The sequence below is a fragment of the Homo sapiens genome, chromosome 7, assembly GCF_000001405.40.
Source record: "Homo sapiens chromosome 7, GRCh38.p14 Primary Assembly".
NCBI classification, from domain to species: domain Eukaryota; kingdom Metazoa; phylum Chordata; class Mammalia; order Primates; family Hominidae; genus Homo; species Homo sapiens.
In genome coordinates this window covers 154,899,393-155,042,103 of record NC_000007.14, presented here as the reverse complement: position 1 = coordinate 155,042,103, position 142,711 = coordinate 154,899,393, and the positions used below count along the sequence as shown (strand labels likewise).

Sequence of the window (142,711 nt, the reverse complement as noted above, 5' to 3'; positions counted from 1 at the left end):
CACTCATGTTTTTATTAATGAAATTTTAAAAGTGAAATTCAACATATATAAGGAAAAGCATACATCATAAGTGAATACCTCCAGGTAACACACCCAGAACAGAAAATATCATATTACCATCACTCCAGAAACCACCATAATGCCCCCTCCTCCAGGTAACACCACCCAGAACAGAAAATATCACATTACCATCACTCCAGAAACCACCATAATGCCCCCTCCCAGTCACTATACCCCCAGAAGTAATCACAATCCTGACGTCCAACAGCAGAGCTGAGTTTTGTGTCTGGCTTCTTCATTTAATGTTATGTTAGTGAGATTCATGGATGCTTCTCCACATAGAAGTTGTTTGTTCATTTTCATCATTATGTAATATTCTGTGTCACAAATGAATACTATTTATCCATTCTGTGGCTTGTGGACATTTGAATTATTTCCAGTTTGTGTCTACTAAGAATAATGCTTTAAGAAAATTTGTGCATAAGTCCTTTTGTGGACATGTGTAGAGAGTTCTGTCGGGCATATGGCTGGGGTGGAATTGCTGGGTCATAGGGTATGGTTACACTGGGCTTCAGGGACATTCTGTTTACAACAACCCCAGTGGGGCACAAGAGTTCCAGTTCCCCCACATCCTCATTAACACTAGGTAGTATGATTTTTTTAATATTAATCATTCAGGTGGAGGAAATAATATTGTGTCTCTCATTGTATCTTCTTGATACCTGATGAGATTGAACATGTTTTCCTTTGCTTATTTCAAATCTGAATATCTTCATTTGTGAAGTGCCTGTTCAAGTCCTTTTCCATTTGCTGTCTTTTTCTTTTTATTTGTAAGTGTTCTTTGTATATTCTGGATTCAGTTATATGTATTGTAAATATATTATCCTACTGTGTAGCTTGTCTTTTCATTCTTTTAATAATCTCTTTTTCTAAGTACAAGTTCCTCATTTTAATGTAATCCAAGTTGTCTACCTTTTTCTTTACAGTAACTGTTTCTTTTTTCTTTTTCTTTTTTTTTTTTTTTTGAGATGGAGTCTTGCTCTGTTGCCATGGTGGAGGGCAGTGGTGCGATCTCGGCTCACTGCAACCTCTACTTCCCAGGTTCAAGTGATTCTCCTGCCTCAGCCTCCCAAGTAGCTGGGTCTACGGGGGCACACCACCATACCCAGCTAATTTTTGTATTTTTAGTAGAGACAGGGTTTCACCATGTTAGTCAGGATGGTCTCCATCTCCTGACCTCATGATCCACTCACCTTTGCCTCCCAAAGTACTGGGGTTACAGGTGTGAGCCACCACGCCCAGCCTACAGTTACTGTTTCTTATGACTTGTTTAAGAAATCTTTGCCTGTTCTGATATCATGAAGATAGATTCTGATCTGCTAGTCACTTTATTACTTTACCTTTTAATGTTAAGATCTAGAGACCTCCTGGAGTTAATTTTGGTATATGGAATATTTAATTGATCTTGTGCCACTTATGAAAAGACCATGAACAGCATGTAACCCAACAGGCAGCAGTGTCTCCTTCATCACAGGTTAAGTGACCTGCATAGAAAGCTGTTTCTGGAATCTCTCTCCTGTTGCACTGGCTGTTTTCTATCCTTTTGACAATACCACACTGTCTTAGTAACTATAGCTTTATAATATGTCTCATTGTTTAAGAGCATTAGTCCTCCAAACTTCTTTTTCTTCAAGATTGTCATAGCTATTTTTAACCCTTTGCATTTTCATGTGAATTTACTGTTAACCGGTCAACTGTCATCTCACCCCCAACAAAAAAACATCTTCTGAAGTTTGTATTGGGAATGCATTGAATCTTAAGATTAGTTTGAGAACAATTTACATCTTTACAGTATTGTTTTCCAACATAAGCATAGTATAGTGCATATGTTTAGAGATCTTTCTACAGGTATGTGTTCACATATTTAATAGTTTCCCTTTTTAAATTCAATTTTTGAATTATTTACTGCTGGTATAAAATACAGTTAATTTATTACGATCCTCTATCCAGTGAAATTGCTAAATTTCCTTACTAGTTCTGGTAGGTCATAGATTCCTCTTAGTTTTCTGCATAAACAACCATGTTATCTGAAGTTAATGACAATGTAATTGCTTCCATGCTAATTCTTTTGCTTGTATATCTCTGTCTTGTGTTAATCAATGCACTAGTGGCCAGGTGTGGTGGCTCACGCCTGTAATCCCAGAACTTGGGAGGCTGAGGTGGGCAGATTGCTTGAGCCCAGAAGTTCAAGAACAGCCTGGGCAACATGGCAAAACCCCATCTCTATAAAAAACACATAGTCTGGGCATGGTCATGCATGCCTGTAGTTCCAGCAAGTCGAGAGGCTGAGATGGGAGAATTGCTTGAGCCCAGGAGGTGAAGGATGCAGTGAGCTGAGATTGTGCTACTACACTCCAGCCTGTGCAACAGAGCCAGACCCTGTCTTGAAACAAAAAAATACATAAATTGGCTGGGTGTGGTGGTGTGCACCTGTAGTCCCAGCTACTTGGGAGGCTGAAGTGGAAGAATTGCTTGAGCCTGCGAGGTTGAGGCTGCAGTGAGCCATGATCCTGCCACTGCCATCGAGACTGGACAACAAAGTGAGACCCTATCTCAAAAAAAAAAAAATTAGTGCACTAGGACATACAGCATAATGTTAAGAACCCTCCCCTCCCCCCCACACACACCTTGTACAGTCAAGCTACTCCCTGACCAGTTTACTTCCTGAAGAATGTGACCCAGAAGGACTCCTGATTGGGATGGGGACATCCTGGAAACTGAAGTAATGGGCAGGAGAGTACCAAAGCATCTGCAAGGCCTCCTTGTTCCATGTGTTCCTCAGTTTTGTAGCCAGGCAAGAGATAAAAAGATTCTTTTGGGAGAAATCTGTCCAAATCTGTGCTTGTAGGAAGCACCTTAAGACACTGAGAGTCAGAGGAGCCTTCGCTTTCAGGAGCCTCATTCATGAGCACAGAGACTCCAAATGGCATTTGAGTGCTCCATGGTGAAATACGGGCGGGCAGCCAAGGATCATCAGCTACCTGGACAAAATCTCCAGCCCCTAAGAGAGGAGCACAAACAGGAAAATACAACTGATTAACAAGAAAAATGATGCAGGAAAAAGAAAAGTTAATGAAAACTCTATTTTGATTTTTACAAATAAAAGAAAATATTGTATCCATACAAACAAGAATAACATGCCATTTTACAAAAGGAAAAAAGCTGGGTACATTGGCTCACACCTGTAATCCCAACACTTTGGGAGGCCGAAGTGGAAGGATCACCTGAGGTCAGGAGTTCGAAACCAGCCTGGCCAACATGGTGAAACCCCATCTCTACTAAAAATACAAAAATTAGCCAGGCATGGTGCATGCCTGTAGTCCCAGCTACTCGGGAGGCTGGGGCAGGAGAATCACTTGAACCCGGGAAGTGGAGGCTGCAGCTAGCAGAGATAGCACCATTGCATTCCAGCCTGGGTGGCAGAGTGAGACTCCATCTCAAAAAAAAAAAAAAAAGGAAAACACACGGGGAGAAAGCGAACACTTAAAATTTTCTCTTAAACAGAGGAAGTGAAAGTGCAACAGAATAGGAATTGTTGCAAATAGCTTTAGGCATGAAAATGGTATTCTGGGTTTTTTAGAGTCTTTATCTTTGGCAGGTGCATGCTGAAGGATTTACAGATGAAGATTTGAAGTCTGGGATTGGCCATGGGTTGATCATTGCTGAAGCTGGATGATGGGTACCTGGTGCTAAAGATTTTAATTATGTTATTTTCTCTACTTTTGTATATGTCTGGAAATTTCCATGATAAAATTTTAAAGGAAATTCAGTAGAAGAAAAGTTTTAAAAAATTCTCTAAGAAAGTGGAATAAGGACAAAATTAGAAAACAAATGCAGGGACGGGCACATTGGCTCACACCTGTAATTCTAGCACTATTAGAGGTTGAGGCGGGAGGATTATTTGAGGCCAAGAGTTAAAGACCAGCCTGGTCAACATAGTGAGACCCCGTTTCTACAAAACAGATTTTTGTTAATTAGCTAGGTGTGGTGACATGTGCCTGTAGTTGCAGATATTTGGGAAGCAGAGGTGGGAGAATGGCTTGAGCCCAGGAGTTCAAGGCTGCAGTGAGCTATGATCACACCACTGCACTCCAGCCTGAGAGAGAGACAGAAAGAGAGAGAGAGAGAGAGAGAGAGAGAGAGAGAGAGAGAGAGAGAGAGAAAGTAAGTTAGTTCAGGAAAAAGAAAGATGGTGAAGGGAGATTCCAAAATGGCAGGTGCACATCAGGCCTAGAAGGCAGCAAGTCCAGATTGGAGCAAAAGCTCCAGGCTCTAGGAGAGAGGTCTCAAAAAAGATGGCCCTGATACAGCACTGGATATGTTCACAGGAAAGCTGCACAAAAGACAAAGTCAGGGAAGCAAATTAAATCCAGGGAAAATAATGTTATATAAGAAATGGAGGCAGTGTGTGGTGGCTCACACCTTTAATCCCAACACTTTGGAAGGCCGAGGCGAGTGGATCACCTGAGGTCAGGAGTTCGAGACCGGCCTGGTCAACATGGTGAAACCCCATTTCTATCAAATATATACAAAAATTAGCTGGGCAAGGTGGCAGGCACCTGTAATCCCAGCTACTTGGAAGGCTGAGGCAGGAGAATTACTTGAACCTGGGAGGCGGAGGTTGCAGTGAGCCAAGATCACGCCATTGCACTCCAGCCTGGGTGACAAGAGGGAAACTCCATCTCAAAAAAAAAAAAGAGAAGTGGATTGGAATATAATCCCAGTATATATTGTGACCCAGCTATGAATAATAATCTTTACACAGCTTTAATAATAAAACACTGAATATTTATTATATAGCTATATTGAGAAGTGAATGGGGGGTGGAGTGAGGGAGGTATAATCTGTCTTCATTTTCCATAGTTAGGAGTCAATAATAAAAGTGAAAAATTGAGAAACAACAGCATAAGCATTCTATTTAAAAATATACAAGTAGGCTGGATGTGGTGGCTCATGCCTGTAATCCGAGCACTTTGAGAGGCCAAGGTGGTGTCAGAGACGTTTGAATCAGAGCAACTCCATCTTGAATAGGAGCTGGGTAAATATATATATGGCCTGGCATGATGGCTCACGCCCATAATTCCAGCACTTCGTGAGGTTGAGGCAGGCAGATAACCTGAAGTCAGGAGTTTGAGACCAGCCTGGCCAACATGGCCAATATAGTGAAACCCCATCTCTACTAAAAATACAAAAATTAGCTGGGCGTGGTGGAAGGCGCCTGTAATCCCAGCTACTTGGGAGGCTGAGGCAGGAGAATCACTTGAACCTGGGAGGCGGAGGTTGCAGTGAGCCAAGATCGTGCCACTGCATTCCAGCCTGGTGGCAGAGCGAGACTCCATCTCAAAAAAAAAAAAAAAAAAAAAAGCAAGATGGAGTTGGTTAAATCAGATGTTTTTTACTGTTATAATATTCTCACTGGTATGAATTTTGGTATTTACAAGTAAATGCCAAAATAAATAATTACTGGAGCTTTTTGGGGTTTTTTGTTGTTGTTGTTTTCTGTTTTGTTTTGTTTTTTACAGATTGTCTTTCAGATAGGGTAGATTGCTGATCTTTATTGTACATCTTGTAGAACTCATTAAGCTTTAATAAAACATTGGTTTAAAAAATCCAAAGTAGGGATTACAAAGCCATCACCTGAAAACAAGCAGACAATTGATTAAGAAACATTATCAGTGTCAAGAAATTGAAGGCCAGATGCGTTGGCTTATGTCTGTAATCCCAGCACTTTGGGAGCCCAAGGCGGGCAGATCACCTGAGGTCAGGAGTTTGAGACCAGCCTGGCCAACATGGTGAAACCCCATCTCTACAAAAAATACAAAAATTAGCCGGCGTGGTAGTGCGCACCTATAATCCCAGCTACTCAGGAGGCTGAGGCAGAAGAATCGGTTGAATCCGAGAGGCGGAGGTTTCAGTGAGCCAAGATCCCACCATTGCACTCCAGCCTGGGGAACAGAGCAAGACTCCATCTCAAAAATAAGAAGAAGAGGAAGAGGAAGAAGAAGAAGAGGAAGAGGAAGAAGAAGAAGAAGAAGAAGAAGAAGAAGAAGAAGAAGAAGAAGAAGAAGAAGAAGAAGAAGAAGAAGAAATTTAAACTGCCTCTGCAAAATTCGTAACAGTGAGAAAATTATGACAGTGAAAAAGATCTGATCTAACCAACTCCATCTTGCCTTTAACCTCCAAACTGCCCTTGGTCATTCCTGAGCTTAGGCCAAGCTAGCTTTGGGAGAAATTGAGTTATGGTTTAAATGCTAATAGCCATTCCCAAAACTAAACCACCTTTGTAAAACTAATGAAAAGCCACCAGGTTAGCAGTGTGAGAGGGGCCTGAATTCTGCTAAGATGTAGACATAATTAACCAATTACCAGCCATTGTTCCAGAGGTCACAAGATTTGTAACTTCTCCAACTACTCCTGTAAATAACGTCACTACTGTAGAACCTAAGATTTGCCTTTTGAGATATCTTTTCAAGCTTTTGCATTTCTGAAGACCAGATGGTCCCACCCGGTCCAGCGACTTCTCTGTGGACCCCACCCAGAAGCAGCCGGCACAGAACGGCCATTTTCCACACCTCTAGGATTGCAACCCCAAACAATCAGCATTGCCCCTAACCCCAGCCCCCTGCCCACCAAACTATCCTTGAAAAACCCTAGCATCTAGATTTTCAGGGAGGCTGATCTGAGTAATAATAAAACCCCAGTCTTCATTTTATTTTATTTTATTTTATTTTTATTTATTTTTATTTTTTATTGATCATTCTTGGGTGATTCTCGCATAGGGGGATTTGGCAGGGTCATAGGACAATAGTGGAGGGAAGGTCAGCAGATAAACAAGTGAACAAAGGTCTCTGGTTTTCCTAGGCAGAGGACCCTGCGGCCTACCGCAGTGTTTGTGTCCCTGGGTACTTGAGATTAGGGAGTGGTGATGACTCTTAACGAGCATGCTGCCTTCAAGCATCTGTTTAACAAAGCACATCTTGCACCGCCCTTAATCCATTTAACCCTGAGTGGACACAGCACATGTTTCAGAGAGCACCGGGTTGGGGGTAAGGTCATAGATCAACAGCATCCCAAGGCAGAAGAATTTTTCTTAGTACAGAACAAAATGGAGTCTCCTATGTCTACTTCTTTCTACACAGACACAGCAACAATCTGATTTCTCTATCTTTTCCCCACATTTCCCCCTTTTCTATTCGACAAAACTGCCATCGTCATCGTGGCCCATTCTAAATGAGCTGTTGGGTACACCTCCCAGACGGGGTGGCGGCCGGGCAGAGGGGCTCCTCACTTCCCAGAAGGGGCGGCCGGGCAGAGGCACCCCCCACCTCCCTCCCGGACGGGGAGGCTGGCCGGGCGGGGGCTGCCCCCCACCTCCCTCCCGGACAGGGAGGGTGGCTGGCCCAGTCTGCATTTTAAACAGCTCTACGTGTATTAAACTTTTTCTCGATTGCAATTCCCCTGTCTTGATAAATTGGCTTTATCTAGGCAGTGGACAGGATGAACCCACTGGGCAGTTGCATGATTTTTAAATTCTAGCCTTTGCATATAGATACAGTACAAGTCTCCAATATTAACAAGTAGGAATAGCACCAAATGAGAAGATTGGAAAGTCAAGTTACAATCCCAAGGTATGGAAAAATTTATGTAAACTGAAACATACTCTGATGACTATTAGTTGGCAGAAAAGGTACAATTTCACTTTTCCACCCAGCCTAAGCTCTATGTTTAGGTGGAATTAGTGGCTGACATCAATGTGATTTCAGAAATAGCAGTGTAGCAGGCAGGAATCTCATCTACAAATGCAGGTGTTTAAGAAATGAAGCTGTTTTAAAAATGCTTTTTTCTCTCATCAGTGGTATGGCAGAAACTTAAGAACAGTCATTTAGGTTTTGTGCCCCTTACACCATGTCTTACCTTTAATGGTGGGTGGCAGGGTGGGAGTTGGGAAGGAAGTTATCTTAGCAATTGTTCCCTGCTGTTTTTTTACTGTAAGCTTGAATAGTTAACTATTGCATTATGCTCTTTTCCTGCCCAAATCCACTTAGAATCTGGCTTTTTTTTTTTTTTTTTTTTTTTTTTGACAAGGTCTCGCTTTGTCACCCTGGCAGGAATGCAGTAGCAGGATCACAACTCCCTGCAGGCTTGACCTCCTGGGCTCAAGCAATTCTGCCTCAGCCTCCCAAGTAGCTGGGACTACAGGTGTGCACCACCACACCTGGCTAATTTTTTATTTTTTGTAGAGATAGGGTCTCACTATGTTGCCCAGGCTGGTCTTGAACTCCTGGGCTCAAGCAATCTTCCTGCCTTGGCCTCCCAAAATGCTGGGATTACAGGTGTCATACACAGTGCTTTTTCCTTTGCATCTTCCCTATTACCCTTGGGTGCATGCCTAACATCTAGCTGCCCCAAGGCCTAGGGAACTCTGGGAAGGTGTTTAAGACACAATCGGGGCCAGGCGTGGTGACTCACACCTATAATCCGAGCACTTTGGGAGGCTGAGGCAGGTGGATCACCTGAGGTCAGGAGTTCATGACCAGCCTGGCCAATATGGTGAAACCGCATCTCTACTAAAAATACAAGAATTAGCCAGGCATTGTGGCGTGCGCCTGTAATCTCAGCTACTCGGGAGGCTGAGGCAGGAGAATCGCTTGAACCCGGGAGGCAGGGGTGCAGTGAGCTGAGATCCCGCCATTGCTCTCCAGCCTGGGAGACAAGAATGAAGCTTTGTCTCAAAAAAAAAAAAAAAAAAAAACGCTATCGCCCTATACCTGAACTCATCACGGGTAATGGTCACAGGGTATCATCAAGTAACATAAAGAGGGAAGCAGGTGAGTGTTGACCGTTGTGAGCTGGAGAGAGTGCTGGCTCCATCTAGAGGGGTGGCAACTGCTCAGCTCCAGATGACCACCATACAACAACGTCCTCAGATGTCCCAGTTGTTCAAGAAAAGCCAAACATCCAGGTGTCTGGGCAAAAATCCATCCCCCTTTTTTTCTTTTCTAGAAACCACATCACATTTATTCATCATTAAAATAGACCATTTGAAAATGCAAATCAGACATGTGATTATACATGTGTCCAAACCCATAAAATGTACAACACCAGAAGTGCACCCTAATAAAAGCTATAAACTTCAGGGGATAATGATGTGTCAATGTAGGTTCAGTGGTTGTAACAAATGGACCATTCTGTTGGGGGATGTTGAGAACGGGGGAGACTGCATTTGTGGGGGTAGGAGGTATATGTGATACCTTCATACCTTCGTCTCCATTTTGCTGTGAACCTAAAACTGCTCTAAAAAATAAAATCTATTAAACAAATACAAACCAGATCACATTACTCCCCTGCTCAATCTCTTTCAAAGAAATCCAAATCATATCTGTTATTTCTTAAAACATTAGAAACATTTATTAGTAGAAACTGCATATAGAGATTAGAAAAACAATAGCCTTGTTTTTGAGGTAACTTGTTCACAGTCAAAACTGAATCTTTTATCATTTTTAAAAATCAACTTTATCGGCCAGTCACAGTGGTTCATGCCTGTAATCCCAGCACTTTGGGAGGCCGAGGCGGGCAAATCACCTGAGGTCAGGAGTTTCAGACCAGCCTGGCCAGTGAAACCCCGTCTCTACTAAAAATACAAAACTTAGCCTGGTGTGGAGGCAGGCATCTGTAGTCCCAGCTACTCAGGAGGCTGAGGCAGGAGAATCACTTGAACCCAGGAGGCAGAGATTGCAGTGAGCCAATATCACGTCAGTGCACTCCAGCCTGGGTGACAAGAGTGAAACTACTTCTCAAAAAAAAAAAAAAAGAAAAAGAACTTTTTAAAGATATAACTGAAATACGGCAAAATGTACTACTTTTAAGTGTCTAGTTTGATAAGTTCAGACAAGTGTCATCATCCATTAACAGCCACACCAATTGTGATATAGAATATTTCTATCACCCCAAAAAGTGGCCCTGAACTCAGGCAATTGCTTATCTTATTCCTATAACTACAGATTCATTTTTTTGCCTATTCCAAAACTTCACATAAGCGAAGTCATACAGTTTGCAGTCCTTCCATTGTATGGATATACCACAACATGTTTATCATTCATCTGTTGGTGGATTTCATGCTGTTTTAATTTTGCAACTATTAGGACTAAACAGACCATGAACATTCATGTACAAGTGATTTTGTGGGCATGTGTTTTTATTTATTTTGGGAAAATATACATAGAAATGGAATTGATGGGTCATATGGTAAATATATAGCTTCGTAAGAAACTCAGATCTCTTTCCAAAGTGGTTGCACTATTTTCCAATGACTCCAGCAATGCATGAGAGTTCCAGTTGATCCACACTTTGCCACATTTGGTGTTATCTTAATATTAGCTATTTTGTTGGACACGCTGTAGCATCTTATAACTTCAATTTGCATTTCCCTAATGAATAAAGATGTTAGACAAGTTTCCATGTGTTTATTGAGGTGCTTACATGTCTTCTCTTGTAAAATATGTGTTCTAATCTTTTGTCCACTTTTATAGCTTTCAGTTTGTTGTCCTCTTATTGTTGAGTTTAGGAGTTCTTCATATTTTCTCACTACAAGTCCTTTGTCAGATACATGAATCACAAATATTTCCTCCCAGTTTGTGGCTCGCGCTATTGGATGACTATGTGCCTTGGAGTTATCTGAGTTATCTTCTTTGGTTTATTCTTCTTGGGGTGTGCTTGGCTTCTAGTGGGTTCACATTAGACATCAGATATGGAAAATAACCATCATTTCTTCAAATATTTTTCTCTCTTTCTGGGACTCCAACTATATGTATGTGAGGCTTCTTGATTTTGCCTGACAGGAACTAAGGTTCTGATGATCATTGTTTTTCAGCTATGACCCTGCCAAATCCCCCTCTCTGAGAAACACCCAAGAATGATCAATAAATACTAAAAAAAATTAAAAAATTAAAAAAAAATTAAAAAACTAAAATTGAAAAAAAAAGAAAAGAAAATCAGTGGCATTTATATATGCCAACAGCAAACAATCTGAAAAAGAAATCAAGAAAGTAATCCCATTTATAATAGCTACAAATAAAATAAAATACCTAGGAATTAACCAAGGAAGTGAAAGATCTCTATAATGAAAACTATCAAATGTTGATGAAAGAAATTGAAGAGGACACACAAAAAAATGGAAAGATATTCCATATTCATGGATTTGAAGAATTCATATTGTTAAAATGTCCATACTACCTAAAGCAATCTACAGATTCAATGCAATCCCTATCAAATTATCAATGACATTGTTCACAGAAATGGAAAAGAAAATCCTAAATTTATGTGGAGCCAAAAAAGACCCAGAATAGCCAAAGCTATCCTGAGTAAAAAGAACAAAACTGGAGGAATCACATTACCTGAATTCAAATTATACTACAAAGCTATGGTAACCAAAGCAGTATGGTGCTGGCATAAAAACAGGCACATAGACCTGTGGAACAGAATAGAGAACCCAGAAACAAATCCATATATCTACAATGAACTCATTCTCAACAAGGTGCCAAGAACATACATTGAGCAAAGGACAGTCTCTTCAATAAATAGTGCTAAGAAACTCAGTATCTATATGCAGAAGAATAAAACTAGACCTTTATTTTTCATCTTATTTTTAAAAATCAAGTCGAAATGGATTAAAGACTTAAATCTAAGACCTCAAACTATAAAACTACTAAAAGAAAACATTGGGGAAACTCTTCAGGACACTGGACTGGGCAAAGATTACTTGAGTAATACTCTGTAAACACAGGCAACAAAAGCAAAAATATATAAATCAGATGACATCAATTTTAAGAGCTTCTGCGCAACAAAGGAAACAATAAACAAAATAGAGTGACGATCCACAGAATGGAAGAAAATATCTGCAAACTATCCATCTGACAAGGAATTAATAGCCAGAATATATAAGGAGCTCAAAGAACTCAATAGGAAAAAATCTAATAATCTTATTGAAAAATGGGCAAAAGATCTAAATAGACATTTCTCAAAAGAAGGCATACAAATGGTAAGCAGGTATATGAAAAGGTGCTCAACATTACTGATTATCAGAGAAATGCAAATCAAAACAATGAGATATCATCTCACCCCAGTTAAAATGGCTTTTATCCCAAAGACAGGAAATAAAGAATGCTGGCAAGAATACGGAGAAAGAGGAATCCTCGTACACTATTGGTGGGAATGTAAATTAGTACAGCCATTATGGAGAACAGTTTGGAGTTCCTCAGAAAACTATAGAGCTACCATATGATCCAGCAATCCCACTGCTAGGTACACATCCAAAAGAAAAGAAATCAGTATATTGAAGAGATATCTGCACTCCCATGTTTACTGCAGCGTTATTCACAATAGCCAAGATTTGGAACCTAAATGTCCATCAACAAACAAATGGATAAAGAAAATGTGGTACATATACATGGTGAAGTACTATTCAGCCATAAAAAAGAATGAGATCCTGTCATTTTCAACACCATGGATGGAACTGGAGGTCCTTATGTTAAGTGAAATAAGTCAGGCACAGAAAGAGAAACTTGGCATGTTCTCACTTATTTAGGGGAGCTAGAAATTAAAACAATTGAACATACAAAGATAGAGAGTAGAATGAGGGGGCGAGGGATGGTTAATGGGTACTAAAATATAGATAGAAGGAATAAGATCTAATATTTGATAGCAAAACAGGGTGACTATAGGAAACAATGATTTATTGTCCATTTAAAAATAACTCAAAGAGTATTATTGGATTGTTTGCAACACAAAGGAAGGATAAATGCTTGAGGTGACGGATACTTCATTTAACCTGGTGTGATTATTATGCATTGTACGCTTGTATCAAAATACTTCATGTACTGCATAAAGATATAAACTTACTATGTACCCACAAAAATTAAATATTAATTTTTTTTAAATTAAGAAATCTCAATAAAGTACAAATCAGTTGCCCAAAAAACTACAATTTTTTTTTTTCAGATGGAGTCTTGCTCTGTTGCCCAGGCTGGAGTGCAGTGATGCAATCTTGGCTCACTGCAACCTCCGCCTCCCAGGTTCAAGATTCTTCTGCCTCAGCCTCCTGAGTAGCTGTGATTACAGGCATGCACCATCACATCCAGCTAATTTTTTTCTGTTTTTTAGTAGAGACAGGGTTTCACCGTGTTGGCCAGGCTGGTCTCAAACTCCTGACCTCAAGTGATCTGCCCTCCTCGGCCTCCCAAAGTACTGGGATTACAGGCATGAGCCACCACGCCCAGCCCCAAAAATCATTTTTTAGTAGTTTCCATTTCTTTCTTCATTATATGTATGTTTTTTTAAAAGTCATTGAATAGACATTTTTAAATGCTTATCTGTGAATTTCATAATTTGTCTGATTTACATATCTGTTTCAAAGGATTGATTTTCCTTCTGGTTATGCATTACAATTTTCTGCTTCTTCACAGGCCTAGTAATTTTTATTGGATGCTGGGCATTATAAATGTCATATCTCCAAATATCTGGATTTTGTGAGGTTTTTTTTTAAGACAGTGTGTCTGTACCAACAAAAATTAAGAATTTAAAAAAAAAAAAAAAAGACAGGGTCTTGCTCTGTCACCCAGGCTGCAGTGCAGTGGTGTGATCATAGCTCACTGTAGCCTTGAACTCCTGGGCTCAAGCGATCCTTCTGCCTCAGCCTCCCAAGTGGCTAGGACTACAAGCATGCACCACCATGCCTGGTAATTTTGTAATGTTTTTGTAGAGATGGGGTCTTGCCATTTTGCCCAGACTGGTCTTGAGCTTGTGACCTCAAGCGATCCTCTTGCCTTGGCCTCTCAAAGTACTGGGATTACAGGCATGAGCCACCATGCCAGGCTAAACTTTGTTTCTGTATTTAGAGTACTGAGTTTTGTGCTGGCTGGCATTTACTTAACTTGCAGATCAGCTTGATAACTTGCAAGGCTGGAAGTTTTGTTATCTGCAGAGTACTGAAACTGAAACCTAACTTATAAAACAGGCCTAGGATTCAGCAAAAGAGAAAAACTACAAATGTGTACAAGCCAAGCCATCTAAGTTCAAACTGCTTTAACAACAATTTGTTCCATTTCATATATTCCAAAGTAAGATCACAGACAAATTGATTTAACAGTAACTCCTCATGAGGAGTTACTCTCATAGAGAGTTGGATACTTCTCCAGTATTCATTTATTTTCCATTTTTTACCCCAAACCTACATCATATTAATGTTTCAATACACTTCTAACAAACTCTAATATGAAGCAGGAGGTTTAGTGTGTGAAACACAGTATGCCTGAACAACATAAGAAAAGAGGTGCATCTGGTAGGCAAAGAAAACCACACAATGGGACACTGATCAGAGGAAGGACACAGGTGTGCTTTCTCATTCATTCATTAGTTTACCAAATGAAGTGGGTGGAAAGGTGATGCTTAAATAACATGTTTAGGAAGCTGCCTGAAAGGTGACATTCAATCATGAATGAATGAGAAAGAGGCAGTCATGGAAAGAGCTGGGATCAAAGACTCAAACATTTACATATCCTCTAAAGCAGGAAGAAGGGGTTGCAGTTGTTTTTAAAGATGGCAGACACTGGCTGGGCGTGGTGGCTCATGCCTGTAATCCCAGCACTTTCAGTGGCTGAAGCCAGTGGATCACTTGAGGTCAGGAGTTTGAGACCAGCCTGGCCAACACAGCAAAACCCCGTCTACTAAAAATACAAAAATTAGCCAGGCATGGTGGCACGCACCTGTAGTCCCAGCTACTTGGGAGGCTGAGGCAGGAGAAACTCTTGAAACCAGAAGGTGGAGGTTGTGATGAGCCAAGATCACGCTACTGCACTCCAGCCTGGGCAACAGAGCAAGACTCTATCTCAAAAAAAAAAAAAAAAAAAAAAGAAAAAGATGGCAGATATTGGAGGATATTTGCATGATGGTAGAAATGCTCTCATGAAGAGCAGGAGAAATGCATGCTAGAGAGAAGGGAAGATGGAAAGAGCCAAGGCATTAAAGCATTTAGGAAATAGTAGAGTAAAAGGCCCACTCAACATTCATTGTTTTGGTTGTCAACATCCCTTCCTCCTTCTTAACCGGGCTCCCCAGTTTCCTCTGGGGGAAATATCTCAATGCCCACTCCATGCCCATTGTGTGAAGCACTGGTGGGACTCTCAATTAAGGTGCCTGCAATCCTCCATCCAGGAACATGGCTCAACTAGACCCTGTGTTCCCCCACTTTGATTCCTGCACTTACTAAATGGTTGGTGTGGGACTGTAGCCCTTGGAGGATTTGACTGACTAGTTCCTGACACCTCCTTATCAAGAGCTGCCCTGGTTCCCAAATGTTTCTGGGAACCCATCCATTTAGTGAGATATCCAATATTTCTCAAACTCCCTTTTGGAATAAGTTAGCCAGCATGTGCTTTATTGATATAGAACTGACATACAAGCATCTACCACATACCAGACTCTGAGGCAGGAGCTGGAGGATACATTATCACAAAAATATTAAGGCATCCTCTCTGTTTTCATGGCATGTAGATTTAGCCAGGTGAACACACATTAATTAAATCATCACACAAATAAATAAATGAGAATGGGTCAGGTGTGGTGGCTCACACCTGTAATCCCAGCACTTTGAGAGGCCAAGATGGGGGGATCTCTTGAGTCCAGGAGTTCAAGACTAGCCTGGGCAACATAGTGGAATCCTGTCTCTGTTAAAACATGAGAGGGGTGGTAGGTGCTGTAGCAGAGGAGCTAAGAGAGCTCAGGGGATTTAACTAAACTGAGAAAAGTTTCCTTCAGCAAGTGCTTGTGCATAATTCCTTTTTTTTTTTTTTTTTTTTTTAAGATGGAGTCTCACTCTGTTACCCAGGCTGGAGTTCAGAGGTGTGATCTTGGCTCACTGCAACCTCCGTCTCCTGGGTTCAAGTGATTCTCCTGCCTCAGCCTCCCAAGTAGCTGATATTACAGGTGTGTGCCACCACACCTGGCTAATTTTTGTATTCTTAGCAGAGACGGGGTTTCGCCATGTTGGCCAGGCTGGTCTCGAACTCCTGACCTCAGGGGATCCACCTGACTCGGCCTCCCAAAGTGCTGGGATTATAGGCATGAGCCACCGCGCCCATTCTGAAAGACGACTGGAATTAACTAGTCATGTGAAAAGAGGAGGGAAGAGCATCTGGGGACGTGAGAAAGCATGTTCTGGAATGGGAAGCAGCACAGGAGGTATTTGGAATGACAAGGAGTGTAATACGACTAGAGTGACAAAATAACAGAGACAGTGGGTAGGAGACGTGGCTGGTGCAGTCTGTAAGGACTGGTTCACTCATAGCCTTTGGGCCACAGAATAGAGGACATCACTGAAATACTTTAAAGCAGGGGCAACATGATCAGATCTGTATTTTAAAAATATGGTCTGGTGGGCCGGGCACAGTGGCTCACGTCTGTAATCCCCACACTTTAGAAGGCCGAGGCAGGCAGATCACTTGAGGTCAGGAGGTCGATACCAGCCTGACCAACATGGTGAAACCCCGTCTCTACTAAAAATACAAACAAATTAGCCGAGCGTAGTGGTGCACACTTGTAGTCCCAGCTACTCGGGAGGCTGAGGCAGGAGAATTGTTTGAACTTGAGAGGCAGAGGTTGCAGTGAGCTGAGATTACGCCATTGCACTCCAGCCTGGGTGACAAGAGTGAAACTCAGTCTAAAAAAAAAAAGAAGAAGAAAAAAAAGAAAAAAAATGTGGTGTGGCTCTGTGTGGAAAATGTATTGGAAGGTAAGAGTGAGCTTACTTCACCTAGCCAGGTGGAATGGCTGGGAGGTCACTGTCATAGTCCAGGCTCACAATGATGATGAGAGTTTGGAGTACGAGCACATGGACAGGCAGAGATGGGTTGTAGACCACCCAAGAGATATTTAGGGTAAAATCATTAGGAACAGACTATATATAGGCCAGGGAGGGTGGGAGAGGTGGAGGTGCCAAGGTCTAAGTTTCTGGCCTGTGTAACTGGATGGAGGGCTCCTGTCGCAGATACAAAAAATACTAGAAAATAACAAGCTTTAGCATAGAAATTAAGTTCAGTTTGGGGCATATTGAGTTTGCAGTGCTTTTGAGCAAGAGGAGATGTTAAATAGCAAGTGGAATAGGACTATAGCTCAGAAAAGTGTTTGAGCTGGATATGTACCTTTGAGAGTTGCCTGTGTAGGGTTGGTGTCTTAGTCCATTTGGGCTGCTATCACAAAAATTCCATAGACTGGGTGGCTTAAACAGTAAACGTTTATTTCTCACAGTTCCAGAGGCTGGGAAGTCCAAGATCGAGGTGCCAGCAGATTTGGCAGCTGGTGAGGGCTGCTTCCTGATTCACAGAGGGCCAGCTTCTCACTCTACCCTCACGTGGAGAAACAGGGCAAGAGAGCTCTCTTGTGTCTTTTAGAAGGGCACAATTTCATTCAGAAGGGCTCCACCTTCATGACTTGGTCATCTTCCAAAGGCCCTACCTTCTACTACCATCACTTTGTGGAGTTAAGATTTCAACATATGGGCCAGGCGCGGTGCCTCACACCTGTAATCCCAGCACCTTGGGAGGCCAAGGCCAGTGGATCACAAGGTCAGGAGTTTGAGACCAGCCTGGCCAATATGGTGAAACCACATCTCCACCAAAAATACAAAAAAACTAGCCAGGTGTTGTGGTGCATGCCTGTAGTCCCAGCTACTCAGGAGGCTGAGGCAGGAGAGTCGCTTGAACCCAAGAGGCGGAGGTTGCAGTGAGCCGAGATTGCACCACTGCACTCCAGCCTGGGCAATAGAGAGACAATCTGTCTCAAAAAAAAAAAAAAGATTTCAACATATGAAATTTAAGGGGATACAAACAGGTGGTAACTGATACCGCAGCATAGTAGAGAGTTTTGGAGAGAATGCAAAATAAGAACTGAGCCCTTGCTGAGCTGCATAGGGGATGAAATATCTGCAAAGATGACAGAGGAGGTATAGCCAGAGAGACAGCCAGGAGAGTGTCCTGTCCAGGAAGCCACGGAAGGAGAGTGTTTGAAAAAAGACAGTAAGGTCAACAGTGTCATTGGCTGCTGAGGGACACCAGTAGGACAAAGGCCAATGTTGTCTGTGAATTTAATAATATGGCGGCCACTGTGCCCCTGAGAACTGTGTTAGTGGGTCAGTGGAAGTCAGATTAGCATGGGTTGAAGAGTTGGTAGTGAGAAAATGGAAACAGTAGATATAAACAACTCTTTTGAGAAATATGACTATGAAGAAAGGGAGAGAAATTCGAAGGAGATTTGGAGTGGAGGGGAAGTCTGGAATGTATAAAGTGGGGATGTTTAAAAGCACTAGCTTATTTAAAAGCTTTTTGGGTGATTCTATTAAGAAGGGTGGAATATGTAAGGGAGAAGGAATGAGTAACAGGCTCCTGAGGATACAGGCGGTTGGGGGAAGATGTAAAGCTCTAGAGTTAGAAGTGCAGTTTCCCTATTGCACCTGGAGGGAAGGCAGGAGGGAAGCTGCAGATGTGGGTGAATTTGTGTGTCACAGGCCCTGAATCCAAGCTCAATTAGAGAAACAGGGCAACAAGGCGATATACTGAGAACGTATTTTGGCAACAGAGCCTTGTGTGGCTGATTAAACCATCTGTGTGAGGCTGTTGAGTCTGTCTGGGATTGGCATCTGAAGTCTACAGGGTGGGCAGCAGGAAGGGAAGATAAGAGTGAAGTGGAGGAAGCCAAGGGAGTCTGGGCTGGAACCCTCATCAGGCTCTCACTGCCTCCAGTCCTCCCGCTTTCAGGGAAGGGGTGGCTCAATGCAGACGCTGCAGGACTTAAACACTCACCTGGCCCAGGAGGTGGAAAAGCTTCAGGAGGATCCCACGGGAGCAGGAAGAGCTGTGGGCCCAGCTGCTGCCCAGCCCAGGCCTGGGAGCCACAGAAAAGCAACAACATGTGTGTGTCGGGGCGGTGCCTGGGGTCCCCGTGCCAGCCTCCAGAAGGTGAAAAGAGAATGGCTGCTGTTCCACTTCTGCCTTCCAAATCTTCAACAGACATCTCTGTGGCCCATGCTAACCCCAAACCATGCAGAGAAGGGAACTCTGGGAAATGTAGCTCCTACTTGGCTAAATTGACACAACGCAATTCCAGCACCATCGTCCCTTTGTCGACTTGGCATACAAAGCCACCACTTTCAGCCATGCTTAACTTCCAAATATAGATGGTCGCAAAACCATGCTTCTGCCACCTATCATAAAGCCATTATCCTTCATACAACTAAAAACAAGCAATTCTGTCCCCCAAAACTGGATACAAAGACCCTTTATTCAAAGTTAGATGCTGCTGCTTCCACTTCTAATTGAGTTACATTCCCCCTTTGGCATCCTATAAGCCAGACACAGAGATATGAGGTTAACTACTTTACACATCTTATGTTAGATTGCAGGGGGATGGAAGATGAGAAAGGAAGAAAACATTGGCTATACCTACATATACATCTTCATAGCGAAATAAGGAAGAAACACTCATAGCTGTGACAGCCTTTGTTTCTGCAACTAGTCATGTGGTCATAATTGGAATTTATTAATTTATTTATGTTTTAAGACAAGGTTTCACTCTGTTGTCCAGGCTGGAGTGCAGTGGCGCAATCTCAGCTTACTGCAACCTCCACCTCTCGGGTTCAAGCGACTCTCCTGCCTCAACCTCCTGAGTAGCTGGCAGTACAGACACGCACCACCACATCTGGCTAATTTTTGTATTTTTGGTAGATACAGGGTTTCATGTTGGCCAGGCTTGTCTCGAACACCTGACCTCAAGTGATCCACCCTCCTCTGCCTCCCGAAGGGCTGGGATTACAGATGTGAGCCACCGAGCCCGGCCCCTAATTGGAATTTATAGCTACTTTCTTCCGTTACACAGTCCATATTTCCTTTGCCCACAGCAAGCACCTTGACTAGTCATAGGTTGTAGTTTTCTACTGTCTTTAATCACAGGGCATAGGAGTAGTGTCAGAAGCATTGGAAACGGAGCAACTCCATTTCGAATAGCAACTGGGTAAAATAAGGCTGAGACCTACTGGGCTGCATTCCCAGACGGTTAAGACATTCTAAGTCACAGGATGGACAGGAGGTCACCACAAGACACAGGTCATAAAGATCTTGCTGATAAAACAAGTTGCAATAAACAAGCTGGCTAAAACCTACCCATTCCAAGATGGCCACAAGAGTGACCTCTGGTCGTCCTCGCTGCTACACTCCCATTAGCACCATGACAGTTTACAAATGCCATGGCAACATCGGGAAGTTACCCTATATGGTCTAAAAAGGGGAACCATGAATAATTCACCCCTTGTTTAGCTTATCATCAAGAAATAACCATAAAAATGGGCAACCAGCAGCCAGAGTCTCACTCTGTTGCCCAGGCTGGAGTGCAGTGGCATGATCTAGGGCTCACTGCAACCTCCGCCTCCTGGGTTCAAATGATACTCTTGCCTCAGCCACCTGAGTAGCTGGGACTATGGATGCGCGCCTCCATGCCCGGCTAATTTTTTTGTGTTTTTAGTAGAGACGTGGTTTCATCATGTTGGTCAGGTTGGTCTCGAGCTCCTGACCTCAAGTGATCCACCCACCTCGGACTCCCAAAAGGCATGAGCCACCCGGCCCAGCCCTAGTTCCAGTTTTTATGACGTTTCTCTACAGTGGTGTTCAGGACCTGCTACCCCAAAATAGGACAGCTTGACATAGTGAATATTTTAAGCTGCAGGCATTTGAGAAATGGCAGGAAGGAGTCTGACTTTCCCTCTTCTCCCCTGAAGGAGGTCATTAGTTCCTCAGGGAAGAGGCGCCCTCCCTAGACTCCGGGGAAAAGAGCGCTCTTACTGTCAAGCTCACTGTGCTTAGCTCAGACCCTTTGTCCTCTCACTTCTCCCCTTTGTTGCTCTTCATCAAACCTAGCATAAAAATGCTCAGATTTCACCATTTCTTTGGGTCTTCATTTTCTTATGAAGGCCCCTGTGTCATGTAAGACTTTTAAAATTTGTATACTTTTCTGTTGTCAATCTGTCTTTCGCTACAGGAGCCCAGCTGAAAACTTAGAAAGGGAGAAGGAGAGATATTTTTCCTCTCCTTCAACACATACCCAATACGCTGAACATCTTTGCAGGAATGGAACTTACAGCTGAATCCAACACTATCTGCCTATTCCCCTGATTTTTAAAATACTTCTTTTAAAGTTCACATAGCTTCCTCATATAGGTAAATGGACTAAGTAAATTATCTCGCTTAGAAAGGTATCAAAATTATTCGGGACTCTATTAAATCACTGAATCACTGGAATGTTGCCTGGACAAAGCGTTGTAAACGTAACTGTTTTTTGTCTCTGCTTTTCATAGTCTTATTTTCCTTTCCCTCCATAGGTATGGTGCAGACGCTGTCCTCTATGTGAGCGTGTGAGTAACAGGAGCAAGACGATACACCAGTGTTCTCAGCAGGCATCCAATGAGGGCGTCTTATATGCCAGTGGAAATAGCAGAAAGTCAAGGCTGCCCAATCAATGCACGCTTCTTTTTTTATTATTTATTTGTTTATTTATTTATTTATTTTTTGAGAAAGAGTTTCACTCTTGTTGCCCGGGCTGGAGTGCAATGGCATGATCTCGGCTCACTGCAACCTCTGCCTCCTGGGTTCAAGCGATTCTCCTACCTCAGCATCCCTGTAGCTGGGATTACAGGCATGCCTGGCTAATTTTGTATTTTTAGTAGAGACAGAGTTTCTCCATTTTGGCCAGGCTGGTCTTGAACTCCCAACCTCAAGTGATCCACCTGCCTCGGCCTCCCAAAGTGCTGGGATTATAGGCGTGAGCCACCACACCCAGCCTGCATGCTTCTTTCCTGTGAGCTTCTTTTTGATTCATCCTTTCCCCTCCATATTCTTGACCAATAATATTCCTTTTTTTTTTTTTTTTTTTTTTTTTGAGATGGAGTCTTAACTCTGTCGCCCAGGCTGGAGTAAAATGGCGTTATCTCAGCTCACTGCAACCTCCATCTCCTGGGTTCAAGCAATTCTCCTGCCTCAGCCTCTGGAGTAGCTGGGATTACAGGCGCCTGCCACCACGCCCGCCTAATTTTTGTATTTTTAGTAGAGACGGGGTTTCATCATGTTGGCCAGGCTGGTCTCGAACTCCTGACCTCAAGTGATCTGCCGGCCTCGGCCTCCCAAAGTGCTGGGATTACAGGCGTGAGCCACCGCACCCAGCCGACTGATAATATTCTTACTATGGTCTTTGTCTTTCTAAGGAGTAGTATGTTTTTAAATGAAAAAAAAAATGAACCAATTTACCACCAAGGAGAGAATTACTTGTGAACCCTATTAATGAAATGTAGCACAGTGTTAGAAATTCTATATGGTTGGGTTTATAACATCTTTGAAAATTTGTCTTGAGAATTAACTGGGAATAGAAAGTTCATAACAAGAAGTGACTCACAGACGCCCTTTTAGATTTGCAGTTTCTAAATTTGCTCTAAGCTTAAAGCTCAAATATTTATTCATGTAAAAAGACTTTAAAAATGTATTTTAATTCATTTAAGGAGCCACACACCTCATTTTGTGACCATTTTCTCTTTGGTGTATATGTTGTTCATTAAAATGGTTAAAACAGGCTGGGCATGGTGGCTCACGCCTGTAATCCCAGTACTTTGGGAGGCCAAGGTGGATGGATTGCTTGAGCCCCAGAGTTTCAGACCAGCTGGGCAACATGGTGAAACCCCATCTCAAAAAAAAAAAAAAAACTAGCTGGGCATGGTGGCAAGCACCTGTAGTCCCAGCTACTTGGGAGGCTGAGGTGGGAGAATCACCTGAGCCTGGGAGTTTGAGGCTGCAGTGAGCCATGATCATGCCACTGAACTCTAGCCTGGGTGACAGAGTGAGATTCTGTCACAAAAAAACAAAACCAGCCCAGCACAGTGGCTCACACCTGTAATCCCAGCACTTTGGGAGGCCAAGGCGGGTGGATCACCTAAGGTCAGGAGTTCAAGACCAGCCTGGACAACATGGTGAAACCCCATCTCTACTAAAAACACAAAAAATTAGCTGGGCAAGGTGGTGGGCACCTGTAGTCCCAGCTACTCGGGATGTTGAGGCACGAGAATCGCTTGAACCTGGGAGGTGGAGGTTGCAGTGAGCCGAGATCACGCCATTGCACTCCAGCCTGGGCAACAGAGTGATACTCGGTCTCCAAAAAAAAAAAAAAAAAAAAAAAAGAACCGCCCCTCCCCCCAAAATGATTATAACGTTGAAATATCTGCCTTTTTCCTAATAAAAATGGTTTCTATTAATACCTGTGGAAAATGTCCCTAAAATTCCTATATTTATCTTGATAGACATTGAATTACCTGCTTTTAGATTGCTGCTCTTCTTTTATTCCATGAGCTCCACTAAACAATAAGCTTTTATATTGAACATGCGACGAGCACATTTCACTAAGACTTTCTTCATTTTCACCTGTGCTGTGCTAATAAGTCTCAAATTAAACAGCGTCATCCAGTCTCCACAGCTGGCATTGTGCCCCACTGAGTATCGCCAACTGGAAAATGATTATTTGGGGAGGCTTCATAATTACGCTAAGATGAAAATCTTGGCAGCTAGGAGATACTTATTTTTCAAGATTTGAGAGAAAATTTAATGAAAGTGTCACAAATATATTACTTAGGATGATAGTTTGCACTTAATATGAGGCCCCATTTCTCAGTGGATTTCAAAGTCTTGACTAATTAATTAGCCCTAATTCCCTTGTTTGCCTGATGGTCAAGCATTCAGACAGACCTCCTGAGACCGCAGAGTTATCACAGTGAAGCAGGGAGAGTGCTGTACGGGGGTCAAGAGGCTCATTAGTTAGTGAACACCTGTTGGGTTTTAGTCTTTCTTTGTTTCTTCCACTTGCTAGTGTGTGACCTTGGAAAACCTAACACAGGGTCAGCAAACCAAGGCCCAAAGGCTAACTCTGGCCTGCTACCTGGTTTTGTACATAAAGTTTTATTGGAACGCAGTCTTGCTCATTTTTACACAGAGTGTCTGTGGCTGCTTTCACACTGCAATAGCAGAGTTGAGAAGTCACAAGAGAGATTGTATAAACCACAATGCCTAAAATATTTTCTATCTGGGCCTTTACAGAAAAATGTTTGCTGACCCCTGATCTAACCTTCCCAAACGTGTTTCCCCAGCTGTAAAGTATAATGAAATAGAACAAGGAAACCTTATTAGAATAAGTTTTAAATTTGTATTCTGATGATTATCTTTAAAGAGGCCCTAAAAGGTGAAAAATCCCTGGCAGTGATGTTAATTCATTCAAAATGCATCCATCCACTCCTTAAATATTTACTCATCATCCATTTGACATCAGGCCTCATACTAAATATGGAAGAGAATATGTGTTAAGGGAAAATAAAACTTGTTTTAGGCCAGGTGCAGTGGCTTACGCCTGATATCCTAGCACTTTGGGAGGCCAAGGCAGGAGAATGGCTTGAGCTCAGGAGTTCGAGACCAACTTGGGCAACCAGTGGACCCCATTTCCCTTTTAGTTTTTTTGTTTTTTTGTTTGTTTTGTTTTGTTTTGTTTTGAGACAGAGTCTTGCTCTGTCACCCAGACTGGAGTGCAGTGGCACCACCACGGCCCACTGCAACCTTCACCTCCCGGGTTCAAGCGATTCTCCTGCCTCAGCCTCCTGGAGTAGCTGGGATTACAGGCGCCTGCCACTGTGCCTGACTAATTTTTGTATTTTTAGTAGAGACGGGGTTTCACTATGTTGGCCAAGCTGGTCTCAAACTCCTGACCTCAAGTGATCCACCAGCTTCAGCCTCCCAGAGTGCTGGGATTACAGGCATGAGCCACCGTAGCTGGTCTGAGACCCCATTTCTACACAAAATGTAAAAAGTAGCCAGTGGTGTGTACCTGTGGTCCCATCTACTTGGGAGACTGAGGTGGGAAGGTCCCTTGGGTGCTGTGAAGTCGAGGCTGCAGTGAGCTGTGATGGCGCCACTGCACTTTCAGCCTGGGCAACAGAGCAAGACCCTGTCTTAAAAACAAAAACTTGTTTTAGTCTTGGAGGGGTTGGGAGTGGGGTGGTGGTGGTGATGCAATGGCAAAGTATTTTAGAATACAGTCTTTTTGATACTTTAAATATAAGTATTGGGATGAAGGCAAGCTCTCACATTTGAGGCTCCCTCCAGCCTTGTTTGTACTCCTTACCCTGAAAATGGTTCACAGCAGCACCACACCAGACATTATGTTGGGTGAGATGAACTCTCTCACATGTGGTTGAGTTAGTCATCCTTGATCCAAGCCAAAGAGCCGCCAGTTATATAATTCATTTATATTTATGTAAATCACAGTAGAAGAGACCAAAGAAATTCTTTCTCAAGGCATCAGAGATGTTTCATAAAATGGGACATCTAAGGTTGGCCATAGGAAGAGCAGGTGCGATTTGTGCAGGTGCATGAGTGCAGAGGGTTGCTGGTGATGGAACACAGCCATGGCTGCGGTGGGAAAGTTCTGGATGTGTTTGGAGAGTCAAGTGCTGTAGTCTAGTCTGCTAAGAGTGGGAGGACATGGGCCTAGTGTGCTCGGGCTACGGTGTACAAAGGTGGGGTGTATGGTGGAAAGCAACAGCTTAGAGAGTTCTCTGAAAGGCAGGCTAAGGTGACTGAACTTCAGTCTACAAGTGGTGGGAAACTATGGGACATTTTGGAACCAGAGCATTGAGTCAGCATTGTCTAGCTAGTACTTTTTTGGATATTGTGGAACTAGCAGCACTATTTTGCCTGCTATTATACACTGAATAGGGGCAGGCCAGGCACGGTGGCTCACGCCTGTAATCCCAGCACTTTGGGAGGCCGAGGCCGGCAGATCGCTTGAGGTCAGGAGTTTGAGACCAGCCTGGCCAACATGATGAGACCCCGTCTCTACTAAAAATACAAAAATTAGCCAGGCGTGGTGGCACGTGTCTGTACTCTCAGCTACGTGGGAGACTGAGGCAGGAGAATTGCTTGAACCCGGGAGGCGGAGGTTGCAGTGAGCCAAGATTGCAGCACTGCACTCCACCCTGAGTGACAGGGTGAGACCTTGTCTCAATAAAACAAAAAATAAAATAAAAATAAAATAAAATAAACAGAATAAGGGCAGATATTTTCCAAATGGAATCAAATGGAATACCAGTTTTTACTGTCTCAACTTCAGCCTGTAAATTTTTTTGATAGGAATTGAAAATAGTAGGATTCTAATTTATGAGAAATATGGACAGTCATTTCTTCATATAAAGCTTTTCCCCGAAGGTCTCCAATCTGCTTCTTTGTACATGTCTCCCGCGCTCCATCCCGCAACATCTTCCTCCAGGCAGGAGCTGACTGCTAGTCCTGCCAGCCCACCATGCTCATTCCCAAGCCCAGGCCTCTGCTCAGGCTTCTCTTCCACAGGGAACAGGCATCCTTCTCTTCCTGTTGATCTTCGAAGGTCTCTCAAGACCCCTCCTCTAAGACAACCTCCCAAAACATCCCTGTCTCCGTCGCATCTCACACTTTGTATTCCATTACTCTATGCAACTCACGTTGGCATTTGATATGCTGCTTACAGGCTGGAACTCAGTCACTCCATGGACGGGCCTTGACTGCAACACAAAGCCTATATGCAATGCACCTACGTGCTCAGTACAGGTTTGTTCAACTACAGTGGATTTCCTATCATCAGACCACTTCACTGGACTACATGCGTTGGGCTTGTGTTTTAAACCATACCAGTACCCAAGCTTTACTCACATAACCTCTTGATGGATCAGGGTCTCTCCCAGGTAGTGGTGCTGTGGATAAGGAGCAATGCAGAGACAGGGAGAAATGGGCAACAGTGTCCTCTCTCTGTCCGTGTCTGCCTGCAGAGTTCTGGCTGCTCAAATCTCCGTGCAGAGGCCCTTCTAAAGTGGGAAGAGAAGGCAAATTCAGCCATTTTGTAGATGCAGCCTCATTTTTGCTCTCGGAAAACACATCACTACATGAAAACATAGTTATCCACAAATTGTTTGTATTTATAAACATGAAATAACATGGCTTATTGATTTCCTCAAGCCATATAGCTGCTAGGCTTATCAATCTGTTATTTCTTCCCAAAATGTCATCCATTTAGTCCACCGGCAAGTCTGAGGAAAAACTAAATATTTTATTATGCCATTTATACCAGATGATAGTTTCAGAAGCTCTCCTTTTCATTATAATTATTTAGTATTATTTGATGCATCATGATTATTTTATTGTCTATAACTGAGATCATGTGACAGGGCTATTTCTTATAGAAGTCTATGTTCTAGGATGTATTTTATCCTTAAACAAAGGACATATCCATTGAGTTCAAATTGGACAGAAATTATGGAGTCTCAACTCAAGTTTTTACATGCATCATGGTTCAAAACAAGTAAGAAATACCTTTGCAAGTATCTGATATCTCACCTAAAATTCCCCTTAATCTGTCTTATTCCTGCCACTGATCATAAAACAATAAGTGTAAGACTTGGCAATATCCCCTCTTGTCATAAGCTTTCCAATTATTGAAAATTAAGTAACTCCCCATAGATGAGAAATCATTAAATATATAGTAAATAATGAGGTTAATTAATTTAACCCCTTCTAATTAGGAAACTAATTAAATCAGAAAATTAAAACTGACGCGAGACATTAAACATAAAATTGTCTCTTCCACTTCAACCACTTCCAAAAGAGAAATATGTATTAGCTACAAAAAATATAAATCTGTATACTCTTTTCAACCAAAATAAAGTTAGATTTTTCCGTAGTATAAATATTACTTTTAGAGAGTTTTCCTCTTTTCTATTTCTATTGTATATGAAATTAAAACTCTTTCCTTTCAATGTTTTTAAAGAATGAATTAGAATAAGTCTAAAAAGGAGAGCGTAACCCAGACTCTGCCAGTAACTGTGACAATGAGAAACTCACTTGAATTCCTTGGGCCTCACCTTTCTCAACCTTAGTGTAGTCTCTGAAAGAAGTGAGATTGACTCCCGTCATCTTGGAGACGGACACAGTGTTAAACAGGAGCAACAGACGAGGCAGTTAGAGTTAGAGAAGCTGTTAAAATCTTTTCAGGGTGTTATGATACAGAACTAGATCTTGGCTTGGGATCTTCATTAATTAGCTGGTGAAATGTCTGAGATAAATTAAAGAGATTTTGCAAACAAGCCCAATTCTCTCTTCAACCCCAAACTGTCATGCCTGTCAACATTATTTTTGGATATAAATTCCTAACCTCTGGGAAATGTCTCAGAACAACAACCAAATAAAGAAAAAGGTTGGGTTGCTTGGTGCCATTAAAAATAATTTTTCTTTTCTTTCTTTCTTTTTTTTTCTTATTAAGACAGAGTCACTCTGTTGCCTAGGCTAGAAGTGCAGTAGTATGCTCTCGGTTCACTGCAACCTCCACCTCTTGGGTTTAAGTGATTATCGTGCCTCAGCCTCCCAAGTAGCTGGGATTACAGGCACTCACCACCACAACTGGCTAATTTTTGTATTTTTAGTAGAGACAGGTTTTCACCACGTTGGCCAGGCTGGTCTCGAACTCCTGACCTCAAACTATCCACCTGCCTTGGCCTCCCAAAGTGCTAGGATTACAGGTGTGAAAAAATGATTTTTCTAAGCTTGAAAATATCTAAGCAGGTATCCTGCCAGGAGTATTTTTTTACATTGTTCTCAGGCTCCATGCAACTGACAAGCACGTGGTGCACTCTGCGGGGTGGGAGTCGGTGAGCGAATACGGATTCCCAAAAGCCAGCGCCATAAATCATTTGCCAGCAGAGAATACCTTCGATAGACACTTGGTCTTGCTTACAGGAAGGTGAGTAGCCCCAATTTGCAGGGAATCTCCCAAATTTCAGGACTCTCTTACTTCAGTGTGTATTTCCTACACCTGGGACCTAGGAACTCCCACAGGAATTAAGTGTAGCCCATCTAATTAAGGTGTTGGAAAGCACCAGTAGAAGCAGATGGGGCACAATTTCTTCTCCAAAACTTGAATCCTTAATTCATTCATTTTTTAATTAGTGTAAACAAGTGTGTTCAATTGGCATGTTAATGCTGCTGGGTGTTTTTAATCAAATGACCAATACAATTTGTGACAACAGTTTTATTTTCACATGCTTCAAAGGCGATAAATGAAACAATAGAAGTCTTCAATCACCCTACAGGCTGGCCACTCCTGACTTAGAAAATTTTGTTATTTCCTAGATTAGTATTTTCGTTTTAGTCCTAGGACTTGTCCATCTCTATGCTAGACCTACAAAGGTTAGGTCTAAATCAACTGTTTTGTAAAAGAAGCCGTTCCTCTGTGTATACACGCCTCTTTCTGAGAAGATGCAGGTACGAGTCCCATGCTGGGCTGTCTCCCTGCTGGTTCACAGAATCTGAACAAGTACAGCTTCTAGATGCCACCTAATGATGTCAGTTAAGCTAGTGCTCAGTTGTGTGTGCAAAGTTACTGGGAGTAATTTAGCTGCCCCAGACAAATGTAGATAACACAGTGTGAAGAATCATTAACTTTAAAGAACCAGCAATTGGTAAACATATTAATGCTTTCTGGAAAACTATAGGGAATTACTTGCTGGGCAGATGACACAGTTCTGAATAATGAAAGTCCACTGTGATGTACTAGAAACCATGGCATTATCCTAACTCTTAAGATGCTCTCGGAGGACTGTGAACTGTGCCTTTAGCCACAACCAAAACCCAACCAAAGAAACAAGAGCCACAACACCACTTTTCCACTGCAGTCGCTTGTTGCGTGTTGTTCCCCACCATGGGTTGCTTTCCTGTAGGATTACAGTTCCTGCCCTGTTCACTGCGGGCTTCACCTTGTGACTTGCTTTGGCTCTGGCTTGGGTTCTCTGAATTGCCCCTCTCAGAGCAGGGCCTGAGCAAGGGCTTGTGTGCAAATTGTTTAACTGGGAAAGTGACCCCAGGGAGCAGGGGTGCAGGTGCAGGGGGTGAAACAGGGAGGGTGGGATGTGTGACCAAACTGGCCACCCAATGGGACTCAGTGCAAGATCAATGGGGCCTTTTCTGAGGAGCCTGGTGAAATGTCTCAAAAAATGGGGCAAAGAAAGGAAAGCTTTTACCCATGGGTTCTCACCCCGCAGTGATCAAGTAGCTTCACAAGCTAACTCCTCGAACCTCACCCTTGTGCCTGTGAGCACAGACTCATGAGATTCAGAAGTTTTGTGTAGCTGCAACGTAATTTATTGAAGTTTAACTGGTAGTGGCAGTTGAGGTGGGGAACCCTTCCCACATCCACCCACGGGGATGTCCGTAGCGCTCTGGACCAGTGACTGGGTCAGGCTGCATTCATTCTCCCTGTTCTCAATGGAGTGATCTTTCCCAGCTCCACCGCACGTCGGGGAAGACGGGCATCCATCTGTGACTAGACTGAGAGAAGACACATCTAGAGTTGCTGTAGAGGCCCCCATGAGTGCCTGCACTTTGGGCCTGATGCTATAATTGAGTGGAATTTTTGCAATTTCTTCTCAAAAGACACAGATGTGGAGTGCAGAAGGGACACACATTCACATTTGTGACTGAGAGGGAACATGGGTAGAACATACTGCTGTCCTCAGTTACCTGCTGTATTCCCAGGAAGAGGATGACATACCCCTGCCCACTCTGCCATGACCTGGAGTAACTTCCTGTGGCAGGAACAGATTCACTTCCACATTGACATCAGGTTTGGCAATGAGACTGACTTTCAAATGGAATGTGTGTGAATTCCAGAGAGAATTTTTATAGCTATTACGCGGTTCTGCCATTCTTCTTTCCCCTTGGTCACTAGAACTGCCTATGCCTTCTGCAGAGTTTCCAGAAAAAAGAGCAGCAGAGCCACGCCTGCCCAACACATGAGTGAGAAGCGAGCTTTGTTGAAGCCACTGAACTTTGGGAGTTAGTTCCCACAGCATAAGCTAGCAGGGAAAGCTTTTACCACTTGACGCACCCGGGCTTCAAATGACCACTGGATGTGTATATGCTAATAGGAAAAGAGAGAAAACGTAAAGAAACGAAAGTGAGGACTTGAAATAATTTTATCTTAATAGACTTATCACGCAGTTCTTGGGCACTCAACGTCAGTTACAAATCCTGGGGTCACTCTTAGGCTGTAACAATTTCTCGTTATTATAATTTTTAGCAGGGCACACATAGTACGCTGTTTGGCTTAAATCCACTCCAAACATGGGCCGACATCTTAATTTCTAGCTTCCTCTTGACTACCCTTCAGACATACTGAATGTTAGCTTGCTAGGGCTACTGTAACAAAGTGCCACATACTGGCAGCTTAAACAATAGACATTCATTCTCTCAGTTCTGGAGGCCAGAAATCGAAGATGAAGGTGGTGGCCAGGCTGTGCTTTCTCTGAAGGCGTTAGGGGAGAGGCGGTCCTGGCCTCTTCCAGCTTCTGGTGTCTGCCGCAACCTTGGTGTTCCTCAGCTTCTAGACACGTCACCCCAACCCTTGTCGCGGTCATCACTTGGCACTCTCCTGGGTGTCTGTGTTCAAATTTTCTTCTTCTTATATGAACACCAGTGACAGGATTTAGGTCCCATCCTCATCCAGTAGGACCTCATCTTAATGATGGGGGCAAAGACCCTACTTCCAAATAAGGTCACACTCACAGGTACCAGCGGTTAAAATCTGAGTTAAGATTCAATATGTCTTCTTGTTTACCCACAACATGAGTAAACAGTCAATCCCACAGCCAGCTTGTCACAAAGTACTTAACTTTAAATAGCTGGTAAGCAATTTTCTTTTCTGTTTTCACAGCCACAGAATTATGCTAAGTCTCAAATGCAACAACTTCCTCTGATGAGGTCTCAAGATCTTCATACGCTAGACACAGTCTATTATTTCTTATTACTCCCCATTTCTATCTTAAATCATCAGTTATTTAATATCCAAAATGTGCACCCTTTTATTTGGCAATATCAGTATTCTGGCCTCTTTTCAGTGGTTTCTCCTCTCCCTTCAAGAACTATTCCCCTCAGCCCGCTCCATCCAAGAGGTTTCCCCCAGCTATTCTGGCACATGGGAACCTCTTTTCTAAATCTCTGCTGCATTTCTACAGAATCCCACTAGTGTTAGGCTCGTGCATCCAAGTATTTGTTAGTTTTTTGAGAGCAGACACAATATTTTAAGAATTTCTCATTGTCCCTGTAAGAGTTTCCTGTCCATCACAACAGGGTCACCACTGGGGGCAGCACACTCAAATTACAATCATCTAAGAAGGTTTATCAAGGAACTACTTACAAAGGTGTAGGCAGGATGCATGGAGAGTGAAGGGACCTGTGGGGAGAAGCAGGTGAGCCCTCACCACCCTAGGTCCAAGGGATGAGAGGAAGGAAAGATTCCCAGGACCTGGAAGGAGAGAGTTGTATAGAATGGGCTCCTCTGCCAGCTCAAGGCAACCTGATGAGGAACCTGGGAAATAAACACCGTCATACCTCTCTCCTCCCTCCCCTCACTGCCCAGCTTTCTGCTGGGACTCCCCATTGACCAAATTCAACTAGAAGCCAATGTGCAAGGGATTCTACTTATATAATCTGCTCAGGTCAGCACCCAGGGGCGGAGAAAAAGGTGGAGCAGGATGGAGTACAGATCTGACATGGGGAGTGGGACAAATGGAAGGCATCTAACACATCCCTCACATGCCTCAGAGAACTACCTTGTGTTTGCTTTTTAAAAATAATGCTGTTTCTTTGTTGTTTGTTTTTGAGATAGACTCTCACTTTGTGGCCCAGACTGGCATGATCTCAGCTCACTGCAACCTCTGCCTCCCAGGTTCAAGCGATCCTTGTGGCTCAGTCTCCTGGGTAGCTGGGATTCCAGGCGTGCACCACCATGCCTGGCTAATTTTTTTGTATTTTCAGTAGAGATGGGGTTTTACCATTTGGCCAGGCGGGAAAAAGAATACGCTTAATCCTCTATGTATAAAGCCAGTAACCTCAAATTCAACAAATATCTATTGAGTAGCTAACGGGTATTTTTTTTGAAATTATCTTTGAGAATTTTGTTTTATATTACACTAATCTTAATTCATATAAGAATTTTTTTGAAAACCAAAAATGGCAAAAATTGGCAAGATACCATCAATGCCATTTTCTTTTCTTGGACGTGTAAGAAGACCACATCACCCAGCAGTCTCCTTTACAGCTTACGGAGGTGTCAGGAGACCAGGTTCTGGCCAGTGGAAATGGCTGGAGGTATGTGTGCCACTCTTGCTAGCTCAGCCATAGAAACTGCAGCAGGATACTCTACATGCTTTGTCCCCATCTGTACAGCTAACAAAGCCACATGACAGAAGCCAAGTCCCATTTGGAAGAAAGCTGTCCGAAGGAAGCCACCAAGGCGTTATGTGCAAGAAACTTTCTTTTTCGTTTTTTTTTGAGACAGAGTCTAGATCTGTCACCCAGGATGGAGTGCAGTGGTGCAATCTTGACTCAATGCAACCTCCACCTCACCGGTTCAAGCCATTCTCGTGCCTCAGCCTCCCGAGTAGCTGGGATTACAGGTGCGCACCACCATGCTCAACTAGTTTTTGTATTTTTAGTAAGAGATGAGGTTTCACCATGTTAGCCAGGCTGGTCTCGAACTCCTGACCTAAGTGATCCACCTGCCTCGGGCACCCAAAGTGTTGGGATTACAGGCATGAGCCACTGTGCCCGGTGGAAACTTTCAAAGTCTTATCCCACTGAAATGTAGTTACAACATGATCTTAATCCGGGTTTCTCAACAGTGGCACTATTGACATTTTGCACGGGTCCTTTGTCATGGAGGACGGTCCCATGCGTTGCGTGATGTTTAGCAGCTTCCTATCCTCCACCACTAGATGCCAGTAGCATCCCCTACCCCCTAGTTGTGACAACCAAAAATGTCTCCAGACGTTGTCAAATGTGCCATAGGGGGCTAAATTGCCCATGGTTGAGAATCGCTGATCCTGTTACCGCACTGTTCTCAGAGTGACGGGAGACAGGTATGGGACGTCGTTTCTAACCTTAAAGGATGGAACATTATAATACGTTATACATGTATTTTAAGATGATTGCTTCATTGGAGTACTGTAATTGTTAAATTGGAAACAACAAATGTGCAACAATACAGAATATTGTACATTCAAACAAGGGAGTATTATGTATTCATTAAATGATATAGATATTTATTGACATGGAAAAACAGTCTTGATTTTTTTGAAGTGGCAGAGTATGGGGTATAATTTTTTTTAGGGAAATATATTTATACGGGACAATGTCTAGAAGGATTTCCATAGTGGTTGCTTCTGGGCATAGAATTTGAGGTAATTTACAATTTCTCTTCACTTGTGATTTCTAGTTTTCCGACACTGAATAGCTACATGACACTGGTGGCAGCTGTGCCCCGCAGGTCCACTGACGGGATCTTTCCTGCAGAGAAGCAGTGCTCCTTTGAGTTCGCAGTTTCTCCTTCAACTAAACTATGGCCTGTTTGTGCCTGCAACTGGAGTATTCTGACCCTTTCATGAGAAGGTTAAATGTTGTCTATAAACCCAAACTGAAGGTTTACTAAACATTAAAAATATCTAATTTTAAGGGATGTATGGATAGCTGAACAGGAGAGATGAAGACTGAGACTGTTGTATACAATATAGAAATACATTTAAAAAAAGCCATTTGGAAATAATCTAAGTAACTGCCTCGAGTTTCCACCAGTAAGGGCAATTTGAGTTAAATATCCCCAAATCTACTTTTTTTTTTCTAATTTTTTATTTTTCCTAGGCTTAGGTTATCTAATTTTGCCAAATAGAAAATGAGAAACATATTTACTGAACTAGCACTGGCAGTAAGCAGGCTGTTTAATTCTCCAAAGGCTGATTATCAACAAAATGATCATGCTTTTAATTTACCTGGGGGAAGTCTAAAAATATTAATGCTCAGTGTCATATTTGGAAGTGGTATATGCTTCAAATTAAACAAATGCATAGCTTCTGTTTAATAAACTGATAGCTATCACCCTAAAATGGGTCATCCTTAAAGTGTCACAAAACCAGTGATAAGAATTTTATTTAACTGTGAATAAGATACAGCACTGTCAACATGATATTTTGTTCCTATAACTTTGCATATGGCCATTTTGGGGAAGATAATTTCTGAGTTTACCGCTTGCCTTTAAATATTGACTTGCCATCTTTACGTCCTCTGCTAGATGGGTTACTCTTCATGATGTCAGGATGCTAGTTTTTTAGACTGCCTCAGAGCATCCTTTATCCACATGAAATTAACCTAATGTAAACATTTTTATTTTTCATTACTGGCCAAGCAGTAGTATTGGAGACTCAGTGAGTGAGTGTGACACTGCCTCCAGGCCTTCCTGATGCTGTTGCCGTAAGATCCACTTGTGTGGACCGCCTTGCACAGTTCACGTGTGATATTTTACAAATACTGACTAGGTGATGGGGTTTTAAATAGCAGATTTATTTATTTATTTAGAGTCTCACTCTGCCACCTAAGCTGGAGTGCAGTGGTGTGATCTCTGCTCTCTGCAACCTCTGCTTCCCGGGTTCAAGTGATTCTCCTGCCTCAGCTTCCCAAGAAGGTAGGATTACAGGTGCACGCCACCATGCCCAGCTAATTTTTGTTTTTAGTAGAGACTGGCTTTCACCATGTTGGCCAGGCTGGTGTTGAACTCCTGACCTCCAGTGATCTGCCTGCCTTGGCCTCCCAAAGTGCTGGGATTATAGGGGTGAGCCACCACGCTGGCCTTAAATAGCAGGTTTCTTAATCCCGCAATTTGCCTTACCATCAGAACCTGAAGTAGGGTAAGCTTGTTCTCTTGAACGTTACAAATTGCTTTCTTAATTCACAAAATAAAATACCTGGTTGAGGTCCACTTCAGGTCTTTTAACATAAAATCACATGCTTAGTTTGTGTTTAACCAAGAAAATCAAAGGGAGGGCCGGGTGTGATGGCTCACGCCTTTAACCCCAGCACTTTGGGAGGCCGAGGCAGAAGGATCACAAGGTCAGGAGTTCAAGACCAGCCTGGCCAACATAGTGAAAACCTGTCTCTACTAAAAATACCAAAATTAGCCAGGTGTGGTGGCACGCACCTGTAGTCCCAGCTACTTGGGAGGCTGAGGTGGGAGAATCGCTTGAACCCAGGGGGTGGAAGTTGTAGTGAGCTGAGACCACGCCATTGCACTCCAGCCTGGGTGAGAGTGGGACTCCGTTTCAAAAAAAAGAAAGAAAAAGAAAAGGATAAATAAGTTCTCTCACACAGGTCGATAAAAAGGCAGCATGATCTGTATTTGGATCTAATGTATTTATTACACTGATATATGCCCAACATAGAACATTAAACATCAGAATGATAAACATATACCAGAATATATCAAATATATTCTTAGGTATTAAAAGGTTTCCTGATTACAAAGGGTGTCATAAAAATTTAAGGATGGATGACAAATTCTTGGTTTTTCCTTCAGGCAAGCACTGAGTGTTTTTATTACAGGTTGAGTAACCTTTATCTGAAATGCTTGGGACAAAAGTATTTCAGATATTTTTGATTTGGAATATTTGCATATACATAATAAGATATCTTGGGGATGGGACCCAAGTCTAAATGGGAAATTCATTTGTTTCACATACACCTTACCTTACCCACATAGCCTGAAGGTAAGGTTATATTATATATTTTAAATAATTTTGTGCATGAAACAAAGTTTTGATGGCGTTTTAAAAAAAAATGTTTTCATTGTTTTTTTTGTTTTGGTTTTTGTTTTTTTACAGACAGGGTCTGGCTATATCGTCCAGGCTGGACTCAAACTCCTGGGCTCAAGCAATCCTCCTGCTCAACCTCCCGAGTAGCTGGCACTACAGGTGCCCACCACACCAGGCTTGATTGTGACTTGACTGTCACCCAGTGTCACATGAGGGCAAGTGTGGAATTTTCCATTTGTGGGGTCACGTCAGTACTCAAAAAAATTCGAATTTTAGAGCATTTTGGATTTCAGATTAGGAATGTTTAACCTAAGTTTGTAAAGGAAATTTTTTAGCCTTAGAATAGGGATGTTTCAGATTGTTCAAGAGACAAATGAAAGACTAAAACAACCAGAAAACATTGGAATGATAAATCATTAAGTATATTTAAATGTGCGTTGTTTACCTCCTGCCCATACAAAACCACTCATGACATACATACAAATGTAAGGACAAAACTGTAGTCACCTGATTAACAAGAGCCAGAGTTCATTGCATGCTGATCAACGAACCAACACAACTTTTATCATACACTAAAAAAAGGGTAGAACAAAGGCCAACTTAAAGCCTGGAAAGTGATCTAATCTGTTAAATTAGTGTACCGCAGAGTAATTTTGAAAGCCTTCTCGTTTTGTTTTGTTTTTTTTCAGAGACAGAGTCTCGCTCTGTCGCCCAGGCTGGAGTGCAGCGGCGCGATCTCGGCTCATTGCAACCTCCCCCACCCGAGTTCAAGCCATTCTCCTGCCTCAGCCTCCTGAGTAGCTGGGACTACAGGCGCGTGCCGCCACGCCCGGCTAATTTTTTGTATTTTAGTAGGGACGGGGTTTCACCGTGTCGCCCAGGCTGGTCTCGAACTCCTGAACTCAGGCAATCCGCCCACCTCGGCCTCCTAAAGGATAGGATTACAGGCGTGAGCCACCGCGCCCGGCCCCTTCTCTTTTTTAAAACCAATTTCACTAACATTTACTTAAAAATGATTTTCTGCTTGGCAGAAGTGACTTAAGGCATGTGGGGGAGACACTGCGGGTCTGTCTCAGATTCCTTTAGACACCAATGCTCCACAGTTTTACGACTAGGTAATAGTCCGATAATCACCCATGAGTTCCTGGACTCCGGTTTGTTGTGGGATTGGAAATAAACGAGAAAGGCTGCGTTCATCATCATGGCCTTAATTTCTTCTCCCAACTTCCGGTCGTGCAGGTGTCTTGGGCAGGTGATCCCGAGGCCACTCTGCCGTGTTCTGTGAATCTTGGCGGAAGGGAGGCGAGCTGTAAATAAAAGCGTGACCATTAGAATCGCCGCTGTGTAGTATTAACCTGTTGAGCGCGGGGCTTCCCGGGGCTGGAGCTGCACCGCGGGCTCTGCTGTCTGGGACTCTCCTCCAGCGCGGACCCGACAGGACGCCAGGGACCAGGCCGGTCCGGCCGGGACAGCGGGGCCTCGGGCAGCGACGGGGCCGGGCCTCCCCCCAGCACGTCCCCAGCTCGGGCACTGAGGCCTTGCGGAGACCCCAGGACTCGCCGCGGAGGCCACCAGTGCGCGTCTCGCGTGGCGCTACGGCCTCGGGAATTCCGTCACGGCATAGCCGGGTCCAGCGCGGTGTAGACCGGGGCCCCGCGCCTTGCTCGGCCAGAGCGGCTCAGGTACTACTCCAGGTCCGGCCGCACTCGCGGCCACTGCGAACAGCCGGGACACCCAATCCCACTCCGCCCAGGGCCAAGAAGCCCGAGGAGGCCGCAGAACCGCTCCCGCTCCCACTCGCGGCCCCAAGGCCCCACCCCCCCCTCCGCCGCGCGCATGCGCCGCCCCCGAGCAGCCGCATGTGGCGACGGGAGGGGCCTGCCAGCTCCCCTCCTCCCCGGGACCGGCTCACTCCGGCCCCGCCGAGGGGGGAGCTGGTTTCCCCTCGTCCTCGGGGCCCCCTCGTTGCAGAGCGGCGGCCACGGAACCGCAAGGGCCAGAGCGGGCTGCCGGCGCCAGCTACCCCGGAGCCGTGGCTGGCGGCAGAGGCGCGGGGCGTCACTGGAGGCCGGGCGGCTCCTCGGCGCTCCCCCTCGGTGGCCGGGGCGGGATGGTGCGTCCCGCAGGGCGCGCGCGGCTCCCGCGCTTCGGGCGCTCGGCGCGGGCGCGGGCGGGGGCGCGGAGGGCGGGGGAGCGGACCCCGATTCGCAGGACCGGGCCCGGGCTGCGCGGGCAGGGCCGTTGGCGGGGCGAGTGGGGGCGCCGGGCGCCGCGGGGGCCGGGGGCGGGGGGTGGGCGGGGCCGGGCGCCGCCGCGGAGCCTCCCGGGCCGCCGCGATCATGTCGGACCAGGCGCCCAAAGTTCCTGAGGAGATGTTCAGGGAGGTCAAGTATTACGCGGTGGGCGACATCGACCCGCAGGTACCGCGCCCGCCCCTGCCGCGGCCTCCTCCCCCGTCCGCGTCCCCGTCCGTCCCCGTCCCCGTCCCCGTCCCCGCTCCTGCCGCGGGCGCGCGCCGGGCGCAGAGCGTCGGGTCCGCCGAGGCCGCTGGCCTGACTGCGCTGAGGGCAGGGGCGACCGCGGGGTGGGCGCGGGAGGCCCGGGCCCGGGGGAGTGCGGGAGGGAAGGCGGCTGGGGCTCTGTACCTCGGCCCCTAGTGCGCGCCCTGAGCCCCCGGCCTGCGGCCCTGGGGTCGCCGCCCCCGACCCACCGGGCCGCCTCGTTCTCTGCTCCTTTGCTGAGCGGGACGGGCGCGGGGTCGCGTCTCCCCATTCCCCGCGCCGGGCGTCTCGGCTCCCGGGAGAGCAGCTCCGAGGGCGGACGAGGGGCGCCGGGATCCCCAGCCGGGGCAGCTCGCGCGGGGACCCCAGCCTCGCTCGGCCGGCGGGGGTCGTGGCCGTGCACCGGCTTGGCCGCCTCCGCCACCCGGGCAGCTGCCGTCCTGTGCGGGGCTGAGGAGCGCTCCCTTCCAGCCTGTGTCCCTGCACGTGGGGGCTGGCATTCGTCTTCCTTGATTTTCCCACTTGGACGATTAATTTTACGGTACCCTGGTAACACCATCACATTACACATTTAATTTTGTGTAGTTTGGGCTCACGCCAAAGGATATTGTGGGTTTTCCTTAGTATTCCTATAATAATATATCTGTTTGATGTCACACAGTTATCAGTCCGTGGTAGGAATGCATCTTAGTTGAATATCCTCTTCAGGTTAATCTTCAAAATATTTCCTTCTTAAAAGTTTAGCTGTACAGTTGTGTTGCCTTGGGTGTGACATCAGTGGCCCCCACCTTGGAGGATGGGGATCCCCAGTGATCAGAGTTAGGCCTGGAAGGGCGGAGACTCATATTTCGCAGATGAACTTGGATGGTGTAGAAGGAATTGTAGAAGGCTGAGTGATCTTGGCCTTCTTGAGGTTCGTCCTTGTAACAACTTTTTGGACCCTTTTTGCCCTGTAACTTTAGGGTAAAGAGACTTCAAGGCCGGGTTTACCCCTGTAATCCCAGCACTTTGGGAGGCCAAGGCGGGTGGATCACCTGAGGTCATGAGTTCGAGACCAGCCTGGCCAACATGGTGAAGCCTCATCTCTACTAAAAATACAAAAATTAGCCGGGCGTGGTGGCGGGCGCCTGTGGTCTCAGCTACTCGGGAGGCTGAGGCAGGAGAATTGCTGGAACCTGGGAGGTGGAAGTTGCAGTGAGCCGAGATCGCGCCACTGCACTCCAGCCTGGGCAACAACAGCTAGACTCCGTCTCAAAAAAAAAAAAAAAGCCTTCTATCTTTGAATTTACAGAGTAAAACAGTTGCTGAACACGGAGCGATGAAGATGAGTGCCTGTAACAGTGTTAGCTTTTTCCAGTATTGATGATTCCCCCGCCCCTCTTTTTTTTGTTTGTTTTTTTGTTTTTGTTTTTTGCTATCCACCATTTTTCTCTTCCCCCTCCTTCCTAGCCTTCGTGTTTCATTTTAGGACTTTGGCTCTTATAGGGGACTTGAACCAAATGTTACTTAAAACCTGGAACAAGTTGAACTGGAACCATATTTACTCGACTTTGAATCAAATCTAAGTGCTTAAAAATGTCCTTGGCAAACCACTTTCATCTGAAACAGTATATTTTCTGAAAAGTTTTGAGCCTGGACATCTGATTCTCTGACTCTTATGACTGTGGATTATAAGTTCACATGTTGACCATCTAATATGAGGCAGGCATGGACTAGGTGCCAGGTATAATACAGAGGTGAAGAGGACATGGTACCTGCCCTTTAGCGCCCCTCATTGGTGGGGGAGGGAGCACACCTGGACATATCACAGTACAAGGTGTAGCAGATTTCTCCACTGGGGTGCAAAGTAGACACCACTGAAATGTCACTCAGTAGATGTCATTTCAGTTGGGTTTTGAGATAAGCAGAAGTTAAGAACATGAAGGAATATTTTCATGTGGAGCGTATGTGCTGAGGAATGAAGGCATTCATGCGTTTGGGATACATCAGGATGATCACTATATCTGGAACAGAGTGATATGAGATAAATCTATTAAGATACTCAGTAGTGTGGAGATTGAAGAGAAGCTATTGGTTTTGGCATCCTCAAAGTTCGTGAAAACCGAGTAAAGTGTTTTTGGTAGAGTGTTGGTGGAAGGGGCTGGATTGCAGGGAGTTGAAGAGTGAATGGAAACTGAGAACAGAAAGGTTAGACTCTTCAGGAAGTTTGTCCTGAGAAGGAAATAGAGAAGGTGCCTGAGGAAGAGAGGGCTGGGGAGGGATCTGTGTTGCATCACAAGCGCGTGGAAGGATGTGGGTGACTTTACTGTTTACAGGTGGAGGGAACATAGCTATGGACAGGGAAACTCATGAAGAAGGGAGTAGGATCAGAAACAGACTGGAGGATAGGAAAAGGAGGGGTGCCTTTTCTGAAGACCAGTCGAATGGATGCGTGAAGCTAAAAATGCTTAGAGGTCAAGGGAAGGAAGAAAGGTAAAGTGGCCCATGGCCAGTGACCGCTGTTTTTTCACTTACTAAATATTGAGCCTCTGCTCTAGTTCATATCTATTAGTGGTCGGTAAAGTATTCTGAAAAGGTTGTCTAGCTTGTGGGTGACTTTATTTTTTTTTGAGGTTGGAGCAAAAGTTTAATAAGTGAAAGAAGAAAGCTCTCTGCTGCAGAGAGGGGACCTGGAAGAGCGTTGCCCTGGTGGGTCACTTGAGCTTTGTGGGCACCATGTCACTTTGACAGTTGGTGTGCACTGTCAGCTTAGACACTGCCCACCTCTTCTGAAGCACTTGACTGTCGACTGTTCCTTAACCCTCACTTCCTTGGCTTCTGTTGACGCTCCTCTCCTGTGATACTGCACTTCCCTACCTGTCCCTGAAGTATCAGTTGCTGTGTCTGCTCTCTAGCTCCCCTCCCATTCTGCACTGCGACCACCTTCACGCTCATGGCTGTGGCTCCCATCTATGTAACAATGCTGATGACTTTCTGTCAGGGAGATCCACATCTTTTCCTAGCTGCAACTGGATGCCTCTTGCCAGATATTAACACGACCCCCAAAGAATGGCATGCCCAAACTAAAACACGTCCTTGTGTCCCCACCTGCCAGCCTTCTGATGTGTTCCTCAGTGAGTGGTACTCACCACCATTTCAGTCTGGACTTTGCTCTTTTGCTTATACCCCTTCCAGACACCAAGGCTTGCCGATTCTCTCACATCTTCCTCCTTTCTGCCCATCAGGACATCACTTTAGTGGATGCCTCTTTCACCTGGGTTATTGCACTTGTTTCTTAACAGGTCTCTTGTCTTTAGTCATCTAGCCAACCAAACACAGCCAGCCCACCCAATCCTTTCTTTTCACATGGACTGTCATCTTTGTATGAAATCTGTGCTACTTTTCCTGTGTGAAATCCTTCAGTGGCCCTGCATATACCCCAGAATGAAGCACAGACTTTTTTGCATAGTGTGTAAGAAAGCCCATTTACGGTCTGCTCTGTATTCACCTGTTCAGTGCCTTCAACACTGCTCCCTCTTCCTCGATGTATGGATTTTTGCCTAACACCCAGACGTTTATGAGGGTTCTGCTCACATATCTTGTCTTCCAGAATCTTTCCCTAATTATGAAACTCCCCATGTCCCAGTCTTTAAGTTGGAAGCTCAGGAGCACCATGTGCGTGGCCCCACCGCAGCAGTGGTTGTGCTGTCTCCTGGTTTGTCCAGCCCATCTGTCTTGAGGACAGACCATGTCCACTACTGGACTCACAATAGCCTCCATTACTTGGTCATTGACTTGGTCAGTGAATCAAGATTTGCTGCTTTTGATTGTCCCCGAAAGTTTCATTGGCATATTATTCAGAGTAAAAGGCTGTTAGTTTTTATGTGGGGAATATGGTGTGTTTTTATTAAAAAGTACTATTATGCCCAATAATTATTTCTGTAATTCAAGAGTACAGTACAGTATTGCCCATTTTAATTTGTGTGGATTTTCTTGTTTTTTAGGTTATTCAGCTTCTCAAGGCTGGAAAAGCGAAGGAAGTTTCCTACAATGCACTAGCCTCACACATAATCTCAGAGGATGGGGACAATCCAGAGGTGGGAGAAGCTCGGGAAGTCTTTGACTTACCTGTTGTAAAGGTCAGTAGTAAACATAATTTGTTTTATATCTTTTCCTCAGTATCTTGCAAGCAGTACATTGAAGTTTCACTATAGCTCTTTTCAGGGTTTTTGCTAAAGTCCTGTTTTATTTTATTTTTATTTTTTATTTATTTATTTTTTTGAGCTGGAATCTCGCTCTGTTGCCCAGGCTGGAGTGCAATGGCACGATCTCAGCTCACTGCAACCTCCGCCTCCCGGGTTCAAGTGATTCTCATGCCTCAGCCTCCTGAGTAGCTGGGATTACAAGTGCCTGCCACCACGCCTGGCTAATTTTTGTATTCTAGTAGAGACAGGGTTTCAACATGTTGGGCCAGGCTTGTCTTGAATTCCTGACCTCAGGTGATCCGCCTGCCTCAGCCTCCCAAAGTGCTGGGGTTACAGGCATGAGCCACCGTGCTGGCCCTAAAGTCCTGTTTTGTGTGGAAAGTTGCCAGATAACTGTGGACATCTTTAACGTCTGAGTAACTTCCCTTAGCTTCAGGTCCTTTCAGCTAAACCAAGGTAGAGCATGGCTTCTGTATGTCGTAAGTAATCCTAGGCCATCCTTTATGCCTGCTGCAGAACTCGTCCCACGTTACCACTGCCTGGAAGTTTTCTGAGCCAGGGAAACCTGTCATGGGAAACAGATCTGATGCCTTGAATCAGATGGGTGTTTGAATTATTGTAAGAGTGTATTTCATTCCAAAAGCAGGCTAAGGCCTGTCGGGAGGTAACTCTAGGACAGGGTTACTTTCCATCCCGACTGTGGCAAGGTGTTCTGAATTTCAGTTAGCTGAAGGGCGTCCCCCATTAACTATGTTGTGGAACTCCTTTCTGACAAGAGTCACAATGGCCTTTAGTCACATTGTCTACCCACTGGTCGTCTGGGGTGTATCCAACTTGACCTATGGGTAATTTATTGCAGAGAATGAGGGATTCAGCTAGTGGAAGAATTGTTCAGATTTTGTTTATCCACCTACTGTATTATGTTATGGCTGATAAGTTAGTTGACTTCTGTTAAAATGTGTGTTTTAAAAATTTGTTAAATTTTGTAATTCCAATGCTTCGATTTTATTTCAGATCTTCCCTATGAAGTATTTGTTTTAAAATAGTTCTATACCACTACCATTTTTTCCCTCTTCATGTTATTAAATGCTTTGCCTTAAAAAGAAATCAGTATGAAAGTTACTGTGGTTTAACAATAACAGTGTTAGGAATTAAGAAAGATTGCCAGCCTGGTGCAGTGGGACTCACCTGTAGTCCCAGCTACTTAGGAGGCTGAGGTGGAAGGATTGTTTGAGGCCAGGAGTTCAAGGCTGCCATGCACTGTGATCACACCTGTGAATAGCTACTGTACTCCAGTCTGGGTAACACAGTGAGACACCATCTCTTAAACAAAAAGAAAAAGGGAAAAAAATAGAAAGATTGCCATTAAGTCAAATTGCGGGGCCAGAGAAGCCACCTGGCTGCTGGGAAGTGGTGACCTCCCTGGTACCCAGGGTCGGAAACTGCCTTGGATGAGGTCCTGAGCTGGGGCACCCTCTTCTTTGGAACATGTTTTTGTCTCTGGCTTGCTTCCTTGTACTGCTTTAGGGACAGTATCTCTGTCTCTTCCTTCTCCTTCCTACAAACTTTCTTTCTCTCAGACAATAGCCTGGAGCTATTGTCTCAGTAAAGCGGCTTTGCATATCTTATGCAGATGTTATGTGAAAGGGTGATCTTTCTAACACATCCTTGGGGCCTAGGTGATTGTTGCCAGGCCAACTACCAGAAGTAGTTCTTAAACCTGCCTGACCCCAAACCACCTTTTTGTAATAAGTACTTTGTAGCACTCCCCTTATTATCCAGAAATGAATCGATACGTAAGCCAACCTTTAAAATATGTATATATAAATTGCCCAAACTGAAATGTGAAGGCGAAATAAAAGGCAAGTAAATAATAAATATATATTTCAATGTGTAAACACTTGGGCATGGCTGCTGCTATATGTAGAGTCACTGCCGGTAGCTGCTGCAATTACAGATTGATATCATACCCCACAAGTGGGGTCGCCGCTGTGAGGTGACATTTCAGAATGGTGATCAATTCCTGAGCTAAACAAAGCAGTCTTCCTTCATTTTACACAGTATTCATATTCCTGGGAAAGTCAGTATGTAAGGCTAAGTAGAAATACCCATTACTTATACAATTAGCAGTTAGCATCTAGGATTATCACCATTTTGCCAAGGTAGTTTACTGTATTCAAACCCAACTTTTTCCCCCTCTGGCTATAGTATTTTAAAATGAGTGACAGACATATTTCATCTGTACCCAGTAGCATTCCAGCCTGCTTGTAATTTTTGACAGCACCTGTATTGTCCAGGGACTATTGTGTTACATTACAAGGTGGTAGAGTACTTCGGAGCTGACTCAACAGTTTGCCTTCACTCTAAGATATTTCAAGTAGATCCTGATATTCTTAGTTTGAACCTTATGGGCCTGTCTTATTTTGGATCCTGCTGCTAATAGTTGAGTCTGAATTCATATGACTGAAGGCTGAGACCTGGTTCCCTAGAGGCATATCCCTTGGCCTTTACCTTGATAGGAAGTTTGACAATGCATTTTAAAAATAAGGCATCTTTATACACAGTGACAGTTTATCTATCATTTACATATTTGAATCTTATAAATGTTTAAAACTTGCTTCTTTGGGCACCAAAACTTTTAAAATTATTTTTTAAATTGAGATATTTTTCTCAGTGGCCTTTGGGCATCATTGGAAATGTTAATTTTGCTGACTTGTAGTGGGCTTATTTTATTTAATTTTTTTTCAGACAGAATCTCCCAGGCTGGAGTGCAATGGTGTGATCTCGACTCACTGCACCCTCTGCCTCAGGGTTCAAGCGATTCTCCTCTCTCAGCCTCCCTAGTAGCTGGGACTACAGGCGTGTGCCACCACGCCCGGCTAACTTTTGTGTTTTTAGTAGAGACGGGGTTTCACCATGTTGGCCAGGCTGGTCTCGAACCTGTCACCTCAAGTGATCCGCCCGCCTTGGCCTCCCAAAGTGCTGAGATTACAGGCATGAGCCATCGCGATCAGCCAGCTTATTTTTATATATTGTTCTTTGCCTTTAGGATAAATAGTTCCTTATCACTTTGCTTTTGTAGTTCTCCATTTCTGCTTTGTACTGTGGCCTACATCCTAATTTTGCATTATTTTATCTAAACTTATCTGAAGTAGGGCCTCAGTGATTCTACTGTGCTTGGATGGGACTTTATGATAGCCAGCAGTCTTTAAACTGGGATACCCTACCCAAGCTCCCTGGGGGGAGATATTCAGCGTGTATGCTGTGTGGATGGTTGTAAGGTGATAGATAACATTTCCAGACTGGCCCTTCCTAAAGCTGCCTGAGAACACACCTGTGGTCACAGTGGCCCCTCCCACTTTACACAGGAAGAATCAGACCTTCACCCATCCTAATCTTGTAGTGCATTGCCCCAGGCTCTGAAAATTCTCGTGGACAGCAGACAAAAGGACAATTAGAAAGACTGGTTTTAGGGACTGTTCCCTTAGTGCTCAGTCATGGCATCATGAGGAGAGAGGGGTTTCTGGGTGTTGCTGTTGAAAGGAGAGCTTGGTCTACATGAAGGTGTTCTGAATTCAGAAGTGTCAAGGCCAATACCGATTCCTGATGCTGGCCCATTTTTTTAAATTTAACTGGAATTTTTCTAGGACTATCAAAAAATGTGAAGATATGTTGGATAAGGCACATAGATCGAAAAATTAAGTGCCTTCTTTCAGATTTCAGATAACTAATCCAGTAACTTAGTTAAAACCTTTGGTAAATGTCAAATCATAATGAAGTAATTATCCCAGGCACAGCTGCCAATCTTTATTTTATTTTATAAAATGTTTAATATTCCTCTTCTCACAGAAAATATACTTATTTAGAGTTATGCTGAAAAATTTTAGATGTCATCTAAAAAATGATAAGGGGGGCATTTCATTGTCTGAAATTTATTTAAGGTGTACATGACAAAAATAGCTTGAAGATCATTAGCTTGGAATATGACTTGCAGGAGAGCAAAGACTGCGTTTCTCGTTTTCATTGTTACATCCCCAGCGCCTTGCACCATCTCTGCATAAAATAGATTCTCAATAAATATTTGATGAATGAATTGATGGGTGGGTAGTGAGTATATATGTCTGTTTCAGTTGGCTGAAGTTTCTGGAAGTCAGCTGCCTTCCAGAATGTAGTAATGGGGGCATTACTACATTTTGATAGTAATTTTCTGAAGTAGAGCTATCAGGAGAATGATTTGTATAATTATAAAAATTAAACATAGAAACAAGATAATTTTTCAAAAATATAAATTACCCAGAAAGGTAGTAATTAATCTGTTTTATAATTAATCTCAGTTTTTAGAATTTATAAAAATATTTTCAGGCTTACAAACATTGTATCTGCTTGACTTCACTAAAACAAACAAACACCTCATGAATTTAGACTTGACTGAATTTGGGATTCAAGAAGGGAGCGTATGAGAGGCTGACTATGCCCTGGATGAGGTGTCGGCGGTGGTGGGGCAGGATGGGTGGCAGTTCCCCTGTCCTAAATGTGGGGGTCAGCAGTAATAAGTGTGTAAACCTGGAACTTAAATGTTTATACATAATTTTAAAAAAATATGGTAGTGCTTCATTCTGTAATTGGATTTTTCATCTTGGGTATTAGTAACTAATCTTTGACTATAATATTTCTATTTGAATATTCATACTTGTAATCTGGATGTTTTAAAATAGGTTGTAACAGAGACTTTTAATTTCTAAGAACAACACTAGTAAAATAATATGCCACTTGTAAATTGAGAATACTTTTTGATTTAATCTTTTCTTTTTCAGCCTTCTTGGGTGATTCTGTCCGTTCAGTGTGGAACTCTTCTGCCGTATCCTTTTTTTTGAGTGGGGGAGGAGGGAAAGGGTAACTCTGGGTTTAAGACTGAAAGAAATGATAGTTAATGGAGTGAAAAGTGGATTCATTCGTTAGGACAGATTGTTTTGTCTACATCTTATATTCCTACTATTTTCCATCCTGTTTCAAATTTTATGTACCTGATCCTTGTTATTACTCATGTTAAAAGGGGGCTCAGCTGTGACAAGTAACTCTAGGCCGGGAACTGGAGGCAGGAGCTCCGGTTCTCTTCAGCTTTTGTGGTGCTAGCTAGATGAGGGATATTTCTAAAATTCTAAGTCTATGTGAATCAAATCATGAATTGTTTGAAGAGTAAGTTGGGGAAGAGAACATGAGAATAAAATTTATAACATGCATTGTTAATCCTTTTAATTGCATTGGGTAGAACGATTATTAATTCAGTGCACCTGTGCTGTGGGTTGAGTACTGAAAATAGAGGGGTGAAGAAGACCATTTCTGCCCTCAGGGAGCTTCCTTGCTTGCATTGTTCGTTCATGGAGCATTCATAGATGTGCCCTTGCCCTGGCACTGTGTCAGGAGTCAGAAATGAGGCGTTCTACAGGCCTCCTGTTTACTCTTCTAGGCCTGGTGGCTCCCTTTTCATCCTAAAAGGATAATTCTTCATGGGACTGTTACTTCAAGTGTAACTTGCTTGTGGAAATCATTTCTTTTGCAAGTACCTGATACCATACAGTTGCTAAAATTTTAGACCTGGCAAGAGATTATGTCATGTGCTCTATTTTATTTTGCAGCTATGCCAGGCAGTTCTCTTGAAAGCACTTATTACCCATTGAATCAATGCAGATGGAAGGAAACTTATCATGAAATATTTATAGAGAAATAGGGAAAACATTCCTCTACAAGCAGTTCTTCTTGGAGGATGTGTAGAACTTTAGCAACTCCAACTCAGAAGTTCTAATATTTTCTTGTACATAGCCTAAAGAGTTGAAGGAAATTAGTTCCTGTTTTTGTTTTGTCGTTATTTATTACTTTTATAAGAAGTCAAAAAGACTGGGAATAGAGCTAAGAGGCTGATTTTGTTGTTCCAGGTCATTTATTCTCTGTACAAGACTCCTTAAGAAGCTGAGATCTTTTTTTTTTTTTTGAGACAGAGTCTTGCTCTGTCGCCCAGGCTGGAGTCCAGTGGCACGATCTCGGCTCACTGTAACTTCTGCCTCCTGGGTTCAAGCGATTCTCCTGCCTCAGCCTCCTGAGTAGCTGGGACTATGGGTTCAAGCGATTCTCTTGCCTCAGCCTCCTGAGTAGCTGGGACTACAGGCATGCGCCACCACGCCCAGCTAATTTTTGTATTTTTAGTAGAGACGGGGTTTCACCATGTTGGCAAGGATGGTCTCAGTCTCTAGACCTTGTGGTCCACCCACCTCGGCCTCCCAAAGTGCTGGGATTACAGGCATGAGCCACCGCGCCCAGCCACTGGGATCTTCTTTGAGCTCTTACTTGCCTATCCATAAGAACAAAAGATTGTGCCACTGCGCTCCAGCCTGGGCGACAAAAGCAAGACTCCATCTCAAAAACAAACAAACAAACAAGGGAGCCTGGGAGACTCACTGGTAGACAGTGCACTCTGAGATTTGCCTTTATTAATATTTCCCCAAGTCTTTGGAAGTAGAAAATCCATGAGCTTAGGTTGGAAGATGGAAACAGATCTTCGATAATGGGGCTGAAGGTATCATTGCAGTCTTCAGAGTTTTTTTTACAGCCAGGGAAGTCTCAAATGTTTATAGGATTCATCTGTGTAACCATATAGGAGACTTCAAACTTGGAATAGAATTTTTAAGCTGATATTTTTCTTGATTCACCTATCTCAATCAGTATACTTTACTCCTATAGGGAAAGAGAAGTAATACTTTAACCCATTTTGAATTCTACACACTCCAAATTATTCAAAAAAAGTCATTGTTTGCTCTGAATAGACTATGAATTACAGGCACATAGAGATCATGACTGCCTTGTGTCTTGTTAAATTCACAGTGTGTGATGTGTAGTAAGTGCTCATTAATCATTTTGAATGAATTTTTAAGATCAGCTTTAGAAATAGGAAGGATCTTTGGAATCATATATTCCAACTTTTGTTTTAAAAAAGGGGAAATTGAAGCTCACAGTTGTCTTGCCTAAGTTCACAAAGTTAGCGGAGATAATAAAACTAGAGCTCAATCAAGCTCTTATGAAGGATTCTTCCTACTGTGCAGTGGAAGCAGTCACAACGTTTCAATCTAAAAGAAACAAGACGTTTTAATTTTGCTTTTAAAATAACTGCTATGCCATTTGTGTGTATGTGTATAGGCATGTGTGTGTTTATATATTTGTATATAGTTAGCTAGCTATCAGAGATCAAAAGGCTTCCCCCTGTGAGTATACTTTGCCTATTTGATTTATGATATAAGTGGAGAGATTGGATTTCAAAATGTGCTTTACAGAAAAGCACTCAGTTCTTTCTGTGCCACCCACTACTCTCTATTCCACTCTGCCCTGTACTCTTCTTTGTCTATCTTAAGTCTGTCTCTTTCTTAAATGGACTGAGTGGGGACGGAGTGGGTGGGTAATGTCTGTTAGTGAAGTACAGGTTGCACTAATCTTATTTCATTGTAATCTTAATAACTATAAAACAGAGTAAATGGTTTTTCTCCAGAATCATGTCAGATTTTTTTTGGAATCACTGCCTGCCTTTCTCAGGTAAGCATGGTTACAGTTAGTCTTGAGTTATTTATATGTGACACTTCTGAGTTTTTGTATGGTTGGATTTATGACCTGTTAACCAGTTTTAGAGAAGCTATTTTCTAAACTGACTGTGTATTTAATATAAACTCATGACACTTAAAATTATTTAAATATTTGTGCTTGCTTTTAAGATTTAAAGTTTTTAATGGGTGAAAATGGTCTTTATAAATAAAAAAGATTTAAAACTTGAATATGAAAAAATATTAAAAATGAAATTAAAAGATGACAAGGAAAATTCAGTTAGAAATACAGGCAAAGAATTTTCTTAATAAATAAAGGGATCATACAGATCAACAAGAATAAAAAAGACCTTAGCAGATAAGGCAGAGAAACAAATTTAGAATCTATAAAGAGGAATTACTAATAAGTGTAACAAAACATTTGATGCAGTTTATAATCAAACATGAACATTTTAATAGCAATGAGATAAGTGTTTTTGCTCATCGAATTTGTAACAGTGTGTTCAGTGTTGGTGGAGATGCTGAGGACAGACTCCTGCTTCCTGCCGGCAGGAATGGGAGTACAGCAGTTTCCTAGGAAAGGGGAGCAGTGTCAAGCCTTAAAATACTCATTTCGTTTTCACCTGCATTTCTTTTATGTTTAGAAACTTATCCCAAGTCGGCCGGGCATGGTGGCTCATGCCTATAATCCCAGCACTTTGGGAGGCCGAGGTGGGCGGATCACCTGAGGTCAGGGGTTTGAAACCAGCCTGGCAAACGTGGCGAAACCCCGTCTCTACTAAAAATACAAAATTAGCCAGGAATGGTGGTGCGCACCTGTAATCGCAGCTACTTGGGAGGCTGAGGCAGGAGAATCACTTGAACCTGGGAGGCGGAGGTTGTGGTGAGCTGAGATCGTGCCATTGCACTCCAGCCTGGGTAACAAGAGCAAAACTCCATCTCAAAAAAAAAAAAAAAAAAAAAGAGAAACTTATCCCAAGTCGATAGAAGGACAGACTGACACATAAAGGTGCCTACATTTATTGATAAGCATTATTTATAAGATGGTAAAATTGGAAACAATCGGATCATCCACTATTTGGGAATGTTTAAGAAACCTATTGTATATACTTACACAGTAGTCTAGCTGCTTAGCCATTTTTGAATTCTGTTTTATGAAAACTTGTAAAGACATGGGAAACGTCTTAAGTGGCAAAAGCAGGCCATAGCCTAGGTATGTACAATATTACACCAGCCAGATAAAATATCTGAAATGAGAAACCAAAATGTTAACAGTGGTTAGTTCTGAGTATCTGAATATTTAATATTTTTGTATTGTATTTTGTTTTTCTAACCCCCAGCTAAGAAAAACCTCAAATCATAATAAAAACTATTAGAAAAAAATCAAATTGTTATTGTTTAAAGTCGTTTTACAAATTACGTGGAATAATTTGTTTAAAATTAGTGGTCCTTAGGAAGGTGAAAGTGCACTGTAGGATGTCCCATCTTATTTGACCTGACAGTCCTCATCCCAGGCTGTCATTTTGGTGCTCATAGGTGATACTTTTGAAAAAGTATTTAGTCATCTTTTTCTGTGCACACCTTTGAGAAAAGGGCACATTCAAGTTATTAGGTAAGATGGAAAGAAATTTGGTTATAATCTTGCTTTTCCTTATGCCTTTGTGATAGAGGATTACGGAGCTGGGTAGTATTTGGTTTAGCATTGTTAGGTTGTTGGCCAGACTCAACAGTTAATACAAAGGATATCACCGGTCTGAACTTGATCCATCCTCTGTCCAAGTAATAAGTAAATTTATCTGTGGTTACTGTGTTTTTGTTGGTGTCTCTTGTATTCTGGAAGTTCTCTAAAATCCTGTTTTTGTGACATTAATTTGATGGAGATCCTTCAAGTAGCAAAATTGGCTTATTTTTTTCTCTTTAACAGGAATTTTGTTGGTATTTGTATTTTGCAATGTTTTTTCATATCTGTTATAAGTGTATATTTACATGAATGATCTTTAAAGTTGGCTAAAATGAGAAAAGAAATGCTGGGTGCTATGGTTACATGTAATTTTTATTGTTTTCCTCTACTTCTCTGTATGTTCCAAATTTACAATCAACTTATCAGAAAAGTTTTAAAAATGAAAGCATTACTACTTATGTATAAACACAATGTACTTTGGCTAAAATGTGAATTTTTCATTTAATTTTATTTGCACTGGTTGGATTTCTGGGTTTCAGAGACTCAGAGCCGACTATCCAGAAATGATTCCAATTGAATGAGAAAGGGAGAGAGGACGAAGGGCCACGCTGAGTTTGGGACAGGGACAGGGAGTCCTATGGGCATTTTTCAGAGATGAAGGTCACAGTGACATGGGATTTTGAAGACTTGATTTGGTGAAATAAATAAGAAAATCAAAAGTATGTGAGTATAAGATGATTATAGGGTTTCAAATGAGGTAATTAGATATTGTTAAATATTAACTATGAGTTTAGCACAAAAGAATATTATTAGTCTTCCAAAGAACTAATAGTTATGTTTAACAGAGTTTATATTTGTAACAAATTGTTATATTATACATGTAATAAATTAGGTTATAGTGTAGACATACATACATGATACATATATGACCACTCAGGGGCCACAGGTATGATTCTATGAGCTTAGGAAGGATGGCATTGGTCTGGATTGCGAGGCGAGGGAAGCCTTGACAGAGTGGATGTAAGGTGTGAGTGGCCCTGAAAGAATGGACAGAATTGGAGGAAATGGGAAGGGAGGAGGGCATTCTGCATAGAGCAAGGTGGAAGGAGAAGTCAGGAGTACACAGAGGCTAGATAAGAGGAGACTGGTGTCAACCAAGGGTGTGCATTTGCACGTAGAAGAAAAAATGGTCAGGCAGGTAGATGGATAGAGACGATGGGAAACCAAGGTATATGAGTTTGAACTGGGTAAAGTAGGTAGCAGGATGCTTCATCACCCTTTTTTTCTCATTGATTTTGGATTACAAATACTTACCTCAGAAAATTTGGGAAACCAAAAGTCAAACAAAATTAGAATCACTTGTGATCATTGCAGGTAAAACTGGTCCAGGAGCTCTGAGGATGACTTGCAGGGCAGGACAGAGGCTGGAGTTTTGACAAATGGAGATGGGATTCAGGGTAGCAGATACAACATGGGACTTAGCAACAGATGGGACTCAGCAGGTATTGGGGACATGGGATGCTGTGGTGCAAAGAGTGAGAAGCCAGCACTCACTGTATACCTCCCTGTGCCAGATCCCATGGTGGATGCCAAAGATTATGTCATTGTTTCAGTCGAGGAGCACAGGAAAGTGGCAGCACCGCTGAAGGAGCTGGGAAATAGGGAGGAGCCTGATTGGCGAGGGGAGATGGTGACACTGGTTTGAAACACACTCTGGGCTGTTGATAAGGTATGGAAGTGTAGGAACTTGGAGCTGCTGTGGCATGAAGGAGATTCCTGCAGAGCATGATAGAGAGAGGAGCAGATAACTGGGAGTAGAGCCTTGGATAGCACGCATTGGTAGAGAGATTTGGGGAGGAAAAAAAGAAGGAGCTTGAAAACAGAGATGATACTGGAGGAGGAGGACGTTATTTTTAGAAACCAAGGTAAAGTCACACTTAATCATTTTTATTTTCATTGCTGGGAAATAACAACAACCCAGGTAAAGATTTAGAGCATAAATTGGTAGAAGATAGTTGTACATAGGTTTGTGTGTATCCTGAGTCCTATTCTGTGACCCAGGAAGAGGAGGAAAAGGATGATAGAAAGTGATACAGGAGTATCAGCTGGCTCAGTGAGCATCACACAGGCTAAGGGGTCTAAGTAGATCTTGGATTCTCAGCTGAGAAGTCACCAGTGTAGTCCCTGTGGGGATAGGAGGATGGATATCCATAAAGAAACAACTAGGTGAGCAGACTGCTCAGAGAAGGTGAATATCTTGATTCTTTGCAGTGGAATAGTGTCATTTGATTGTGTGTTCTGGGAAGGGGCTCTGCTCACCCACTGTCAGGTGAAAGGTCCAATTTTACCTTGGTGCTAAACTTACCAAGGGGAGTGGCTGGGTCAATGATGGCCAAAAGGTTAATTTCTTAGCAAGCTCTTTGATAGTATTTTATATCCTTTTAGCAAATTCAGTGGATAAGAAAAATCAGAATCCAGAAATAGCATGATCTTTGTGGGTCACTTACTGTACTTCCCGCAGTTCATCACTTAGCGTGATGAATTGGAATCCCCAGTGTGTCATGGGGTAAAATAAAAGCATTTCTTTTAAGTTGAGAAAGATTGTTCAAATAGGGATGGGGAAGACTTTAATAGTCACTTCTATGAAGAAACCCTGGAAATTGTAGTTTAAGAAAAGTGCATTGGGAGCACTAATATTTTGTGGTTGCTAAAAAATGTTATTTTGGTTGTAAGATACATTAACAACATATGTACAGTGTGCAGCTAAGGGACTTTGGTCCAACAAATCCTTGATGGGTACTTCCTTTGTGACAGGAGCAATGCAGAGGGGTACAAATTAATTAAGATGCGATTTCTCTCTCAGTAAACATACAGTCTAGGAGGGGTCAGGCCTTGGGCAAATACGGTATGTTGCAACATATGCAAAAATGAAAGTGGGCACCAGGTACAGAAGCAGGAGGGAGTGCTCACAGTGGTTAGTCCTAACTGATTGGAGACTGTCAGAGGGATCTGCACCTTTTCTGCACACTGGAGCACCCATGCGCACACACACTCACATGCACACGCCAGGCAGGACCCCAGCTTTACAAAAGGACTGTTTCTTGGTGGTTCTCAGTGACCTTCTGTCTTTTCCCCGTCAGGGTGTTGATACAAGCTGGAGCTCTTTGTTGGAGTCTTCCAGAGCTCTCCCAGGGAGAGGTAGGGAAGGGAGCTTGTCCAGCAGAAGTTGGGAAGCACAGAGATCATCTGCCTTCTTCTGACCCGGTATTGATGCAGGCTGAGGCCTCTGTTGTAATGTGCTGGGTAGGTTTTGGGGAATAGGTCAAGAGTGTAATGGAGAGCCTGGCTAGGTCATGATTTGAATCTAGAAGACTAAAAAGTCCTTTCCATTCTGTATCTCAATCAACAGTATTTCTTGACTGCCTACCCATGTGCCTTGCACTGTACTAGGTGCTGTGAAAGATCTCAGAGAAGTTTAGGACATCATGTAAGACTCTTTAAGAAGGAGTGTTAGAGTTCATAGTCAAGACTGGACAAGGAGAAAATCCTGTAAGCTAGAATCAAGGAGTGTCTTATTGGGGGTGGTGAGGCCTGAAGAAGGAAAAGGGAGAGTGTTCCTGATTGGTTTAAAGGAAAGCTTTTATTCCTGGGGGCACAGACTTGAAATTCTAGTCCTCTGCTCCTGGTTGCTTTGGAGTATAGCTGGGAGGACAGATAAGCAAGCAGATAGTTGTAGAGTGTGAGAAGTATTTAGATTTCTGTCCAGCTTGCTGTGGGAGTACAGTGGTAATGCCACCTGAGCTGAGTCTTAGAGGAGGAGGTCGGAGGGTGGGCGCAGCGGGGCACAGGAAAGCAGAACGTGGTGAGGACGGCAGGTGCACGTGGGGGCAGTGCTCATGGGCAGGAGGAGGTGGTTAGGAGCAGCCAGACAGGAAGGGCCTGGACACTATGGGGGAGCCTTTGGATTTTAGCCTTGCAGCACTGAGGAGACATTATTAGCCAACATGATAACATTGGTATTTTGGAAAGATGGTTTTTAAAAAAGAAAAGCACTTTTCCCCAATTATAAAATTAATGCTTTTGAAAATTTGGAAAATACAGAAAAGTATAAAAATGAAAATAAAAATGTCCCCATAATCCTATCACCACTAAGTAACTATTGTTAACATTTTGGTGTGGAAAGAGCATTCTTAATTACGCTGGTGGAGATTCATTAAATGAGCTGGTATGGATGTTCAAAGTCATTTAATCCAAACGTACATCAGTGAAGAATCTGGGTCATGGAAGTTTTCCAAGTTGACATAAGCGAGTTATTGGAGGCGTCGTATTAATGCCAGGTCTCCTCCATTCCTCCCTAGCTGATGTTCTTTCCACAGCAATCTCCTGCACCCTGTTGAGGTCTACGCCTGTGACACAGGCCAAATAGGGTATAGGACTAGATTTACTGCAGTCAGTAAAATAAAATAATACTTAACTGAACAGATAGGCAAATCTTGGTAATAAAGGCATATCTAGATTGTTTTTTAATTTCATTTTTAATAAAGATTAGATAATGACTCATTGGATTAATCTGTATTATCATATAATTAAATCTCAACTCTCCAATGCTGCAGGATATAAATGTTTTTGTGAAAGCCTCTAATAAAAATAACCTGGTCCAGTCTTCTGAAATGTGACATTGACTTACTAAATTAACAAGTTATAAAATAATGATTTGAAAAGTGTTTTTTAGAAAGCTAACATGTTCTTGTTAATATTCATAGAATAGTGTGTAATACAGAATAATTTCTAGAAATGTTTGTAAAATGGATGAGAGTAGATGAACAATGCTAGATTATTGGCAAGCTGCATACTGGCAGTTAAAAAGAGATTAACATGCTATTATCAATACTTTTAAAAAATTAACGAGACAAAGTTCAGGATTCTTCAACAACTATAATCCTCAACTTACAATAAATTTATCCAGAAAAAATTTACTCGGTTAAATGATTATCTTAGAATTAATGCTTATATTTTTATTTTTCTTAAATGTTCTTTTGCTTTTCAGACTCTAAAATTTCATTTTTTTTAGAAATTATTTTTGACTTTCCCAGCAGTAACTGCCCTTAGAGAAGCACTGTAGAACAGTGGAAAGTCCAGTTTGGAGTTAGACCTGGGTGTAGACAGACCTGGGTTTTAAAAGTCAGCTTTTCCAATTATTAGGTGTAATTTAGTGTGTTTCCTTATGTTTAAAATGGGGTGGATGATTCCTGTTTCACATGGCGGTTGGAAGGGTTAGCTGTATAGATAAAGCACTTGGCACAGTTCCTGGCACATAGTAGGCAGGCAATAAATGGTAGCTGTTTCTATTGTTACAGTGAAAGCCTGTTTGACTGCATAAGCCATTGTATCTGGAGTCGTTACTTCATCACTGAGCAAGCATAAGAATTATTCCTTTTATGCTTGCCTTCTTTCTTTCCTGTGTTAAGTAATATTTACATTTTCCCCTGAACTTACAAGCCACCATATTTTTATCTTTATTTTTATTTTATTCATTTCATAATTAGTATTTGTTATCCATTAGCATAAAGGCATTCCTAAAATACGATTTTGATATTGCTGTTGTATTTAAACATTTTCAAAAGTGACACAAATGGAAACTGGAATGGCATACTAGTTCTTCCTGCTTTTTTTCCCCTGACTATTTTTGTTATAGACTGAAATAATCCTCCATTTCACTTTTTGGAATGTGGATATAAATATTTTTAAATTCATTTGGTGACAAGGCAAAAATAAGTAATTCATATATGTAAAACTATTATGATAGGAGTGAAGTTTTTGTTATAATAAGCAGATAGCTAAAAGCTTCTCTATTTTTTCTACAAATATTCTTAGGTTAATTTTATTAAGGGAGAAACAGAATTGTTGCAGTATATTACTAAAGTGAAAATATAGCCATGCACAGATTGAAATGTATGGTAAAAGCCTTCTTTCTAACTTTCTGTCAGGTGTCATCTGAAGACAGAAGTGCCCTGTGGGCTTTGGTTACGTTCTATGGGGGAGATTGCCAGCTAACCCTCAATAAGAAATGCACGCATTTGATTGTTCCAGAGCCAAAGGGGGTAAGCGTTTCTTGTGCCACCTTCTTTTTGTATGTCATTTAAGAATTTCTAGTAATCACATGTCTTTTTTGAGCTTCTTTTAAATTAGTTATTATATTTCATTTACAAAAGCTGATTATATTGGTTTATATTATTTATATCCAGCTTCATTCCACAAACGATGTGAGATGATTGTAAATTGTAAGCCAAATATAACTTCTAAATACTATGAAATTTTGCTTCATTTTATGCGGAAAACAGGAAAATTTTATTAATCTGTAGAATTTCCTTTCAAATCCAGTAAAACTTTGGTTCATTTTTATTTGTTAAAAAAATGTATTTTTAGTTCCCGTCACCATTTTTTTTTAAGAACCTTGTATCAGGTATAATTATAAACGTGTGTGGTGAAATTTTCTATATATTTTCTTCTTCATAATCTGGAATATATGAAAATGACTTTTGTCTTGATAAGCATAGGGCTCTCATCCTTGAGCAGTGGTGTGGCTGTATGGATTTTGTTTCCACAAGTAAGACCCCTGGATCAGCAGCATCTGCCCCCCTTGGGGACTTGTTAGAAATGCAGCCTGTTGGCCAGGCGCAGTGGCTCATGCCTGTAATCCCAGCACTTTGGGAGGCCGATGTGGGTGGATCAGTTGAGGTCAGGAGTTCGAGACCAGCCTGACCAACATGGAGAAACCCTGTCTCTACTAAAAATACAAAAATTAGCCAGGCATGGTGGCATGTGCTTGTAATCCCAGCTACTCAGGAGGCTGAGGCAGGAGAATCGCTTGAACACAGGAGGTGGAGTTGCAGTGAGCTGAGATCACACCACTGCACTCCAGTCTGGATGACCGAGTGAGACTCTGTCTCAAAAAAACAAAAAGAAATGCAGTCTGTCCAGCCTCTTCCCAGACCTAATCAGATGAGCCCAACAGTCAGTGTGTGATCAAGTCCTCTGGTGGGTGATTCTGATGCATACTAAAGTTTCAGAACCACTGTTCTATAGAAAGCATTATATAAAATTTATCATGTGACTTCTAAAATTTAAGTAAAAAACATATTTTCCATGACAGTTTAAGTAATAAACAGTATGCTTTGGTTAAAATAGTGGGTTCTTTTTACATTAATGTTGATTTATAGCAAAAATGTATTTGATTTTTACATAGTTAATTTGAAGGGGAAATGAAACCTTTAGCTTTTTTCACTGATTTAGAATGACAATTTAAGAGGCACTGTGTGAACAGAGTGGGTTTGTCAAAGCGGTTTTGAATTGTGATTTGACGTTTTAATTCTAGTGCCTTAATTTAGCGTTTTTTCCCCTTCCAAAATATTTTGATGAGAAATCCTTAGTAATTCTTTGGGCTTTAGGATAGAGTATATATTTTAAAGTATTTATTGACTTTAGACTAATTTTTTAAGTGTATAGCTAAAAATGGAATCTTTTAAAATTTTTATTTGGAAGGAAAAACAAATCTAAGTCATAAGGTCTATATATAAATACTTTAATTGAGCTTTATTTATCCCAACAAAGAGGCACTTAAATCATTTTTCTTTGGCTAAAACATGCTTGTGAATAAGACAACAAATATGCTACTATAATTACATTTAGATAAAGCAAATACTCCATATATTTTAAAAGTTGATACTAAACGTGATATATATAATGTATTATGCATGTATATAGAGATTATCTTATCTAAGTCAATGGTGGAATTATAATATTGTCTTATGTAATGTATTTGTTCTTCATTCTTGATTTCATTTATGGACTGGAAAAGAAAGATAACTCTTTTTTTGCTTTTCCAATTTTAATTTCCCAGTTTTACATGAACTAATTCAACATAGGGAAAAATGAACTACTATTTTAATGCTTACTGTGTTTCTTCTGCAATGGTAAATATTTGTTAAAAGCAGATTTTGTATCTGCCAGTAATAAAAATAACACTAATACGCAGCCATTAGTGAGCACTTACTAAGTGCCAGTACAGTGCTGCTTGCGGCGTACAGTGAAGGAAGTCCTGCTGTCCCCTTGAAGAAACTGAAACACAGACACCCACCACTCCTTTCTCTAACCCCGTTCTGTACACATTACCATTCCTAAGTAATTTTTTTTTTTCTTGAGACAGAGTCTCACTCTGTCGCCCAGGCTGGGGTGCACTGGTGCGATCTCAGCTCACTGCATCCTCCATCTCCCGGGTTCACACAATTCTCCTGCCTCAGCCTCCCAAGTAGCTGGGATTACAGGCTCGTGCCACCACACCTGACTAATTTTTGTATTTTTAGTAGAAACCAAATGTTGGCCAGGCTGGTCTCGAACTCCTGACCTCCAGTGATCTGCCCACCTCAACCTCTAAGTGCTGGGATAACAGACGTGAGAACCACTCCCAGCCCTTAATTTTTAAGAAGGCATAATGCCCACATGTAAAGAAAGAGAAAGAGAGCAATTAATAATGAAAAACATCCAGGATTTTTTAATGCTCAAGCATAACTACCCTAGAAGACAATGAAGTAGTAAGATATTACATGGGCCAGAAGTGGTGGCTCACGCCTGTAAATCCCAGCACTTTGGGAGGCCAAGGTGGGAGGTCTCTTGAGCCCAGAAGTTTGAGACCAGCCTGGGCAACAAAGTGAGACCCCATCTTTACAAAAAATAAAAAATTAGCTGGATGTGGTGACTCACGCCTGTGGTCCTAGCTACTTGGGAAGCTGAGACGGAAGGATTGCTTGAGCCTGGGAGGTTGAGGCTGCACTGAGCCATGATTGTGCCACTGCACTCCAGCCTGGGCAACAAAGTGAGACCCTGCTTCAAAAAATAAAAGATATTTGTATATGTATAACATATATAAGCATATATTTTTATATATTACAGTCATCAATATAGCGGCTGCGAAAAAAAGATTAATGTTGTATATCTGTTGTAATGATGACATAAAGGGTAAGTGATCATTGCCATTAGTGACAGTTTCCAATAAAATTCAATTAAAAAAAAAACTGACTAACTTGTAAATTTTTGAATAAGCTAGAAATAATTCCTTTTATTTTTATTTTTATTTTTCTGGAAAATTAAGTACATACCTCCAGATATTTTTTAATATGACTGATGGTACGTTACCAGAATGTTTGTAGGGTAATTCCTCGACTATGCAGCATTGTCTTGATCATTCTAGGACTTAGCATTCCCTCAACCATTTCCTTCCAGCCAGCTTTTGTGACAAATACAATAGGCTCTCACAAATTTCCAAAATTTCGGGGAGTGGTAACAGCTCTTCTTTAGTGTCACTGCGTTAGTTTCAGCCAAGATCACAGGATCAGAAATTGACAGTTGGACTTCATGCTCATGTCTGTCTGTTGTCTTTAAGGCAATAGTGTTTCATTCCTGTTGGATCCTGGTAGGCCATGCACCCTTCTATGGCGTGGTGTTCCCTGCCTCACCTCGCCTCTTCCCTGGTTCTTTCTAACTCACCCCTTGAAGGCTGAGAAGCACCAGTCTATAAAATGAACTGAAGGAACCATATATTCTGGCATAGTCTATTTATAAAACCAAAATGGTTATATTAATTATATTAATTATTATTTACATTATAATTAACATAATATAATTATGTTCTTGATTCACGATTATGTTATGTTTGTGGCTTATGTAACTCAATAACCACAAATATTTGAAAAATTAAATCCCTTTAAAAAGACTTAATTTTTATCATTCCTTTAAATTATTGTATTTTATAATCTATTCAGACATAAATTTGTAAACCTAATAGTGGTGAATTTAAATAGTTTCTTCTAATTTGTAAGTTTTATGAGTGCTAGAGACCAGCTGACTGTACACAAAAATAACATTTCTTTTTAAAGTAAATGTTTTTGTTTTCTTTAATGAGCACATAGCAAAAGCTTGTGCAAATGGCCTAATAAAACTACCTTTTATACTCTTGAAGTTTAAAAGTTTCAAATTAAGAAGAATGAAAGAATTTATAACTTAAAACCAACAGAAACGGGGTATGGTTATTAGTTGTTGGGGAGAGGGGACATGGTTGACCCTTGAGGTCCTTAGCCCTTAGTGAGTTAGAAGTTTTGAGGATACAAAATTTAGAATAATTTAGCTGATAAATTGGGTCAGGCAAAGGCATCTAAACATTGCTTTCCTCTTAAATCATCTTTGTTTAAACAGTTACTGTCTTTCAGTGATTAAAAACTACCTATCTTGTGAAAAGCGAGAGAAAACTTGAGTGAAATATAGTAAGGCTGTTTACCTAAGTGTTTTACTTAGATTTCCACAGGAAATAGTCAAGTTATTTCTGAAATGTGAAATGCCAGCATTCTATACAAACTAGGAACTCAAGAGCCTACTGGATCCCAGCCTTTTAAGTGTGAAATTATCTTTTTCATATCCAAAATTTTCAGTGACTCCTCTTCATGGCAGTAGTTTTGTTTTGTTTTTTGGTATTTGTTAAAACAATTAAAAATAACTTTTTTTCATATTTTACTATTTCAACAGATATCTTTTTAACTTGGAAAAATCATATGTAAACCATATTACATATAGTCATATGTTATTCAAGCAGATGATATTTTTGTATTAATTGGTTCATAAATATTCTGCTGTGTACCTGGACTTCATATTTTCCTAAAATAACTTGGGTTTTTCTGGAATGGGTAGTCCAGAAATTGAAAATCTCTAGTAGAAATTTATCATCTGGGGAGAGCTATATAACATTTTATGCTTTTAAATATTTAAGAACAGCATGATTTTTTAGGGTAAAGAATAAGACATTTTATTGTCGAGGGTATAGGTAAATTGATGTACTCTTACATAGCTGTTGGAAGTGTAATTGGAATAGCCTTTTTGGGAAGGGAAGTGTAGTTAGAGATATGAAGCCTTAAATCTATTCCTTTTCAAACCTCAACACCAAAACCTAGGAATTTGTCATAAAATATAACTGCAGTTTTTCATAGTAGTGAAACACTGGAAACAACCACGTGGCTAACACTGGGGGATGAACTAAGGTACACAGCTGTGCAACCGAAGAGGAAACTGTAAAAGCCTTTGAGACTACTGGGGAGATCTGAATAGGGCCTGAGGATGAGGTGAATCATAGTTCATTGTGCTGCTATGATAATTATGGTGGTTTAGAAAGTCTTTATCAATTTGAGATCCGTAAACAAAGTTCAGGAGAAGCAAGATTTGTAAAAGATTGCCAGTTATTAAAGCTGGGTGACAGATACAAGGGATTTATTCCACTAGTCTCTAATTTGGTCTGCGTTCGAAAATGTACATTAAAAAGTTTGGTCTGCGTTCGAAAATGTACATTAAAAAGTTTGGTCTGTGTTCGAAAATGTACATTAAAAAGTTAAAAACAAAAGCATAAAAGTATACATGTTTTCATAGGAAGAGGTTGTTCACAATATATTAAGTGAAAAAGGAACATTATAAAGTATTTGTTCACTATGACTATATGTTTTTTCCCTTTGCCCTTTTAATATATGTACATATATATTTATAACAAAAATAAATTTAAACTATACCCTAAAAATGTTAATCGTGGTCCTTTCTAGTCAGTGTGATTATGATTACATTCATTTTCCTTTGCTTAGCTTCTTATTCATGGGTGTCTCCCATGACTAGGTTTTTCTTATATTTTAAAAAGGTTTGAGAAAGAACAAACTCACAAACACAAGTTAAGTCACTGAGCTGTGTGCAGAGCTCACTATTTGCAAGGATCTCCCAGATGGGCAATGCCTGGCGTTCGCTGCCAGGACCGAATGACCAACAGCTGTCCTCTCTGTGCTGCTGCCCCGCATCCCTATTGCGTGTGACTCTTATTCCACCCAGAAATTGCAAATGCCACCTTGGGGCTCTGCAACAGGACACGGAGTTTAGTTTAGGGCCCTGATTATGTGTTTGCTAGAGAATTGCTGTTATGTGTTAAGCTTTTAGGAGCACAGCCAAATTTACAACTCATTTATTTTAAGGTTACTTTATTGTCATATTACTCTTATTTAACATTTTTTATTTATTTCCTCTTTCTTTGTTATTCCCTCCCCTGTGCCTTCCACATTCTACACCCTTTACCACAGGAGAGGTCTCTGTTAGCTTGCCGAACATACTACTCCGGACACATCTTTTCCAGTGGGCTGTATTTTCTGCTTTCATTCTAACTGTGCAAATTGTCATCATTTGTGCCCCAGCCAAAGCTCACCTTTCAACGGGGCTTTCCTCCTGCCCTCCAGCTTATGTTGATGAGATTCCCTTCCAGTCTGTTACTGCATCATTCAGCAGTGGTTTTATATTGTATTTGCATTCCGTATTTAATATCTCTTTAGAACCAAATTGTGAGCCTTGTTAGGTCAGAGACTTGTTGCATCCTTTGTGTCTCCATCCCTTAGTGCTGCTTGGCATATAGCATGAGCTCCATAAATACTGGATCTTGAATAGAGCTGTCCTATGCAAGTCAGCCAAGTCAGCCATGCTCCATGAGTGTACGTGATGCATTGGCGGCACTCTGCCACGCTGTTACTTTACTAACTGTCATGGAAAACCAAGCTTCTAAATATTATCAATCAGTAAAAACTTAGGTAGCAATTATTCATTTCATAATTTTCCATAGGATTACTAGCTCTACTTTTGTACTTAAAATATCATTTTAAAAAGTTAATTTTCAGCCAAGTCTTTTAAGACTCCTGCTACAGGTGTGAGACCTTCCTATGATCACTGCTGTATGGTTCCTTTTCACTTTTGCCTCATGTCCTCTGTCTAAAAGATCAAACGTTGCTTCTGTATAAAATTGTAATAATAGTTGCTCAACATTTCAACTGCATTCCTTGACTGAGTTTTTTCTAAAATGCGTAATTGTAGGAAATGTGATAAAATTTACAGCTTTGTTTTGTGTGTGTTTCTGCTTTCCTCGTAGGAGAAATACGAATGTGCTTTAAAGCGAGCAAGTATTAAAATTGTGACTCCTGACTGGGTTCTGGATTGCGTATCAGAGAAAACCAAAAAGGACGAAGCATTTTATCATCCTCGTCTGATTATTTATGAAGAGGAAGAAGAGGAAGAGGAAGAGGAGGAGGAAGTAGAAAATGAGGAACAAGATTCTCAGAATGAGGGTAGTACAGATGAGAAGTCAAGCCCTGCCAGCTCTCAAGAAGGGTCTCCTTCAGGTGACCAGCAGTTTTCACCTAAATCCAACACTGAAAAATCTAAAGGGGAATTAATGTTTGATGATTCTTCAGATTCATCACCGGAAAAACAGGAGAGAAATTTAAACTGGACCCCGGCCGAAGTCCCACAGTTAGCTGCAGCAAAACGCAGGCTGCCTCAGGGAAAGGAGCCTGGGTTGATTAACTTGTGTGCCAATGTCCCACCCGTCCCAGGTAACATTTTGCCCCCTGAGGTCCGGGGTAATTTAATGGCTGCTGGACAAAACCTCCAAAGTTCTGAAAGATCAGAAATGATAGCTACCTGGAGTCCAGCTGTACGGACACTGAGGAATATTACTAATAATGCTGACATTCAGCAGATGAACCGGCCATCAAATGTAGCACATGTAAGTCACTCTTTCCGAAAAAAATGTCAGTATTGGATCTTAGAATTGGATTTCACAGTCTATTTCAATGTAGTTTATTGGTTTTGCTTTTTCAGACCAAATAACTTACAAGCAGTATTTGTGTGAGAACCTGTTTACTTGTGTGTGTGTGTGTGTGTGTGTGTGTGTGTGTATGTGTATATATGTATATTTCAGGGTCATTGAAAAAGGGTAACAGCGTATTTTAAGTTGAAGATTTAAAGCAGCTGAGTAGAACCAGGATGTCAGTGATGGAGTACTATCCGTTGAAGGGTTTCCACTCTTACTTAGTTTAAAATTAGCAATGGCAGCAAAGAGAATAATGAAGTTTACCAGCTGTACCTGATTTGCTTATAATGAACTTCATGGTAGTAAATAAATAACACAAATTCATGCATTTGTTGAGGAAGGCTTGATTTCAGGTTACAGTTTATATAGCATGGAGCTTATTGATACAGAGTGGATCTTAAGTTTTGTTGCTGGTTGTTTTTTGTTTTGTTTTTGTTTTTTTTTTTTTTTTTGAGATGGAGTCTCACTCTGTCGCCCAGGCTGGAGTGCAGTTGCATGATCTCTGCGCACTGCAACCTCCACCTCCCGGGTTCAAATGATTCTCCTGCCTCAGCCTCCCGAGTAGCTGGAATCACAGGCATGTGCCACCATGCCTGGCTAATTTTTTTTTTTTTTTTTGTATTTTTAGTAGAGACAGAGTTTCACCATGTTGGCCAGCCTGGTTTTGAACTCTTGATCTCTAGTGATCCACCCACCTCGGCCTCCCAGAATGCTGGGATTACAGGTGTGAGCCACCACGCATGGCCTTAAAAGTTTTAAGTACATATATTTCTATTTAAGACAGAAAGAAGGTAGTTGAGGTGGTATATTGGCCACTCTGCATTTTTCTGGGCACTGGAGATAAAATTGTGACTAAGAAAACTAATTTAGGTAGAGAAGACATACAGTAAGTGGAGAAATATGAACAAAAGGACTGTTGATGGTGAAAGGTGTTTCAAAGAAAATAATCAGGGTCCCGTAATAGCAGGTGAAGGGAAGGAGGCTATTTTAGACGAGATGGTCAAGAAGGACCTCGGGCAGGAGGTGACTTAGATCAGGGTTGAATGACAAGGAGAGGCCATGTGAAGAACTGAGGGCACAGAGTTCCCAGGCAAAAGGAAGACCCAAATGGCATGAATTTGCTGAGTTCTAAGAAAAGAAAGTTAATGAAATTTGAACTTCATAAGGTGAATGAGTTCTAGGAAGGATTTAAAAGGGGCCTTGCCATATAGGGCCATAGTGAGGAGTATGGTCTTTCTTGGAAGGAAGCCACTGGGCTTTTGAGTTGGGGTGAGATGCACTCTGTGTAAACAGTGGATCTTTGAGGGGCAAGAGTGAAGCAGAGAGGCCCCTTAAGAGGACATAGAGTTGGAGTTTGAGACAGAAAAAAATGAATGGGAGGATCCAGCTTTCTGGCTTGAGCGAGTGAAGGAAGATGATGCTGTTTCAGAGATAAGGAACACTGGAAAGCTGCAGGTTTGAAGAACCTAAGTTTCTTTTCAGATGTGTTGGGTTGGAGGTATCTGATCCATGCAGGGGCTGTCTGCTACGTGGTGGAACCAGAGAAAACAAGGCTGACTGAAGCTGTGGAGGCGGATGTGAGAATGTGTAGTAGGTGGGGCAGAGCAAGAGGAGGGTCTGGGGCCAGGCTCTGAGGAGCCGCACCATTGAGAGCCAGCTGGGCTGTTCCATCTGATGGTGACACCCCGTCTGCCGCTTCACCTTGTTCTGGACACTTTCATTTCATAATGACAGCTCAAAGTCCCAGAAAAATGGCTCTGTAGCATATAGGAACAACCTGAAGCCGGATCCAGTATTCTCCACATCCACTTTCAGTGGAAAGGCTTGATGTTGATGAAGTGGGGAAATTCAGTATGGCGTAGGTATAAGGTGATGTTGACAATGATCATTTTATTGGGTATGATAATAGCAGTGGTTTACGTAGTGTTTAGAAATGCTGTGGGACAGACAAAATCTTTGTCTCCCCTCCCCTCCACCTAAGCAGCGAGTATTAGTAGTACACGGTTCTTGGGATGATGACAGCGGTTGGCTGGCATCCAGAGTAAGATAGAGGCAAACATGCCCTTTAGATGTTAGACAGCAGACAGTTAAGATGGTGGGGGAGAAGGTGAGCAGAGAGAGAAGGTCATCGGGTTTGAGGAGAATAGAAGATTTTCAAATAGGTGATTCATAGATAGGGAAGACTTTGGGTTTCTGGCTTGAGAGGTGGATGCCTGATAAAATGCCGAGCTGGCCTTCCTCAAGTCCTGGGTGGTGACAGTGCCTTGTAACTGAACAGCAGCTGCCCGTTAGGAGCTCTTGGGCCTGCTTCAGTGCCCACCGCTCCATGTCACCTTGTTGGGTCCCGGAGGAAAACAGGCCTGCCACTGACCATGGGTCTTGGGGGTGGTTGGGAATGTGTGGCTGAGGAAATGGGGAGAAGGCCACCAAGATGAGGAGGTCCAAGAGCTGCAAGGCCAGGGATTGTCCAGGTGGGTGCCCATGAGAGCGCTGGGGTCAGCCGAGTTTAGGGAAAAGGTAGATGCACAGAAGGAGCCAGCTCCAGCACCGCCCAATGCTGAGGGTGCCGGCCCTGGTCCCTGCACATCCGCGTCCAGGCAGGTGGGCGGGATAAAGCCACAGGGCACAGCCTCAGCCACAGAGCAGCAAAGTGACGATCACACAGTCGTCCTGAGAGCCAGAGGATGTCATGACAGGTAGAAAGTAAAGGCCATAAAGAATGACAGGCTAGAGGCAAAGAGGATTCTAGCATTTTTGACCTCAGTCATGAGAAGAGTGATGATACTGCTGAGGTGGAGGAATTGAGAAGGTGACCCAGTCCTGGCAGGAAGACTGCGGCCACGCAGTGGACCTGTCCTGTCAGCAGTGGGATATGCGAGATATGGGCCGTAAAGATCTCTCTCATAGGGTTGGTGTGAGAAATCATGGATTAAGCCTCTGGCACTTCGAGAAATGGCTACTTTCTCACTTTCTTTAGGTGAGAAATTATGGACAGAAGTCATCCATTTGAAATAGGAAATTTTCTTTGCTTTTCATTTATCTGTGGTGTCAAAAAGTGTTGGTCAGTTACTGCTGGTTAGTTACTACTTATTTCTAATATATATGTTTTGGTTGTTTTTTGAGACAGAGTCTCACTCTGTTGCCCAGGCTGGAGTGCAGTGGTGGGATTTCTGCTCACTGCAAACTGCACCTCCCTGGTTTAGGCGATTCTCTTGCCTCAGCCTCCTGAGTAGCTGGGATTACAGGTGCCCATTACCACGCCCGGCTAATGTTTGTTCATTTTTATTAGAGACGGGTTTTTGCCATGTTGGCCAGGCTGGTCTCGAACTCCTGACTTCAGGTGATCTGCCTACCTCGGCCTCCCAAAGTGCTGGGATTATAGGTGTGAGCCACCGTGCCTGGCCTTATTATGTTTTTCAAATACAATGGATGTTGGTTTAAATATAAAGTTCCTTAAGTTTGTATTTGGATATAGAGACAAAATAATTTACTTTGAAATGGAAAGAATTGACTGCAGTAGGGAGTTTGGGCACATCTCTGCACTGGAAATTGTCCTTAGGAGACAAATTTGATATACTCAGCTGTGTGCTCTAGCGGTGGAAAACTGAGAAGGCTCCATCCATTTCTAGTGAGTGAATGGATTTGATCACTAGTGAGAAGAATTGCGGAGATTTTCTGAGAGACTTTCAGCAATGCAAGAGAACATAAGGACGTTTTACTTCTAGATGTGAAGAAAATGACTGAAACTTTAGAAATATGAGACAGATTTAGTTGAACATTAGATTGTTGGGGGGAGTGTAACTTACCATCAAAATCCTGTTTAAATTGCAAATTTATAGTGGTTAGAAGCCATGTGATGTGTATCATACTGCTTTCTATATATGGCATTCAGTAACTCAGTATTAATGTAAATGAGGATTATGACAGTTGTGATGGAAAAATTTAAACTTGACATTCATTCAGAATTGTTTGTAGTATAGCACAATTACGTAATTGAGCAATTAAGATTCTTTTTCTTACGTTCTCCAGGACTAACATGTTTCCAGCCAGAGGCAGATCAGATGGTTGAAAAAGTGATCGGATGAATGTGGTAGGGGTTTTGGGAGGCATCTCGATGGCTGGCCTTGCAGATTTCTCCTCTCCATCCAGGCCTGCACCTCTCGCTTCCTCAAGTGGAGAAGGTTCCAGGCCAACGGCCATCTTCATTCCTAGCCGGGACTCTTGTCCTGAATCTCCATCTGTTCTTCTCCCTTAATGGGGTGGGTCAGCAGTGGATGAAGACCCATCTTAACTCAAGCCCGTAGTAGAAACAGCTGTTAAGTTGCCTCCTGTCAGCAGTGGATGGGCTGGGTCAGCAGTGGATGAGGACCCATCTTAACTCAAGCCCGTAGTAGAAACAGCTGTAAGTTGCCTCCTGTCCTACCTAGGCCTCCCTCAGCCCTCTGAGATCAGATGGAGCACTTTCTGCAGGCAGCAGACCCTGCTGAGTCCTCTTGGCCAATCTGAAAAATAGGAGCCTCTGGCCTCTGTGCTGTCCTGATGTCTGCTGCTGTGTTTGTCTAGGTCCTGTGCCTGTTCCTGAGCTCCCTTCCACCTGGGCTTGGCAGGTACAGAGAGGCGGGGAGCAGCATTTGGTAATGACTAGTTCAGCCCTGTCCACCTGCAGACGGGCATTTATTTCTTTACCATCCCTCAGAGTTCCATGGGCTGTTTACATATGAGGGTGAAAAAGTAATATGTGTACAAAATTCAAAAATTCAAATGATACCAAAGGACAGAGTGAACAGTTAAACTCTCAGCCCCCCTCCCACCCCTCGCTGCTGTTTACCTTCTCAAGAGGCAGCCGCTGTTTCCAGCAGTTTGCCGTGTAGGGCTCATGGCTGGTGCCCACCAGGCAGGCAGGTGCCCCACACGTGCATGCTTCTTAGGGGGTGTTTGCACAGCACCAAATGCTGCTGGGCTCCATGGGGTGGCATGTTGTGGGGTGAATTGTCCCATCTTCTTTTCTGGATTTTTAAAAATACTTTTAAATATGGAGATGAAACAGTTGTCTTATTATTTTGTTTAAAAGACATTTTTCTGCTTAGAGTTCCACTCAGGTGTTTCTGAAGTCTTGAATCCTTTTATAGAGATGTCTCATACATAAGGTGATTTTAGAGATGGGTGTGCCCAAGCTCTTGATTTTGACTTATTTCAATTCTAAACTCCCTTATTTATTACTAAATCCAAAATCTGTTACCCTTGCAGGTCATATAATCTTTGCAATTTGGAATCTGTTTAAGTGAAAGATACATGTTAGAATATGTTTGAGATTTTGGTATAGTTCTGATATGTGTTAAATTCCTAGAATTTTATTTAAATTTTAAATGCTTTTAATAGGGTTAAAAGTTGTATGGATTGAGTTAAGTAAAATCTATTTTTACTGATTTCCATGACCATAAGAAGTTGGTTTCAAATTTTTGTTGCTTGAGCATGTTGAACAAAATTCATTGTATAATGTGTATCTCTTGTTGTATTCAGTGCCCTATAGGATATTAAAAAAATAACTTACTCTGCTTGGTGGGCATCTGCTGGTCACCGTCCTTCTCCTACTCCTCAGCGTACACAGAACTCTCAGCTTATTCCCTGTCATTGTGAAGCAGAAAGAGCTAGAAGACAAATAGTCTGGTTTGAATTCTTTTTTTCTAGCTTGAAATATTTTTGTGTCCCCCATGAAGACTCAGTCATTTTTGAGGAAGCATCATTTCCCAGCTCTAATGATGAGTCCTTAGTTGGGAGGAACATCACCATTTAAACAGCCCCGGTGGTGTCTTAGCTGGCCTCCTTTTCCATAGCATGCCAGTGCACATAGCAAGTTGACAGTGGAGCGAAAGGCTCTTGGACTCACAGCTTGGGTCATGCTGCTTTCATCTGGAAGGTGATCCACTGAGAACCTTTGTTTACTAGACTCTGGGCTGTAAGACAAGAGGAAATGGGAAGTGGCAGCTGTGGCGAGAAGGTTTGAGGTGAGGCTGAGCCCGATTACCAGATGCCTTCACCACCTGTCATTCCTCAGTGCATTCCTGGGCCAGGAGAGGGTCTGCGGAGCTGATGCAGGCGATGGGCAGTGGAGTGGTGCCGCAGCACGGTGCAGGGAGCACCAAGGCTTAGCTACCAGGTGTGCACAGGACTCCCATGCCCTGCTCTGGCAAACACATCAGCCGTCTGAGTCTTTGTCACTTTAATTCGTTAGTTTACTCCATTTTACTGATGTAGTTTCAAATTTTGGTGGTCTCAATATATGAATTTACTTTACGATATTGGCGTTACAAAATAAATACAAAAGAAAATGCAGTATTGTTTTTGCAGTTTCCAATCATTTGCTGTGTCTACTTAGTTGAATATTGTTAATAAATAGGATATGCCATTCTCTTGACTAAGAAATTATCATTCATCTGTTTCAGGAACTGTTGATAATGTTTCACCTAACTTTTGTTTTGTAGATCTTACAGACTCTTTCAGCACCTACGAAAAATTTAGAACAGCAGGTGAATCACAGCCAGCAGGGACATACAAATGCCAATGCAGTGCTGTTTAGCCAAGTGAAAGTGACTCCAGAGACACACATGCTACAGCAGCAGCAGCAGGCCCAGCAGCAGCAGCAGCAGCACCCGGTTTTACACCTTCAGCCCCAGCAGATAATGCAGCTCCAGCAGCAGCAGCAGCAGCAGATCTCTCAGCAACCTTACCCCCAGCAGCCGCCGCATCCATTTTCACAGCAACAGCAGCAGCAGCAGCAAGCCCATCCGCATCAGTTTTCACAGCAACAGCTACAGTTTCCACAGCAACAGTTGCATCCTCCACAGCAGCTGCATCGCCCTCAGCAGCAGCTCCAGCCCTTTCAGCAGCAGCATGCCCTGCAGCAGCAGTTCCATCAGCTGCAGCAGCACCAGCTCCAGCAGCAGCAGCTTGCCCAGCTCCAGCAGCAGCACAGCCTGCTCCAGCAGCAGCAGCAACAGCAGATTCAGCAGCAGCAGCTCCAGCGCATGCACCAGCAGCAGCAGCAGCAGCAGATGCAAAGTCAGACAGCGCCACACTTGAGTCAGACGTCACAGGCGCTGCAGCATCAGGTTCCACCTCAGCAGCCCCCGCAGCAGCAGCAGCAACAGCAGCCACCACCATCGCCTCAGCAGCATCAGCTTTTTGGACATGATCCAGCAGTGGAGAGTTAGTAATGGAGATTATTTTTCCTCTCTCCTAAAAGTCTTGTACCCACATAAATGCTTTGAGAGTGTTTGAGTGTGGGGTGAGGATTCATATCAAAACAATTACTACAAAATGGAGAGTGTGAGTCTCATACCTAACAAAGAATATAGTTACCATGGGATAATTATGCTTTCTTTTGTACTTTGGGACATCATATCCTGAAGTGAATATTGGTGTCCCGTAGAACATCTAGGCTGCCACAGGGACTCATTCAGGGTATTTAATGGCCAGGCATGAGTTACCTTGGTTTTAGTTTTTAATGATCATTTGATGTAGACAGTTAAATAGTATCTTCGTAGCAATATTCCCTATGCACTCTGATTACTGGCAGATACGTCATGGTCAAGACTGATAAACATAACAGATTGACATTGTGAGGCGCCACTTTTTAACTTTTGTGCAAGCATATTCATAGGGTTTTAATTTTCTTTTTCTTATGTAATTTTACTCTAGTTCCAGAAGAAGGCTTCTTATTGGGATGTGTGTTTGCAATTGCGGATTATCCAGAGCAGATGTCTGATAAGCAACTGCTGGCCACCTGGAAAAGGGTGAGATTGTGCCTGGAGGAAGGATGACTGTGTCTGAAGATGCTTCTTTCTTATGTAGATGTAACTGTGTTCACTTAGCTGCATTCACTGAGCTGCACCTGCACGTGTTCTGAATGTGTGACGGGCATTTTGATTAACATTCTGTGTGACCTGAGGCACAGCACTTTTCTGGGCATCAGTTTTCTCAGCTGTTAGATGAAGATGGTGGACTTTTTATTTTTTTCAGCTTGGAAATTCCAGGGGGCACTAATTATATGTGTATAATTGGGGCAATGGAAATAAGTTCAGGGTTTTGGTGTCCTGGGAGAGGGACTATTAATTTGTATGCATCTCAGTCATTTCTCTTTCTCCAAAGGTAACTGTTAGAAAATCCTGGAATCTCTAGAACCTCAAATTCTTCCAGCCCAATTGTGAAACTGGAGTTAATTTAATTATGTATTATCATGCATGGTGGCCTTTAAAGAAAAGAAATACTTTTTCTTGCATTCCCCAAAACAAAACTGAGTCAAAAAATTTTTTTTATAAAAACCGAGTTTAAATATGCCTCTAATATATCTTGAATGTGCTTCACTATAAACATCCCTAGTGCTTAAATCCCTGCTATGTGCCAAGCATGCTGCAAGACTTAGGGAATATGTGCGAAATCACAGAGACGGAGAAAACGGAAGAGCAGTGCGAGAGGCAGCCACACGGCTAAGCAGAGGTGGGGTGGCAAATGCAGGCTGTTGTGAGAGCCTGAGAAAGGACCTTCACCCATCGTGTTGTGGGGTGATGTGTTAAGAAAAGTCTGCTGGGAGAGGTGATTCCTGAACTGCTTATAGGATGAGTAGGAGTGAGAATTAGGGGGGAGGATTTTCCAAATAGTGCAGCACAGCCAAAGGCATGTGATTGGTGAAACTGACAGGAGGGTGCAAAGGAGGGTGCCTCAGTGGGATCCACGAGGCAGGGGTTGGGGCAGGAGCCAGGGCTGGTGTGTCTTCCAAGACCTTGTTGGTGTGCCATGTGGTGAAGTTTAGATGCAGGTGAAGTGATCAGCTGTGCATTTTAAATAGTAAAGGGTTGAATCTGAGGGTGACCAGGGAGATGACTGTGTGGCTGGCTGAGGAAAGAGGCGGATGGCATGTGCCAGGGTGAGGAAGGAAGGGAGCAGTTCTGAGAAGGACAGCAGCAGAGATTTTTTAAAAGTCAGAAGTGTTCGAAGGCAGCACTGAGAAACTGTCTTGAGAAGTACAACAAAACTCAAAGATACAAAAGTTAGTGGAGAAAAGTTTGGGGTTTTTGTCTTGTTTTCAAGTTAAAAGATTTATCCAAGAGGTCTAACATTAAATAGGATCTTGGGAACAGAGAAAATGAAGGCAAGAACATTATGAAAGAAAATAGCTTTGCAACTGAAGGCCATGTGCCCTCAGGTTGAAAAGAAATGTAAGGAGAGCCATGATAAGGCAACTGGGAACATTCACAATGCTGGTAGAGAAAACTGTTTTCTCTCAAAGACAAGCTCACTGGAGGGGAAACGTGGACAGATCAGGAGTCTGGGTGATTTCGGGAGCCTCCAGTGCAGTGCGCGGGGGCCAGCAATGGAGCAGCTTCTTCCATTTTTGAGGGAAAATAATTTCCAACCTAAAATAACCTATAGAGCCTATCAGTCATAAGACTATGGAAGGAGGATATTTGTAGACTAATGGTAAAAAATGTACCTCCCTTATATTCTTTCTTAGGAAGCCACTATGCCAGCAGAGAGTGAAACATGGTAGCCAGGAAATGAGGCATTTGACTCAGAGATTGAAAGAGAGTTCCTAGGATGGAGGTAAAGGGAAACGCCAATAGATGAGAAAGTAGGTGTCGAGAGAACTAGACCTGGGACCGGAAGAGAGACTTCCAGGAGGAGCAAGCAAACGAAAACACTGGTAGATTGAGGAGAGACATGTACCGCTGACCCCTGAACAGTGTGGGGCCTAGGGGTGCTCACCCCCATGCAATCAGAGATCTGTACATCACTTTTGATTCCCGAAAACCCAAATTACTAATAGCCTGGTGTTAACCAGAAGCCTTACTGATAAACAGGCAATTAACGCATATTTTGTATATGTATTACCATATTCTTACAATAAAGTAAGCTAAAGAAAAGAAAATGTTATTAAGAAAATCATAAGGAAGAGAAAATATATGTACTATTCATTAAGGGGAAGTATATCATCATAAAGGTCTTCATCCTCGTCGTTTTCACGATGAGTGGGCCTAGGAGGAGGAGGGACAGGAGGGGCTGGTCTTACTCCCTCAGGGGTGGCAGAGGTGGAAGAAAATCCAGCTATCAGTGGACCCACACAGTTCACACCTGTGTTGCTTAAGTATAGGTGATACTACATTCATTTTCTCTTGCTGTGTAACAGATTATCTCAAAACCCAGTGGCTTAAAACAATAAACATTACCTCTCAGTTTGGTCGTGGGTCAGAAATCCTGCAACAGCTTGGCAGGGCGGTTGTGGCTCAGCTATCTCCTGAGGTTGCAGTCAGGATGCCAGCGGAGGCTGCAGGAGCCCCTTCCAGGATGGTTCCGTCACATGGCTGTGGGCTGGAGGCCTCAGCTCCTCACCACAGAGGCTCTCCAGAGGGCTGGTTGTGTGTCTTCACAGCATGACAGCTGGCTCCCTTCCCCAGGGGGTGTGACCCAAGATAGAGGGAAAACCCGCAGCGTTATGGTGTCTTTTGTGACTGAGTTATGGGAGACTCCCACTGTCAATTCCACCATATTAAGTGACTAAGTCTAGACCATATTTAAGGCTAGGGGAGTAAAGCTCCAACTCTTAGAGGGAGGAGTATACAGTAATTTGCAGACATATTATAGAACCACCATATGTACATTTTTCATAGAGTTTGGGAATGAAATAGTAAAAGGTATATAGAAAACTAAGAAAAGGGAAAATTCTGGGGGGCTGGGATGAGGAAGTGATTAGCACCAGGGAAAACCAAAGTTTATACCAGAAAGGAACTCTAATCTTAGGCTGCCATATTAAGCCATGTGGCTGGGCTACATTGTGTTAAGTCACTGATGAATGATCTAAACAAGAGTCTGGATATAACCAAATCAGGAAGGCTTGAAGAATGTGTGTGTTATTGGGGGGAACGGTGTCCACAGTAGGAGGTAGATGGTTATGTAAAACTAGAGAAAAGGAACTAATATAAAGTGTTAGTTGGAATATATTAATAATTGTCAGTGGAAACAGCTTAAAGTGCTAAATGTGCTTCAGGGGAGTGAAAAGCAGGGATGGGTGAGGAACCTGTGGTTTTGTCCTGTGCCTCATTAAACTATATTTATGCTTAGCCATAGGAAAAATAAACATTCACATCTTAAAAGTAGTAAGTGAAAGAATCGGTTTTCTTAGGGGGCAGGTCTTTTTAAAGTTTATATTTCACCTAATAGGCCGTCAGATTCTCCTTTTTCCATGTACAATATTTTGAGTTCTGAAGAATGTCCAGGGTCGTGCAGCTGTCACAGCCCGGACACAGAGCAATTCCTTCCCCCAGAAAACCAGATGTGTTTTGAGAAGAAACTGTTGGGATTTACTAATTTCATTCTGATTTGCTTTTTATTTCCCTTTTTAAGGGAGGTGGATCTGCCCACCATAGACCTTTGGCAGTATCTGAAGATCTTTAGTAGTCGCGGCTAGGGGGCTGCTGCTGGCATAGGGTGGGTAGAAGTTGGGGACACTGCCAAACATCCTCCTCTGTACAGGACAGCCCCCACTTCCCAGAACTCCCTGGTCCAGAGTGGCAGTTACATTGAGCTTGAGAAGCCCTGGAGTGCATTCCATTGTTCTTCTCTTGTATCCTGGGAATTCAGATTAAATTTAGAGTATTGGAGTTCATTTTCATTGTATGGTGCTGGGTAGAAAAGTCCGTAAATAGAACTGTTACATGTCCTTGATACTTTGAGGAAATACATGATATAAATATATGATAGAGTCTTTTAATAGCTGCCTTATTTGAAATTGGAATTCTCCTCTATTCTGAGTGATTGATGACTGCATTGGTCGGGTCTTTGTGTGTAGATAATCCAGGCACATGGCGGCACTGTTGACCCCACCTTCACGAGTCGATGCACGCACCTTCTCTGTGAGAGTCAAGTCAGCAGCGCGTATGCACAGGTAAGGAAAATAGCCTTAGCTGCGACCAGGAGCAAGGTCTGGCATTTTTAATATGCAATCTTAAATGCTAGTGATTATTATTTTTGGAAAGAACTTTTTTCTACCTCTAAAGATAGGAAAATTCCTTCTTCCTGTGATCGAATCTTTGGTGGGATTGATATCTTTTGTGGGCACCATTGTCTTTGAGCAATGGAGAAAGAAAGGGATGTTCCCAGGTGGTGTTAAGAAAGGGCGGACAGGAGGCCGAGGTGGACGGGTCACGAGGTCAGGCGTTTGAGACCAGCCTGACCAACCTGGTGAAATCCTGTCTCTACTAAAAATACAAAAATTAGCCAGGTGTGGTGGTGCGCAGCTCTAATCCCAGCTACTCAGGAGGCTGAGGCAGGAGAATTGCTTGAACCCAGGAGGTAGAGGTTGCAGTGAGCCAAGATTCCACCACTGCACTCCAGCCTGAGTGACACAGCGAGACTCCATCTCAAAAAAAAATAAAAGAAAGAAAGGGCGGACACTCCCTGCAGTCACCATTCCAGCTGCTCTCTGTGCACGGTGAAGGGACGCAGGATTCTGTACTGGTGTGTGACTTGCACACAAGCGTGTAAAGACCAGGTCCCTTACAGAGCTTTTCTAAAACTACCGGGGTGCAGGCTTTCTCCTCAATATTACCTTCCTGTGCTCTCTGAAGTTTCATTTCTTTTCAAAAAATAATGCTTATTGTAGACAGATTATATATATATGTGACAAATGACTTCCAAGACACCCCTCTTAAAGAGGATAGCCATTCACAGGATCTGCTTTTCCTGTAAAAATGTGGAAATACTTCTGAGACTTTTTTTTGTTTTCCTGTGGTTCATCTTAGGTGGATGGTTTTTTGTATTTTTTCTTATGTGGGGCCCTCTGTCCTTATGGGGCACTTTTAACTTTGGTGGTCACACATGTTGTTTCAGTCATCACTGAAGTTATTTTTAAGGTTGTTGTAGAATTTGTTGCTTTTGTAGACTCTTGTTTGCAGATGGATAGTAACATTTTTAGGTTGTATTTCAAGTAACCAGCTACACGGTTTTAATTCGTTACTTTAATCAAGTGCTAGATGTCATGAAATTCTTTTATGGGGCTTCCAATGAAAAGGGCATTGTAGTTATACAACCTTAGAATTTTCTTTAATCCTGCAGCAGAAAAACAAAAACAACAAACCTATAATTTTATGTTTGACAGGCAATAAGAGAAAGAAAGAGATGTGTTACTGCACACTGGTTAAACACAGTCTTAAAGAAGAAGAAAATGGTACCGCCGCACCGAGCCCTTCACTTCCCAGTGGCCTTCCCACCAGGAGGAAAGCCATGTTCACAGCATGTAAGACAGAGTCCTCGCGTTCCATTTGTTAAATCATCCTTCGACTTTGGCGAATAATCACTTGCTAGTGCTTACCTGAGGCTCCTGCGTTGGCTTCTGAGTCAGAGCTTCTCTATGTACTTTTGCCCAGTTCATAAGTGCCTGCTCATAAGAAATAGTGTGTTTTCTTTTAGTTCTGTGTAACAGTCACAATTTTCTGCACATAGTAGATATTTAATGGATTCTCCAGTCTTTGACACTATTTAAAATCCAAAAATAAATCAGATGTCTTGCACCAAAGGCGGCCCCTGTTGGGTTAACTAATCAATAGTTGTGGGTCTTCCCACTCAAATGATCTCAGCGTTGGGATCAGTGAGGAGAAGGAGGAGCTGGCTCGTGGTTACGTGCTTTATAACATAACTGTTGGGATTGTCTGAGCAGTGTTGCAGTAACATAAACAAGGCATCTCATGTTCATTCTTTTTCTTCCTCCCCGTGAGGGCTATGTGTGTAACCTTTTGACCATTAATACAGTTCTGGTCTTGAAAGTTTTAGGAATGATATTACCAAATGTGTTCCATAATGCCAAAGAAATAGTGAAAAAATATGTATCAACTAAGAAGTAGAAGAAATAGTACTTGGTTTTGGTTTTTTGCTTATTTTGTGTTTACCTTATTTTCTCTTTTTTTCTTAGATTATTTCTGTGACTGGATTTGTTGATAGTGACAGAGATGACCTAAAATTAATGGCTTATTTGGCAGGTGCCAAATATACGGGTTATCTATGCCGCAGCAACACAGTCCTCATCTGTAAAGAGTAAGCAAATTTTCGAAACTGTTTTTAATCATAAATTTACACACAATATAGTGGCTATTTCAATAATTGTGCCTTTTTTAGTATGTCATAGTTTTGTGGTAGAAATTTGTGGAAATCAAAGTCTGTTAAAGTATGACAATGATATAGTAATGTTAGTAGAAATACCTAGAAAACATTTGAATTAATGAAATTAGATGAACTAATGAAATTTGAATGAACAAAACAGGAATAGGGTAGAAGTAAGACTCCTTAGTGGTTTTGTAATTCTGTGTGAGCCTTGAGGTGTATATTTCATTACCATTCAGGGTCACCCTCAACTTTGCTAGGATATGCCTCCCACTTCTATTATGAGAAATTTTTTATTGCCTTTTGTTGGAAATAAATGTACATTTGGACAGTTGACATCTCTAACATTTAATAAATATGTTTTCTCCTCAAAAAATAAAAAGACCAACTGGTTTAAAGTATGAAAAAGCCAAAGAGTGGAGGATACCCTGTGTCAACGCCCAGTGGCTTGGCGACATTCTTCTGGGAAACTTTGAGGCACTGAGGCAGATTCAGTATAGTCGCTACACGGCATTCAGTCTGCAGGATCCATTTGCCCCTACCCAGCATTTAGTTTTAAATCTTTTAGGTAAGTGAAATTCTACATGCTGCAAATCTTACTTAAATAAAATCATTAGCATTACTTCTACCATCTTTTTATTCATACTAATTACCAGGCCTGGCTTGAGCTTTCTAATTAGTTTTTGACTCATTTCCAATTTCTTTTCTATACTCTTTCTTCTTTCTCCCCACTCTGCCCAGGATTTTTGTTGGTTGGTTTTTGTTTTTGTTTTTGTTTTTGTTTTGAGACAGGGTCTCGCTTTGTCACCCAGGTTGGAATGCAGTGGTGTGATCATGACTCACTGCAGCTCGATCTCCTGGGCTCGGGTGATTTCCCTACCTCACCCTCCCAAGTAGCTGGGACTACAGGCATGTGCCATGGTTTAGTATTTTTGTTTGCTTTTGATGAACTCTTAGAGATGGAAGGAGCGCTTGAAAGCTTTTTGATAGTCTTGCCTCTCAGGCCAGTTAATCTTTTGTCCAAATTGCTCCCTACCCTACAGAACATTCCCTGCTTTCCTAGAATTGACGTCTGTCCTCTTTGTCACTATTGAGCTTTGACTGACTTGCTGTTACATCTTGGATGCCATCATGGCTCCTGTGATAAGGCAAGAAGGTTTGTGCCTGCTAGAAGCCAGACTATGTGAAACCCAGACTTGGACACAGGCCTAGAAATGTGTACCCAGACAACCCACGGTGGGAGGGTGAATGCCATGGGTTTCGACACAACGTTTGCTTTGTTGTTTGCTGCCGATGGTCTTAGTGCTACTTCATCCAGACAGCATGTGAAACGAAAGCAGCAGCATGCCCTCACCTTGCCTGGAAAGCTTTCTTTAAAACTTCATTATAGTACTTACATTTATCCTTATTAAGTGTTGTCAGCTAAACCACCTGTCTGGTGAGGATTATCAGGGAAGACTTTTATAAAAAGGCCTTTTTATTTAAACAACGTATCTATCATAAAAAATAATGTGTTTCTCTCTTTAGATGCTTGGAGAGTTCCCTTAAAAGTGTCTGCAGAGTTGTTGATGGTATGTCAAATTAATAACCTTACCTTGGCTATTACTGTATTATTAAGATGCAGTAGGGATGTATTTGTCTTCATAAATTAAAAATTATTTTAGTAACTTGTCAACATGATAACGAATTATCTACTCCAGTAAATCCTAGGACTGATTTTTCATAGGGTTAGAAAGGCAAGAACTTTAAGAACCACTGGAAGCAATGGGTGTGTAACCTACTTGGGGCTACAGATCAGAACTTAAGGAGTCCCGGGTCTCTTGATGAGGGGAATGTTTTCATAGTGTCCTGAGTTGGGAGTCACATCACAGGGCTGGAGGTCTCTGCTTTTCAGGATAGGCCATTCTTGAAGTGTGAGGGCCATTGGTTGTTAGTTACAAGACAAAGAGGTGCTTTCTGCATTCTCATCTGTCAAGCATGATGAGTGGAAGATCAGTTGTTTTTTCTCTTTTCCCCACATTCACGTTTACTAAGTTACAGACAGGACCACTTCAATAATTTTTCAGTTTAGACTTTGTCTGCTGTGACTTCTCACTGTTCGACTGAACATCAGCACTTTGAGAACAGCAGTTTTTTTTACTGTTGGCCAGTAGTAGTGTAATTTAAAGGCTTTGGTTTATGTTCTTGTTGTTACATACTAACCTTTGTTTTGAAAAACAGATTTCCATGTCATGTGCCCACCAAGTTTTCACCACATTTCTATTGTATACAGAGGTAATTTAGGGATTGTGCCACTTGAACAACTAGCTGAGGAGAATAGTTTCATGAGGATTAGCAGCTAACACCCAAGCTTGTGTTTCTGGTTATTCATCTACTGACTTACTCGTTTTCCAGATCTCATCTGGAAGCTGCTGATAATCATCCCACGTCTCTGAGGAAGCCCCTCCAAGCCACAGTCTTGTTTTCTTCTTGCTAGTGATAATGTGATCATAGATGTATTGTTTTCCTAGCTTAAACTAGTAGTTATGATTTTAATTTTAAAGACATGACCAGTTTTGACACATCAGCAAAAGCAAATATTCTCACAGTTCTTTTAGCTGAAAGGAATTTTATGGTGGCTTTTAAGCTCACACTGGGAAAGTGGTCATCAGAGTTTTCCTCCCAAACTACATGGCCTATATTCTAAAGTTGTCAGGGGCCCCAAATGTCAGCTTCTCTTGTGGCTTTGTATCAGTAATTAAAAGCTAAAAATCTTAGAGACAAAGAGGCCCAGTTTATCCTTTTTGCCTATCCCACCATTTGTTTCTATTCTTGGTACCAATGAATGACAATTTGGAGACTTAAATGCGATCTTTGGAAATAGAGTTGAGAAATTGCTTTCTTATAAAGGCTATAATAGGAAAGTAATAAACTTTCCTGCAAATTATTATAAAGCTTGATTCTCTATGTATGACAGGGCTAATAGATTTTGAATGCTTTCTGTAGATATATTTATTTTGGTTGTCTAGATATGGCAGCAATATTTAGAAAAAATAAGTTGTAGTTGAAGTAAATTAATAAGATTGAGAGCAATTCCTTCAAGTAATAAAACACCTGGGAAAGACATGGTTGGCCCACACAAGTCAAAGAACCTCTGAGTTGAAACTATGAAGGAGGAGTCAACAAGGAATAGGGTAGAATGGAGATGCTGACTGTGGTAGGGACCCCACAAGGGAATCCCATCTCCTTCCTGCTCTCTTTGTGCTTGGCATGGCTTCTGCTCCAGGGTCAGGGACTGGAGCTGGTCCTAGTGGATGTGACCATGTTGCTGAGGCAGAGTGTAGGTTTTGGTACCTTGTCTGGCTGTTGGTAGCAGTGTTGATCTGATTGTCATGTAACATCTTTTGTGAAATCTCATAGGTGAAATTTCTCTTTTAGGAATAGTCTTTTAGGGTGGAGGTGTAATTTCAATCATGTTTTCCACATTCTTTTTTTTTTTTTTTTTTTTGAGACGGAGTCTCGCTCTGTCGCCCAGGCCAGACTGCGGACTGCAGTGGCGCAATCTCGGCTCACTGCAAGCTCCGCTTCCCGGGTTCACGCCATTCTCCTGCCTCAGCCTCCCGAGTAGCTGGGACTACAGGCGCCTGCCACCGCGCCCGGCTAATTTTTTGTATTTTTAGTAGAGACGGGGTTTCACCTTGTTAGCCAGGATGGTCTCGATCTCCTGACCTCATGATCCACCCGCCTCGGCCTCCCAAAGTGCTGGGATTACAGGCGTGAGCCACCGCGCCCGGCCATGTTTTCCACATTCTAAATTGGGACACAGGACAAAATATTTGAAATAAAAACCATTTTGAGAAGTTCAAGGTTGAGGGCTGCATATATATAACATGGAGGAAAAAAAGCAACAAAGATAATTTAAAGTACTGAAAGGATTTTGTGAATAAAGAGGGAAAGAAAAGAACAAAAAAACGATACAGAGGTTCTCTCCGGAATATTAGCTGCTTCTCCCCACTTGCATTGTCCTAGTGATCTTTTGAGGTGAAGACTAGTTCTGATGTGGTGAAGAAGAACATGATTCTTGTATATGTTTAAGTAGTTTGATTATTTGACACATAAATCTTCTGGAAGCTACTGTATTACTTAGTAGATTGATTGAATTAAAGTCGACAATATTTTAATTGCAGAGTATAAGACTACCTCCCAAACTGAAACAGAATGAAGTAGCTAATGTCCAGCCTTCTTCCAAAAGAGCCAGGTATGAGTAATAACCTTAAATTTTTCATTGCTGGCTTTCACAGGTCTGCTTTGGAAAATCGGTGGCAATTGAGGAAAGTTTCTAAAATGTTTTGCAGTAAATAAGATTTGAAAGAGTTTGCTTTTTGCTTTACAACTTTATTGGGATATATTTCATTTTAATGACATAGGCCAGTATATTTTTTATTTTAAAAAAATTCAGTCTTTTTCTTTAAGTGGCATATTATAAGAAGCCCCTTTCCAACATGTAAAACAGAAGTTGCAGTGGTGGAAGTGGGGTGGGAGGTCTAGAACCCAGCTCAGAGATAGACCACGGAGCCCCAGGCCTCCTGGGCACGGCTGAAGAACCTGCTGTACATGCCAAGAGAGCGTGTAGGCTGCCGAGAGAGCATGTAGGCTGCCGAGAGAGCATGTAGGTGCCGAGAGAGCATGTAGGTGCCGAGAGAGCATGTAGGCTGTGGCGTCATCTTGGGTATGCTCCTTGGATCTGCCAGTTCTTGATGAGGACAAAGCAATGTTGGCCACGGTGGGAAGGAGGATCCAGACCCAAAGCCTTTGGAAGGACATGTGCAATGCATATGGCATGTTGGGTTTTGGCTTGGAGTATGCAGATTGAGATGCATATCATTTTAGTGTCATGTCGGCCAGCAGGAGTCAATAATGAAGTCCTTCCAATCATTTAATTAGAAAGGCATAGCAAATGCAGGAGCAAACTAACAGAGCTTTTATTTTCTTCCTTGATTCTAGAAAACTCTTCTTTCCAGACTGTACATGGTGAAATATAACTGCTTGAATTGTTTTTTGCAGTTACCAGGTTCCTCATCTTTTCTCTCCCTGCTCCTCCTCTTTCCCTCCTTCCATTCCCCACTTCCAGAACACAAACTGAACTGTTGACTTTTGTAATAAAATCCTAATTATGTGATTTTTTTGAGGCTGTCATCAAATTACCACAAATACATTTTAAAATAAATTTTTATTGGACTGTCTCAGAAAATAATAACCTGAAAAAAAGACCTAAAAAATTCATGTAAAAAACAAAAAGGTTTAATTTAAAACGTGTGCTTGAGCAGAGCCACGTTTTTATAATTTGTGGTTGAAGAGGGCTAGAATGTGAAAGACACTGGAAGCTCTAGCGACACTCGTCTTGGCTGACTTGTATTGATGGTGAACGTGCAAACAAGGAATGGCCTGAGTCACACAAGGTTATCTTAAAAACTTGATAGAAAAAAATGAAGTGATAGAGCTAGCAAAATCAGTGATGTTTAGAAGCAACTTTGATATTTGCTTTCTTCTGAAAGCCAATTAAAAAAATTAATCAGGAGGGGATTGATGAAGAAGAAAGTATTGATCTTAACCAAAAGTGAATTGGATGCCTCCCTTGGAGGCTTCAAAGGTAGTCTTTTTTGGAAGGTGACTTTATGGAAATGGTGGAAAGAAAGGAAGGACAGATAGCTCATTGTATTTTTCCTTTAAGAATAAAAACCACATGCAGTTAAAGCTTGTTAAACTAATGAAATCCCTTGTTTTCTAAAGAAAATTTTCATTGTAAGTAAATATGAAATCACTACTATTTTATGTGTATTTCTTCCACAGAATTGAAGACGTACCACCTCCCACTAAAAAGCTAACTCCAGAATTGACCCCTTTTGTGCTTTTCACTGGATTCGAGCCTGTCCAGGTTCAACAGTATATTAAGGTGAAATTTCATCTACTTCGTACAAGGATTTTTAGCAGTGTCCTTTTTTGTATATATTTACTTCAGATCAGCAGTTTTATTAACTTACATAGTTTAGATAGTTATAACAGTCTTTATGGTGCATATTTATGAAGTATTTTTAGTAGTATTTATAGTAATAACTAAATATTTAGTGGCTTCCTGCCCTGTTCTGTGCTATTATTTCATACTTAGATACTTGCTTTCTTATTAGTATAGGCCAGGAACCATGTTAATAGTCACATGAACATTTGCAAGTCTCCTTCTGTGTCGTATTCATAAAGACATCCAGCATGAAGGAAAACTGTCTTTTCAAGATCTCTGATTGAAACACAGTCTATCCAAGATTAGTTTTCTTGGGTAGAGTGAGGCCAAAAAGGAGTTTGTGTATTTGTTTAGATGATAAATGGGCACAGGTTTTAAATATACTTTTTGAAATAACATCCCAAAGGATGATGGGATTTTGTTTTGTTTTGGTGAGGGAGAGGATGGTTAAGAGTATAAGTTGACCTGTATTATGGTGGATTCGTACATTTTACTCCTGGTTTCCTTTTTAAGGAAAAGAAACAATTATAAATGCTAGTATTATACATTTAGAACAAATTAATTTCTCCACCTTTAAAATGTGAGGATAGTTATTAGGAGCTCGCTTTTTTATATGCTCAAGTCTTAGCCAGTTTTTATGCTATCATTTCAAAAAATGAAGATAGCAGGTAAATGTTCTTCATTAACACCAGTTTTGGCCTAGGAAGTCTTGGCTGTTTACTCTTCATTGTGAAGTGAGCTGCATCATTCTCATGTCATTTAATTTATTCATGGAGATATGTTATTGATGTTTGATGGAGAATTCATGTTTTAATCTTGATTTGTGTGGAATTGAACTACAGAAATGTAAATGATAAATTCTCTTTTTTATTTTTCTCTTGTAGTTACAGGTTTTGTTTTACCTGTCACACTGTTTTCTGTGGCTGAGAATTACAGTCATAAACCTTGTCTTTAGGTAGATATTCCTCTGTGTTACTCTGTGTCAGTGTGGCTCTGTGGATGCTGAACTTTTTCATTTCCGACCTGTGTTTGTGACCTTTAGAAGCTCTACATTCTTGGTGGAGAGGTTGCGGAGTCTGCACAGAAGTGCACACACCTCATTGCCAGCAAAGTGACTCGCACCGTGAAGTTCCTGACGGCGATTTCTGTCGTGAAGCACATAGTGACGCCAGAGTGGCTGGAAGAATGCTTCAGGTGTCAGAAGTTCATTGGTAAGGAGCAGCGCCAGTAACTTTGCTTTTAATGCCAAATAAACTTTTTTTTTTCTTGAATTCATCTCTTTTCATCCCAACAAATATTTAATTTTTAAACTATGTGATAGTTATTCATTTAAATTTAAAAATTTATTTCATATCCCCAGTGATTCCTTTGATTGATGTCTTTGCATTTTACCCTAGGTGTAAAAGTTTTGGTAAATTGGACAATATTAGGGGGAAAACAACCTCTATATCCCTCTTTTTATTTTCTTGTTAGTATATTTTGTTTGGAAATCTGGCTGTAAAATGAGATTTTTCAAAGTGCAGGGAAGTATTTTTTTCTTTATTTGGAAAGAGAGCAGGTGTATGTAAATGTCCTACTCAAATACACTTTGAATATCAGTTTATATAAGGAGGGAAAGACATCTATGTCCTCTTGCCCATCTTCCATTGTTCAGAGCCCCCAAAGAGAAATTCTTTTACTAACAGGCACATTTAGACATGGTATGTAAAGGATAGTTTTTTCTTAGATTGATACACACCTAAATGTTTTTAGAACCTTGCTAGGTATAAAATAAGTATAAATTCTAAGCAATTTTTTTTCTTCATGGAGGTTGTATAGCCAGGGCAGCTATGTGCCCTTACTGTCCTGCATAGGAGTGGTGTCACCCTGTGTCTGCAGGGTTGGTGTCCCCAGTGCGTCATCTAGGTCAGGCACCTCTCAGCTTCCCCAGCTGTGTCCTCCATCCTCCCCTGGGCCCTGTCTGGGTTGAAAGGCTCAGACACATGCCCCATGACAAGCTTCACTGAATTCTCAGTCGTTTTTCTCATTTGGTCTTTCTGCCCCAACCACACTGGCACTAAAACTGAGCTCCCTGGCTACTCCATCATGTAGCAATGATATTGATCACCAGCCCCTGATTTAGAGCATCCACATGCTCATTTTTCTGTGCCAGTTGTTTGCCCTATATTGACGTGTTCTCGCACTTTCTCACCTATGCCTCCCTCGCCCCCGACCCCTTAAGCAGAAAGATACAGCTGCCAAAGGGAAGAGCAAGTCATGTGGCTGTGGAGCAAGCAAGGCCTGCAGGGGGCGCTACTAGGTCCCGTTACACTCTTGTGGCTAAACTCACCTTATTTATCACTTAACAGACACAAGTCGTCATTAAATCCATCTTTTAAATTTAAAATATTTTAGATTCATGTCACATTTTTGGCCACAGATTTTAAATATAATTCATGTTTATGTAAATAAATTAGAAGTGTATATATCTTAAAGTTCATGTAGTCTAATTTTACAGATGAGAAGACCCAGAAAAATAAAGATACTTAAGATTGCTGTTTATAGCAAAGCTAGAAGTAAAGTTAAAATTTTATGATTCTGTATATCTAAGGCAGTAAGACTCAGGAAAGAATAAATCATTAATCTGAAGGAAAGACTAAATCCTCAACTATGATATTCAGGCAATTCTTGTCATACAGGTAGTTATGCTCTATAAAGTTGCACAGACACTGAGTTAGTGAATGCTGTACTGTAGTCTCTGGGTAAACACGGGGTTAGGTTCCTGAGCGCCTCTGTTCACTACATTTTCATCAGCCAATCATATATAACCTTGTTTTATGTGTGTTTCTGTTTAAAGGTACCTTATTCAATGTATATTGTTAATTCACTGACATTGAACTCATGATCCACAGCACTGTAACTCACGCCTGCATGAAGCTTCCCTGAGACACATATTTTCTCCATAAGGCACATCACTGCCTTCTTGCACTTAGGGCTGTGGACATTTTAAACAGCAAAATCACCAACATAAAGCACACAAATTTGAAAGCAATAGCACTAAATAGATCACAAAAAGGATGCTTATTCACCATTTCAGCTGGAACAGGAAGGCAAGGCATGGCCTTGTTCCTCCCGGCTAGGAACGTTCATGTGGGTGACTGAATCTTTTCCAGTCCACGTACGTCCACAAATGGCCACCGAAGTGCCACAGACACTGATTGTGGGTTCATAAATAAATTTCAGAGGGGAGGAAAATTAGCAAAGAATCTGTGAAATAATGCGGCTCGCATGTACTAAGTGGTATTTAGAAATTTTTTTAATTGAAATTTTGAAAATTTTTTGACTCTAAAAAGGTATTAATGAAACATAAAACTTAACAATGAAGGCAGAAGAAGAACATAGTAGAAACAATTACTACAAACATTTTAGCTTCCAATTTCATATAATGTTATACAGTTTAGAAGGAGATAGTCTATTCGTTAATAGAAATAGTAAGTGTACTTTTTTAGCTTCTGCTGTGGGAGCATGGCATACACCAGCTTGGGTGGTGGGGAAAGCGGGTCTGTAATGTTCCAGCCTCTGGTTGGCTCCATCGGCTGCTTTTGGGCAACACCCAGCTTTAGAGATCTTTTTTGTTACTTTCTGACTTTGCTTATTCTTTTTCTTTTCCAACCAAGAACATGCTAATTCTTTGAAAATTAGTTTGCCAAGCAGCCAATTTAGTGAATGACCAATTTACTTAATTTTTCAAGTTTCAGTTTGTGAAAATGTGGTTGTTTTATCTGTATATAAAGTTTACAGTTCCTATTTAATGGGAAGTTTTGGTTGACTAGCTTTTATTTCTTTATGGCACTGTTAATAAGTATTTGCTGTGTTGCTCTCTGAGGGTTAGAAAGTGGTTGTTATAAACATTTAATACTGAGAAAACATTTCATATTTTATCTTCCATATTTTAGGATTTCCTAAGAGAATTTTTCCAGTTTATAATTATTGTTTTTTAAAAATAGACAATTTTTAGGGCAGTTTTAAGTTCACAGCAAAATTACAGAAAGTACAGTGAGTTCCCATATACCCCAGCCCATACCCATGCACACACACCGCCACCCCCACTACAGTCACCATCCCACACCACAGTGAAATGTTTATTAACTGTTAATGAAGCTACATTGACATTTGGGTCATAGTCACCCAAAGTCCATAGTTACATTAGGGCTTACTCTTGGCCAGTCACCCGAAGTCCATAGTTACATTAGGGCTCCCTGTTGGCCAGTCACCTGAAGTCCATAGTTACATTAGGGCTCACTCTTGGCTAGTCACCCAGAGTCCATAGTTACATTAGGGCTCACTCTTGGCCAGTCACCCAAAGTCCATAGTTACATTAGGGCTCACTCTTGGCCTTGAACAGTCATTGGGTTTTAACAAATGTGTAAGGACATGATTTTGCTTTACAGCGTCATATGGAGTTGTTCCACTGCCCTGAAAATCCTCTGTGCTCCACCCACTCATTCCTTCCTGCCTGCTGACCCCTGGCAACCACTGATCTTTTATTCTTTCTATAGTCTTGCCCTTTCCAGAATGTTACATATTGGGAATCATACAGTATATAGGATTTTCAGATTTGCTTCCTTTGCTTAGCAATATACGTCCCAGCTTCCTCCATGTCTTTTCATGGCTTCATAAAGCATTTCTTTTTAGCACTAAATAATATTCCATTGTCAGAATGTATCTGTTCAGCCCCTCACCTACACAAGGACATCTTAGCTGATTCTAAATTTTCGCAGTTAGCAGTAAAGCTGCTAAAACATCCATGTACAGGTTTTAGTGTGGACGTAAGTTTTCAACTCCTTTTGGTAAATCAACAAGGTTGCAATTGCTTGATCATATGGTAAGAGTATGTTTAGCTTTGTAAGAAACCGCCAGGCTGTCTTCTGAAGTGCCTGTGCCATTTTGCATTCCCACCTGCAGTGAATGGGAGCTCCTGTTGCTCCACATCCTCCTCAGCATATGCTGGTGTTAGTGCTCTGGGTTTTGGCCATTCTAATAGGTGAGGTCCAGGTTACTTCTTATTTCTTTCATGGATTGTGTCTTTGGTGTTGTATCTAAAAAGTCATTGCCAAACTCAAGGTCCCTTAGATTCTCTCCTGTGTTATCTTCTAGGAGTTTCATAGTTTTGCATTTTACATTTAGGTCTGTGTTCCATTTTTGGGTCAGTTTTTTTTAAAAGAGGGTAAAGTCTGTGTCCAGCTTCCTTTTATTGCATATGGATGTGCAGTTGTTCCAGCATCATTTGTTGAAAACACTCTTTTCTCCACCTGTTTTGGTAGGTGCATGTTTTTGGGATTTTATATTTATGTGTAACTTACATAAAATTTGAGACATCAATATTATAATCAATTTCTAGGATACTCATTTCTTTTGTACTTCCATGAAAAGTTTAATGTTCAGGTTGAGTCTTTACATTGCTACTACTAAGGTAACATAACCCTGTTTGAAAAAACCAAAATCTCAATGTCTCATCTGTGACAGGATCGTCTTAGCTGTATTACTGTATTTTTCAATATTACTTTCTTTTCTTTTTAAGACAGAGTCTCACCCAGTCTGTTGCTCAGGCTGGAGTAGAGTGGTGCCATTGGCTTACTACAACCTCTGCCTCCTGGGTTCAAGCCATTCTCCTGCCTCAGCCTCCCTAGTAGCTGGGACTGCAGGCGCCCACCACGACGACGCCTGGCTAAATTTTTTTGTATTTTTTAGTAGAGACAGGGTTTCACCATGTTGGCCAGGCTGGTCTTGAACTCCTGACCTCAAGAGATCCGCCCACCTCGGCCTCCCAAAGTGCTGGGATTATAGGCGTGAGCCACCGCGCCCGGTGGTGTTTTCTCTATCATAAACATTAACTATTCTTGGTGATCTCACACAAGTTCTTCAGAAGGCATATCAGCTTTGAAAGTAACACTTCAAATATACCATCTCATGTGTAACAGTACTTTTTTTGTTCCTTTTTTAATTCATCATTTTTTGTTTTTCCAAATTTTAGACATTCTTTTTCTCCTTTCACCTAAAAAGCAGCCTTTCTATCTGCTGGTTGACTCAGGGATTGATTTTGTATTTCTGGCCGTTGGTGAACAGATCCCTGCATTTCTGTCATGATGTGGTTGCTCCTGCCCAGCAGTCAGCAAACTGGTCCATACGCTGAAAATGGTTTTTACATTTTTTAAATATTGCTTAAAAAAGAGAAGAGGAATATGCAGGAGAAATAATACATAGCCCACAAATCCTAAAATATGTATCATCTTGTCAACCCCAGTTTGCCAATCCCAAATCACTTTTCCTTGTTTTCTGCTTTTGATGTATATATTATTGGGTTTGAGCTGCCTTATTATGCTGTATGGTTGGTAGGAAATGGCGGCGGAGGAGAAATGGTTTTCTGAATATGAGGCATATTTATAGGAAGATTGAAACATTTTGTGATCTTTACCTTTTGACACATTTCTTAAAATGTTGCTATGAAAACTGAAAATCTGTCAATTATTAATAATTGTCAGAAGTCTTTAAAAATTGATAAAACTATCCTTTATAAATTGCTGTATACTTTTATATACTTGAATGTGTGTTTGGTAAATCTTTAAAGTTTGGTAATTCACATAATTGATTATGAGCCAAATGACTCCAATGTCCTACAAGTCCTTGAGGAGTTAGTGTATATATATAACATATATATATATAATATACACTTGGATGGGATTATTTGAAGCTTGTCTTTCTAGGACTGGAGATTTTAACCTGAGATCTGCGGGCTTGGAAAGTTGGTGAACTTCCTAAAATAGTCGGGGGGTAAAGAGGGGAGGAGCAGCTATGGGAAGAGGGTTCATATTTTTCAGTAATTTTTTTTTTCTTTTTTTACATTTTTGTTGTTAAAAAAAAAAAAATTACTATTATTTTGAGACCAGATCTCACTTTGTTGCCCAGGCTGGGGTGCTGTGGTGCAATGATGGCTCACCACAGCCTCGAACTTCCCAGACTCAAGCGATCCTCCCACTTCAGTCCCCCGAGTAGCTGGGACTACAGGCACATGCCACCATGCCAAGCTGATTTTAAAATTTTTCTGTAGAGATGAAGTCTCACTGTGTTGCCCAGGCTGTTCTCGAACTCCTGGCATCAAGCAGCTTTCCTTCCCCGGCTTCCCAAAGTGCTGGAATTACAGGCATGAACCACCACACCCAGCCCGTTTTTTTCAAGAGTTTATGACCCCAAATGGTTAATTACCACTGATCTAGGAGAAAAAATACCTGTCTGTCTTTTTGGTCTGGCTGTTTTTAGAGGGAAGTAAATGAAATATAATGGTGACATTTAAATATCCGAAGGCTGTACAGGTAAATGTAGCTGTAATATTATGTACCTGAATATGGGCGAGAATTTTGTGGGTCACACTTGCCACACTTCACGTGTCCACACTTTTCAGAGTATGTGCTGTTCTGTTTTCCAGATGAGCAGAACTACATTCTCCGAGATGCTGAGGCAGAAGTACTTTTCTCTTTCAGCTTGGAAGAATCCTTAAAACGGGCACACGTTTCTCCACTCTTTAAGGTACACTTTAAGGGAAAAGTAAATCAGTCCAAGTAAGCATAACACACGGACCTGCTCAAGGGAACTACCAGGTGATTTGGTGGGAAGTGCGCCTCCAGGGGAGCTGGGCTCACCCTGCATCCCATTTACCTCTTGGCTTCCTTCTTGGACATTGCCACTGGAGGTCTTCCTCCTGTGAACCACAGCACATCTCTAGAGAACTTTTCTTTACTATAATGTTTAAAAATAAGTACACAAATTTAATAAATACATCTATGAGAAATAAGTTATTCAAAGAATAGGTTTTTGAGTAATTGGTTAAGAGGCATGTTCATTTTTCTGCTTTTAATAAATCTTTAGAGGACATCGCTTACTTCGTACTATTGTCAGTAAATGTATATTCAGCTGGAGAAGATACTTGGGAAAATATTCAGTGTGTGCATAGATATAATTCAGTACTAAAAGATTTTTAAATGTTAGATAAGTGTTAGAACAGCTAGGAATTTTTTTTGTACCAAAGAACTAAGTAAATCAATAAAGATAATCGGTTCTTTAACCTTCTTAAGGAGTCAACAGGAATTAGAAATTATTTGCAGTTTCAGACAGAATAGTATTTTGTGGTATCCTCAGGAGCAATCTTGTTAGATAATTAAATCTTAAGCATCAATATCATTTCCTGCTCTGAGTTCAAATAATATGGAGAAAATAAAGAAAAGGGATATAAGCCAGGCAGCATGCTATGCCAGAGGCTGTTGCTGGGCAGATAAGTGTGGTGAAATATAATGCTGATTTAAAATTGTATAGAAATTGTGAAAAATATTTGTAATATTCTTGCTTATTCACAAAACACTTTGTTTTAGGGACTTAAGTTCTGGTTACTTTAAATCATCTTCAGGCATACTTAACATGTGAAAATGCTTACATTCCAAATTTACATAGCTGGATTCCTCTTCCACTTCAGATTGAGTGCTAGTAGGAGAATAGTACCTTCATAATGTCATAAAATTTGAAATTTTGTCAAAAATCTCAGGGCAGAATCTATGAGAATTATGTACTCTAAAAATTAAAGCATTTTAAGAACATAATACATATATTTTCATTTAATTTTAGGCAAAATATTTTTACATCACACCTGGAATCTGCCCAAGTCTTTCCACTATGAAGGCAATCGTAGAGTGTGCAGGAGGAAAGGTGTTATCCAAGCAGCCATCTTTCCGGAAGCTCATGGAGCACAAGCAGAACTCGGTGGGTAGAGTGGAGTCCGCCAGCGAGTCCGTCATTGCCCTGTATCACATTCAGCGTTCGGTCACTGAGAAACTCATTTTCTTTTCCTTAGAGTTTGTCGGAAATAATTTTAATATCCTGTGAAAATGACCTTCATTTATGCCGAGAATATTTTGCCAGAGGCATAGGTACGTTTCCCCGCTTACCTGTGTGAGTATGTGTGCACGCACAGCAGTGGATCTCTAACTAAAGTGTCTGTTTCCACCCTGTTCAGATGTTCACAATGCAGAGTTCGTTCTGACTGGAGTGCTCACTCAAACGCTGGACTATGAATCATATCCTTTCCAAAAGAGAATTAAAAAGTAGACGGGTTAGATATGAAATGGATTTCCCAGGTTAATAAGGCAGTACCTTTCCTGTTTTGCAAGCCATTTTTCCTTTCTTTGCTATTGTGATTTATGCAGTGAACAATTCTTTTCTCTTCAGAATATTCATTTGAGTTGCTAGTAAAAATATTCTCTTAACTTACTGAGAGTTCAGTTTTAATAGGTGATGTTAATTAGAAAGGATCTATACTGTCTAGTTTATGGAGGTATTAAAGAATTTGACAATTAGATAAAATAGAAAATAATTGCAAAAATAAATATATGTTTCTTTTTATCAGCTCACCTTTGAGTTTGTAGTTTTCCAAATGAAATTTAGTTCGTATATAGTCTTTGTACTCAGGAACTTTGGGATGGGAGATAAATTACTACTAAATGGAAGCGGCAGAATGAATACTTCATCAACATGTCAGGAAAATGCAAAGGTCAGTCTTTAGAATATTGACACCTAGGCTTTTTTCTATTTCAGACATTCAGGAAAAAATAAAGCTCATCATCTGTTATTTGAATTCCTTATTAAAAATCTCTGAATTATTATTTTAATGTAGGAACAGCCTATCAGTGAAGCAAAACATGCCTTACAGGTCCTTATGGGAAAATTCTGTTTCCACTTCCGTTTCCCATTGCAGAGCACCTTCTCTCAGGGCTGTTCTCAGGACTTCTCCCTGGGCCTCCTGCAATGAGGCTGGAGCTCCTCCTCTCTGTGAGGGTGGGAGCCTCTGCCACCTCTGACCAGTGTCAACCTCAGTGGACCTTTCCTTAAGCAGGGGAATTTTGTGTTTGGGATAGGACTGCTTCAGTAAGGCGCAGAGGTCAGAATGATACCCATCCTTGCCGAGTTTTTTTTTCTTCGTGTGTGCCTGTTTCATCCAGGTAATTACATTTAAGTATATTTACATTTAAATACACTGACATTCATCCAGTTAATTACATTTATCAAACATTTTCCTCTTAACGCTAAAGAGCTTATGGTTATAATAGTAGACAGAAGACCTTGATATCACTGAGAGAAAAGCACTTTTAAGAAGTAAAATTTGGCCGGACGTGGTGGCTCATGCCTATAATCCCAGCACGGGAGGCCAAGACAGGTGGATCACCTGAGATCAGGAGTTCGAGACCAGCCTGGCCAACATGGTGAAACCCTGGCTCTACTAAAAATAGAAAAAATTAGCTGGCCATGGTGGCGGGTACCTGTAATCACAGCTACTTGGTGAGGCAGGAGAATCACTTGAACCTGGGAGGCAGGGGTTGCAGTGAGCCAATATCGCGCCATTGCACTACAGCCTGGGCAACAAGAGCGAAACTCTGTCTTTAAAAAAAAAAAAAAAAAAAAAGAAGTAAAATTTGCCTCAGTCCCAGAATCCAATGTCATGTTTAGCCATAAATAAATAGCCTGTCTAGTTGGAATGAGGCTTGGTGCAGAAACGCTCTTACCATTCATACCAGAGCTTGCTGTATTCCATACCGCCATCTATTAGAAAATTATTGTAGGAGCTACTGATAGGAATGATAAGAGGCCTGTTAAATTTTTACAGATATGCTATAAGCATTTGGTTTTTATACAACATGTACTCTTGCATTTTTTCCAGACTTTTTCCTAACATTCATGTTTGTATTTGTGAAAGCCTGTTCTACACTACATTTACTTTCAGAAGAAATTGCTTTAAAAGTCATACAGGAGACTTATGAGTATTACCTTGGGGGCCTTTTTTCATATCCATAGCTTGATGAATTTTGCCCAAAGTGGACGGTTTAGAATTGCAGAGGTCACTACCTGCTCCTGCAGGTATAAGTAGGAGTCAGCTATTTGTGGTGGGGCTTTGGGGATGTCAGCTCTTGGGGGTTGTGTGTTGTACATGTTAATTTAAAGGACATTTCAGCTATTGCTGGGCCTCAGTTCTGGCCGCATGGTGGATACCTTGCGGAGCTGGCACAGGTGCTGATGTCCCCGGGCTGAGTGAGCCTGTGTGTCGGGGCTGAGGGCCTCCTGTGATGTGGGTATGCAGCAGAGCGACTGGTTTGAATGGGTAAGAAAGAGGCTGTAGCATTCCTTCAAGGGTGTCTCTGAAACTGGATGATGAATGTTGGAACCCTTGGTTTCATGTTTTTCTTTTGCCTTGTGTTTGAAAGTCGTTTTCCTCAACAAGCCTACATATAAGTTTAACTGATGGCGTCTAGGCTGCCGTGCATGTCGACTCCTGCGGTGCGGGGCTGGCTGTCTGGCTGGCGAGGAGCTGCTGCGCTTCCTTCACATGCTCTTGTTTTCCAGCTGCTTTCCTGGGGGATCAGACTGTGAAGCAGGAAGACAGATATAATAAATATACTGCATCTTTTTAAGATGTGCAATTTTATTCTGAGGAAACATAAATTATGTTTTGTATTATATGACTTTAAGAGCCCACATTAGGTTTTATGATTCATTTGCCAGGTTTTTAAATGTTTTCACAAAACTGTTACGGGACTTCAACTAGAAATAAAATGGTGTAAATAAAGACCTTGCTATCTCTAAATTATGGATGTTAAAGATTTGAAATGTTTTGTACTTTGATTATTTTTATTTCTTATACTCTGTTTTCTTTTATATTGATATCTTGCCCACATTTTAAATAAATGTACTTTTGAACTTAGAATTGAGTAATCCTTTATTATTCCACATTTTTTGCATAACTTATAATTTGCATCAAACCGGATCACATTTTAAGTAATTTCAAGACAAAATATTTTCCAGTCAATTTTTACCTCAAGAAATAATTTCTAGAAGCCAGCCATTTTTTTTGTCACCGTAATAAACTCCATCCCAGGCAGGGGTGGATTCAGATTATTTTGCAATCACTAAGCACAGGCGCAACCAGTGAGAACCAGTGACGCTACGGAACTTGCATCCATCCTGCTTCTTTCCAGACCCTGTTGCAGTACACGTCTTGTTGGATCATAGGTGTGATAAAATGGTAGGAGACCGCCTGTTTATTAAAGATGAGCAGGGCAGTAACTGCTAATATCTTTAGATCGTGCTGACCAGTGCTGTCGCAGACATTCAGAGCTGTTTTTTAACCAACATTGTGCCTCAAAATATGTCTATTTTTAAGCTTATATTTTTGTGCTTAAATAAACTTAGATACTGACTTATCTTTGAGTAGATGTAGAACTGACCTTTTCCCCTTGTGTACCACAGGTAGAATTGGTGTTGCTATAAAATATTTTAGATTCTGTAGAATCCTGGCAGTGTGGAAGCATTTCATAAATCAGAATAGAGTTTTCATTTGCAAAGTATTCAAAGTACTTCCCTACTACTTAGAAGCTTGAAGGCAAGTGACAATCATTACAGAATAAATGGGCCTTCTGGGTAGAGTATAATGCGTCTGTTTAATCTTTGGTGGAGACAGGGTGTTTATATAACCAACATACAAATATGACTGATTTGATTAACCTTTCAATTAGTGCTTTTTTTTCTAAAGCTGCCAAGAAATGATCCTTAAAAACTCCAGGAGCTGTCTAAAGCCAACTGGCTTGCACAGCTGTTAAGCATTGATTTGGTGACTAAGAGGGACTTAGATGAACATATAAAAATAAAAAGATTTCAAGTAAATACTTCTTAGAAAAAAATGATTAGATCGGACAAATTATTTCTTACATGAAAATCTCATTTAATCCTATTTTCATCTGGCTCGGTGTCATCTAATAGAAATATAATGGGAACAATGTGTAATTTAAACATTTTTAGTAGCTACAATAAATGTTTTAAAATTAGTTTTAATATGTAGACAATACATCCAAATATTGCTTCTGCCAGAAGTAATCAATATTTTTAGAAATTACTGAGATATTTTTACTGTTTGAGGGATGCCAAGTCTTTAAAATCCAGTGTATATTTTACACTTAGACAACATCTCAATTCTGAAATTTTCATTGGAAGTACTTGATCTGTTTAGATTTCACACCACTTAGAGTTGAAAAAGGATATTATGTATGTTTATATACTCAAATTATTCAAAAGATAGTTAAGTGTCTTCCAATAACTGAATTAATGCCAGTTTTGAAGTTAACATAAAGTGCAATTAAAAAATGGAGGTCCTTCCCTTGCACTAGGTACTTTTCCAGCGTGCAGTGACCAGGGGTGGCTGATCATTGAGAAGATGAACAGCTGTCCATCACCGAGCTGCCACCTCAGTATACCCTGAATTCTGTAACACTGGCAAGTAAGAATGGCAAGCAATGTGAATGCCAATGATGAAGACATAGATAATCCATCCAAATCATCCCAAGATTGTTTCTTTGTGTAGGATAATTAAAAGTATCTACCTGATAGCTCACAAAAAGTGTGTTTTTAATCTATCTGCTAGGTATTGAGAGGAAACTTGGAAGAAATACTGCGTATCCTAGCTCTAGGAGTTTAGTCTCATTAGGAAAAGTTAAACAACATATGTCAATCTAGCAAATATTTGGTAATTTAAGGAAATATTTGAATAGTAATAGCTGCACAACTTTATTTTTAAGAAATATTTTAGCATAGAAAGTTAAATGAAGATAATTGTATCCTCAGCTCTTTAAACCTCAGTGCTGCTCCCCATGAAGCTCTCCCAAATTACTTTGTTGAATTAAAAAATAAGTGTGTAATTACGTACTAACTTTGTAGAAAGTTTAGCTACCTCCTGAAATGAACCACATGTGTCCCCGAAGAGTTTCTCTCGCCCACCGCCCAGCCGCTCCATCTCTGAACTTCAGTGTTGCTGGGCTTGCTCCTCAGCCGATTCCACCCTCTAGGGGTGCAGCTAAACACAGGTCACCTCTCCTTATTTCCAAGGTTTGTTCCTCCAACTGCAGAGCTGTTCATATCTACCTCTCCCCACGCTCACTGTGTTCATTTCTTTTCCTCTTGTAAATGTTAGCAAGGTTTTACATTTGTCTCCTTTTCTCCAGTCGCTTTCCTTTCAGGTTGACCTCTGTACTGTTCCAGGAGTAATTTTCCTGAAATAAGATTCTGTTTCTCATATTAATGCTAAAAAGAAAGAGTCCAAGATGAGATGTTTCACATCTTTTTCTTTTTTTTTTTTTTTTTGAGATCGAGTCTCACTCTAGTGCTAGCTGGAGTGCAGTGGCATGATCTTGGCTCACTGCAACTTCCACCTCCCGGGCCCAAGCGATTCTCGTGCCTCAGCCTTCCAAACAGCTGGGACTACAGGTGCGTGCCACCACGGCCAGCATCTTAATCTCTTGTAATGTCACCATCCCACCCCCTTACTCCCATTAGTCACATGGAATCAGTTGTGATTACCCAAGCTTGCCAAACACTTCACAGGCCTCTCTCACTTTATATGCTATCTCTTCCTATTAGAAGAACTCCCATTCCTATCTGGCAAGCTTTCCCCTCATTTAGACTGTAAGGCCTTCCTGATCTTTATAAACATTCTTTCTAGTTTCCTCCTCTTTGTGTCCTCAGCCCTCTCTGATACAATGGAATAGATGTCTTAGAGGTGAGTGGTTACTTGTTCGCACTCTGTTTCTCTCTGCGTTAATGAAGCCTCAGAGACAGATTGAGGCCTTCTTCACCTATGTTATCTGTGGTAGGTGGAATTATAGCCCCCCAAAGATACCCTAGACCAGCAGCCCCTTACCTTTTTGGCACCAGGGAGTGGTTTCATGGAAGATAATTTTCCCATAGATTGGGTAGGGGTTTAGGGTATGTTTCAGGATGAAACTGTTCAACCTCAGATCTTCAGGCATTAGATTCTCATAAGAAGTACGCAACCCAGATGCTTGGCATGTGCAGTTCACAATAGAGTTCGTGCTCCCATGAGAATCTAATGCTGCCAGTCATCTGATACGAGGCAGAGCTCAGGCGGTAATGCTCACTCGCCCACCTCTCAGCTGCTGTGCAGCCCAGTTCCTAATAGGCCGTGGACTCGTACTGGTACGTGACCTGGGGGCTGGGGAATCCCTGTCCTAGACCTAATCCCCAGAACCTGTGGCTTCTATGTTAGCTTAGTGGCAAAAGATACTTTGCAGGTGTGATTAAGGTTGAGGACCTTGAGATGGGGCGATGAGCCTGCATTATCCAGGAAGGCCCAAGCGAGCCATGTGAACCCCTCACAGTGGAAGAGGAAGGCAGAATTATCCAGGAAGGCCCGAGTGAATCACGTGAACCCCTCACAGTGGAAGAGGAAGACAGGAAAGTGGTTTGGAAAATGGGACCTTAGTCCTACAGATGCAAGGAACTAAGAGTGATTTTACTCCAATGAGACTCCACCAGACTTCTGACCTATAGAACTGTAAAACAATAGTTTTTAGTTGTTCTCATTTAAGCCACTAAATTTGTGGCAATTTGTTACAGCAGCAATAGAAAACTGACAGTATCCCAAATTTTTGTAGATTGCTTGGCATTTTATAGGCATTTGCTCAAAATGTGTTGAACTAAAATTATCAGAGGGAAAATAAGGAATAGTTTTAATTTTTTGTGGGGGGAGGGGATATAATAAAAACTATTCCAGAAAGATTAATTTGAAAGTAGACACAGTGAAGGCAGGTAAGTGAACAAAACATGTTGGATTCACCTCTATAAGAAGTAGTAAGACCTGGAATTAGGATAGACTTAGAGAAAAAGGGGGTGTTTCAAAGGAAAACAACATCGCTTTGTTCATGATTTAAACTAAAAATTTTACATTTGGAGAAAAGAAATTAGTGATAATGATATAAACAATGAACTTGGTAAGGCAGCCAGAGAAAATTTTATAGTGAAATTAAGGCTGCAATTTGGGTAAGCATGTAAGCTGAGTTCCGTTACTGGGGAGTTATCATAGTGGCATTAGGTAATTGTAGGTCAACACTCCCTAATTACCCTTTGTACTGCCAAGGACTGGGGCTTGAAGACCAATTCTCAGTGGTCAGTGGAAGATATCAAAGGAATGGTTGACAAGGTGAGATGAGAATTTTGATGGTATGAGACCTCAAGTGTTCAGGGAGACATTTGTATCTCTGGCAATATGGTGGGCAGCTACCTTGACTAGTTATCCTTCTGATAATGAAAAATGGTGACCTTAGATATAGAAAATAAACCCATGAGCTGGCAAAACAGGAGTACTCAGGCCAAGAACTAAGTAAAGATGAAAACTCAGGGACTAGCTAAGCACTGAGGCCATTGCCTTGAGAGCATTTGTCCAAGCAGCTGAACTTGAGTTTCACAGCCTCACTGTGGAGAAGGTAAGTGTTCAGGACCTGCCCAAAGTGAGGAGTGAAATAGAAGATCCTCCTTCCCTAAGACTGGAACCCCAAAGGGCTATGCCCTAGGTATAAATATGAAATAGAAATAAACATAAATCTGCCCCCAACAACCCTGGGAGTCACTGCCAGTCTTGAACCTTAGGGCTGCTGCACTAATTCACAATACGTGGATGGTCCAAAAACCCTTCAACCTCAGAATTTAGGCTAGTAGCACCCTAAAGCAATTGCATAAGGAATTACAAATCCTCCTTGGAGATACCCCCCTCCCCATCTTGGACTAAACACATACTTATCCCACAGAGAAAATAGCAAGGAAGCAAGGCATCATGAACAAAAATGGGCACACACCAGACACAGAAATAGGAAATAGAGCCACATAATTTGGAATTATGAGAGAACACAACAGAGTTAATATCTCCTGAGGCAGGCTTAAAATATTAGCAGGAAATAAGAAACTATGAAGAATGACCCAGCAGATTTGAAAAAGTATCAAAAGGAACATGTAGAAATAAAATATAATTAAAATATAAAGCTTAATGGGGTAGTTCACAGGTGACATGATCTTATATGTAGCAAACCCTAAAGGTATGTAGAAACCCTAAAGATACCACCAGAACAAACAAAAACACCAACCTGACAGAACTAATAAACCAGAAAATACAAAGTCAACACGAAAATCAGTTGTGTTTTTATATACTAACAATGAACAGTCTGAAAAGGTAATTAAAACAATTCCATTTACAATAGCATTAAAAAGAATAAAATACTTGGGAATAAACTTAACCAAGGAGGTGAAAGATGTGTATGCTGAAAACTACAAAATATTGATAAAAGAAATTAAAGAAGATACCAATAAATGGAAAGACATCCCATGTTCATGGATTGGAAGACTTGATATTGTTAAGATGTCAATACCAACCAAAGCAATCTATGGTTTCAATGCAATCCCTATCAAAATCTCAATGACGTTTTTTCCAGAAATAGAAAACTTGACCATAAAATTCACATGGAATCTTAAGAGTGAACAGCAAAAATAATCTTGAAAAAGGAGAACAAAGTTGGAAGTCTCACTTCCTGATTTCAAAATATTATAAAGTGACAGCAATCAAGACAGCATGATGTTGGCATAAAGACTTATTGACCACTGAAATAAAATAGAGAGTCCTGAAATAAACCTTTGCACATAGGGCCAAATGATTTTTGGCAAGGGTGCTAAGATTTTCAATGGGAGAAAGGACAGTCATTCTAACAAATGCTACTGGAAAAAACTGGATACCCACATGCAAAAGGATGTTGCTGGAACATTACCTTTCACCATGTGCAAAAATGAACTCAAAATGAATCAAAGTCCTAAAGCTAAGAACTAAAACTATAAAACTCTTAGAAGACAACATAGAAAAGCTTCATGATATTGGATTTGGCAGTGACTTCTTGGATACAACACCAAATGCATAGACAACAAAAGAAAATATAAATTGGGCTACACCAAAATGTAAAATGTTTATATATTAAAAGACAACAGAGTGAAAAGGCAACCCATCAGATGGGAAAGAATGTTTGCAAATCATATATCTGATAAAGGATTAATATCTGGAATATATAAGGAACTCCTATGACTCAACAGCTAAGAATCAACTTAATTAAAAAATGGGTAAGAGACTTGAAATAGACATTTCTCCAAAGAAGGCATATAAATGGACAATAAGCACATGAAAAAAAAGAAAGCTCAGTGTCACCAATCATTAGAGAAATGTGAATTAAAGTCACAATAAAATACCACTCCATGTTGGGAGAAAGGCTTATGGGGTGCCTGCATAAACTGGCCATAAAAATATGAGACAATAAGTTGCGGAAAGCCACAAGAGGCCTCTGAAGAAGAAAGCCTTCTTATAGCCACTATGTTCCCATGCTCTGAGCAAGACTTGCTCTCTTATCCATAAACACTGTGTTCAAGGAGAAAGACACTCCTATGAAGCATTAGAATGTGGCTAGATATGCAGGCTCCTAGTTAAGCCCGGTCCCAACAAGTAACTAAAGATATACTATTTGAGCACAAAGGAGATTCACTTAAACCGCCACTGCTATACATTACACGTATAACGCACTGTCTGCCTTTCCCCATTTCACCCCTGAACCCCTGCTTCTCAGATCTAAGTGATTGTACTCAATAAATAGTGTGGAAACCAGAGCTCTGAGCCTTTTGCAGCCTCCACATTTTGCACTGGCCCCCAGCTCCCCACCTTTCACTCTTAACTTGTCTCTTCTCATTCCTTTGCCGCCACCAAACTTTGGGTACCCGTGGGTGGCGTTGAGGCTGGACCCTAACAACTCCACACTCATTAGAATAACTACTGTCAAAAAAAAGCAGGAAATAACACATGTAGGTGAGGATTTGGAGAAATTGGACATGTGTGCACTGCTGTTGGGAATGTAAAATGGAAAACAGTATAGCATGCCCTCAAAAAATTAAAAATAGTATCAACATATGATTTAGCAATCCCACTTCTGGGTATATACCCAAAACAATTGAAAGCAGGGGCTCCTCAAGATATTTGTAAGCCCATGTTTATAGTAGCAGCATTCACAATAGACAAAAGGTGGAAGCAAACCAGGTGTTCATCATTAGATGAATGAATAAACAAATGTGTTCTATTCATACAAGGGCATATCATTCAGCCTTAAAAATATCACTCAGCCTTAAAAAGGAAGAAAATTCTAACACACACTACAACATGGATGAACCTTTGAAATATATTGCTAAGTGAAAGAAATCAGTTACAAAAGACACATAGTGTATGATTTATCCTACACTTCAAAATATAATGCTAAGTGAAAGAAATCAGTCACAAAAGGCAGATAATGTATGATTCCACTTGCATGAGGTTCCTAGAGTAGTCAAATATAAAGACACAGAAAGTAGAATGGTGGTTTCCAGGGGCTGGGAGAAGCGTGGAGAGTTATGTAATGGGCATAGAGTTTCAGTTTTAAGATGAAAAAAGTAATGGAGATGAGGTGGTGATGACTGCACAACAATGTGAATGCACTTAAAAGTAACAAACCTGTACACTTAAAAATGGTTAACGTGTTAAGTTCTGTATTGTGTATATTTCATCACAATTTAAAAACAAGGAAATGCAGAGCACTAGTTTAGCCAGTGAACTGATGACAAGGAGGTTGGCCAAGGGGAGATTCTGTTGGGAATTCATATTTAGCTCTTCCACAGGACTTTCTTTAAACTTCTCTTAAACCTTGTGTTCAAAACCTGATATGGTCTGTCTTTGTGTCCCCACCCGAATCTTATCTTGAATTGTAACCTGAAATGTAATCCCCACGTGTTGGGGCAGGGACTTGGTGGGAGGTAAATAAATCATGGGAGCAGTTACCCCCATGCTATTCTCATGATAGTGAGTGTGTTCGCATGAGATCTGATGGTTTTATAAGGGGCTTTTTCCCCTTTGCTCAACACTTCTCCTTTTGGGCACCATGTGAAGATGGACGTGTTTGCTTCAACTTCTGCCATGATTGTAAGTTTCTCGAGGCCTCCCCAGCCCTGTGGAAGTATAAGTCAAACCTTTTCCTTTATAAATTACCCAGTCTCCAGCAGTTCATTATAGCAGTGTAAGAATAGGCTAATACAGTAAATTGGTACCACAGAGTAAGGTGCTGCTATAAGGATACTCAAAAAATGTGGAAACAACTTTGGAACTGGTAATAGACAGAGATTGAAACAGTTTGGAGGGCTCAGAAGAAGACAGGAAAATGTGGGAAAGTTTGGAACTTCCTAGATACTTGGAGGGTTCAGACGACAAGGAGATATGCGAAAGTTTGAAACTTCCTAGAGACTTATTGAATGGTTTTGACCAAAATGCTGATAGTGAGGTGGACAATGAAGTCCAGGCTGAGGTGGTGTCAGATGGAGGTGAAGAACTTGTTGGGAACTAGAATGAAGTTGACTCTTGCTATAGTTTACCAAAGAGACTGGTGGCATTTTGCCCCTGCCCTAGATATCTGAACTAGAGAGGGATGATTTAGGGTATCTGATGGAAGAAATTTCTGAACTTTAGAAATTTCTTTAGAATTCTGTTTTAGAATTTTGACTTCTAAAGCAAAGCATTCAAGAGGTGACAGAGCATAAAGTTTGGGAAATTTGCAGCTTGACAATGCGGTAGAAAAGAAAAACTCATTTTCTGGGGAGAAATTTAAGCCAGTTGCAGAAATTTGCATAAGTAACGAGGAGCCAAATGTTAATCACCAAGACAATGGGGAAAATGTCTCTGGGGGATGTCAGAGACCTTTGCAGCAGCCCCTCCTATCACAGGCCTGGAGGTCTAGGAGGCAAAAATGGTTTCATGGGCCAGGTCCAGGGCCCCCCTGCTGTGCGCATCCTGAGGACTAGTTGCAATGCATCCCAGCTGCTTCAGCTCTAGCTGCGGCTAAAAGGGGCCAAGATACATGCTCAGGCAATTGCTTCAGAGGGTGAAGCCCCAAGCTTTGGCAGCTTCCACATGGTGTTAGTCCCTCAGGTGTGCATTAGACAAGAATTGAGGTTTGGGGACCTTCACCTAGATTTCAGAGTATGTATGGAAACGCCTGGATGTCCAGGCAGAAGTCTGCTGCAGGGGTGGAGCCCTCATGGAGAACCTCTGCTAGGGCAGTGCTGAAGGGAAATGTGGGGTCAGAGCCCCCACACAGCATCCCCACTGAGGCATTGCCTAGTGGAGCTGTGAGAAGAGGGTCACCATCCTCCAGACCCCAGAATGGTAGATCCACTGATAGCTTGCACCATGCACCTGGAAAAGCCAAAGACACTCAAAGCCTGCCGTGAAAGCAGCTGGCGGGGGGTGGGGGGCTGTACCCTGCAAAACCACAGGGGCAGAGCTGCCCAAGGCTGTGGGAGCCTACCTCTTGCATCAGCGTGACCTGTATGTAAGACCTGGAGTCAAAAGAGATCATTTTGGTGCATTAAGGTTTGATGACTGCCCTATTTGATTTCAGAGTTGCATGGGGCCTGTAGCCCCTTCATTTTGGCCAATTTCTTCCATTTGGAACAGGCGTATTTACCCAATGCTTGTACCCGCATTTATCTAGGACGTAACTAACTTGCTTTTGATTTTACAGGCTCATAGGTGGAAGGGACTTGCCTTGTCTCAGAAGATACTATGGACTTGGGCTTTGGGGTTAACGCTGAAATGACTGAAGAGTTTGGGAAATCACTGGGAAGACATAATTGTGTTTTGAAATGTGAGAAAGACAAGATTTGAGAGGGGCCAGTGTGTATAATATGGTCTGGGTCTGTGTCCCCACCCAAATCTCATCTTGAATTGTAATCCCCACATGTTGGGGGAGGGACCCAGTTGGAAGTAATTGAATCATGGGAGCAGTTACCCCCATGCTGTTCTCATAATATTGAGTGAGTTCTCATGAGATGTGATGGTTTTATAAGGGGCTGTTCCCTCTTTGCTCGATGCTTCCCCTTCCTGCTGCCATGTGAAGAAGGACATATTTGCTTCACCTTCCACCATGATTGTAAGTTTCCTGAGGCCTCCCAAGCCCTGTTGAACTGTCAGTCAATTAAACCTCTTTCATTTATAAATTACCCAGTCTTTGGCAGTTCTTTACAACAGCATGAGAACAGACTAACACAAAACCCAACATCCACATATAGAATTAAATAATAGGCCAATGTACCTCTGTGTATGTGTGTTACTGTGTGTGTGTGTATGCTTTTTTTTCTGTGTCTTTTATCATACTAAAAAAAAATTTGGCCTAGAAAAGATTTAAAATTTACCATGGTAAAAAATAAAAACCACCAGCCATAATGCCTGGAGAAGGATGTGTGAACTGATGGTGGAGGGCCCTCCAAGAATCTGTGCCTCCGTAAGAGAAGGGACGTAGCATAAGCTGTCAAAATCCACTTTTTCAGAACTCTGGATATTAACAATAGGATTGGAACAATTCAGAGTGTTAGTTAAAGAAAATGGCTGAAACTCAGTAAACAGCAGGCTTTGTGGAATTTTAACTTTGCCTCTTCCCCAGTCCCACCCCCTCAACCACCATCAGCTCTGCAGCAGCCTTGAAAAACAGCAGCCTTGGAACTGTGGTAGTAGTGAAAACCAACAGCCTAATGGACGGACTAGAGGGGCAGGACAGCTTCAGAGCCCCAAAAACCTCATTCCCAGAGAATCATCAATCTTTCTCCTGGGCTGGCAGCTCCTATTCAAGCCCCATTCACAAGGCTCACCTTTATTTGACCTGATTCAGATCTCCCAGTGAGGAAAGCCCCATCCCCAGGGTGTTTGTGAAAATCAATCAGCACTAACTGTTCAACATCCCAGCTGTCAAAAGTGGTGGTGCCACTTAGGGCAGATAAGAAATTGGATATAAAAGGCCGGGCATGGTGGCTCACACCTGTAATCCCAGCACTTTGGGAGGCCAAGGCGGGAGGATCACAAGGTCAGGAGTTCGAGACCATCCTGGCTAAAATGGTGAAACCCTGTCTCTACTAAAAATACAAAAAATTAGCCAGGCGTGGTGGTGGGCACATGTGGTCCCAGCTACTCGGGAGGCTGAGGCAGGAGAATGGCGTGAACCCAGGAGGTGGAGCTTACAGTGAGCCAAGATCGTGCCACTGCACTCCAGCCTGGGTGACAGAGCGAGACACCGTCTCAAAAAAAAAAAAAAAAAAGAAAGAAAAAAGAAATTGGATATAAAACTTACAAGGAAAGTCTAGGGACAGAGATATTCTTAGGGGCTTTGAAAAGCTCCAACTTATTCCTGGGGGATTAGAAGGCCTCCTGTGTGCACGGCTGCATGCAGGCCCAAGAGAGACCAGGAAGGCCCTAAGTACTTACTCCAGTGGCTCTTGAGGGTCTGATCAAGCAGGAGTGAAGACTAAGGTGGAGTTGTGAATTGCAGGGACATTGAAGACATACCCTAACAAACAGCCCATGAGCAAGGGGAGGCTTATTGGTTGAAGGCATTTAAGGAATTCTCTGTCCAATCATTAGCTGACCACTAAGCTAACCAAGTAAATACTTTAGTGGCTGCACACAAAAAAGAATACAGACTTTACAATACCAATCCAGAAACATCACTAAACAAATAAACCACCACCACAACAGCAATCACAAAAACAGCAACAACTCTAATTTCCAGAGTCGATATATTATTTAAAGTGTCTAGTTTTCAACCAAATAATTAGGAGACACACAAAAGAACAGGCAAGTATGGCCTATAAACATAAAAAAGTAGTCAAAAGAAATTGTCCCAGAGTAAGCCCAGATGTTGGACTTATTAGACAAAGACATTAAACCAGGTATCAAAAACATGTTCAAATAAAAGAACTATGTCTAAAAAAATTAATGGAAGATATGAAAGTTATTCCACACCAAATAGAAAAAAAATGTCATTTGGAAATTATGATGAACAATAAGAACATTTTGTTATATATATTCAATAATAAATCTATCTATCTATCTATGTATCTACCTACCTATCTATCTATCTATGTTGGACCAGCAATTCTATTTCCAACAAAAATGTGTACACATATTCATCCAAAGACATGCAGCAGCCCCAAACTAGAAACAATGTTAAATGTCCATCTACAGTAGAATGAAATAAATACTATTATAGTAATGCAATAAAATATTATAATAACAATAAAAAGAAATGAACCATTGGTACAAACCACAATACAGATGAATTCCACTGGGAGAATATCATACAAAGAAGTTAGACAGAAAGTAGAAATACATACAATATGACTTCATTTATATAAAGTCCAAAACAGGAGAAACCACTGACAATACAAATCAGAGTTTTAGTTACTTTTGGGGAGGAGTGTGAGATTAGTGACTAGTAAGGGTGCATACATAGTTTCTGGGATGCAGGCAATGTTTTCTTCACACAGTTGGTGGTTACATGCGTGTAGTCACTCTGTGATAGTTCATACAATGCTATAATGTGTATACTTTTGTTTGCTGTACTTCAATAAAGAGTTAGTTAAAACAACAACAAAACACTTCTGTTTCTAGTATCTCAGGAATTGGAAAATTATAGTCCCTGGGCCAAATCTGGCCACCTGCTATTTTTGGAAATAAAATGCTAATGCGACCCAGCCACACTCATTCATTTACAGATTGGCTATGGCAGCTTGCATGCCACTACAATGCAGCGTGGATTTCATGGCCTGCAAAGCCTGCAATATCTACTACCCAGCCCTTTACAGGAAAAGTTTGTCGATCAGTGCTCTAGCCAGGCCTTGCTCCCATTCTTCAAACTGGCTCTTTCAAGCCTTCGTTCTCAAACTCAAATGCCAATCAGACTTTTTTTTCTCCCAGCAATTTTGAATTAGGACACAGAAACTGACTGGGTTAGGTGTTGTAGAGAGCAAAGCTGGGAGGTCACATGAAATGGAGGGCTGAGGCTGCCATGCGTCAATAAACACGATAGGAGGTGTGCAGAGTCTCACGTGCAGAGAGGAAGGTGAGTCAGGCCTGCAGGGCACAGGCAGGAGACCAAGAGCTCTGCAAAGGTGCTGAGGAAATCAGAGCGGGGCATCCTCCCTCTGCTTTCCAGGACTTGGGAGGCTCAGTCCTCTATTCCTGCAGCTAGTGTCATGAGCTTTCCCCAGCACAAACCCCAAACCCTTATCTTTGTAGTTCTTCGAGTGGCACGCCTTGTTACTGATGATCGCTAAGAGGAACATGGTGTTCTTCAGGCTGGGGAGAGGGCTTGATGCATGGTACATGAGGAAGGCAGTGCTCTCCAGCCAACAATAAACAAAGAAAAATTAAAACATGGATGCTTTGGTTGCCAAGAAGAAATGAAAAAGTAACATTAAGATTCAAAGACTTTTTTTTCATATCAAGACCCTCAATAAAAACCAATTTCAGCCAGGCATGGTGGTGCGCACCTGTAGTCCAGCTACTCAGGAGGCTGAGGCAGGAGGTTCGCTTGAGCCCAGGAGTTTGAGTCCAGCTTGGGCAACAGAGTAAGACCTCTTCTCTAAAATAATGAAAAATCTAACAATGACATTTTGAAAACTTTCAGAATTATTTAATCTGATTAGCCTAATCTGTATATTGAGATTAGTAAAGGTAGGTTTTGTTTTGTTTTCCAATCAGGAATATCCTCGCCTCTCCGTCCCCCCTGTATATACCTGGGAGCCTGAGAATGTATTTTAGTGCTACCATGGGAGGAAGGAGAAAGAATGACTAAATGGTTCATAAAACCAAACAAACCCTGAAGGTTCACGCCATTCTGCCCAGTGGGCCCTGTGGAACTTCGTGGGGCTTGTGGTTTAGGCTTCAGAGCTTTGGGGCTTCTGGGGTTTCTGTCTATATTATTCCTGCCTGGATGACATAGTGAGGTCTTCACTGCTGGAGAAGGGAGGGCTGGTGGGCCAGAGGGGAGACCCTGCAGAGGTGTGCAGTGTCCTTCTCTGCTGTTCATCTCAACCCGCTGTGTTAGGAAACCAGGAGGAAGCCCTACCTGGAATGAAACAGGTGCCTAGAATGAAGAGGGTAAGGACAAGGTTTAAGACTGTGACACCTGTTGCTTAAGAGACGCATTTAGGAGTGTGGCATGTAGATCCCAAATGTCCGTTTTGTAAAAGTTGTTGTTATTGTTTCACTTTTGTTGTTGTTGTTTGTTTGTTTTGAGATAGAGTCTCACTCTGTTGCCCAGGCTGGAGTGCAGTGGTGCAATCACAGCTCCCTGCAGCCTCAACCACCTGGCTCAAGCACTCCTCCCACCTCAGTCTCCCGAGTAGGCGGGGCCACATGTGTGCACTGCCATTCCTGGCTAAGTTTTCTTTTAATTCTTTGTAGAGACAGGGTTTCCCTATGTTGCCCAGGCTGGTCTTGAACTCCTGGCTTCAAGCAATCCTCACACTTCAGCCTCCTAAAGTGCTGGGATTACAGGCGTAAGCCACCACGCCCAGCCTGTTGTTATTGCTTTGAAGGAGTTCAGGAAATGCCACCCCCATGGCACTTGGGAGTGCTGATCCCTGTGAGCTGAGGGCACTTGGGAATCAGCGGATGCAGGCAGAGGTTTCCTCTGAGCTCCCCTTACCTGCCTGAAGACGGATCCTCCAAAAGGAACTCAGCTGTCATGAATCGCCTCCCCAGGAATCTCGTCAATCTGGGAGGATTAACACAGATCACAGGAGAGGACACTGGAGGTGACATCAGCCCAGATGACTATCACCCGTTCTCCCGAAGGCGGCTCTGAGATGTTTACGACCTCAGAGACATTTCATCCACAGAGCAGCACAACCTTTACTCACCAGACAGTCCCTCCCCAGGCTCTCCCATCACTTGTGTTCTCACCTCCCCTGGAAGCCCCGGGAACTTCGAAGTAGGCTTCTGTGGACTCCTGCCACTTCATCAGTAGCTGGGGCCCTGGTACCAGCACAAACTGCTTGCATCCAACTGACTTCACCAGACATACGGGCGTCTTTGGTAAGACCGCTCTCAGGTTTTGAATCTCCCAGGTTTGGGCTGAGATTCAGATTTTATTTAAGTAAATGAATTTCATGCTCAGTGGGACTGATATTGAAGCCGCCATTTAGGGCTTTAAGGCAGGAGTTTCGCGTCATTTCTCTAAAGATTCTGCTATTGGCAGGTTTGTGGTTTCACTTTTCTATTAGGTTAAGTTTTCGTTCGTCTTACTTGCTCTTTTGTAACCTTTTCTCTCATTGGACATTTTACTTGCTCAAGTTTGTAACCTTTTCTCTCATTGGACATTTTTTTACTTGCTCAAGTTTGTAACCTTTTCTCTCATTTGACATTTGGTTAAAGAGAAAGCAGTTTTCTTTGTAAAAGGAGAAAGTGAATGTTTGTGGCTTAAGCCAAATTTGTGGCTTTAAACCAGCCAGGCTTTGGATCTTGGTTAACATTGAGATTTAAAGTTTCTTCCTGAGTCACCCAAAATTTGTAAAAGGTTGGAATGAGGACGTGATAAGCTGAAGACAAAAAGGACTCTTTCTCCCAGCTGAAAGGCACCTTAGGCAATGGAGGTAACACAAGGGTGTGGAAGCTCACAACAAACCCCAGAGAAGAACTCACAGGGAGAGCTGCTTAACCCCCGGGGCACACAACACACAAGGGGTTCGTCACCCAGTGCCTTGAACTCCCAGAAATGTCTGGGTTTCTCTGAGGTAGGTAAGAGGGAAGAAGCTACTTGTAGGTGATACCTCCAGGAATAATCCCTACTAAGCAGCACACTGGACCCCAAACACTTTTCCCTTTTAGCCTTTGGGCATTTTAAAAGAGAATCCAAATTATGAGCAATTATCCATCTATAACCAAGCCCTCATTAAGCAATGCACCTTTGGAAACTCCAGCGGGGTTTATGTACAAGACTTATGGCGCCACCTCCTGTCGATAGTTGGAGAAATGGTCTTATTTGACCTAAGAAGATCCTAAATTACAATGATCAAAGAGAATTATCTTTGAAATAGCTAGATTAGTTTATTTATATGCACAATTTTAAAAAGCCAGCTATGGAATCAAATAAAATAATTAAGAGAGTTACTTCCAATGGCACCCAGAAGCATCCAAAAGAGGTTTTGACAGAATTCTTCCCTTAGAGGAAGAAAATAAAAAGCACTCTAAAACCATTACTGAATTTTAAAAAACACTGAAATGTCTTCTTCTCTCCCTGCTCCCCTGTCTCTCTAAGCCTCCTTGTCAGAACTACCCAGCCCTGATTGACCTTCTCCTCCTCCTCCTCCTGCCCCTCCTCCTGCTCCCACTGGTTTGGCTCCATTTCATCCAGCATCTGGTAGAGGGGAACCTGCTTTATCAATCATGATCAAACTTACAGGCATAGTTAAAAGAATTCCTTGATCTTCACCAGGTTCCTATTGGTTTTGCTAGGAAATTTGAATTAAATATCCAAGCTTATGACCCTAGTTATTCTGACTTCTAGCAACAGATTCACATGTTAGTAGCAAAAATTAAAGCTAAAGGCTGGCTAGACAAAGCTCACTGGAGAAATCTGTTAGGGATCTTCATAAATGTTCAGAAGAGGACCATAGACAGGCTTGAAGAACAGCAAAGGCTTTGCATCAGGCTATCTCCTCAGTTTTTCAGAGTAGTCAACTGGAACAAAATACAATATCAACAAAATTCAGATGAGTCAGTAATATACTTTGAGGGCTGTGGAAAAAATTTTAAAGAATATTTAGTTTTATCCGAAGAAAGCTGTGCTAATCATCGAAATGATACTCGACTCCAGTTTAACAAATGAGTTAGATGAATTGGAACTAACAATGAAAAGACAAAGTTGGGCCACTTCTGATACTCATGATTTGGTCAGTCTCATTGACCGGTTATCTGATACCTTAACTGAAGAAGAAAGAGAGAGGGAAGCCAAACAAAAGAGCGAGGCTAATACAATTATGAATTTACAATTAAAACAACTATTCACACAATTTTGGCCTTCACAATACCCCTAGAAACTCCCTAATGGACCTAACCTTCCACTTTGCAATTTTTGCAAAAAGCATGATTACTTTCAAAAGAGTTGCCAAAAATGAAAAAGGAAAGAATGTTAACCAGTGGAGGCAGAAAAGAAAACAGGGGTGCTCCAAGGAACTTAAAGGGGCCTTTCATTTCCTCCTTACTAACACTGGGAGAAATAAAAATTATTATAAATGGAGAACTAACACAAGCACTTATTGACACTGGAGCCACATTATCTGGAATTAATCCCATCTTGGTACAAGGTCCCATTCCTTGCAGTAAACAAAGAATTCAAATGGTGGGCATCACAATCCTCCTGTATTGGCATACCAATCTCAGCCTGTAACCTTTCAACAGTGTTCGTTACAAGGAACTCATGCCCTCCTCTTTGTTCCATCAGACCCCATCCATTCAACAGGAAGAAACTGCTTAGAATTATGTGATACCCACATTTCTTTCTCTCAAAGGAAGGAAATATATTTAAAATTAGATTATAAAACTCAACTTTGAGACACAACAGATATTTTAATAAAATTTTCAAAATCTAATCCAATTGCAATCCATATTGCCATGAAAGACAATGAATTATTGCTTAATGAAGAATTACAAAATGTACTAAAGACAGTACTTGATCCATTGTGGTCAGTGTCCTCCATTGATATAGAAACTATCATCTCAGCTACTCCAATAAATATTTAAATATACCCATGGAAACATCTTCAAAATACAAGACAATACCCCTTGAGAACTAAAGCTCTAGGAGGGATAAAGCTTATAATGTCAGATTATATAGAAAGATGACTGTTCATTCCTTGTACAAGCCATTGTAATACCCCAATCCTCCTGGTAAGAAAACCAAATGTTAGAGAATGGAGGTTTGTACAAGACTTGAGAGCAATAAACAACATGGCAATCCCATGGCACCCTATACTGCACAAGCCTATGTTACTCACAGCCATTCCTTCTAATGTGGAATTCCTTACAGTCATAGACTTATGTAGTACATTCTTTAGCATTCTTGTAGACAAAAATAGCCAATTTCTCTTTGCCTTCACTTGGGAAAACAGACAATACACTGGGTCACACAGGCCTCCAAGGATATGCTGAAAGCCTGACTTACTTTTCAAAAATATTAAAAATAGGCCTCTCAGATGTTAATTTCCTGGAAATGCATACATTAATCCAGTAAATAAATGACTTCCATCTTGGAGAGCAAACAAGATGTTCTGTGAATGATGGGCTACATTTATTACAAAAGGCAGCCCTAAGAAAACAAAGTCTCTAAAGAGAAACTTCAATTTTGTCGAAGACAAGTGATATACTTAGGCCACCTAATATCCAAGGAAGGATGTTTTATTAATTCAGACAGACTAGAAAGGATCTCAGCTTTTTACAACCAAGAATGAAGAGATGGTTGAGTGGGATTTTAGGACTGGCAGGATATTGTAGAAATTGGATTCCAAATTTTTATTTAAAAGCCCAATCCTTATATGCCCTCCTTTTTGTTTTTAAGACAGAGTCTCACTTGGCTAATTTTTGTATTTTTACTTGAGACGGGGTTTCACCATGTTGGCCAGGCTAGTCTTGAACTCCCGACCTTCATTGATCCACCCATCTTGGCCTCCCAAAGTCCTGGGATTACAGGCATGAGCCACTGCGCCCACCTTCCTTATATGCCCTCTTAATAGAGAACTTTAAACCCTCTAGACTGGATAAAAGAAAGTCAACTAACATTAGAAATGACTAAGAATGGTCTTGCCAATGCCTCTTCTTTGGGGCATGTAAATTATAACCTCACATTTTCATTGTTTGTACATGAAAATGATGGAAATGCTTTAGATAATCTGACTCAGAAACATGAAGGCTGAAATAGACCTGTAGGGCATTACAGCCAACAGTTAGGCCCGGTAGCCAAAGGATTGCCTCTTTGCATGAGAGATATAACAGCAACCACCTTGTTCATTAAGATGACCCAAGGAACTGTGGTGGGAACTCCCCTTACTGTTTTTATCCCTCATTCTGTGGAAGCATCACTAAACTCACACCACACTGGACATTATTCAATTAGTAGACGAGCTTCACATGAGTTTTACTTCTTTCAGCTTCTCCTATCACCATCTCCAGGTGTAACCTAAATCCTGACACTCTTCTGCCTTCATTTTCAGATGAAACACTGCATAATCACATAGCCCCAGTTGATTGGCTCCTCTTTCCTAGGACTGACTTGCAAGAGACTCCACTGATTAATGCTGATGTTGTTTGAGTTACAGGCAGCTCTTATTTAAAGGATGGATCAGGGACTTACCGAGCAGGTTACACAACAGTATCTTCAACTGAAGAAATAGAAAGGCTTACCTTCCAGAAGCCACCTCACATCAACAAGCAGAATTGCATTGATCAGGGTTTGTCAGTTGGCGAAAGGAATAATTGTTGATAATATTCATTACTAATATTCAGTAAATATGCTTTCAGAGTAGCTCATGATTTTGGAATGCTATGGAAACAGAGGATTTTTCACCTCTTCTGGTCAATCCATAAAAAATGGACACCTCATTTCACAATTGTTGGGAGCCATATTATTACCAAAGTCACTGGCCATAATTAAAATTCCAGGCCATTCTAAATCAAACACTCCAGAAAGCAAAGGAAATCAGCTAGCTAATAAGGTAGTAAAAAGAGCTACTGTAAATGTATCTAAACAAGAAAAATAATCTACAGTAATCTTAAAAGAAACACCTGCATTTGTATAAAATTACCTCAATCTGGGCTCCAAAACCAGAACATAAAAGTTGGAAAGCAAAGAGGGGGAACATACTCCCCCAAAGACGAGGTATGATATGGATCAAACAACATGCTTCTACTTCATGCTGAATTTTTGTTATCATTTCTAACTTATGCACATGACATAACTCCCCAGAGCCTGACAGAGTGATTGCTTGAGGGAAACGATATTTTGGAAACCTTCTCTGACTGTAGCACACAGGATGTACAGTTGTTACCTTTGCCCCCAAAATAATCCAGGGAGGCCTCTGTCAAAGTATGGCAATTACATTCCGTCCAGTTGCCGCTCTCACAAATATACACATATATTTTGGTAATGATTGGCATGTTTTCTCATTGGGTGCAGGTGTTTCTATGTAGAAGAGCAATGACCTTAGGGTGAGTACAATTCTCTTAGAAAACATTATTGCAGCCTGGGGAGTTCCTCTGGAGCTTCATAATGACAGAGACACTGGGATCACTGGATAAGTCATCCAACCAGTACGTTAAATTTGGCCCATTCTCCAGTATTTCCATTGTGTTGACCACCCCCAGTCATCTGGGTTAGTGGACCACACAAACAGAATAATCAAAGCTCAACTGGCAAAATTAATGGAGGTCTTTCAAATTCCTTGGCTAAAAGCTCTTCCACTGTTTCTGCTTAATCTGAGGTCGATCCCTTTTGGTAAACACCAGTTATCTCCATTAAAAATTACAGCAGGCAGATCTATAGCCTTTAATAGTAAAGGAGACATATTTAGCTATTGCAATGGCTTAATGAGGCAATTAACTAAAAATTATGAATCGGTAGAAGAATCTTTTCACAGTGAGCTCCTGGGAGAAGAAAACTTCAAAGACCATGGACTTGACCCACGAGATTTCATCTATTGGACACAACATTTCTTAAATAACTCTCTTCAACCAAAATGGTATAGACCTTATTGAGTACTGCCTGCTAAACTTTGTGCTGCTGAAGTAGAAGGCAGTTAACACTTCTCATCTAAAGAAGACTATTAGTTCGTTCTTGCATTGCTATGAAGAACAACTTGATACTGGGTAATTTGTAAGGAAAAGAGGTTTAATTGGCTCTTGGTTCTGCAGGCTGTACAGGAAGCATGGCTGGGGAGGCCTCAGGAAACTTTCAATCACAGTGGAAGGCAAAGGGGAAGCAGGCATGTCTTACATGGCCAGCAGGAGGAAGAGAACACAGGGAGGTGCTACACACTTCTTTTTATGAGATGGAGTCTTGCTCTGTTGCCCAGGCTGGAGTGCAGTGGCATGACCTCAGCTCACCACAGCCTCCTCCTCCCGGGTTCAAGTGACTCTCCTGCCTCAGCTTCCCAAGTAGCTGGGATTACAGGTGTGTGCCACCATGCCCAGCTGATTTTTGCATTTTTAGTAGGGACAGGGTTTCACCATGTTGGTCAGGCTGGTCTCGAACTCCTTACCTCAGGTGATCTGCCCACCTTGGCCTCCCCAAATGCTGGGATTATAGGTGTGAGCCACCCTGCATGGCAGTGCTACACACTTTTAAACAACCAGATCTTGTGAGAACTCAGTCACCATCACAGAACAGCAAGGATGAACTCCGTCACCATGATCCAATCACCTCCCACCAGGTCCCTCCTCCAACATTGGGGATTATACTTGGACATGAGATTTAGGTGGGGACACAAATTCAAACCATATCAAAGGCTGAGACTCTAGGTTGGACTTTTTCCCCAGAAGGTGACCTCTGACTCAAAATAGTTGATGCCAGGCAGAGAAAAAGATGGCATTTGACATAGACAGCTGAAACCCAAAATGCTAGACAAACATTTAATACTAAGTTGTTAATCTATGGAGAAGATTTTCTTTTATAAGCTTCCACTGAACTTCCTTCTAGTATCCTTAGTCCTTATGTGACGGCATGACTATCAGCCTGTTTTTGCAATGGGTCCCAGGCTGTGCTGGTAGATTACAAAATGACGCTTGCTGGATATGTGGTCCCTTTCCAGTGGGTCTGGCCTACCATGGTGGGCTTTTCTTTTCCAAAGGCAAGACTGGACAGAATGTCAAAAATTTATCAAAACTATCGGATGGGACACAAAATCAGTCTGGTGTCCTTCACACTAGTCTGACTAAGGATAAGGTACACCATTGACCTATTGATGATGCTTTACAGAATGAGGAACATGAGAAGAGCTTCTTGGTAGAAGAAACCAGTTTATTGGCTTTTCCTCAGGCCCCACCCCAAATGAAAGGGAAAACAATGATACCTAATTGACAGCACGATTTCAGCACGGTATATTACAAATTTGGGGTGGGTTTACTTAGCTCACCTCCTCTTTTTTTTTTTCTTCAGATGGAGCCTTGCTCTGTCATCCAGGTTTTTGTGCAGTGGTGCGATCTCGGCTCACTGCAACCTCCACCTCCCAGGTTCAAGCAATTCTCCTGCCTCAGCCTCCTGAGTAGCTGGGACTACAGGCACGTGCCACCACGCCCAGCTCTTTTTTTTTATATATTTTTTTTAGTAGAGACGGGCATTCACCATGCTGGCCAGGCTGGTCTCAAACCCCTGACCTTAGATGATCCACCCACCTTGGCCTCCCAAAGTACTGGGGTTACAGGTGTAAGCCACCTCACCTGGGCTCATCTCCTCTTATGGCCAGCTTAGGCAGCATCCCCCTTTGTGTTAGGAACAAAAAAAATCACACCAAAGATAATGGCCCAACTGCGCTAGAGATATGGGGTAGACATAAAAAATGAGGTATGCCCGCACCCTTGTCTTACGAAGAACTGATTGGTCTGCCACCGATTAAACACAAGGACAGGTATTTATTGGTTATAGACCCAAATGGAACATCTTGGCTATGTGGCACTAACATATGGCCATTGTTTCCCCCAGGACGGTAAGGATGATGTTGCCCTGGTTATGCTTGGGCACAAGGCTGTGTCGTTCATACCCTGTCAAAACCAGTAAAATTTCCTCATTTACAATCTTGTTGGGTGTGTTCTGTGTTCCATTGGTGTGGTCATTTGGCTTCTGTCGTCCTACCACAGCTGGGTGTTGAAGTTGTCATTTGGCACATAAAGGCCCTAACAAGTTGTGCACGAAAGACCCTAAGTGACAGCTGCATGGGTATTTTGTTATTAAATCATGAAGTGGCTGTCATGAGAAAGGCTGTATTACAGAGCCATGTGGCCTGAGACATACTCAGCGTGGCCCGAGGAGAAGTGTGTCCTGTCATGAAAACTGAATGTCGTGCCTTCATCTCATTCATGTCAGATGAATCAAATAACCCTCACAAATTCATAACTCATATAACCCAAATAACCAGACTTTCCGATCGAAAACCCTCCTTCTGGGATTGGCTAAGTAGTTGTTTTGGCTCTTGGTGAACTTGCTGGCAAAAGCGACTGCTCATCCTGGGAATCAGCGTCATGGTGGGTTTCGTCCTGTCCTCGTCCACAGAAGTACTACGGTGTTCGTCTGCAACTGAGTCAACATGCAGCTGAGAAAACTAGAACCATGATTGTTCAGACAATTGCTGTGATTGAAGAGGCAGCTGTGCAGCCTGACCCAGGCTCCAGGACTACTCTCCCTTTGTTCCTTTGACATTTCACCTTGGTCCCTTCCAGTCCCCCTTCCTGGGGAGGTGACTTCCGAGGAATGAGCCCTCCTGGCAATGTGGGATTTGATAAAATACAGGGCCTGAGCACGATTCCTCTGCAATACTAATACGGTTTGGACGTTTGTCCCCTGCAAATCTCAAGTTGAGATTTGATCCCTAATGCTGGAGGTGGGGCCTTCTGGAAGGTGGTTGAGTCATGGGGGTGGAGTCCTCAGGAATGGTTTGGTGTCCTCTAGGTAATGAGTGAGTTCTTGCTCTATAGGTTCCCTCAAGAGTTCCCCAGAGAACTGGTTTTTCAAAAGAACCTGGCACCTCCTCCTCCCTCTCTTGCCTCCTCTCTTGCCACATGATGTGCCAGCTCCCCTTCCCTGTCTGCCACGAGGAGAAATTTCCTGAGGCCCTCAGGAAGCAGACATTGGCACTATGCTTACTGTACAGTCTGCAGAACCGTGAGCCACATAAACCTCTTCTCTTTATTAATTACCCAGCCTCAAGTATTCCTTTATAGTAATACAAATAGACTAAAACAAATGCTTTCTCTGAATAATTTTCAAGGAAAGGGAGAAATGTGAAAATAAAATAAGTTTCAGGAGCTTCTAAATGTATTTTGCCAAGGGGTAAAGTTAACGCCCTGGAAACCAAGTCATGTAACAGCTGTGTTTCTTCTCTGGGGCACAACTGTAGCTGTCTGACCTTGGTGTGTTGAGATGTGACACATTAGCCAGGCTCCTGTTCTTTGCCAGGCAAAATGCCTGGCATCGGGAAGTGGTCAACTCGTAGGTTGGTAAGAATTTACCAACAACAGCATAGGTTTGAAAAAGGAAAAACTTTTTTTCTTTTTGAGACGGAGTCTTGCTCTGTCACCCAGGCTGGAGTGTAGTGGCGTGATCTCTGCTCACTGCATCCACTGCCTCCCGGGTTCAAGTGATTCTCCTGCCTCAGCCTGAGTAGCTGGGATTACAGGCATGCGCCACCACGCCTGGCTAATTTTTGCATTTTGCGTAGAGGCGGGGTTTCACCATGTTGGCCAGGCTGGTCTTGATCTCCTGACCTCGTGATCCACCCGCCTCAGCCTCCCAAAATGCTGGGATTACAGGCATGAGCCACCGCACCCGGCCAAAGGAAAGTTTTGTTAGAAAGAAAGAACGCGGCTGGAGAGCGCAGTGGGTGCCTCAGCTAGAGAGGACTGAGCACACTGCGGTGGATTTTTCCTTAGGGGTATTTATGGACCTTCAAGCAGGAGCTGAAGGGTGATTTGCACGATAAAGTATTACATTTGTAGACATTTTGGTGTCTCAGTGTCAGCAAGGGTTGCACCATAAGTTTTGGCATGCATGCATTCCAGAGATGTATAGAAATTCTAGTTACTCACACGTTTTGAGGAGAGGCCTGGAACCAGGTGCCTTTAGGTAATAGGGAAGTCTAATTACTTCTAAATTCCTCAGATAAGGAACTTTTGTCCCTGGGGTCTGCATGATGCTCACCAGGTGATTTTTGCCCTCCTCATTCTTCATTCACACCTAGATTAAATGATGTTGGGAGAGAGCCTTGTGATTGTTACCTCTTCACAATGGAATGTTAAGCAATCCTGGAGAGTGTAAGCAATAGTAGCCAACTAAATCTTATATCTTTGTGTCAGCCTTTCCATGGAAAATGTAATTCACCTGTGTTTTCCCTGTATAAACGATCTTTACCTTTCCCGACTCCAGGAGCACTGGTGAACATTATTCAGTGTTCGTGTGTCCCGGACAGCTGCCCTCACACTTTACACCTGAGTAAGCTCTTTTAACTGGATCCCAAGCCTTTTGATGATCTTAGGTTGACCATTAACAGCCCCAGTTAGAGTCCTTGAGGGTGTCAACTGAGAAAAGTGACGAGACAAGTCTCAATCATTTCAGGAGGTTTATTTGCCAAAGTTAAGGATGTGTGCGTGGGAGACAGGACTATGCCTTTCTCCAAAGATGATTTTGAGGGCTCCAAATTCAAAAGGGAAATCGATGAGAGTCCTTTTCCAGCCATACACATATGAAGGGCTTGCCCTCTTCCATTGGGCACGGTGGCCTGAACACCAGGATATTTTTGGGATATATATAGCTAGGTAGGGAACACACACTCCAAAACTCAATTCCCTAAAACAAGGACCATTTCACTGTGCTCAGGATCCTGTGGGAGGGGCACAGCAGGGGCTGCCTGAGCCTGTTCCACAACTCTCCCGCCCCAGCGGAGCGTGGCTTCCCTGGCTGGAGGTGACTGAGATGGCCCCACAGGGTCCCATGACCTCTCCAGGCCATCCCTGTCTCCTGGGCTGGAAGATGTGAGCTAGCCCTTCCCCATGTCGGCTGGGGCTGCACTGACGGAAAGGGCTGGGGGCTGACCAGCGTTGCTCTGCCCACTTCTCTCTTCAGCGTGGGCTGGACTGTGCATTCCCAGACACCAAGGTGGGTACTTCAAGCCTTCTGATCACTGAGTCTCTGAAGTGACATGTGTCGCCACCATGGTGCTACTGGTGACACAAGGACAGGCAGCTCAGTGTTGGGGGAGCGTCCCACGCATGACACTGAAGGTGTGGTCTCTTGGGGAGCCATCTGGAGACCAGTTACTAGTCATCTGGAGATTGGTTACTAGTCATCGGGAAACTGGTTATTAGCCATCTGGAGACTGGTTACTAGTCATCTGGAAATTGGTTACTAGCCATTTGGAGACCAGGGTACTAGTCATTTGGAGACTGGTTACTCGTCATCTGGCAGTGGGTTACTAGTTTGGAGACTGATTAATTACTAGTCATCTGAAGATTAGTTAATAGTCATCTGGAGACTGGCTACTAGCCGTCTGGAGACTGGTTACAAGTCATTCGGAGACTGGTTACTAGCCATCTGGAGACTGGTTAGTTATCAGTCATCTGGAGACTGGTTAGTAGTCATCTGGAGATTGGCTACTAGTCATGATCTGGTTACTGATCATCTGAAGATTGGTTACTAGCCATCTGGCAATTGGTTACAATCAGTTACTAGTCATCTGGAGACTGGTTACTAGTCATCTGAAGATTGGTTACTAGGCTTGTGGAGACTGGTTAGTGCACAGAAGCACTATCCAGAGGTTGAACCTCAGAAACACCAATTCACCATCAGACACAGAGGCCAGTCCAAGTGCGCTTCTCGTCCGATGCATGCACCTGGTTCCCGTTCCAGCCGTCACACCCCATTAGCCAAGGAGAGGAATGAGAGTAATAATAATTAAATAGTAATGATGGGAAACAGTGCACAGTTAGGACAGGTGCTTGCACTGTGCTTGCCCATGCCCGATCCTGAGCTAAGTCCTGTGCATATACACACCCACTTTATCCTCAGAATGCCAACAGAAGACAGGTGCTGTCACTTCCTCCCTTCCACAGCAGAGGAGGGCAGAGCACAGAGGTTTCAGTAGCATGACCAGGGTCTACCCCAGGCACAGGCTCCAACATCGCGCCCTTAGCCACTGTGAGTTATGGCAGGTGGTGCTGGGTCTCCTTTTACTTGGGCCTGTGGACAGAGCAGGGGGCTCAGGTGACACTTCCCACCCACCGGCCTTCTCTCTCTGCCGGCGACATGCAGGGCCCCGAGCCGGGACTCTCCTGGGGCGCCCAGGACAGCTTTCCTCTTACGTAGGCGTCCCCTGTTCTTGCTGGGCATTCCCCGCCTGCCCCTGCCTGCCCCCCACTCGGCCCATCTGTTCCCAGGCCCTGATCCCAGCCTCCAAGCCAGTCTTGCCAGCACACACGGACAGGAAATGATGGCACTTTTAAAGATGCAACGCTTTTGTTTTGGAGTCACCTATTGAGCCAAGACACGGGGACCTGGGCAACACGTGGTTTTGTGGATTGGTGCTGGGAAGGGGTGGCCTGGGAAAGCTAAGGATGGAGGAGAGGAAAAGGGAAGCTGCAGGCTGCTGTGAGGGGTACCCCTGGTCAAATGGCACTTTGGGGATGAGGAGACTTGGGATCCACTTGTAACCCCAGCCGCACACTGCGGGGGATCTCTGGGGACACTTCTGTCACTTGTATTTTATTGCACTAAGAGCCTAGAAGTTTGATCTAAGAATGGCAGAGTCAGCAGCCGGCACTGTGGAGCCCTGATTTGTGGTAAAAATACTGAAATATGGAAATCCTCCCACACGAGTTTGTAGTAGCGCTGCATGAGCCCCTCTCTTGGGTGTCCCCGCCCACTAATATCACCTCATCATCCGGCACCAGGGGAGCCAAATACCTGACATGGGGGAGCTTGGAGGGGGCTGTTCCAGCCCAATGTGGGCAGCCCCAGCGGGTTGTGCCCCGAAGCTGTTAGTGCTCTGAACATCACCTCTACTCTGAGGTAGGGTACTGTCGGGTGTGCTGGGCTGCAGGTGTCCTGGGCTGAGGGCATATGGTGTCAGGTGTGCTAGGCTGAGGTTGTGTGGGAGTCAGGTGTCCTGAGCTGCAGGTGTCCTGGGCTGAGGTTGCAGGAGTGTCAGGTGTGCTGGGCTAGGTTGTGGACATCAGGTGTCCTGGGCTAGGTTGTGTGGGTGTCAGGTGTGCTGGGCTGCAGGTGTCCTGGGCTGAGGTTGTGCAGTGTCAGGCATCCTGGCACCGCCTCTCCACCCAGGGCTGGGCCTGCTTCTGGAACCCCCTTGGGTTCTCTGGGGCTTTGGTGCTCACCACCCTGGTCTAGAAATGGAATGCCGGCACGGGTTTCAGAACAAGGGCTCTGAAGCCACATGACCCTAGGTTTGAATGGTAAATGTACTTTTAATGTGATCTTGAGAATTTTTCTTCAACCTCTGTAGCTCTGTTTTCTTACCTCTAATAGGCCTATGGCAAGGATTAGATGAAATTAGCACAAAGCGGGATCTTCCAAATCCTCCTCCTGGTCTTAAGGTACCTAGGGACTGGTTAAAAGTAGGTTCTTGGACACCCCTAAGACCTGCTAAGTCAGACCCCCGGGTGTGGGGGGCAGTGCAGCCAGCCAGGCCCGGGAAGCCCGGGCCGCGTGTCTCCCCAGCGTTCTCCAGCTCTCAGCAGCACCCGCACTGCAGCTGGGCTCCCTGCGCCTGGAGCCCCGGGTGCTACCCCCGACCACCACCGTGTGGTGCTGGCGCTGGGTGACTCACACTCTGCCAGCTGTGCCCCAAGCAAAGCCTCCGCGATGGTTGCGGGCTGAATCAATTGTGTCCTCCAGATTCATAAGCTGCCGGTCGAACTCCCAGGACCTCAGAATGTGGCTTTATGTGGAGCTGGGGTCTCTACGGCGGCCAGTAAGGTATAATGAGGTCATGTGGGTGGGCCCTGATCCAGCAGGACTGGTGTCCTTCCAAGAAGAGAAGATGAGGATACAGCCGTGCACGCGGGGACAGTCAGGTGAGGGCACGGGGAGAAGACGGCAGCTCAGCTGAGGAGAGAGGCCCCAGGCAGAAGCAGCCCTGCCCACACCCAGATCTCGGGCTGTGGCCGCCAGGACTGGGAAACGCAGACGCCCGCTGCTGAGCCCACTGGCCCGCGGTGCTGTGTTGCTGCTGCCGAGCTGACGAGGATGTGAGATCCTCCCTGGCTTTGCCTGCGGCCGCCCGCGAAGCCCATTTACCCGCCTCGTCTTGCTGGTCCCCAGGCCCCCCGGGGGGACGGGTTCCCCTTTGGCTTCTTGCAGTGGCTGCAGCCCTGGAAGCTGCTGGGAGGAGACGGCTGGGGCTGGGCAGGGCTCGGAGCTGACTTCGTGTCACCTGAGCGAGCTGCACAAAAGTCACAAATGCCACCCTTTCTACGTGTGCTGATGGGTCACTCCGCAATTCCTAGGCATTGATTTTGTGTCTGGGAAGGTCACCGTGGCCCACACGGACAAAAGCTGCTGCTCTCCTGGGTCCCGCTGGAACCAAAGGCCCCAGAGAACCCGTGGGGCTTCCAGAGGCAGGCCCGGCCCCGGCTGGAGGGGCGATGAGCAGGGCACCCGATGCCTGCGCCGTGGTGGGAATGCGGGGAGCACGGCCCCCGGAGGGTCCGCCATCCCCCGCGGCGCACCGGAGCCTGACCCCGGCTCTCCCTACACCTGCAGCCTGCACGCGACTCTCTCCGAGCTGATTTCTGCGGCTCCCGCTGCCCTCGGCTGGCTCACTAGTTCCTTCGAAGCCTGTGCGCTTCGGACCCCGCTCCATCTCTCCTCTAAAGAGGAAGCCAAGAGTGGGTCCGCAGTCCCTCTCGGCGCCACGTTAGCCCGGGAAGTGTTTTCACCTCCCGGGGCTCCTCATGGTACCTTTGCAACTCGCAGTCCCAGAGCGTGCAATCTTCCTCCAGGTACCAGGGCCCGGCCCAGCCGGGAGGCCTCAGAGACCTGCCAGAGCTGGGCCTTTGCTGCCATCTGCTGGCGGCTCTCAGATGACAGGTTGAAGGCCTGAGGAGTGGCCTCCCAGGGCCAGTCCAGTTCAAGTTCAGCAGGGGGCAAGGCCTGAACTCTGCACTCCTGAGCAGCTCCGGGGGAGGCCCAGGTGCTGGCCACGCGGCAGTTCCGCTGCGCTCTGTTCTCAGACGCGGAGGCCGATCTAAGAGTTTCCGCTGCTTGGGAACCTGTGGCCACATCGCCTGGTCTGGGTTTCACAGGTTTGGGGTCTTGGGGACCCTCTGGCCAACCATCTCATTTCCCATTGGCTGAAGCCCAAGAGGTTCCAGCGACCTGTCCAGGGTCACAGAGCTGGTTCTTGAATAATTGGGAAGAGATACACCCCTTCCACTGCCCAGAAATGTTTTCCAAAGACTGTTCAAGAAACGTGAGTTGGCGGACAGAGAGCAATGCCGGGTGGGGAGAGGCCGCTGCAGGGCTGAGAGAAGGGGCCACATGAGCGGGGAGGAGAGTCTCAGGGATGAACGGGGCTCAGAGCCCACCCAAGGACGCCAGCTGCCCCTGTCTCCGTCCTGCTGCACAGAGGTCGTTTTCGCAGCTGTAGAAATTGGTCACATTTCTGTTTGTGCCAAAAACCAATTTGTACCAGTCGACAAATTGAAAAGCATGTGCTTTCAATTGTCCTTGGCACTTGAAAAAACTAACTTTCCCGTGATTCAGACCCACTTCCCTGCTGATTTTATATTTCCGATGTCGAGTTCACGTCAGCTGTTCCTAAATAGGAGGGAAGCTGTACAAAAACGTCTCTGCTGTCAAAGACAACACGGTCGTATTGGAGACACAATTTTGGAAGGATTTTTCTTGGCAAACCCACTTTCCTCCAGCTTGGGGATTTAACATTTTTTTTCTTCTACCATCTGCTCCCTTGAGGCTTGGAAAGGCCTCAGCTCAAAAGCTCAGACCCGAGGGTGCTGATGAACCGCACCTGGCCTACGGAGGGGGATGCCAGCACTTCTCAGTGTCAGCTTCACTCTTTATGGTCATTGCTCCACGTTCTTTTTTTTTTTTTTTTTTTTTGAGATGGAGTTTTGCTCTGTCGCCCAGGCTAGAGTGCAATGGCACGATCTCGGCTCACTGCAACCTCCGCCTCCCAGGTTCAAGCAATTCTCCCACTTCTGCCTCCCGAGTAACTGGGATTACAGGCACCTGCAACCACGCCCAGCTAATTTTTTATATTTTTAGTAGAGATGGGGTGTCATCATGTTGGCCAGGCTGGTCTCAAACTCTTGACCTCAGTTGATCCATCTGCCTCAGCCTCCCAAAGTGCTGGGATTACAGGTGTGAGCACCGTGCCCAGCCTGCTCCACATTCTTGTAGTGTGCAAGGTGGAGTCGTTAGCCAGAGATCTATACTCAGGAAACGGGTGAGTGACTGGTTGCTGGTGAATCTAGCAACTTGATGTCACATGGCAGGTCATTTATCTGTGGTCATCGTGCTCTGGTGGACAGCTGGTTAGGGACAATACAGGGTAGAACAGAGAGGCAGCCCACCGTCCACTCCTTTCTGTGTGAGACTCACAGAAAGACACTGTTTCTGGGGTAACAAGATTTCAGTCTAGTTGGGGAAATGGAAACCACTCCAAGAGCAATTAGCAAGAAAAACAAATGTCATTACATGCTGAACATGAAGTGCTGAGCTGATGACACTGGAAGACATGGCCCGATGACAAGAACAAAACTTGACCCTGTGTTGCAGACAAAAGGTGCGGGGACCTGAAGCCTGTCTCTCTGGCCCTGCCCAGGCTGTCGGGAACAATCAGATTAACATCAGCTGCTGCTCAGATTCCATTATCTGATATCAAGCCGCTGTCCTGCTGGTCATTGAGCTGCAGTTAGCAATTTTCTAAAATTTAAAGTAAAGACCTTTGGTTGCCTATGTGACCCCTGGGCTGGGGTTTGAGGGAGAACTGGAGCCTCAAGGATGTGCTCAGGCCCACAGGGCCCTGCAGAAGGATCTCAGTTCTACAGCTCCTGAGGGCAGCTTTCTGGGCCAGGCCAAGGGAATCCATGGGGCCAATGAGGCTGTCCAGACAGGCGGTCTCCTGTGTGTTAGGGGAGGCAGGTGACTAGCATCTGGGATTGTATTAGTTACCTACTGCTGTGTAACATACAACCCCAATACTTAGAAGCTTAACACCACACTGATTATCTCCCAGTGTCTGAGGGCCAGGAATCTGGCTGAGGCTTGATTGCGTGGCTCTGGCCCAGGCTCTCTTGGGAGTTTGCAGTCAGGCTCTCAGCAGGGACTGCAGCCATCTCAGGGCTCTGCAAGACAGGCTGCTCAGGGGCCTCTGCTTGAGTGGCAGCTGGGTTTCCCCAGAGTTAGTGATGAGACAGAGAGAGACATTCAGGCAGACATAGACACACAGAGAGAGGAGAGACAGAGACTGGGAGAAAGAAAAGGAAAGGAGAGATGGAGAGAAAGAGAGGAGAGCGGGGAAAGACCAAGCACCAGCCTTAGAAGCCACAGTCTCTTATTACCTCCTCTTAGCTCAGCATTGACATGCGGTCACTGCTGGTCACACCAACCAGCCCTTGTGCATTGTGGAAGGGGCCTCCACAAGGGTGAGCACCAGGAGGGGGATCTCAGGGCACCAGCTTGGAGGCTGGACACCACAGGGATCTTGGGCCAAACTACAGGATAGGGCTGAAGTTCAGGACTGACTGTTACAAGGCCACCAGGTCATAGCCCCCCGTGCAGTCGCAAGCCAATGCACCAAGACAGCAGGGTTTGCAGCAGAGAAAGAGTTTAGTGGCGGCAGGGCTCCAGGTGAGGAGATGGGAGGAGACCCTCAAATCCATCTCCCTGGGGAGTTCTGGGCTGGGGTTGTTAAGGAGGGTGAGGTACTGGAAAACTGGGATGGTTGATTGGTCAGGGTGAGGAGGGTGAAGTCATCAGGAGGTGGAAACTGCATTCTCTGGTGGGGACTCAGCTTTTTATGGAGTCCTTCAGACCAGCTGGCATCAGTAGTTGCACTGGTACACAGGAATTGAAAGGATATCTCAGAGAAATGTAAACAAAACTTAACATTTCATAATGTTCAACTTGTCTATAGAGCAGTTCAAGGCATCTGTAATCTGTGCCAGGCTTTATGTGATTCTGGGGTGAGAGGCAGCAAACGGCAATGAGGAAGGGGTTGCAGAGCAGGCTGACCCAGTGATTCATGCTGAGTGTGCTGCAGCTTGGTCTATTTTCCTTTCTCTTCCTCCCCTCAGCCCTGATGAATTTTATAAAGTTCACAGGGACAGTTCCTGACTGGGTGGCTAATCCAGGGTCTAGCAGTCCGAGCTCTGCAGTGGGGCCTGGGCCAAAAGGAATGTGGGTGTGGGGATGCTGATGCCAGCATGAGCTCCTCCTGGGCTGCAGGGATGGTGCACAGGCTGGAGATGGAGTCTGGCCTGTGTTGAGAAGGGGCAGAGACATTCTCTGACCACACTGCTAGACCTGGGTCCTGCTGTCTGCCTGTTGTGGGTGCCAAGCACTCGTCCATCTGGGCAAGTCCACAGGGACAGGGGTGGTTCTGTGCTGGCCCCTTGAGACAACAGGCAACAGTGGTGGGTGTGCACAGAGCCAGGAGACGTTGTGGCCCTGTGGCCTCTGAGGGGCACCCGCCCAGCAGGATGGATGGACAGATAGAGCCTCTCCCTGTGCCTCCGCCCCACTCTGGCCACACAGGGCTCTCTGGCATTCTGGGGTTGTGCTGGGGAGGCACTCCCTTTGGGCCATGAACTTGGGGTTCCTCTGCCTGGAGCCCCCTTCGCAGGCATCTGCACCACGCATTCCCCCACTCCCCAGGGCTTTGTGTAGACTCCAGTTTCTAAGCAGGGCTCCCATGCCACCTCCATGAGAACGATGCCTCCACCCCAGCCCAGCCCCTCCTCATGCTCTGCTCTCCCTCTGTGCGAGGCGCCCTCTCGGGCAATAGATTTCTCATATGTATTGTCGTTCTGTCCCCACTGGAATCCAGCTGTGCAGGGGCCCGGCTTCTGTGTGCTGGGTGCTGCCATACTGTGCTCAGTGCCCAGGGCTGGGCCGGGCACAGATGCTGGGGTGTGAACTGGTAGCGGCCTGGGAGGAGTCATGCAGGGTGGGCATGAAGAGGAGAGTTTGCCAACCAGGAATGAGACCTTCCCCAGCCTCCAGGGTGTGCCCCTCCCTCTCTCCTCCGTCCTCCCTGCTGTGGAAGGCTGTCTGGGAGGGCAGGTGACCCTGTCGCCTGTTTGCTTCACATCCGTCCTACTTCGTGTGGCAGATCTCCCTGCAGGAGTGGAAAGGGTGGCAGTGCTGTCTCTCAGGGCCGGGGAAAAGCATAGGAACCCGAACCGGTAGAGTGGGAAATGGCGTTCGCCACTCTCTCGCCCAAGCCTTCGTGTTGCTAAGGGGAAGAACAGGGTGGGAGGCCGAGGTGGTTGCTGAAGTCACAAAGAGAGTGAGTGGGGGAAGGCGGACCCCCAACCCAGTCCCCTCCTCTGCCAGAGATCAGGGGTGTGAAGAGGGTCCAGATGGGGAAAGCGTGCGGAAGAGTGGGATCAGGTGTGCCTTGTGGGCACTGTCGGTGGGAATGTGGGCCAGGGCAGCCACCATGGGGAATGCTGTGGAGTTTCCTCAAACATCTAAAAATAGAACTACCTGCCACCCAGCCATCCCAGTTCTGGGTATTGACCCAAAAAATTGAAGTCAGTATTTTGAAGAGGTGTCTGCACCCCAAGTTCATTGCAGCACTATTCACAATAGCCAAGTAGTGGAAGCAACCTCCATGTCCATCAACAAATGAATGAATAGAGTCCAGGCCATCACCACACCATGGAGTACTATTCAGCCATGAAAAAGAGGAAACCCTATCATTAGTGACAGCAGGGATGAACCCAGAGGACATTATGTTATGTGAAGTAAGGAGAAAGGCAGACACTGCATGGTCTCCCATCTACAAGGAATCTGAAACAGTCACGCTCATAGAAGCAGAGAGGAGGGTTGGGGTCTCCAGGACTGGAGGAGGGGAAGCGGGGGTAGAATACACGTTATGCACGATGAGTAGGTTCCAGAGATCTGCTGTTCAACACGGTGCCTCTACTTAACAATAATCATGAGAAAAGATCGGCTGCACTCAGGAGCACCTGCTTCAGGGTCTGATGGGCAGTCATGAAGCTGGTGCCGGGAATCGAGAGAACTGCTGTTCAACACGGTGCCTCTACTTAACAATGATCATGAGAAAAGATCGGCTACACTCAGGGGAACCTGCTTTGGGGTCTGATGGGCAGCCATGAAGCTGGTTCCGGGAGTAGGACCTGAGCTGCAGGGGAGGCACTGGTGCAGCTGTGGAAGCTTTCTTCTATCACTCTTTACAATAAATCTTGCTGCTGCTCACCCTTTGGGTCCACGCTGCCTTTATGAGCTGTAACACCACGAAGGTCTGCAGCTTCACTCCTGAAACCAGCGAGACCATGAACCCACCGGAAGGAACTAACAACTCCGGATGCACCGCCTTTAAGAGCTGTAACACTCACTGCGAAGGTCTGCAGCTTCACTCCTGAAGTCAGCAAGACCACGAACCCACCAGAAGGAAAAAACTCCGGACACAACATCAGAAGGAACAAACTCTGGACACACCATCTTTAAGAACTGTAACACTCACCGCGAGGCTCCACGGCTTTTCTTGAAGCCAGCAAGACCAAGAACCCACCAATTCCAGACACAGCCAGACTGATCTCAAACTCCTGACCTCAGGCAATCCGCCTGCCTCGGTCTCCCAAAGTGCTGGGATTACAGGTGTGAGGCACCGCACCCAGCTTGTTGTTTACACCCCAGTGTAAAACAAAACTAAAGCACCCATGTGACACTGTTAATTAGGTTTCTGAGGAAGTGCCCTGTAAACTGTGGATGTCTTCCCCAGGTCCTGGAGGCCTGAGAGAGCAGGCTGAGGAGTGCAGCCCAGGAGGTGGGAGCAGGGAGGGCTCAGCAGGAGCTGGGAGGATGCGACGCCCTGCAGAAGCCGTTACATCAGAAGCAGCCCCTTGAGGCTGCTGGGGAGGAGTTGGCAAGACCTGGAGCCAGGACTGTGGTGGGACTGGAGAGACACCAGTGTGCCTGAGGCCAGGAAGGAGGGGAAGACGTCTCATCCCTGACTCTGCAGGACAGGAGCTCCAGCCACTGCAGGCTCCACACCGCAGCCCTGCTCCTCCCTCCATGGGGGGAGCTCATGGGGCTCCACGTGCTCCCACCTCATGGGGACCCAAGGAGATGACCGCTGCTGGCTGGGGCAGCCTGCTTTTATTCCCTAATCTGACCCCACCCTCATCCTGCTGATTGGTCCATTTTACATTGAGCTGATTGGTCTGTTTTTACAGGGTGCTGATTGGTGCATTTACAGACCTTGAGCTAGACACAGAGTGCTGATTGGTGCATTTACAATCCTTGAACTAGACAGAGTGCTGATTGCTGCATTTACAATCCTCCAGCTAGACATAAAAGTTCTCCAAGTCCCCACTGAACTCAGAAGCCCAGCTGGCTTCGCCTAGTGGATCCCGTGCTGGGGCCGCGGGTGGAGCTGCCCGCCAGTCCCACGCAGGGCGCCCACACCTCTCAGCCCTTGGGCAGTCGATGGGACCGGGCCCGCAGAGCAGGGGGTGGTGCCGGTAGGGGAGGCTCCACCCACAGGGGTGGAGGCGGGGAGGCTCGGGCATGACGGGCTGCAGGTCCCCAGCCCTGCCCCGAGGGGAGGCAGCTAAGGCCCAGCAAGAATTTGAGCGCAGTGCGGGCGGGCCGGTAGTGCTGGGGGATCCGGCGCACCCTCTGCTGCTGCTGCTGGCCCGGGTGCTAAGCCCCTCACTGCCCAGCCAGCGGCACCAGCTGGTTGCTCTGAGTGGAGGGCCCACCCAGAACTCGCGCTGGCCCATGAGTGCTGCTTGCAGCCCAGGTTCCCGCCCGCGCTCTCCCTCCACACCTCCCCGCAAGCAGAGGGAGCCGGCTCCGGCCCGGCCAGCCCAGAGAGGGGCTCCTTCAGTGCAGCCGGGGGCTGACGGGCTCCTCAAGTGCGCCAGAGTGGACGCCGAGGCCGAGGAGGCCGAGGAGGTGCCGAGAGCTAGCAAGGGCTGCTAGCACGTTGTTACCTCTCATGACCAACATGGTGAAACCCCATCTCTAGCACAAAAAACAAAAATATTAGCCGGGCTTGGTGGCGTTTGCGTGTAATCCCAGCTCCTCGGGAGGCTGAGGCAGGGGAATTGCTTGAACCAGGGAGGTGGAGGTTGCAGTAAGCCGAGATCACACCACTGCACTCCAGCCTGGGTGACAGAGAGAGACTCCATCTCAAAAAAAAAAAAAAAAAAAAGCCCAGGTATGGCAGGCATGAGAGGCTGACCCTGCAGACCAGGCCGTAGCACTGCTGACAATCGGGAAGGGCAGAGCCCCGGAGAGTCCAGGAGGCCTTTCCTAGGAGGACCAAAGACACAGCAAGGCCCTGTCCCAAGTCCACTCACGGGGCCACCTACCCCATAGCCGCAAGCTGCCTCAGAGACACAGGCCCTCCCGCCCCAGCTGCTCCTTCCTCCTCCCACCCAGGAGGCCCTGCTGTTGTGCTGGAATGGTGGTATTCCTCAAAACATCTGCTGAGCCCTAACCCATGGCACCGCCAAATGGAACCTTCCTTGAAGACAGGGTCTGACCAGAGGTGATCAAGTTGAAATGCGGTCAGCAGGGTGGGCGCTAACTCCATATGACTGCTGTCCTTATGAAAAGGGGGAATTGGGACACAGAGACAGACTCGCACAGAGGGAGAGTGCCACGGAGAGTGTGGAGAGACCCAGCCACAATCCAGGGAGCCCCCCGCCCCATCCCCTGGGGGAGAGCACAGTGTCGGAGGACAGGCCCTTCCCTAGCACTCTCAGAGGGAGCCTGGCCCTGCCCACACCTTGATCTCGGAGCTCAGTCTCCAGCAGCATAGGATAAAACCCCGTTATTGAAGTCTCGGGTTTGGGATGCTTTGTTACAGCAGGGGCATCCCTGCACCCTCCCTCCTGATCCCTGCTCCCACCTCCTTCGCCAAGTCTGTCTGCTCTGCTCAGTGCTGGGTGCTCGACCAGGCTTCCCCTCCTCTCTGGATGGCCAAGCCTAACCAAGGCCTGACCACCCACCCAGATGGGGAGGGAAGAGGAGGGGAGGCAACGGGGAGAGACAAGGAAGGATACAAGGCCGGAGGGAGGGAGAGATGGGGAAAAGACAAAAGAGGAGAGAGAAAGAGAGGGAGAAGGGGAGAAGAAAGATGGGGACAGAGACAGAGAGAATGGACAGAGAGAGAGGAGAGAAAGAGAGAGACGACTGGAGAGAGAGAGAGAGAAAGACTGGGGTGGTCAGGGTTGTGGGGCGGAGTGTCCAGGCCTGGGAGCTCAGCCCTAAACCTTGCTGTAATTGTTACTTTATAACAATGTAACTTTGAAGCAGTGGACTAGCTCCCTGTGCCTGGTGACTGAATAATTGAAGAAATGTTTGCAGGGCTGGCGTGGAGTGCTAGCAGCTGCGGCCTCCTCTGATATGTATGAAGCCTGATAAATTATGCCTGAGCCAGCAGCGTGGTGGTGTGAGACTCCTGACCCCAGAGTCTGGGGGCCTTGGATGCTCTCTTCATGGCGTTTAACTTCCACCGTGCTCCCCAGACAGCCTCTGCCGGTTACTGAATCAGTAGACCTCCTTGAGGCTGCGGTCTCTGAAAGTGCTCTAGAAGCAGGGGTGTGGAGCTCAGCTTCAGGGTGGGATTCCAGGAGCATGGAAATGCGGGGTGGTCCCGCCCAACATGGAGCTAGGACCCCCCACATCCTCTTGCAATTCATTCTGTCCACGTCTCTCCAGTTGCTCAGAACTGCCACGTGAGCCAGGCGCTGTTGATGGGGGACGGAGGGGTGAGGTATGGGGGAAATAAACCGTCTCGCTTACCCCGGGAACTTGTCATTTGGGTGGGAAAAAGTCAGTTTCGATTTGTGGAAGTGCCTGCCCAATGCCACAGAAGAAACCTGTCCAGGATGGAGGGTGTGGGTTTGTCAACTCCTGGTGCTGCATTCTTTGGCCCTCCTAGAGGCCCTGCCCCATAGACTAACCGGTGTTAGCCAGAGTTAGTGGTGCCTGATGGAGAGTGTCACACCTACTCACTGGAAATGGGCGGGAAGGGGTTTGGCCCTTTGCTTCCCAACTCCATTTTCAGTGATGGCAGCTTGGGTGTTTGACGTTGGCCATAGTGGAAACACTTACACCACGGAGATCGACAGACTCTATGGGTTGGGATTTTCTTTTCTTTTGTTTTTCTCTCCTTTTGTTTTCTATTAGGAAGGCTGATGCCAGCATACCACTGAGAGGGTCATCTAAGTCCAGCTCAAGGTCCTCAAAGCCCACAGTTGCTGCAGTCATAGAAGAGGATCTCAAGCAGTGGATTCATTCTGCCTCCTTCCGCCAAGCGAGTAAAAATCTCATTCACAGGACAATCATGCTGACTTTCAGACAATATTAAGATTTCCGTAAAAATGGTTATTTGGAAAAGCACACATCTGCTAATATATCTGAGACGTAAAACTCCAGCAGTCTTGGTGCAGTTGAAAACAGAATTTGGAGACATTCATGGGTCCTGCTTCTCTACTGGTCAATGAATTCATCATATTTATATACTTATGAGCTGGGCTTGGTGGCTCACGCCTGTAATCCCAGCACTTTGGGAGGCCGAGGCGGGAGGATCACTTGAGGTCAGGAGTTCGAGACCAGCCTGGCCAACATGGTGAAAGCCCGTCTCTATAAAAATATAAAAATTAGCCAGGTGTGGTGGCGCACATCTGTAGTTCCAGCTACTCGGGAGGCTGAGGCAGGAGGATCACTTGAACCCAGGAGGTGGAGGTCACAGTGAGCCAAGATTGCACCACTGCACTCCAGCCTGGGCAACAGAGCGAGACTCCGTCTCAAAAAAAAAAAAAAATTATGTTGATTATACCACTCTTCTCCACAGGGAATACTGGCAGTGAAATCCGATTGAACGAACTACAGTGGATAATCTTGCTCACTGACCTTGCCGGCCTCTGGGTGAGAGTGGGTCTCACCACCACTGACGACCTACGTTTCACCAGCTTTGCCCCCTGCCATCTCAGGCTAGGACGCTGGCCACCAAGGGCTCCTTGCCAAGTGTGCCTGGACTCAGGCTCCCACACAGCTGGAAATTGACTCCTTTGTGTGACTGGCTCAGGTCAAACAGCTGCTCCCGTGGTGTCTGCTGCTCACCCAGACACATGGGACCATCCTCCACCTCGGAGCCCTCCACAGCCCCCAGGTTCCAGCCGTGGTGACTGGCAGGAGGCTGCTGCAGACCCTGGGCTGCCCAGGTGGCCCCAGATCTCAGAGCTTCTCTGGACCGACTGCATGGCGCTCCCTCTGGGCCACAGAGAGTGCCCCCAGCCTCCCAGGCCAAGCCAGCCCTCCCTTTGTCTCCCAGAAAACGAGTTCTTCAGCTCCTGCTGGAGAGCCTCTCGCAGACCAGCGACCCCTGCTCACCTCTCCAGGCACCTGGGCAGAAGGCCTTTCTTTGTTCTCTTTCAGCTCAAACAAATCAACCTGCCAAGGCCAAGCCTATTACTCAAACACATGGAGGTCACACAGTTCATCTGCTGTGCCCAAACGTGGGTAGACTCGGGTTTGGGACCTGGTAAGGGCCTCCCTTTGGAGAGGGAGCTGGTGGTGGCAGGACTCCCTCCCGAGCACTGACTGGCTTTGTTATCTGGGGCCAGTGACGGCGTCTCTCTGTTCCTTTTGTTTCCTGTCCGCCAAACGTAAATAATGGTAACCCAACCTCATGGGGTAGTTGTAGATTGAAATGTGTTAATTGTGCAGAGATTAAATGTGTTTATCCACGCAGAATGCTAGCACAGTGCTTGATATAGAGCAGGCTTTTCATAAATGTTAATTATTATTATTAATGTGGCTATTGTGATCTTTGGAGTGAATGGATGCATAGTCATCTGCCTTGTGTCCAATGCAAATGCTTAGTTGTCCTGAATAACTGGCAACTACACAGCGTTTTGCAGTGAGAGGCTCTGGGCCCTAGGATCAAGCCGCTGGCCTGTGTAATTCAGCCCTCACAGTGCAGTGTGCTAGCTGGCATCAAATTTGACTGCAAAACACAGAAAAGGCCAAGATAAAGAAGATAGAGCGTTCTGATGAGGGACACCAGGGCTGGTATAGTGTGCCCACCTGCCAGGAGCCCAGGCAGCATCTGCTTGCTCTCTGTCACCCTTGGCTCGGAGCTTCCACCTTGTGGACCAAGGCTCTGTTGGGTCTTCAGGAACCCAGAGGGAGGAGGGAGAAGATGAGACCAAGGATGCTTCCCTGCTGTCTTTTGAGGAAGTGTCTTGGCAGCTGCCATGTGGCATGTCACATACATCCCAGTGGCCAGAAGTTAGGCTCAGCGAAGAGGCCGGAACAGTTTTTATTCTGGATGACCATAGGCCCAGTTAAAAACTGGGGGTTCCACTTCTAAGAAAGAGGGGTGGTAGTGCTAGGGTGGACTCCAGTTAGTGCCTGAAGGAATTTTTCTACCATTTCTCTTCCTGCCATTTGTGAACCCTTCCCAATGTAGCAGGGATTTGATGCTTGGGACTAGGAACCAGTGACTTATGTCAGACGGTTCAGAGTCTGCGCCCACTCTCAAGGGTCACTTATGCCCCAGCCTATCCCATATTTACAGAAAGGGGTGTCCTGCAGAGGCACTGATGCGGGTGCTGGCAGAGTTTTTGGGGGTGGTTGTGAGTTGTATTAGTTATCGAATGCTGTGTGACAAATCACTCCAAAACTTAATGGCTTAAAACAACAGTCATTTACGATTGCTCACAGTTCCTTTAGATTTGGAATCTGAGAGTGCCTTGGCCAAGAATTCTGTCTGAGAGTCTCTCTTGAGGTTGCAATCAGATGTCAGCTGTGGCCATAGTCATGGGTGGGACTGACAGAGGATGGAGGATTTACTGCCATGGTGGCGCCCCTACATGGCTGGAGAATTGCACTGGCTGCTGGTGGGAGGCCTCAGTTCCTCTCAACATGGACCTCTCCGTGGAGCTGCTTGAACATCCTTGCAACATGGTGGCCAACTTCCCACAGAAGGAGCCATCTGGCCAGGAGAGAAAGACAGAAGCTGCAGTACCGTTAATGACCAAGCCTTGGCATTCACGCACTGTCACCTCTGCAGTATTCTGTAGTCACAGGGGTCAAGCCTGATTCCATGTGGGAGTGGACTCCACACGACAGGAATACTAAAAAAAGCGGGTAGAGTTGGCATCATGGTGGGTGGCTAGCAAAGTGCGTATTTAATCAGCTTAGCACGACTGGCTGTGGCTCCATTCATCACTGTGGAAGTTCAGACAAGCAGAAATTAACACTGTGAATCTTCACAAGTTGACTTTAGGTCTCCTGAAGGGTCTCTTGATCTACTGGGATAACTAATTTGGGAAATGAAAAATTTTCCCTTTTCCTTCCAATGGAAAAGCCTTTGGCTGGGAATTAGGGTTTTAGAGCTGGTTGAAGTAAAAACCAGCTACATCCTCTGGGCAAATCATTTAAATTTTGTGCACCTTCCTTATCAGTGAAATTGGAATAGTTATGTTACTTGCCTCATGTCCTTCCCAAGGATGTTCTGAGACTCCAGTAGTAACAAAGGTGAAAATGCAGTCAACGCATTCTCCTTGGGCTGAGGTTCATGGCTGCTACTTGGCTGAGTATGAAAGTCTTCTATCAACGTCTCAAATTTGTTAATAGCCCTTTTCTAGAGAAAGAGAAAGAAAACTCAGTGAGATTCTCACATCGTCTGGAGGTGCCTCGATGACTCTTCCAGGCCAGAAGCTGTCTCATTGAGTGAGATTTGTAAGGGAGTTTAGTCCATGAGGCCCAAAGCCCTTCGGCATGAATGGCTTGTGTTTCCAGGTGGCAATTCTTGGTGCCACCAGGATGGTATTAGACGTGCAGGGACACACAACTTTGGCTTGCAATTTCAGGGACTCATAGACCCCCTGAAGCCCATCCATGAATTTCCCTAATGGTCGAAACTTCAAATTAAAAACTCTTGCCTTGCCTTGCAGGGTGGTGTGTGAGAGTCACTTAGGTCCACTATAAGAAATTAGACCATGTGTAAAAGAAATCAGGCTACAGGCAGGCAAATATTTTAATTAAAGTGGACGTTCTGACACAGGCCTCCTGCGAGGCCTCAGCTGCCCTCTGGGAAGCTGCTTCTCATTCTAACTTTGTTAACCTCGACTTGTCCTGGAGTCAGACCTGCAGACCCAAGTCTCTCAAAAATAGCTTCCTGGGTCCTCCCGGGCTGGGGGGCCCTGTGATGAAGGCCAGCCTTCCTACAAGGGCACAGCCTCAGGGTTGAGACCCGTACATGTTCTGAAGACAAGCGCGTGGCTCTGTTAACCCACGTCCACGGCTACAAAAGTAATTCCTACAAGGGACTGATGTAGTTCCTTCCTAACCCTAACAGTAATGAAACTTACAGTGGTCATACCCCACACTCATGTAGCACACAGGTTAACAAAGGACTTTATCAGACAATGTTTAATTTGTACAACACCCTAAAGAGGCAGGTACTTGTTCTATTTTAAGGATGAGAAAGTTGGGGCTCAGAGAAATGAAGGGACCTGCCCGATGTTACACAGCTGATAGGAACATGTGGTCTCAGGCCTCACAACCACAAAGACGTTGCTGTTTCTGCCTCGTGCCACCATCTTCCTCACCAAGCAGGTCCTGTGAACCCTAGAACTGACTGTGGAGGCTGCTGAAGCTGCCAGCACACGTTCCCACCAGGCTGACACAAACCACATTAGACGAATAACCAGCTCATGGGTGGGGCTGGCCTCTGTCTGGAAAGCCATTAGTTATGATAACCAAAGTCAAAGCCAGGGAGCTCCAGACTCCTCCAACTTAGGAACTTCCCATGCTAGGGCCAAGGCTGGGAGGGAGGGAGCAGCTTCTTTGTTCAGAGGATGCTGGCAGTGGGTCCTCCACGCTTCTGCATTAGTCACTCGGCTTTGGAGCAAAGGTCCCACCAGGCCAGCAGGCAGTACCTGGGGTCCATGGCAGAGGCATGGGAGGAGCTGAGCTGCCCCCAAGCGAATCCCCTGCAGGTCAACAGAGGGGTTCCAGGTGGGCCGTGTCTAGTCTGGGTGGTAGCAGTTCCCTGACTGACATTATGAAAGCAGGGTGCAGGCTGTCTGCTGCGGCTCCATCCCTCTGTGTAGCACATGGACTGCCCACACTCAGGGTGGTCGGCCGGTCTGGTCTTCGCCTCCAGGTGGAAGCCTGCATCCCCCAGAGGTGAGTGCCGCTGGGCTCGCCGAGCGTCTGTTGGGTTTGCGCCCACACCTGTTTTGTTTCATTTCCTTTGTAGTTGTACTTCTCACTCCAGTCATAGGTTCGATTAGGATCCCTAGAAACAGACTCTCTGAGGGACCGC

General features: G+C 43.6%; 1 protein-coding gene and 3 long non-coding RNA genes across 9 annotated transcripts, besides 10 other annotated features; 2 read left to right on the top strand and 2 right to left on the bottom strand.

Annotated features, from left to right (window-relative positions):
- PAXIP1-DT (PAXIP1 divergent transcript) lies at positions 36,401-38,671 on the bottom strand. The gene is given in 1 exon segment (NR_028090.1): positions 36,401-38,671. It is a non-coding gene; the product is annotated as a PAXIP1 divergent transcript (long non-coding RNA).
- Positions 37,584-38,085: an enhancer, noted in NCBI's record as "H3K4me1 hESC enhancer chr7:154795729-154796230 (GRCh37/hg19 assembly coordinates)". NCBI's record gives its function as "activates a minimal SCP1, AML or CMV promoter by ChIP-STARR-seq in naive H9 embryonic stem cells {active_cell/tissue: H9 hESC(naive)}" and the evidence as "EXISTENCE:reporter gene assay evidence [ECO:0000049][PMID:30033119]".
- Positions 38,330-38,409: a silencer, noted in NCBI's record as "silent region_18842". NCBI's record gives its function as "represses an Ori minimal core promoter by ATAC-STARR-seq in GM12878 lymphoblastoid cells {active_cell/tissue: GM12878}" and the evidence as "EXISTENCE:reporter gene assay evidence [ECO:0000049][PMID:35858748]".
- Positions 38,430-39,119: a silencer, noted in NCBI's record as "silent region_18841". NCBI's record gives its function as "represses an Ori minimal core promoter by ATAC-STARR-seq in GM12878 lymphoblastoid cells {active_cell/tissue: GM12878}" and the evidence as "EXISTENCE:reporter gene assay evidence [ECO:0000049][PMID:35858748]".
- PAXIP1 (PAX interacting protein 1) lies at positions 38,693-98,414 on the top strand. Of its 5 annotated transcripts, none has more exons than XM_011515982.4 (21): positions 38,693-38,948; positions 43,320-43,454; positions 48,335-48,378; positions 51,035-51,098; positions 58,772-58,885; positions 65,773-66,408; positions 72,978-73,701; positions 74,194-74,288; positions 78,338-78,433; positions 79,646-79,783; positions 80,456-80,577; positions 81,027-81,211; positions 82,171-82,214; positions 84,810-84,880; positions 86,473-86,575; positions 87,681-87,849; positions 94,101-94,201; positions 95,291-95,425; positions 95,517-95,592; positions 95,679-95,739; positions 97,940-98,414. In XM_011515982.4, exons 1-21 carry the CDS (start codon positions 38,946-38,948, stop codon positions 97,953-97,955), a joined length of 3,132 nt encoding a protein of 1,043 aa, XP_011514284.1. In that variant the 5' UTR covers positions 38,693-38,945; the 3' UTR covers positions 97,956-98,414. The 5 variants fall into 5 exon arrangements, with proteins under 5 accessions (XP_011514284.1, NP_031375.3, XP_047276015.1 ...); NM_007349.4 differs by lacking the exon at positions 38,693-38,948 and adding an exon at positions 38,980-39,255; XM_047420059.1 differs by lacking the exon at positions 38,693-38,948 and adding an exon at positions 40,565-42,024.
- Positions 39,150-39,519: a silencer, noted in NCBI's record as "silent region_18840". NCBI's record gives its function as "represses an Ori minimal core promoter by ATAC-STARR-seq in GM12878 lymphoblastoid cells {active_cell/tissue: GM12878}" and the evidence as "EXISTENCE:reporter gene assay evidence [ECO:0000049][PMID:35858748]".
- Positions 39,690-39,839: a silencer, noted in NCBI's record as "silent region_18839". NCBI's record gives its function as "represses an Ori minimal core promoter by ATAC-STARR-seq in GM12878 lymphoblastoid cells {active_cell/tissue: GM12878}" and the evidence as "EXISTENCE:reporter gene assay evidence [ECO:0000049][PMID:35858748]".
- LOC124901781 (uncharacterized) lies at positions 67,199-72,050 on the top strand. Its single transcript, XR_007060601.1, has 2 exons — positions 67,199-70,897; positions 72,016-72,050. It is a non-coding gene; the product is annotated as an uncharacterized LOC124901781 (long non-coding RNA).
- PAXIP1-AS2 (PAXIP1 antisense RNA 2) lies at positions 92,614-113,587 on the bottom strand. 2 transcript variants are annotated; one of them, NR_024476.1, is made up of 8 exons: positions 113,337-113,587; positions 113,080-113,148; positions 97,484-98,077; positions 95,611-95,744; positions 95,313-95,511; positions 94,331-94,411; positions 94,014-94,206; positions 92,614-92,806 (listed from the first exon to the last, which is right to left on the bottom strand). It is a non-coding gene; the product is annotated as a PAXIP1 antisense RNA 2 (long non-coding RNA). The 2 variants fall into 2 exon arrangements; NR_024477.1 differs by lacking the exons at positions 92,614-92,806; positions 94,014-94,206; positions 94,331-94,411 and having other exon boundaries at positions 95,252-95,464.
- Positions 94,881-96,080: an enhancer, noted in NCBI's record as "BRD4-independent group 4 enhancer chr7:154737734-154738933 (GRCh37/hg19 assembly coordinates)". NCBI's record gives its function as "activates an origin of replication core promoter dependent on BRD2, P300/CBP, MED14 and CDK7 cofactors, and independent of BRD4, by STARR-seq in HCT116 cells {active_cell/tissue: HCT116}" and the evidence as "EXISTENCE:reporter gene assay evidence [ECO:0000049][PMID:35650434]".
- Positions 112,957-113,176: an enhancer, noted in NCBI's record as "active region_26889". NCBI's record gives its function as "activates an Ori minimal core promoter by ATAC-STARR-seq in GM12878 lymphoblastoid cells {active_cell/tissue: GM12878}" and the evidence as "EXISTENCE:reporter gene assay evidence [ECO:0000049][PMID:35858748]".
- Positions 113,327-113,426: an enhancer, noted in NCBI's record as "active region_26888". NCBI's record gives its function as "activates an Ori minimal core promoter by ATAC-STARR-seq in GM12878 lymphoblastoid cells {active_cell/tissue: GM12878}" and the evidence as "EXISTENCE:reporter gene assay evidence [ECO:0000049][PMID:35858748]".
- Positions 113,447-113,506: an enhancer, noted in NCBI's record as "active region_26887". NCBI's record gives its function as "activates an Ori minimal core promoter by ATAC-STARR-seq in GM12878 lymphoblastoid cells {active_cell/tissue: GM12878}" and the evidence as "EXISTENCE:reporter gene assay evidence [ECO:0000049][PMID:35858748]".
- Positions 128,017-128,106: an enhancer, noted in NCBI's record as "active region_26886". NCBI's record gives its function as "activates an Ori minimal core promoter by ATAC-STARR-seq in GM12878 lymphoblastoid cells {active_cell/tissue: GM12878}" and the evidence as "EXISTENCE:reporter gene assay evidence [ECO:0000049][PMID:35858748]".

What these genes read in the sequence shown, in the direction of transcription:
- PAXIP1 (NM_007349.4), top strand. Translation starts at nt 39,175, where the DNA reads ATGTCGGACCAGGCGCCCAAAGTTCCTGAGGAGATGTTCAGGGAGGTC. An exon ending in CAGTGTGGAACTCTTCTGCC is followed by an intron (nt 48,379 to 51,034) that starts GTATCCTTTTTT and finishes ACTATAAAACAG; the next exon opens with AGTAAATGGTTTTTCTCCAG. An exon ending in CCTTCTTCCAAAAGAGCCAG is followed by an intron (nt 84,881 to 86,472) that starts GTATGAGTAATA and finishes TTTCTTCCACAG; the next exon opens with AATTGAAGACGTACCACCTC.